General features: G+C 39.0%; 1 protein-coding gene across 3 annotated transcripts; it reads left to right on the top strand.

The window, feature by feature from the left end:
* Positions 1–61,966: 61,966 nt before the first annotated feature.
* Positions 61,967–111,635, top strand: ZNF169 (zinc finger protein 169). 3 transcript variants are annotated; one of them, XM_069540792.1, is made up of 5 exons: positions 61,967–62,030; positions 74,731–74,818; positions 92,020–92,146; positions 92,632–92,727; positions 110,044–111,635. In XM_069540792.1, exons 2-5 carry the CDS (start codon positions 74,786–74,788, stop codon positions 111,591–111,593), a joined length of 1,806 nt encoding a protein of 601 aa, XP_069396893.1. In that variant the 5' UTR covers positions 61,967–62,030; positions 74,731–74,785; the 3' UTR covers positions 111,594–111,635. The 3 variants fall into 3 exon arrangements, with proteins under 3 accessions (XP_069396893.1, XP_069396892.1, XP_069396891.1); XM_069540791.1 differs by lacking the exons at positions 61,967–62,030; positions 74,731–74,818 and adding an exon at positions 74,860–75,266 and having other exon boundaries at positions 110,047–111,635; XM_069540790.1 differs by lacking the exons at positions 61,967–62,030; positions 74,731–74,818 and adding an exon at positions 74,860–75,266.
* Positions 111,636–144,179: the final 32,544 nt, after the last annotated feature.

The following is a 144,179-nucleotide window of genomic DNA, read 5'->3' as shown; positions in this document are numbered from 1 at the left end:
GGCATGATATATTTAAAGTGATAAAAGAGAAAAAACTACACTCAGGAATACTCTATCTAATGTCTATCAGTCAGATTTGAAGGAGAGATAAAATAGTTTACAGACAGGCAAAGCTAAAAGAGTTCAGCATGACAAAACCAGCTTTACAAGAAATGTTAAAGGGACTTCTCTAAGCATAAAAGAAAAGGCCACAACTAGAAATATGAAAATTATGAGAGAAAAAAATCTCACTGGTAAAGGTAAATATATAGCAATGGTAGTAGACTAACCAGTTATAATGCAAGCAGGAAGGTTAAAAGACAAAATTAGTAAAATCATCTATTTTCACAGTAACAAGGGAAACACAAAACAAAAAGATGTAAAATATAATGTCAAAAACAGTAAACATGGAGGGTGAGTTAAAAACACAAGGTTGTTAAAATGAATTTGACTTAAGAGATCACCAACTTAAAATAATCACATAAATATATAGATTGCTATATATAAACCTGGTAATTACAAACCAAAATCTATAATAGATATACACACAAAAAAGAGCAAGAAATCCAAACATAACACTAAAGATAGTCATCAAATCATAAAGGAAGGTAGTAAAAGAAGGGAGGAACAAAAAAGAACTACAGGGGCTTCCCTGGTGCCGCAGTGGTTGAGAGTCCTCCTGCCAATGCAGGGGATATGGGTTCGTGCCCCGGTCCGGGAGGATCCCACGTGCCGCGAAGTGGCTGGGCCCGTGAGCCATGGCCGCTGAGCCTGTGCGTCCGGAGCCTGTGCTCCGCAACGGGAGAGGCCACAACAGTGAGAGGCCCATGTACCGCAAAAAAAAAAAATTACAAAAACAAACCAAAAACAATTAACAAAATGGCAATAAGTACATAACTTATCAATAATTACTTTAAATGTAAATGAACCAAAAGATTTAGAGTGGCTGAATGCATACAAAAACAAGACCCGTATATATGCCGCCTACAAGAGACTCACTTTAGATCTAGAGAGACACACAAACTGAAAGTGAGGGGATGGAAAAAGATTTTTTTTTTTTTTTTTTTTTTTTTTTTTTGGTGGTATGCGGGCCTCTCACTGTCGTGGCCTCTCCCGTTCAAGAGCACAGGCTCCGGTCGCGCAGGCTCAGCAGCCATGGCTCACGGGCCCAGCCGCTCCGCGGCATGTGGGATCCTCCCGGACCGGGTCACGAACCGGTGTCCCCTGCATCGGCAGGCGGACTCTCAACCACTGTGCCACCAGGGAAGCCCGAAAAAGATTTTTTTATGCAAATGGAATTCAAAAGAAAAATGGGGTAGAAATAGTTATATCAGACAAAATAGACTTTAAAACAAAGACTGTTACAAGAGACAAAGAAGGATATTACATAATGATCAAAGGACGAATCCAGGAAGATATAACAATTGTAAATATAAATGCACCCAACATAGGACAACTTAAATACATAAGGCAATATAAACAGACATAAAGGGAGAAATTGACAGTAACCCAATAATAGAAGAGGCCTTTAAAACACCACTTACATTAATGGACCGATCATCCAGACAAAATCAATAAGGAAATACTGGCCTTATATGACACAAGACAAGATGGACTTTATGTGTGTATGTGTGTGTGTATATATATTAAAGACTTAAATGTAAGACCTGAAACCAGAAAACTGCTAGAAGAAAACATAGGCAATAAGTTCTTTGATATCAGTCTTAGCAACATTTTTTTGGATATGTTTCTGCAGGCAAGGGAAACAAAAGCAAAAATAAACAAATGGGACTTCATCAAACTAAAAAGCTTTCGCACAGCAAAGGAAACTATCAACAAAATGAAAAGGCCACCTACTGAATGGGAGAAGGTATTTGCAAATGATACATCCGATATAGGGTTAATATCCAAAATATACAAAGAACTTGCAAACTCAACATCAAAAAATAAACAACCCAGTTAAAAAATGGGCAGAAGATCTGAATAGACACTTTTCTGAAGAAGACACACAGTCAACAGCTATCAGCATCACTCATCATCAGGAAAATGCAAATCAAAATCACAATGAGATATCACATCACACCTGTCAGAATTGCTATTTTCAAAAAGACAAGAAATAACAAGTGTTGGCAAGGATGTGGACAAAAGGGAACCTTCATGCACTGTTGGTGAGAATGTAAATTCATACAGCCACTATGAAAAACAGTATGGAGATTCCTCAAAAAATTAAAAAATAGAACTATTCTATGATCCAGCAATTCCACTTCTGGGTATTTGTCTGACAAAAACAAAAACACTAATTCGAAAAGATATAAGACCCATATGTTCATTGGAGCATTACTTACAAAAGCCAAGATATGGAAGCAACCTAAATGTCCATCAATGGATGAATGGATAAAGAAGATGTGAGATAATTATATATATATAATTATATATATATAATATATTATATATTATATATAATATATAATATATATAATTATATATATATATACCATATATATATATGGTATAATGGAATATTAGCCCAAAAAAGGAAGAAATACTGCCATTTGTGACAACATGGATGGACATAGGGGTTATCATGCTAAGTGTAACAAGTCAGACAGAAAGACAAATACTGTATGGTTTCACTTATGTGTGGAATCTAAAAAGCAAAACAAATGAACAAGCATAACTAACTAGAAGCAGAGTCATAGATGTAGAGAACAAACAAGTGGTTGTGTCTTCCTATGCATGAACAAGGTCTTTTTTTAATGTCTTTAAAAATACCTCTCAGTGATGTTTTGTATTTTAAAATCTTGTAAATCTTTTGTCATGTTTATCCCTCAGAATTTCATATTTTTGATGATTTTGTAAATATTATAATCTTTCAGGTTTCAATTTCTGGTTGTTCTTTATAAGAACACAATTTTAAAAATCTTGTTTCCTGCAAGATGCTAGACATTTTAGTTTCATCAAAACTAATCATTGGATTTTCTACATAGGAGATCATCCCATTGTGAATAAAGATGTTTTTACTTTCCATTCTGGATGCCTTTTATTTACATTTTTGCACTTATTCCAGTGGGCTCCAATTCACTATTGAATAAAGGTGGTGAGAGTAGACATCTTTGTCTCATTTCTGACATTTGTTGAAAAACTTTCATTCACTATGTCAATTATATGTTTCACAGGTGGAGGAGTTTTCATTTTATTCATAGTTTGCTGACAATTTTTACAAATTAGGAATGGATTGGATTTTGTGAAATGCTTTTCTGTGTCTATTTAAATAATCTTTATTTTCTCTTTTAGCTTGTTAATATGGGGCTTTACATAGACTGATTTTCAGATGTTAAATAAATCTTGCATTTCTGGGACCCTTTGGTTATAAGGCATTCAGTTTTTAAAAAATCCTTTTTTAACATGTTTTCTTTTCTTTTCACTCTTTACTTTTTGTGTTTCAGTTTGAATATTTTCTATTGACCTGTCTTAAGTTTGATTCTTTCCTCTGTTGTCTTACTGGGAAGTCCACTGAAAGACTTCTCTGATATATTTTTCATTTCTAGCATTTCATTGACTCTTTCTGTAAAAAGGGATAATTTTCATCTGTATGCTAAAATTCTCCACTATTCATGTTGTCCCTCCTGTCTTTCCTTTAAAATGCTCATCACAGTTATTTTAAAGTTTCTGTCTGGTAATTCCCATATTGGGGCCCTCTCCGGATCGAGAATCTTTCCTCTCTTGGTGATGACTAACATAGACTGCCATTGCCTGTGTTAATTCTAAGACCCAAAAGTCTAAGAGTTCCCTCAGTTCTCCTACTCTGCCCCAGACTTCAGCAGACACTGCTTGCCCACACCTCAGCAAGTTCTCTCTCAGCTCCCCTATCCTTCTCCCAGCTGTAGACCACCACTACCTCATACTCAGTATAAGGCCCAGGAATTCCTGTTGGGTTTCTCTTTGTTTTCCTTTTTTGTCCCCAATTTTTAGCAGTGTCTGTCTATATAAGCTCCCCTTATATCTGGGGCTACTAAAGATTCTAAACCCTCAAACTAGCTCACATTTGGCCTTCAAAAATTCTTCTTATCCCTGTCTGTGGCACCCCCCTCTCCCTCCTGCTGCTCTTTCAATGATAAAATTAACTCGGGTGCCTTTTTTTAAAGAGGGGTCTGTCACCTTTTTTTTTTTTTCGGTACGCGGGCCTCTCACTGTTGTGGCCTCTCCCGTTGCGGAGCACAGGCTCTGGACGCGCAAGTTCAGCGGCCATGGCTCACGGGCCTAGTCGCTCCGCGGCATGTGGGATCTTCCCAGGCCGGGACATGAACCCGTGTCCCCTGCATCGGCAGGCGGACTCTCAACCACTGCGCCACTGGGGAAGCCCACTTTTTGTATTTTTGCATAGCAGTTTTCTTGGTGACCTCAGATTTCTGATGGGTTAAGCAATCATTTTTTTGATACTATGATTTTATAGGTCATCTGCCTTTGTTTTTGCTGATTGGTTTTTTGGGTAGGAGAGACATTTCCCTGTGACTTTCTATGTCCTAAGCAGGAGTGGAAGTTCCTAATGTCTTTTAAGTTCCATTTCCAGTTGTCTCTGAGGTCCAGTGGCACTCCTGCCCCATCATCCTTGAATTTCCATTGTTGCTTAAGCTGAGTAGAGTCTGGTTCACCTCATTTTAATGCCCAGTGTCCTAACACTGCAGTGGGAAAACACTGGGAAGACGTTATGCAGAAACTGCCCTCTACTAGAAATGCCTCCATTTCTTTACTTGCAAAATGGGGCTAAAATTCCCTGCTCTATCTACTCATGAGTCTCTTGGGAGAGTCTTCTGGAATAATGGATGTGAATGAGCTCTGTAGCATGTACAATCAATATGCATGTTATTACTAATTTGGTTGTGCTGGGTCTTAGATACGGCAGGTGGGCTCCTTAGTTGTGGCTCGTGGGCTCCTTAGTTTCAGCTGGCCAGCTCCTTAGTTGTGGCATGCAAACTCTTAGTTGTGGCATGCATGTGGGATCTAGTTCCCCGACCAGGGATCGAACCCAGGCCCCTTGCATTGGGAGTATGGAGTCTTACCTACTGTACTACCAGGGAAGTACCTAAAGTTTTGTATTTTCCACTACCTCATTATCTATGGAACCCAGGTCTTCTCTCCATTGGTACTTCCACTTTCTGGTTTGGGTCCATCATTTCTCAGCAGGAGCTTACCATGTGATAGCTACCCTGCCTGAGCACTTTAGGCAACTGTGCTATCCTTATTACAGATATGTTCTATGGATTCCTGACTCCAGCTCTTACCAGCTGTGTGAAGTTAGAGAAATAGTGTAATATCCCAAAGCCTCAGTTTCTTTGTTAGTAAACTGGGGATAAAAATAGCATATAATCTCATAGAGTTGTTGGAAGAATTAAATGCCATGTTTGTGATGTGTGCCTGGCGTACTGGAAGTAACTTCCCCAAGGCCATGTAGTCAGGTTGCATCTGGGCTAGGCTGAAGCCCAAGTTGGTGATGCCAAAGGCATCATTTCAATCATGGAGTTATGTGGTCTCCGAATAGTTTTCTGGGCTCTCCACCTCACCTTTGTTACATATTCCAAATAAACATACTCTTAAGGTCTTTCCCTTGCCCTAAAACTTTTATTTGCCACTCAATGCCAGGAACTCTCTTCATATCTCCAGATGAATTTTCCCAGCATTCAAGGTTCTTGACTGTTGTGGATAAAACTTATCTGTTAAGCATGCCTTATTGCTATGTTTTAGCTCACAAGCGCTCTGGCTGTGTCTTGAACAATAGGTAAGCTGAGGAGAGGCAAAGATGTAGAGGGCTATTGTAGGTTGTATGGGAGAGGGCATTTCCAGGGGTTAAATGATGGGGGTGAAGACCAAGGGACAGGTAAGGAAGGTGGCATGTATGGGAAGCAGAGAGCAGGCTATTGGGTGCATGAAAGATGTGCACCATGGAAGGTGAGGCTGGAGTAACATCCACAGATGGACTGTTTGGACCATGAGCACAGGTATAAGCTGCCTAATTTTTGTTCAGTAGGTGATGGGGAATCCATAAAATTGGTTTGAGAGGTAAAGACATGGCAATCTGCACTCCCTGCAGGGCTTCTTGCTCCTGGTTTCACTCCAACTATTTCAGAGGTCAGACGGTCTGGAGTAGACTCTCAGGGCTCTTCTCCCATTTTGTTCTCCTGGCAGCCTCTGAAAGGCCCAGCCTCACCCACCATCAGAAGGGTACTCTTTATAGCCCCATACTGCTGAGACACCACAGCTTGAAGTTCTGAGAAAAAACATAGAATATGACCACAAGATCTCAACATCTGCTTGTCCTCATTGACATCCCTCTGTGCCTTAGTTTCCTCAACTGTGAATTGGGAGTAAGAGCACCTACTTTGGAGGGGTATTATGTGGTGTAAATGAGAGAATGTAAGAAAAGTGTATAGCACAGGGTCTGGCATGAAGCCAGCCCCCATTAAATTCTTCTGCCCTGGCCTTCCCTTGGGACAGTCTTCCCTCTAGCACTTTCCATTCACAGTGTGTCTGAGGACACAAGAAAGCTGTCCTTGTGTGTGGGCATAACCTGCAGGGTAGGGCACTCAGTGTTTGCCTTCAAGAACACACAGGCGATCCATGAACAGAACAGAATAGAGATGACTGGCAGTCCAGGTTTCCAACACAGTAGTGAGCACGTGGAAGGACAGTGCTCACGAGGGCAGCAATGTGATGCAGAGGAAGACACAGTTTGCATCAAGTGATGTCTAATGACAGCTCTAGGAGTCAATGGCTGAGGAACTTGGGCATGTCCCTCCACTTCTCTGATCCTATTTCTTCCCTGAAATTGTTTTGATGTGAGGTGTCAGTGAGAGAATACAGGTCAAGTGCTGCATATCGTCTGGCGCTGCCAGAGCTAGGTGGGGTCTGCCTTCTCCCACACGGATTCCCTATGAGACCCAGTGGAGGGGAGAGCAGTCAGGATGGTCAGAGAAGCTACTTGTTGCTCTCGAGGCCTCACTGTGGCCTGGACCTCTGGGACCAACCCTGCTGTGATGGTGAAACAATTCTGTGACATCTACGTGCCATGTGGCTCTCCATCTTGACTCTGTGCCAATTCTGTTGGGAGATTTTACAGAGGGTGTAGCACTGCACTGTCCAGTAGAAATATAATGTGAACCACATGCATAAGTTTAAATTTTGTAATAGTCGCATTAAAAAGAATGAAAAGATATGAAAATGCTAATATAGTTATTTAACCCAGTATATCTAAAATATTGTTTCAACATGTAACCAATATAAAAATATTTATTAATGAGATAAATTATTCTTTTTTCATACTAAGTCTTCAAACTCCCATGTGTGTTTTACATGAAAATCAATCTTAATTATGACTAGCCACATTCCAAGTGCTCAATAGCCATACAGGACAGATCTAGCGGGACTCGACCTTCGGGAAACAGAGCCATGCTGCCATCTGGTGGTTATGTCGTCAAATAGCACCCTGAGCACCCACACTGGGCCAGGCCCTGGGCTGACACTAAAGACACAGAAATTACATGCTTCCTTCCTCCGGAGTGCCTTAATCCCAGTGAGAGAAAAGGTGGTCAGAAAGAACCAACCTTCAGAGGGTGAAAAGTCCCAGAAGAGAAGGCTCTTACAATGCTCTGGGATTTGGAAACACCAAGGATGATAGCAGAGAAGTGAGAAGGTTCTAGGAACAAGGAGGCATTTCACAGATGGAGAGGAGAATGACCTGCATGCGGCCACATGATAAACAGTTGCCCTGAGGTAAGGAGACTCTTGGCCAGGCCTCCAGAATCTCTCACATGGACCATGGAAGCCACTTTAAAAAGTACTTTTTTTTTCCCTAAGTAATGAATACATCCAATAATTCAAAATCTGATAAGTACAAAAGCAAACAGTCTCCCTCCCATCCCTGCCCCCTAACTACCCCATTCCCATTTAGTGAAGCGTACAAGCAATGCCATGATAACCCTGTACACAATTATTCTACATGTGCAAGTATATCAGTAGAATAAGTTTCTTGAAATTATTGGGCCCAAATATATGTGCATCTAAAATTTTGATAGATAAGTAATAGCCTTCTTTAAAAATTTAGCTTTATTTAGATAATAATCTACATATAATAAGTTCACTATTTTAACTGTACAATATGATGAGTTTTGAAAAACGTATATGGTTATGTAACCACAACCATATCATGATATAGAACATTTCTACCACCCCATAAAGTTCCCTTTTGGCCTTTTGCAGTTAATCCCCTCACCCCCACCCCAGCTTCTGACAACTACTGATCTGTTTTCTGCCTTATAAGATGGCCTTTTCCAAAATATCATATGAATGGAACAATATAGAATATAATCTTTTCTGTCTGGATTCTTTCATTTAGCATATGGATTATGTGATTCCTCCATATTCTTAGGCTTCATATATCAAGGTAGTACTTTTTATTAAGTACTATTCTATTCTATGGATACATTATAATTTAACCATTCACCAGTAGATGGACATTTGGGTGGTTTCCAATTTGCGGCTATAAAGCTTTTTATGAACATTCAAGTACAAGTCTTTAAGCTTTCCGTTCTCCTAGGTACATACCTAGGATTGGAATTTCTGGGTCATATGTTAAGTGATAGTTAATTTTATAAGAAACTGCCATACTGTTTTCCAAAGTAACTGCACCATTTTGTATTGCCACCAGCAATGAGAGTTCCAGTTGCTCTACACCCTCACTAATACTTGGTACAAGTTATCTTTTTCATTTTAGCTATTCTAGTAGGTGTGTAGTGGTGTCTCATTGCAGTTTAAATTTACATTTGACTGATGCTACATGTTGTCTACGGGCTTATTTGCTGTTTTTATACATTCTCTGCTGAAATGCCTGTTCAATTCTTTTGCCCATTTTTAAATTGAGTTGCTAGTTTTCTTATTATCAAGTTATAAGGTATCTTTATATATACAGGTCTTTTGTCGGATATATGTTTTGTAAGTAATTTCTGTCTGTGGCCTATTCATTGTCTTATTAGTGTCTTTCAATGAACAAATGTTTTTAATTTTGATAAAGTTCTCCAGTTTCCCTATTTGTTGTCCCTGGGATACTCCTTTTCTTGGCTTCATCACCACAGGGCAAGAAAACCTTTCTTCTGGTTCTCACTGACTGAGGCAGAATTCTCTTGCCTTGGGTCAGGGTTGTGTGCTATTGTCTGGGGCCATGACTTCCATTAACTGTCCTCTTCCCCTGTTTCAAGGAATTGTCACCTTTTTCAGTTTATTGAGACAACAGTATTTTTTTTCAGGTTTAAATTTATAATTAATAAAATTGATAAAGCCATTGCCCTGTTGTCAAAGACAGATTTATTACTCTGCAGTAAGGGAGAACATACGCCATAAGGACCTCAGAATGGGATAGGGGTTGTTAGGGTAGCTCTGGGGGTTGGAGTTAGTCATAGGATGGTATTGGCATTAGTCATAGGATGGTATTGGCAGGGATTATTAAGAACTTATAAACTAAGGACTTAGGGTTACAAATGGTGGTCTTATTTTTAGAATGTATGAGTCTGTTTATGTTACTCTTAGGCTAGTTTTTCTGTGGTCTTAGAACATATGGGTCAGAACAAACTGGTGTTAAAAGAGTTTTAATTTTGAGACTTTGTGATGCATGTCATAGTTTTGGTTTGGTAGAGTTTATCTGTTTTGTGAGTCAGGTTACATTTTGCAAGTTGTGGTTTCTCTTTTATTTTTATCTATTATGTCAATCCTGTGGATTTTGGATTACTGAAGTGCAGGCTTCAGTAATATAAGATTAAGATAGCTTGCCTGATAAGTGGGAAAGACTAAGAGCTCAGTAAAAGCTGTTGGGCTAGTGGATATCTATTTAGAAAATAATACATTTACACCTCTACCACCTTTATTTATGATTCACACCATATAAAATTGGTAGTAAATAAAGTGCCTAAATGTATTAGAAGAAAATATGGGAGAATATTTTTATAATGACAACATGAGGAAGCTATGTCTAGGAAAGAATCAAAAGCTAGAACATACAAAATATTTAACAAAAGATTAATAATTGTTATATATAAGGAAAATCTACAATCCAGTCAGAAAATGACAACTTGTGGAGTGTAGTTAGCTAATGGCCTTCAGCAGCAGACTCCTTCAGGTTCACCTAAACTTTGATGCCGAGGTCACACTGTTCTTGGGGTGGCCCTTGCCAATGGCTGAGCAACACTGGCATATCTGCCAGACGTGGGACTCTGTGACTGGCCATCTGTGTTGAATACTGATAGCTTCCTCACCAATCCTGCTTCCTCCCTTTTCCTTTCACAGGAAAATTACTTCCTAATAAACTTTTTTCACTCTTAACTCTATCTCAGCATCTGCTTCCCGGTGAACCCAACCAACATACAACTTTTAAAAAATAGGAAAATTTATAATCAGTATATCCTATAAACATGTATATCCTTCACAGAAGGATAAACATGAAGAGATGCTTAACACCACCAGTGAAAAAATGTAATTAGGGAAATGAAAATTTAGGGATCAATAAGAAGAATTTTTGTCTATAACATTGGCAAAGGCTTAAAGAAGTCGAATATCTGTGTTGGCTAGCATATTTTGGGAATGTAAATTGTAAACTGTATGGTAATGTAAACTGGTATAGCCACTTTGGAGAACTGGCTTTCAAAATATTTTAAAATTATATGTAAATACCAAATGACTCAGAATATTTCATTTCTTGAAATGTTCTTTAAAGAACAATTGCTAATGTGTAAAATGAGGCATGTTCAAGAATATTCATTGTAACATGGTTTGTAATTGTTAAACAATTCTGGAAAGAAACAAATGAAACTAACAACAGTACATACTCCTGAGGTAGTTTTGTAGAACCAAGTAAAATTAGAGATCTCTTCACTCTTTGGCCAAGAATATACTGATTTTTTAAAAATTGTTTTTTATTGTGGTAAAATATACATAATATAATATTTATCATTTTAACCATTTGTAAGTATACAATTCTGTGACATTAAATACATTCACCATGTTTTCAAGTTTCACCTATGTTGTGGCATATTAAAGAAAAAGCTATTACTTTTTATAATTGAATAAGATTCCACCACATTTTTTTATCTACTCAACTGTTGATGGACGCTTGGGTTTTTTTCCCACCTTTTGGGTGCTGTGAATATGTGAGTAGATATTGCTTCTATGAACACTGGTGTATAGATATCTATTCAAGTTCGTGCTTTCAATTCTTTTGGATTATATACCTAAGAGTAGAATTGCTGGATCATATGATAATTCTGTTTAACTTTTTGAGGAACAAACTGTTTTCCACAGCAGTAGCACTATGTTATATTCCTATCAGCAATGCTCAGTGTTCCAACTTTTCCACATACTGGCCAACACTTATTATTTTCTATTTTTTAAAATTATAAGCATCATATCTTATCTTTTATGGTTTAAATTCACATTTCTCTAATGGCTAATGATATTGAGCATCTTTTCATGTGCTCATTGGCCCTTGGTATATCTTCTTTGGAAAAATGTCTATTCAAGGCTTTGGCAATTTTTTAACTGGGTTATTTTTTTTTGTCAATGAGTTGAGTTGTAGGAGTTCTTTATATATAATGGATAATAATCCCTTATCAGATGTTATGATTTACAAATATTTTCCTTATTCTGTGGACAGCCTTTTCACTCTTTTTTTTTTTTAAACATCTTTATTGGGGTATAATTGCTTTGCAATGGTGTGTTACTTTCTGCTTCATAACAAAGTGAATCAGTTATACATACACATATGTTCCCATATCTCTTCCCTCTTGCATCTCCCTCCCTCCCACCCTCCCTATCCCACCCCTCCAGGCAGTCACAAAGCACCGAACTGATCTCCCTGTGCTATGTGGCTGCTTCCCACTAGCTATCTATTTTACGTTGGGTAGTGTATATATGTCCATGCCACTCTCTCACTTTGTCACAGCTTACACTTCCCCCTCCCCATATCCTCAAGTCCACTCTCTAGTAGGTCTGTGTCTTTATTCCTGTCTTACCCCTAGGTTCTTCATGACATATTTTTTTCTTAAATTCCATATATATGTGTTAGCATACGGTATTTGTCTTTCTCTTTCTGACTTACTTCACTCTGTATGACAGACTCTAGGTCTATCCACCTCATTACAAAGAGCTCAATTTCATTTCTTTTTATGGCTGAGTAATATTCCATTGTATATATGTGCCACATCTTCTTTATCCATTCATCTGATGATGGACACTGAGGTTGCTTCCATCTCCTGGCTATTGTAAATAGAGCTGCAATGAACATTTTGGTACACGACTCTTATTGAATTTTGGTTTTCTCAGGGTATATGCCCAGTAGTGGGATTGCTGGGTCATATGGTAGTTCTATTTGTAGTTTTTTATGGAACCTCCATACTGTTCTCCATAGCGGCTCTACCAATTCACATTTCCACCAGGAGTGCAAGAGTGTGCCCTTTTCTCCACACCCTCTCCAGCATTTATTGTTTCTAGATTTTTTGATGATGGCCATTCTGACTGCTGTGAGATGATATCTCACTGTAGTTTTGATTTGCATTTCTCTAATGATTAATAATGTTGAGCATTCTTTCATGTGTTTGTTGGCAATCTGTATATCTTCTTTGGAGAAATGTCTGTTTAGGTCTTCTGCCCATTTCTGGATTGGGTTGTTTGTTTTTTTGTTATTGAGCTGCATGAGCTGCTTGTAAATTTTGGAGATTAATCCTTTGTCAGTTGCTTTATTTGCAAGTATTTTCTCCCATTCTGAGGGTTGTCTTTTGGTCTTGTTTATGGATTCCTTTGCTATGCAAAAGCTTGGAAGTTTCATTAGGTCACATTTGTTTATTTTTGTTTTTATTTCCATTACTCTAGGAGGTGGGTCAGAAAGGATCTTGCTGTGATTTATGTCACAGAGTGTTCTGCCTATGTTTTCCTCTAAGAGTTTGATAGTTTCTTGCCTTACATTTAGTTCTTTACTCCATTATAAGCTTATTTTTGTGTATGGTGTTAGGGAGTGATCTAATCTCATACTTTCACATGTACCTGTCCAGTTCTCCCAGCACCACTTATTGAAGAGGCTGTCCTTTTTCCACTGTACATTCCTGACTCCTTTATCAAAGATAAGGTGACCATATGTGCGTGGGTTTATCTCTGGGCTTTCTATCCTGTTCCAATGATCTATCTTTCTGTTTTTCTACCAGTACCATACTGTCTTGATTACCGTAGCTTTGTAATGTAGTCTGAAGTCAGGGAGCCTGATTCTTCCAGCTCCGTTTTTCGTTCTCAAGATTGCTTTGGCTATTCGGGGTCTTTTGTGTTTCCATACAAATGGTGAACTTTTTTGTTCTAGTTCTGTGAAAAATGCCAGTGGTAGTTTCATAGGGATTGCATTGAATCTGTAGATTGCTTTGGGTAGTAGAGTCGTTTTCACAATGTTGATTCTTCCAATCCAAGAACATGGTATATCTCTCCATCTATTTGTATCATCTTTAATTTCTTTCATCAGTGTCTTATAATTTTCTGCATACAGGTCTTTTGTCTCCTTAGGTAGGTTTATTCCTTGATATTTCATTCTTTTTGTTGCAATGGTAAATGGGAGTGTTTTCTTGATTTCACTTTCAGATTTTTCATCATGAGTGTATAGGAATGCCAGAGATTTCTGTGCATTAATTTTGTATCCTGCTACTTTACCAAATTCATTGATGAGCTCTAGTAGTTTTCTGGTAGCATCTTTAGGATTCTCTATGTATAGTATCATGTCATCTGCAAACAGTGACAGCTTTACTTCTTCTTTTCCGATTTGGATTCCTTTTATTTCCTTTTCTTCTCTGATTGCTGTGGCTAAAACTTCCAAAACTATGTTGAATAAGAGTGGTGAGAGTGGGCAACCTTGTCTTGTTCCTGATCTTAGTGGAAATGCTTTCAGTTTTTCACCATTGAGGACGATGTTGGCTGTGGGTTTGTCATATATTGCCTTTACTATGTTGAGGAAAGTTCCCTCTATGTCTACTTTCTGCAGGGTTTTTTTTTTTTTTTATCATAAATGGGTGTTGAATTTTGTCAAAAGCTTTCTCTGCATCTATTGAGATGATCATATGGTTTTTCTCCTTCAATGTGTTAATATGGTTTATCATATTGATTGATTTGCGTATATTGAAGAATCCTTGCATTCCTGGAATAAACCCCACTTGATCATGGTGTATGATCCTTTTACTCTGCTGTTGGATTCTGTTTGCTAGTATTTTGTTGAGGATTTTTGCATCTATGTTCATTAGTGATATTGGCCTGTACTTTTCTTTCTTTGTGACATCCTTGTCTGGTTTTGGTATCAAGGTGATGGTGGCCTCGTAGAATGAATTTCGGAGTGTTCCTCCCTCTGCTATATTTTGGAAGAGTTTGAGAAGGATAGGTGTTAGCTCTTCTCTAAATGTTTGATAGAATTCGCCTGGGAAGCCATCTGGTCCTGGGCTTTTGTTTGTTGGAAGATTTTTAATCACAGTTTCAATTTCAGTGCTTGTGATTGGTCTGTTCATATTTTCTATTTCTTCCTGATTCAGTCTGGCAGGTAGTGCATTTCTAAGAATTTGTCCATTTCTTCCAGGCAGTCCACTTTATTGGCATAGAGTTGCTTGTAGTAATCTCTCATGAGCTTTTGTATTTCTGCAGTGTCCGTTGTTACTTCTCCTTTTTCATTTCTAATTCTATTGATTTGAATCTTCTCCCTTTTTTTCTTGATGAGTCTGGCTAATGGTTTATCAATTTTGTTTATCTTCTCAAAGAACCAGCTTTTAGTTTTATTTATGTTTGTCATCATTTCCTTCCTTTCTTTTTCATTTATTTCTGATGTGATTTTTATGATTTCTTTCCTTCTGCTAAATTTGGGGATTTTTTGTTCTTATTTCTCTAATTGCTTTAGGTGCAAGTTTAGGTTGTTTATTCGAGATGTTTCCTGTTACTTAAGGTAGGATTGTATTGCTATAAACTTTCCTCTTAGAACTGCTTTTGCTGCATCCCATAGATTTTGGGTCGTCGTGTCCCCATTGTCATTTGTTTCTAGGTAGTTGTTGATTTCCTCTTTGATTTCTTCAGTGATCACTTTGTTATTAAGTAGTGTATTGTTTAGTCTCCATGTGATTGTATTTTTTAGAGATCTTTTCCTGTAATTGATATCTAGTCTCATAGCATTGTTGTCGTTAAAGATATTTGATGCAATTTCAATTTTCTTAAATTTACCAAGGCTTGATTTGTGACCCAAGATATGATCTATCCTGGAGAATGTTCCATGAACACTTGAGAAAAATGTGTATTCTGTTGTTTTTGGATGGAATGTCCTATACATATCAATTAAGTCCATCTTGTTTAATGTATTATTTAAAGCTTGTGTTTCCTGATTTATTTTCATTTTGGATGATCTGTCCATTGGTGAAAGTGGGTGTTAAGGTCCCCTACTATGAATGTGTTGCTGTCAATTTCCCCTTTTATGGCTGTTAGAATTTGCCTTATGTATTGAGTTGCTCATATGTTGGGTGCGTAAATATTTACAATTGTTATATCTTCTTCTTGGATTGATCCCTTGATCATTAGGTAGTGTCCTTCTTTGTCTCTTCTAATAGTCTTTATTTTAAAATCTATTTTGTCTGATATGAGAATTCCTACTCCAGCTTTCTTTTGGTTTCCATTTGCATGTAATACCTTTTTCCATCCCCTTACTTTCAGTCTGTATGTGTCTCTAGGTCTGAGATGGCTCTCTTGTAGACAGCATATATATGGGTGTTGTTTTTGTATCCATTCAGCCAATCTGTGTCTTTTGGTGGGAGCATTTATTCCATTTACATTTAAGGTAATTATTGATAGGTATGTTCCTATTCCCATTTTCTTAATTGTTTTGGGTTCGTTATTGTAGGTCTTTTCCTTCTCTTCTGTTTCTTGCCTGGATAAGTTCCTTTAGCATTTGTTGTAAAGCTGGTTTGGTGGTGCTGAACTCTCTCAGATTTTGCTTGTCTGTAAAGGTTTTAATTTCTCCATCAAATCTGAATGAGATCCTTGCTGGATAGAGGAATCTTGGTTGCAGGTTTTTCTCCTTCATCACTTTAAATATGTCCTGCCTGTCCCTTCTGGCTTGCAGAGTTTCTGCTGAAAGATCCACTGTTAACCTTATGGGGATTCCCTTGTGTGTTATTTGTTGTTTTTCCCTTGCTGCTTTTATTATGTTTTCTTTGTATTTAATTTTTGACAGTTTGATTAATATGTGTCTTGGTGTATTTCTCCTTGGATTTATCCTGTATAGGACTCTCTGTGCTTCCTGGACTTGTTTAACTATTTCCTTTCCCATATTAGGGAAGTTTTCAACTATAATATCTTCAAATATTTTCTCAGTCCCTTTCTTTTTCTCTTCTCTTCTGGAACCTGTATAATTCGAATGTTGGTGCATTTAGTGTTGTCCCAGAGGTCTCTGGGACTGTTCTCAGTTCTTTTCAAACTTCTTTAAAATTCTGCTCTGCAGTAGTTATTTCCACTATTTTATCTTCCAGGTCACTTATCCATTCTTCTGCTTCAGTTATTCTGCTATTGATCCCATCTAGAGTATTTTTAATTTCATTTATTGTGTTCTTCATCATTGTTTGTTTCCTCTTTAGTTCTTCTACGTCCTGTTAAATGTTTCCTGCATTTTGTCTATTCTATTTCCAAGATTTTGGATCACCTTTACTATCATTATTCTGAATTCTTTTTCAGGTAGACTGCCTATTTCCTCTTCATTTGTTAGGTCTGGTGGGGTTTTATCTTGCTCCTTCATCTGCTGTGTGTTTTTCTGTCTTCTCATTTTGCTTATCATACTGTGTTTAGGATCTCCTTTTTGCAGGCTGCAGGTTCGTAGTTCCTGTTGTTTTTGGTCTGCCCCCAGTGGCTAAGGTTGGTTCAGTGGGTTGTGTAGGCTTCCTGGTGGAGGGGACTAGTGCCTGTGTTCTGGCGGATGAGGCTGGATCTTGTCTTTCTGGTGGGCAGGTCCACGTCTGGTGGTGTGTTTTGGGGTGTCTGTGGACTTATTATGATTTTAGGCAGCCTCTCTGCTAATGGGTGGGGTTGTGTTCCTGTGTTGCTAGTTGTTTGGCATAGGCTGTCCAGGACTGTAGCTTGCTGGTCGGTGAGTGAAGCTGGGTGCTGGTGTTGAGATGGAGATCTCTAGGAGATTTTTGCCATTTGATATTATGTGTAGCTGGGATGTCTCTTGTGGACCAGTATCCTGAAGTTGGGTCTCCCACCTCAGAGGCACAGCACTGACTCCTGGCTGCAGCACCAAGAGCCTTTCATCCTCACGGCTCAGAACAAAAGGGAAAAAAATTAGAAATAAAGAATTAGTAGAAGTAGAAAGAAAGGAGGGAGGGAGGAAGGAAGGAAGGAGGGAGGGAAGGAAGGAAGAAACAGAAAGAAGATAAAATAAACTAAAGTAAGATAAAATATAATAAAGTTTTTAAAATAAAAAATAATTATTAAGAAAAAAAAAAAACGCATGGATTGAACCCTAGGACAAATGGTGGAAGCAAAGCTATACAGACACAATCTCACAGAGAAGCATACACATACACACCCACAAAAAGAGGAAAAGGGGAAAAAATCATACATCTTGCTCTCAAAGTCCACCTCCTCAATTTGGGATGATTCGTTGTCTATTCACGTATTCCACAGATGCAGGGTACATCAAGTTGATTGTGGAGCTTTAATCCTCTGCTTCTGAGGCTGCTGGGAGAGATTTCCCTTTCTCTTCTTTGTTCTCACAGCTCCCAGGGGCTCAGCTCCCAGGATTTGGCCCCGCCTCTGCGTGTAGGTCGCCGGAGGGTGTCTGTTCTTCGCTCAGACAGGACGGGGTTAAAGGAGCAGCTGCTTCAGGGACTGTGGCTCACTCAGGCCGTGGGGAGGGAGGGGCATGGAGTTCGGGGCAGGCCTGCGGCGGCAGAGGCCGGCATGATGTTGCACCAGCCTGAGGCTTGCCGTGCGTTCTCCTGGGGAAGTTGTCCCTGGATCCCGGGACCCTGGCAGTGGCGGGCTGCACAGGCTCCCCAGAAGTGGGGTGTGAATTGTGACCTGTGCTCGCACACAGGCTTCTTGGTGGCGGCAGCAGCAGCCTTAGCATCTCATGCCCGTCTCTGGGGTCCGTGTTTTAGCCGCGGCTCGCGCCTGTCTCTGGAGCTCCTTTAAGCAGTGCTCTTAATCCCCTCTCCTCGCGCACCAGGAAAGAAAGAGGGAAGAAAAGGTCTCTTGCCTCTTTGGCAGGTTCAGACTTTTCCCCGGACTCCCTCCTGGCTAGCCGTGGTGCACTAACCCCCTGCAGGCTGTGTTCACTCTGCCAACCCCAGTCCTCTCCCTGCGTTCCGACCAAAGCCGGAGCCTCAGCTCCCAGCCCCGCCCGCCTCGGCGGGTGAGCAGACAAGCCTCTCGGGCTGGTGAGTGCTGGTTGGCACCAATCCTCTGTGCGGGAACCTGTCCGCTTTGCCCTCCACACCACTGTTGCTGTGCTGTCCTCCGCAGCTCCGTAGCTTCCCCCTCCGCCACCTTCAGTCTCCGCCCGCAAAGGGGCTTCTAGTGTGTGGAAACCTTTCTTCCTTCACAGCTCCCTCCCACTGGTGCATGTCTTGTCCCTATCATTTTGTCTCTGTTTATTCTTTTTTCTTTCACCCTAACCAGGTACATGGGGAGTTTCTTGCCTTTTGAGAGGTCTGAGGTCTTCTGCCAGCCTTCAGTAGGTGTTATATAGGAGTTGTTCCACGTGTAGATGTATTTCTGGTGTATCTGTGGAGAGGAAGGTGATCTCCACATCCTACTCTTCCACTATCTTCCCTTCGTCCCCTGAATTTATTTCTATATCTCAATCTCTACATCAGATTATTTACCCATAATTATTTTTTTAAAAACCAACTATTTTGGAAATGATCCTAAGGGCATGCTTTTGGAAATCATCCTAAGGGTGTATAGAAAATGAAGAAACTTTTATTCAAGAAAGCCTACCAAATCTTGGTAAGTAAAGTGAGGGTCTTTGGCACCTGAGCCATGGCACACTTCCTCCCTACTCCCAGCTCAGCTTTTTGGAAGCTCTACTCTAGGTCGTTGCGTCCATGAAGACAGGGATCCCTCTCACCCAGCTACTAATTATAGAAAATAAAATATCACAGGAGGTGTGGCTTTCAGCATTCCTCATCTCATCCAACTCCAAATTGAAGAGGCTAAATTCCTGGTAAGAGAGGCTGAGAGGTTTGGGGCTCCCTTCTTCCACCCAGCTCTCACTCCTAGGGCCATAAAAGCAGGCAGGACAAGAAAACTGGGTCCCTGATCATATTCACCTTAGCTCCTTCATAGGATGGATGTTTCATGCCAGAAGAGCCAAGCTAAGAAAGCCAGAGGCCACCAAACTGACAGAGTGCCAAAAGCAGCGTGAGTCAGAGTCAGAGTCAGAGATTTTACACAGGGAGAGTAGCAGTCCTTAAGAACAGAGAGCTCCAAAGCTCTCCCCCAAAAAACCAACTTTATTTAAAACAAAGCATTGGGAAGTTCAAGTCTAAGTGCAATCTCAAAAGCAATGGAGATTTTGGTGGTAAGCAATTAAGAGGAGACCAATAGCTGTATGAGAGGAACAAGCTAGTTGTAGGTCAGCTAGTTAAACAGAGGGAACTGGGGAAAAAGAAAGCTAAGAAGAACCCTACAGGGAGTTCCCTGGTGGCCTAGTGATTAGGATTCTGGGCTTTCACTGCTGTGGCTTGAGTTCAAATCCTTGTCAGGGAACTGAGATCCTACAAGCCATGCAGCACAACCAAATAATAATAATAAATAAATTTTTTTTAATTAAAAGAAAGAGAAAGAAAAAGAAAGAAAGAAAGAAAAAGAAAGGAAGGAAGGAAGGAAGAAGAACCCTCCAGGGTCCAGGGTTTAGAACAAACCTCAAAGACTGATCTCAAAAAATAAACCTGGCTGAGTTTAATTAGATATGACTGTAGAGCAGTTTATGCCCCCAGGAATTTAAAACAATAGAGTGATAAGCAAGCAATTAATGGAGCCTAAAAACTGGGTGTAATATCAATCAAGGGTGACAGTTTAACAGGGATCAGGGAAAAAGACATAGAGAGCTTTGCTAAAAGCCTTTGTCATCCCAGGGTAATTGTGAATGTCAGGGCTGTATCCTCTGAGAAGTGACATCAGAGGCTTCAAACTACAGGTGAAATAGAGCTAACTAAAATCATTTAGCCAAATCACTAAACAAATAAACCAGCAAACAACAACAAAAAAAGCCATGGAGAGGGTGTAGGGTAATCAGTATCCAGTTACTACAATATATTAACAAAAATGTTGTTTACAGCAAAAGTTATAAGATTGCAAAGAAGCATGCAACTGTGATCCATACACAGAAAAAATAGCAGGCAAAAGAACTGCCTGTGAAAGAGACTAGATGGCATATTTAGCAAAGACTTCAAAGAAGCCATTATATATATGTTCAAAGAACTAAAGGAAACCAAGCTTAAAGAAAACTATGATAACAATGTCATCAAATTAAAAATATCAATAAAGAGAAAGAAATGTTGAAAAGAACCATATAGAAATTCTGGAGTTTAAAAGTACAATAGGCATAATAAAAAATTCACTGGAACTCAACAGTAGATTTGAACTGGCAGAAGAATCAGAAAACCTGGAAATAGATTTATAGAGATTATGTAATCTGAGTAACAGAGAGAAAAAAAGAATGAAGAGAAATGAACAGCGCCTCAGAGAAATGTTGAACAGCATTAAGTGCGCCATAGGCATAATGGAAATACCAGAGGAGAGGAGAGAGAGAAAGGAGCAGAAAAAGAAATTAGAAGAAATAATGGCTGACAACTTTTGAAACCTGATGAAAACATTTATGTACATATCAAGAGGCTCAATTAACTACTAGTAGGAGATCCACACTCAATAACGTCATAGTAAAAATGTTGAAAGACAAAGACAAAAAGAAAAATTTGAATGTAGAAAAAAACAACAATAAAAACCCCACAGCTCATTATGTATAAGGGAACCTCAATAAGTTTAACTAGGTGACTTCTTATTAGAAAGTCATATATTTGAGGCCAGAACATATTGATGTATTCAAAGTTCTGTCATTGGAGGCTAGAACAAATTAACATATTCAAAGTGTTGAAAGAAGAAAACCCTGTGAAACCAGAATTCTATAGTCAGCTAAACTACCTTTCAAATCAAGGGGAAATAAATACATTATCTACCATATGACACAGCAATTCCACTACTGGGCATATACCCTGAGAAAACCATAATTCAAAAAGAGTCATGTACCAAAATGTTCACTGCAGCTCTATTTACAATAGCCAGGACATGGAAGCAATCTAAGTGTCCATCAACAGATGAATGGATAAAGAAGATATGGCACATATATACAATGGAATATTACCCAGCCATAAAAAGAAACAGAATTGAGTTATTTGTAGTGAGGTGGATGGACCTAGAGTGTGTCATACAGAGTGAAGTAAGTCAGAAAGAGAAAAACAAATACAGTATGCTAACACATATATATGGAATCTAAGAAAGAAAGAAAAAAAGGTCATGAAGAACCTAGGGGTAAGACGGGAATAAAGACACAAACCTACTAGAGAATGGACTTGAAGATATGGGGAGGGGGAAGGGTAAGCTGTGACAAAGTGAGAGACTGGCATGGACTTATATACACTACCAAACGTAAAATAGATAGCTAGTGGGAAGCAGCCGCATAGCTCAGGGAAATCATCTCGGTGCTTTGTGACCACCTAGAGGGGTGTGATAGGGAGGGTGGGAGGGAGGGAGACGCAAGAGGTAAGAGATATGGGAACATATGTATATGTATAACTGATTCACTTTGTTATGAAGCAGAAACTAACATACCATTGTAAAGCAATTATACCCCAATAAAGATGTTAAAAAAAAAGAGTGGAGTGGAAATCAAAGAAATAGCAAATAGTAATAATACAAACCAACAACAAATGAAACCAAAAGTTGGTTCTTGAAAAGATCAACAAAATTGGCAAATATTTGACTAGATTGATCAAGAAAAAAAGAGAATACTCAAGTGATGAATCAAGAATAACAGAGCGGTTATTTCTACTGACCTTATGGAAATGAAAATGATTATAAGGGAACGCTATGAACAACCGTTTGCCAACAAATTAGAGGAAATCAACAAATTCTTAGACTAATACAAACTACTGAATGTGATTCAGGGTGAAATAGAAAATGTAAATAGGCCTATAATTTTTAAAAATAGATTAAATTAGTATCAAAACATTACCCACAAAGAAAAGTTGAGGCTCAGATGCCTTTGATGGTGAATTCTACCAAACATTTAAGGATAAATGCATAGCAGTTTTTCACAAAGTTTTCCCAAAAATAGAAGAATAGAGAATGTTCTCAATTCATTCTATGAGACCAATATTACCCTAATACCAAAATCAGACAAAGACATCATAAGAAAACTCTGAACTAATACCTCTTATGAATATAGATGCAAATTCCTCTATAAAGTACTAGCCTACTGAATCCAGCAACAGATTAAAAGGATATGTACCTCATCTAAGTTGTATTATCCCAGAAATGCAAGGTTGATTTAACATGCCAAAATCAATTAATGTAATGTACCCATATCAATAGAACAAAGGACAGAACCCACATGATTATTTCAATAGACTCAGAGAAAGCATTTGACAACATTTAACACATCTTCAAGATAAAAACATTCAACAAATTAGGAGGAGAAGGTAAATGCATCAACCTGGTAAAGGACATATATAAAAAAATGTAGCATTATAATAAATGTTCAAAGACTGAACATTTCCTTTCTTCTAAGACCAAGAACAGGATAAAAATATTCTCTTGCCACTTTTATTCAACATTTTCTTGGGGATTTTAGTGGGGAGAATTAGGCAAGAAAATAAAATAAAAGGCATCCAGATCACAAAGGAAGAATTAATGCTTTCTCTATTGTAATGACATAATCTTGAATATATAAATTCTTAAAGTACCCACGAAAATGTTAACAGAACTCATAGGTGAATTCAGTAGTTTTCAGGATATGTGATCAAGATACAAAAATCAGTTTTATTTCCATAAAGTTTCAATTAGCAATTCAAAAATGAAACAAAGAAAACAATTTCCTTCACAAGAATAACTTTCTCAGGAACAAATTTAACAGAAAAAATATAAATCTTATACTCTGTAAACTATAAAAAATTGTTGAAAGAAATAAAATTTAAACAGATGGAAAAACATCCCATATTCATGAATTGGAAGACTTAATGTTGTTGAGATGGCAATATTCCCCTAATATATCTACAGATTCAAATCAATTCCTATTAAAATCCCAGCTGGCTCCTTTGCAGAGATTGACAAACTGATCTAAAATGCATATAAAAATTCTACGAGCATAGAGTTACAAAGTAATCTTAAAAAGAAGAGGATTGCAAGATTCACACTTCCCTGTTTCAAAACTGACCAGAAAGCTACTGTATAAAGACAATGTTGTACTGGCATAAAGTAGGCAAATAGATCAATGTGCCACCTTATTGTTGTTCTCTTGAGAACCCTGAGTAATACAGATTTTGGTGATGAAAGTGGTTCTGGAGGAAAAGAACCGTTTTCTTTTTTATTGAATTAAAATATACATAAAAGTTTACCATTTTACTATTTTTAGTATATAGTTCAGTGTATTAAATATATTGTGCAGCCATCACCACCATTCATCCCATAACTCTTGTAAATTTGAAACTCCATACCTATTAAACAATAACTCTCCTTTCTCCCCTCCCTCAAGTCCCTTGAAACCACCATTTTTTACTTTCTGTCTTTCTGATTTTGACTACCCCTAAGTACTTCACATAAGTGGAATCATATAGTATTTTTCTATTTGTGACTGGCTTAATTCTTAGCATAATGTCCTCAAGGTTCATTCATGTTGTACTGCATTGCAATTTTCCTTCCTCTTTAAGGCTAGGTAATATTTCATTGTACGTATTTACCACCTTTTGTTTATATATTCATCAGCTGATGGATAATTGTATTGCTTCTATGGTTTACCTATTGTGAATAATGCTATGAACATTGGTGAACAAATACCTGCTCAAGACACTGCTTTCATTTCTTTTGGATATATACTCAGAATTGGAATTGCTGGGTCATATGGTAATTCTGTATTTAATTTTTTGCAACTTCCATAATGTTTTCCACAGTGCCTGTACCATTTACATTCCTATCAATGGTGCACAAAAGTTCCAATTTCTCCAAATCCTTGCCAGCACTTGTTTCCTGGTTTTTTGATAGTAGCCATCCTAATGGATATGAGGTGGTGTCTCATTGTAGCTTTGATAAGCATTTCCCTAATGATTAGTGATGTTGAGCATCTTTTCATGGGCTTATCAGCTATTCACATATCTTCTTTGGAGAAATGTCTATTCAAGTCCTTTTTCCTTTTTTTTTTTTTTTTTTTTTTTTGTGGTACGTGGGCCTCTCACTGTTGTGGCCTCTCCCGTTGCAGAGCACAGGCTCCAGACGCGCAGACTCAGCGGCCATGGCTCACGGGCCCAGCTGCTCCGCGGCATGTGGGATCTTCCCGGACCGGGGCATGAACCCGTGTCCCCTGCATCGGCAGGTGGACTCTAAACCACTGCGCCACCAGAGAAGCCCCTTTTTCCATTTTTGAATCAGGTTTTTTGTTGTTGCATTTCAGGGGTTCTCTATATATCCTGGATATTAATCTCTAATCAAATATATTATTTGCAAATACTTTCTCCTATACTCTGGGTTGTCTTTTTCCTCTATGTCTCTCAATGTACAAATTGTTCAATTTTTCATGAAGCCCAATTTGTTTTTTCTTTCATTGTCTATGCTTTTGGTGTTATATCCAAGAAATTATTAAATCCAATGTCATGAAGCTTTTGTCCTATGTTTTCTTCTAAGAGTTTTTATTGTTTTAGGTCTTATATTGAAGTCCTTGATGCATTTTGAGTTAGTTTTTGTATATGGTGTTAGGTAAGGCTTCAACTTCATTCTTTTGCATGTGGGTATCCAGTTTTCTCAGCACCATTTGTTGAAAGACTGTCCTTTTCCCACTGAATGGCAACCTTGTCATAAATCACTTGACTGTATATGCAACAGTTTATTCTTGGACTCTCTATTCTGTTCTACTGGTCTATATGTCTGTCTTTATGCCAATACCACACTATTTTGATTACTGTAGCTTTGTAGTAGGCTTGGAAATTATGAAGTGTGAATCTCCAGTTTTTTCTAATTTTTGAAGATTATTTTGGTTATTCCAGGTCCCTCAAGATTCCATTTGAATTTTAGGATGAGTTTTCTAGTTCTGCAAAAAATGTCTTTGGGATTTTGATATGAACTGCATTGAGTCTGTAGATCAGTTTGGGTAATACTGACATTTAAAAAATATTAAGTCTTCCAATCTATAAACATGGTATGATTTCTATTTACTTATGTCATTTCTTTCAGCAATATTTTGTAGTTTTCGTTGTTCAAGATTTTCACTACCTTGTTTTAGTTAATTCCTACATATTTTATTCTTTTTGGTGCTATTGTAAATGGATTGTTTTTGTAGTTTCCTTTTCAGATTGTTCATTGTTTGTGTACAAAAATGCAATGGATTTTTGTGTGTTGACTTTGTATTCTGCTACTTTGCTGAATTCAGTTATTAGTTCTAACAGCTCTTTTGTGGAGTCTTTAGAATTTTTTACATATGAGATATTTGCAAACAGAAACAATTTTACTTTTTCCTTTCCAATTATTTTAAAAAGAGTTATTTATTATTTATCTATTTAATTTATTTATTTTTGGCTGCATTGGGTCTTGCAGCACATGAGATCTTTGTTGAAGCATGCAGGATCTTTTGTTGTGGTGCTTAGGCTTCTCTCTAGTTGTGGTGTGTGGGTTTTCTCTTCTCTAGTTGTGGTGCTCAGGCTCCAGGGCACGTGTGCTCTGCGGTTGTGGCATGTGGGCTCCAGAGCACATGGGCTCTGTAGTTTGCAGCACACAGGCTCTCTCATTGAGACATGTGAGCTCAGTAGTTGTGGTGCATGGGCTTAGTTGTCCCACGGCATGTGGAATCTTAGTTCCCTGACCAGGGATTGAACCTGTGTCCCCTGTATCGTAAGGCAGATTCTTTACCACTGGACCACGAGGGAAGTCCCTTCCTTTCCAATTTGTATGACTTTTGTATCTTTTTCTTGCCTAATTGCTCTGGCTTAAATTTCCAGTACTATGTTAAATAGAAGTGGTAAAAGTGGTCATCCTTGCCTTGTTTGTGATCTTAGAGGAAAAGTTCTCAGTCTTTTATCATTTGGTATTATGTTTGCTGTGGGTTTTTCATATATGGATCTATTATGTGGAAGTGGTTTCCTTCTATTCCTATTTTGTTTAGTGTTTTCATCATGAAAGGGTGTTGAATTTTGTTAAATGCCTGTTCTGCATCAATTGAGATAATCATGTTTTTTTTCTTTTCACTTCATGTTGTTGATATGGATGGTACATTAATTGATTTTCATATGTTGAGCCAAACTTGCATATCAGAAATAAATCCTACTTTGTTATGGTATGTAATTTTTTAAAAATATGATGCTGAATTCTGTTTGTTAGTATTTTGTTGACAATTTGCACATCAATGTTCATACGAAATATTGATCTGTAGTTTTCTTTTCTTGTAGTGTCTTTGCCTGGGTTTGGTATCAGGGTTATGATGGCCTTGTAAAATGAATTTGGAAGTGTTCCTTCTTCTTCAATTTTTTGGAAAAGCTTGAGAAGAATTGGTAGTAGTTCTTTAAATGTTTGATAGAATTCACCAGTGAAGCGATCAGATACAGAGCTTTAATTTGTTAGGAGATATATATTATTCATTCAATCTCCATATTAGTTATAAGTCTATTCAGATTGTCTATTTTTTTCATGATTTAGTCTTGGGAGGTTTTGTGTTTCTAGGAATTTCATCCAAATTATCCAATTTTTTGGCATACAATTTTTCACAGTACTCTCTAATCCTTTTTATTTGTGTAAAATTGATAGTAATGTCCCTACTTTTATTTCTGATTTTAGTACTCTGAGTCTTCTCTCTTTTTTTTCTTAATCCATAGAGCTATAAAGTTTTGTCAATTTTGTTGATCTTTTCAAAAAATCAGCTTTGGTCTCATTAATTATCTCTTGTTCTAGTCTCTATTTTATTTATCTATGCTCTAATCTTTATTATTTCCTTCCTTCTGCTAGCTTTGGACTTTTAGTTTTTCTTTTTTTAGTTCCTTAAGTTGTAAAGTTAGGTTGTTGATTTGAGATCTTTATTATTTTTTAATGTAAGTATTTATAGCTATACATTTCCTACTTAACACTGCTTTTGCTGCGTCCTATAAGTTTTGCTATATTGTGTTTTCATTTTCATTCTTCTGTAAGTATTTTGCAATTTCCTTTGTGATTTCTTCTTTGATCCATTGATTGCTTAAAAGTGTGTTTAATTTCTGGGGAGATCAGCCAAGATGGCAGAGTAGAAAGACGCTGAGCTCACCTCCTCTCACAGGAACATCAAAATGACAACTATTTACAGAACACCTATCAATGAAAAAGACTATAACTTACCAGAAAAGATCTACAACTAAAGATATAAAGATTGAAACACAATGAGGTGGTAGGAGAGGCAGAGCCGCAATATAGTCAAGACCCCTACACTTGGGTGGGCAACTCACAAATGGTAGAATAATTACAATTGCAGAGGTTCTCCCCAAGGAGTGAGAGGTCTCAGTCCTACATTGGGCTCCCCAACCTGAGGGTTCTGCACTGAGATGAGCCCCTAGAATGTTTGTCTTTGAAGTCCAGTGGAGCTTACATTTGGGAGCACAAGAGAGCTGTGGGAAGTAAAGACTCCCTTTAAGAGTGGACCTTGGACACTGCAGCCAGCTGTGTCAGGAAGTGGCCCCACCCACCAGTGGTCCAACAACAGCTCTTGGACCTCAGGACATGACTCTGCCTGTCAGTGGGCCAGCACTTGCCCCAGCACCTGCCTTAACACACTGGTTGGTGAGCACCAGCACCAGGATCTCCTGGACCCTGACTCAAACCACCAGTGAATCAGCACTAGACCTAGGGCACCCCAGGATTCTGCAGCTAGCCTCCTCATGACCTGGCCCCACTGAGAAGCAGCCAGCAACCTCTGCACAAGGCAGGGCCTGGCAACCAATCAGACCATGGGCCAGCCAAGCTTAAGAGACTGCTGAGAGTAGTCAGCTCACCACAACAGAAGGAAACAAGCATCCCACATAGGGGGAATCCCTAGCGCCTCTAGTGACCAGAGGGGAGTGTGCTGCTGGGACTCATAGGATGTCTCCTATGAAAGGGCATTTCTCCAAGGTCAGGAAACATAACAACCTACCAGATACTTAGAAATAAAATCAACAAATTAAGCAAAATGAGGCAAAGGAGGAACATGTTCCAAATGAAGGAACAAGATAAAGCCCCAGAAGAAAAACTAAATGAAGTGGAGATAGCCAACCTACCCAAGAAAGAGTTCAATGTAATAGTTGTAAAGATGATCATAGAATTCAGGAGAAGAATGGATGAACACAGTGAGAAGTTAGAAGTTTTTACAGAGTTAGAAAATATAAAGAACAGCCAAACAGAAATGAAGACTACAATAACTGTAATGAAAAATACATTAGAAGGAATCAACAGTAAACTAAATGATACAGAAGAATGGATCAATGAGTTGGAAGACAGAGTTGTGGAAATCACTGAGGATGAACAGAAAAAAGAAAAAAAAAGAAATGAGTACAGTTTCAGAACTCTGACAGCATTAAACATACTAACATTCACATTTTAGGGGTCTCAGAAGGAGAAGGGAGAGAGAAAGGTGCAGGGTACATATTTGAAGACATAACAGCTGAAAACTTCCCTACCTGGGAAATGAAACAGATATTCAAGTCCAGGGATCACAGAGAGTCCCAAACAGGATCAACCTAAAGAGGACCACACCAAAAACATTGTAATTAAGTGGCAAAAATTAAAGATAAAGAGGAAATATTAAAAGCAGCAAGGGAAAAACAAGTTATGCACAAGGGAACTCTCATAAGGCTATCAGCTGACTTTTCAGCAGAAACTCTGCATGCCAAAAGGGAGTGGCATGATACATTTAAAGTGATGAAAGGGAAAATCTGCAATCAAGAATACTCAACATGGCCAAGTTCTCATTCAGATTTGATGGAGAAATCAAAAGTTGTACAGACAAACAAAACCTAAAAGAGCTCAGCACCACCAACCAGCTTTGCAAGAAATGTTAAAGGGACTACTCTAAGTGAAAAAGGAAAGGCCACAACTAGAAATGAAAATCATGAAAGGAAAATGCTTATTGGTAAAGGCAAATATATAGTAGAGGTAATAAATCAACCATGTACAAAGCTAGTAGAAGGGTTAAAAGACAAAAGTAGTAAAATCATCTACATCCACAATAAGCAGTTAAGGGATACACAAGAAAATTATATGTACAATATGATGTCAAAATCAGTAATCATGAAGTGAGGAGAGTAAAAATGCAGGGTTGTTAAAATGCATTTGAAATTAAGAGATTATCAACTTAAAATAATCATATATGTATTATATATATTATATATATAAAATTTTGCTATATATAAATTTCACTGTAACCACAAACCAAAAATATATAATAGATACACACAAAAAAGAAAAAGGAATCCAAACATAGCACTAGATAGTCATCAAATCACAAGGGAAGAGAAGAAAAGTACAAAAAAGACCTACAAAACAACTCGAAAATAATTAACAAAATAGCATAAATACATATATATCGATAATTACTTTATTTTTATTTATTATTTTTTAAACATCTTTATGGAGTATAATTGCTTTACAATGGTGTGTTAGTTTCTGCTTTATAACATAGTGAATCAGCTATACATATACATATATCCCCATATCTCTTCCCTCTTGTGTCTCCCTCCCTCCTACACTCCCTATCTCACCATTCTAGGTTGTCACAAAGACCAGAGCTAATCTCCCTGAGCTTTGTGGCTGTTTCCCACTAGCTATTGTTTTAACACTTGGTAGTGTATATATGTTGATGCCACCGTCACTTTGTCACAGCTTACTTTTCCCCTCCCCGTGTCCTCAAGTCCATTCTCTAGTAGGTCTGTGTCATTATTCCCGTCCTGCCCCTAGGTTCTTCATTACCATTTTTTTTCATAGATTCCACATATATGTGTTAGCATATGGTATATTTTTTTTGTTTCTGATTTACTTCACTCTGTATGACAGACTCTAGGTCCATCCACCTCACTACAAATAACTCAATTTCATTTCATTTTATGGCTGAATAATATTCCATTGTATATATGTGCCAATTCTTTTTTTTAAATATCTTTATTGGAGTATAATTGCTTTACAATGGTGTGTTAGTTTCTGCTTTACAACAAAATGAATCAGTTATATATATACATATGTTCCCATATCTCTTCCCTCTTGTGTCTCCCTCCCTCCCACCCTCCCTATCCCACCCCTCCAGGCGGTCACAAAGCACCGAGCTGATCTCCCTGTGCTATGCGGCTGCTTCCCACTAGCTATCTACCTTACGTTTTTTAATGTATATATGTCCATGTCTCTCTCTCGCCCTGTCACAGCTCACCCTTCCCCCTCCCCATGTCTTCAAGTCCGTTCTCCAGTAGGTCTGTGTCTTTATTCCTGTCTTACCCTTAGGTTCTTCATGACATTTTTTTCCCTTAAATTCCATATATATGTGTTAGCATACGGTATTTCTCTTTCTCTTTCTGACATACTCTATAAGACAAACTCTAGGTCCATCCACTTCATTACAAATAACTCAATTTCGTTTTTTTTATGGCTGAGTAATATTCCATTGTATATATGTGCCACATCTTCTTTATCCATTCATCCGATGATGGGCAAGTAGGTTGTTTCCATCTCCAGGCTATTGTAAATAGAGCTGCAATGAACATTTTGGTACATGACTCTTTTTGAATTTTGGTTTTCTCAGGGTATATGCCCAGTAGTGGGATTGCTGGGTCATATGGTAGTTCTATTTGTAGTTTTTTAAGGAACCTCCATACTGTTCTCCATAGTGGCTGAACCAATTCACATTTGCACCAGCAGTGCAAGGGTGTTCCCTTTTCTCCACACCCTCTCCAGCATCTATTGTTTCTACATTTTTTGATGATGGCCATTCTGACTGGTGTGAGATGATATCTCATTGTAGTTTTGATTTGCATTTCTCTAATGATTAATGATGTTGAGCATTCTTGCATGTGTTTGTTGGCAATCTGTATATCTTCTTTGGAGAAATGTCTATTTAGGTCTTCTGCCCATTTTTGGATCGGGTTGTTTGTTTTTTTGTTATTGAGCTGCATTAGCCGCTTGTAAAGTTTGCAGATTAATCCTTTGTCAGTTGTTTCATTTGCAAATATTTTCTCCCATTCTGAGAATTGTCTTTTGGTCTTCTTTATGGTTTCCTTTGCTGTGTAAAAGCTTTTAAGTTTCATTAGGTCCCATTTGTTTATTTTTATTTCCATTTCTCTAGGAGGTGGGTCAGAAAGGATCATGCTGTGATTTATGTCATAGAGTGTTCTGCCTATGTTTTCCTCTAAGAATTTGATAGTTTCTGGCCTTACAATTAGGTCTTTAATCCATTTGGAGCTTATTTTTGTGTATGGTGTTAGGGAGTGATCTAATCTCATACTTTTACATGTACCTGTCCAGTTTTCCCAGCACCACTAACTGAAGAGGCTGTCCTTTCTCCACTGTACATTCCTGCCTCCTTATCAAAGATAAGGTGACCTTATGAGTGTGCGTTTATCTCTGGGATTTCTATCCTGTTCCAATGATCTATCTTTCTGTTTTTGTGCCAGTACCATACTGTTGATTACTGTAGCTTTGTACTATAGTCTGAAGTCAGGGAGCCTGATTCCTCCAGCTCCGTTTTTCATTCTCAATATTGCTTCGGCTATTTGATGTCTTTTGTATTTCCATACAAATTGTGAAAGTTTCTGTTCTAGTTCTGTGAAAAATGCCAGTGGTAGTTTGATAGGGATTGCATTGAATCTGTAGATTGCTTTGGGTAGTAGAGTCATTTTCACAATGTTGGTTCTTCCAATCCAAGAACATGGTATATCTCTCCATCTATTTCTATCATCGTTAATTTCTTTCATCAGTGTCTTATAATTTTCTGCATACAGGTCTTTTGTCTCCTTAGGTAGGTTTATTCCTTGATATTTCATTCATTTTGTTGCAATGGTAAATGGGAGTGTTTCCTTGATTTCACTTTCAGATTTTTCATCATGAGTGTATAGGAATGCCAGAGATTTCTGTGCATTAATTTTGTATCCTTCTACTTTACCAAATTCATTGATGAGCTCTAGTAGTTTTCTGGTAGCATCTTTAGGATTCTCTATGTATAGTATCATGTCATCTGCAAACAGTGACAGCTTTACTTCTTCTTTTCTGATTTGGATTCTTTTAATTTCCTTTTCTTCTCTGATTGCTGTGGCTAAAACTTTCAAAACTATGTTGAATAAGAGTGGTTGGAGTGGCCAACCTTGTCGTGTTCCTGATCTTAGTGGAAATGCTTTCAGTTTTTCACCATTAAGGACGATGCTGGCTGTGGGTTTGTACTATATGGCCTTTACTATGTTAAGGAAAGTTCCCTCTATGCCTACTTTCTGCAGAGTTTTTAACATAAATGGGTGTTGAATTTTGTCGAAAGCTTTCACTGCATCTATTGAGATGATCATATGGTTCTTCTCCTTCAATTTGTTAATATGGTGTATCACATTGATTGATTTCCATATATTGAAGAATCCTTGCATTCCTGGAATAAACCCCACTTGATCATGGTGTATGATCCTTTTAACGTGCTGTTGGATCCTGTTTGCTAGTATTTTGTTGAGGATTTTTGCATCTATGTTCATCAGTGATATTGGCCTGTACTTTTCTTTCTTTGTGACATCCTTGTCTGGTTTGGGTATCAGGGTGATGGTGGCCTCATAGAATGAGTTTGGGAGTGTTCTTCCCTCTGCTATATATTGGAAGAGTTTGAGAAGGATAGGTGTTAGCTCTTCTCTAAATGTTTGATAGAATTTGCCTGTGAAGCCATCTGGTCCTGGGCTTCTGTTTGTTGGAAGATTTTTAATCACAGTTTCAATTTCAGTGCTTGTGATTGGTCTGCTCATATGTTCTATTTCTTCCTGATTCAGTCTTGGAAAGTTGTGCATTTCTAAGAATTTGTCCATTTCTTCCAGGTTGTTCATTTTATTGGCATAGAGTTGCTTGTAGTAATCTCTCATGATCTTTTGTATTTCTGCAGTGTCAGTTGTTACTTCTCCTTTTTCATTTCTAATTCTGTTGATTTGTATCTTCTCCCTTTTTTTCTTGATGAGTCTGGCTAATGGTTTATCAATTTTGTTTATCTTCTCAAAGAACCAGCTTTTATTTTTATTTATGTTTGTCATCATTTCTTTCATTTCTTTTTCATTTATTTCTCATCTGATCTTTATGATTTCTTTCCTTCTGCTAACTTTATGGTTTTTTTGTTCTTCTTGCTGTAATTGCTTAAGTGCAAGGTTAAGTTGTTTATTCGAGATGTTTCCTGTTTCTTAAGGTAGGACTCTATTGCTATAAACTTCCCTCTTAGAACTGCTTTTGCTGCATCCCATAGGTTTTGGGTCGTCGTGTCTCCATTGTCGTTTGTTTCTAGGTATTTTTTGATTTCCTCTTTGATTTCTTCAGTGATCACCTCGTTAGTAAGTAGTGTATTGTTTAGCCTCCATGTGTTTGTATTTTTTACAGATCTTTTCCTGTAATTGATATCCAGTCTCATAACACTGTGGTCGGAAAAGATACTTGATATGCTTTCAATTTTCTTAAATTTACCAAAGCTTGATTTGTGACCCAAGATATGATCTATCCTGGATAATGTTCCATGTGCACTTGAGAAAGATGTGTATTCTGTTGTTTTTGTATGGAATGTCCTATAAATATCAATTAAGTCCACCTGGTTTAAGGTATCATTTAAAGCTTGTGTTTTCTTATTTATTTTCATTTTGGATGATCTGTCCATTGGTGAAAGTGGGATGTTAAAGTCCCCTACTATGAATGTGTTACTGTCAATTTCCCCTTTTATGGCTGTTGGTATTTGCCTTATGTATTGAGGTGCTTCTATGTTGGGTGCATAAATATTTACAATTGTTATATCTTCTTCTTGGATCGATCCCTTGATCATTATGTAGTGTCCTTCTTTGTCTCTTCTCATAGTCTTTATTTTAAAGTCCATTTTGTCTGATATGAGAATTGCTACTCCAGCTTTCTTTTTGTTTCCATTTGCATGGAATATCTTTTTCCATCTCCTTACTTTCAGTCTGTATGTGTCTCTAGGTCTGAAGTGGGTCTCTTGTAGACAGAATATATGTGGGTGTTGTTTTTGTATCCATTCAGCCAGTCTGTGTCTTTTGGTGGGAGCATTTAATCCATTTCCAGTTAAGGTAATTATTGATAGGTATGTTTCTATTCCCAATTTCTTAACTCTTTTGGGTTTGTTATTGTAGGTCTTTTTTTTTCTCTTATGTTTCCTGCATAGAGAAGTTCCTGTAGCATTTGTTGTAAAGCTGGTTTCGTGGTGCTGAATTCTCTTAGCTTTTGCTTATCTGTAAAGCTTTTAATTTCTCCTTCATATTTGAATGAGATCCTTGCTGGGTAAAGTAACCTTGGTTGTAGGTTTTTACCTTTCCTCACTTTAAATATGTCTTGTCACTCCCATCTGGCTTGCTGAGTTCCTGCTGAAAGATCAGGTGTTAACCTTATGGGGATTCCCTTATATGTTATTTGTTGTTTCTCCCTTGCTACTTTTAATATTTTTTCTTTGTATTTAATTTTTGAGAGTTAATATGTGTGTTTTGGCATGTTTCTCCTTGGATTTATCCTGTGTGGGACTCTCTGAGCTTCCTCGACTTGACTGACTATTTGTTTTCCCATATTAGGGAAGTTTTCAACTATAATCTCTTCAAATATTTTCTCAGTCCATTTCTTTTTCTCTTCTTCTTCTGGAACCCCTGTAATTCAAATGTTGGTGCGTTTAATGTTGTCCCAGAGGTGTCTCAGACTGTCCTCAATTCTTTTGAATCCTTTTTGTTTATTCTGCTCTCCAGTAATTTTTTCAACTATTTTATCTTCCAGGCCACTTATGCATTCTTTTGCCTCAGTTATCATGCTATTGATTCTTCTAGAGAATTTTTAATTTCATTTATTGTGATGTTCATCATTGTTTGTTTCCTCTTTAGTTCTTCTAGGTCCTTGTTAAACGTTTCTTGTGTTTTCTTCATTCTATCTCCAAGATTTTGGATCATGTTTACTATCATTACTCTGAATTATTTTTCAGGTAAACTGCCTATTTCCTCTTCATTTATTTGGTCTGGTGGGTTTTTACCTTGCTCCTTTATCTGCTGTGTGTTTCTCTGTCTTCTCATTTTGCTTAACTTACTGTGTTTGGGGTTTCCTTTTTGCAGGCTGCAAGTTTGTTGTTCCTGTTGTTTTTGGTGTTTGCCCCATTGGCTAAGGTTGGTTCAGTGGGTTGTGTAAGCTTCCTGGTGGAGGGGACTAGTGTCTGTATTCTGGTGGATGAGGTTGGATCTTGTCTTTCTGGTGGGCAGGACCATGTCCGGTGGTGTGTGTTACGTTGTCTGTGATCTTATTTTGATTTTAGACAGCCTCTCTGCTAATGAGTGGGGTTGTGTTCCTGTGTTGCTAGTTGTTAGGCATAGGTTGTCCAGCACTGTAGCTTGCTGGTTGTTAAGTGGAGCTGGGTCTTAGTGTTGAAATGGAAATCTCTGGGAGAGCTTTTGTCATTTGATATGTGGAGCGGGAAGTCTCTGGTCGACCAATGTCCTGAACTCAGCTCTTGCATCTCAGAGGCACAAGCCTGACACCTGGCTTGAGCACCAAGACCCTGTCAGCCACACAGCTCAGAACAAAAGGGAGAAAAAAGAAAGAAGGAAAGAAATGAAATGAAATAAAAAGAAGTAAAGTTATTAAAATAAAAAAATTTTAAATAAAAACATTTAAAAGTAATAAAAAGAAAAAAAGAAGAGAGCAACCAATCCAAAAAAACAAATCCACCAATGATAACAAGCTCTAAAAAGTATACTAAAAAAAAAAAAAAGAAAACCCAAAAACGGACAGACAGAACCCTAGGACAAATGGTAAAAGCAAAGCTATACAGACAAAATCACACAGAAGCATACACATACTCACTGAGAAAAAGGAAAAAATATATATATCTATATATAAAAAGAAAAGGAAGAGAGCAACCAAATCAATAAAGAAAGCTACTAATGATAATAAAGTCTAAATACTAAACTAAGATAAACATAAAACCAGAAACCAGTCTGTCTCATACAGTAAACCCCAAGTCTACAGTTGCTCCCAAAGTACACCACCTCAATTTTGGAATGATTTGTTGTCTCTTCAGGTATTCCACAGACACAGGGTACATCAAGTTGATTGTGGAGATTTAATCCGCTGCTCCTGAGGCTACTGGGAGAAATTTCCCTCTGTCTTCTTTGTTCGCACAGCTCCTGGGGTTCAGCTTTGGATTTGGCCCTCCCTCTGCATGTAGGTCACTGAGGGCGTCTTTTCTTGCCCAGACAGGACAGGGTTAAAGGAGCAGCTGATTAGGGGGCTCTGGCTCACTCAGGCTGAGGGGGCGGGAGGGGTTCGGAATGCGGGGCGAACCTGCAGTGGCAGAGGCCGGTGTGATGTTGCAACAGTGTGAGGCCTGCCATGTGTTCTTCTGGGGAAGTTGTCCCTGGTTCATGGGACCCTGGCAGTGGTGGGCTGCACAGGCTCTCGGGAGGGGAGGTGTGGATAGTGATCTGTGCTTGCACATGTTTCTTGGTGGCTGCAGCAGCAGCCTTAGCATTTCATGACCGTTTCTGGTGTCCACGCTGATAGCCGTGGCTCATATCCATCTCTGGAGCTCGTTTAGGTGGTGCTCTGAATCTCCTCTCCTCATGCAACCCGAAACAATGGTCTCTTGTCTCTTAGGCGGGTCCAGACTTTTTCCCAGACTCCCTCCAGGCTAGCTGTGGTGCACTAGCCCCCTTCAGGCTGTGTTCACGCAGCCAACCTCAGTCCTCTCCCTGGGATCTGACCTCCGAAGCCTGAGCCTCAGCTCCCAGCCCCCACCCATCCTGGCAGGTGAGTAGAGAAGCCTCTCGGGCTGGTGAGTGCTGGTCGGCACTGATTATCTGTGTGGGAATCTCTATGCTTTGCCCTCTGCAGCCCTGTTGCTGCACTCTCCTCCATGGCTCCAAAGCTTCCCCCCTGCCCACCTCTGTCTCTGCAAGTGAAGGGGCTTCCTGTGTGTGGAAACTTTTCCTCCTTCACAGCTCCCTCTCCAAGGTGCAGGTCCTGTCCCTATTCTTTTGTCTCTGTTTTTTCTTTTTTCTTTTACCCTACCCAGTACGTGGGGAGTTTCTTGCATTTTGGGAGGTCTGAGTTCTTCTGCCAGTGTTCAGTAGGTGTTCTGTAGGGGTTGTTCCACATGTAGATGTATTTCTGATGTATTTGTGGAGAGGGAGGTGATCTCCACGTCTTAGTCCTCTGCCATCTTGAAGGTCTCTCCCCCAATCTCTGGCTTTTGATTGAAGAGTTTAATCCACTTACAATTTAAAGTAATTACTAGTACTGAGGAACTTATTTCTGTCATTGTGTTATTTGTTTTCTATATGTTCTATAGCTTTTTTCCCCTCATTTCCTGCATTGCTGTCTTCTTTTGTGTTTACTTGATTTTTTTGTAGTGAGAGGTTTAAATTCCTTCTCAATTTCCTTTTGTGTATGTTCCATAGCTATTTTCTTTGTGGTTACCAGGAGAGGTTACACTTAACATCCTGAAGTTACAGTCTTCTAACTTGAATTTATAGCAGCTTAACTTCAATAACACACAAAATTCTGCTTCTTCACAGCACCATCACCATCCCTTTCAGTTGTCACAGAATTACATCTTTATATATTTTGTGCCCCCAAACCTAAACTAATAATTATTTTTAGTGTATTAGTCTCCTAAACTATGCAAAAAACTAGATTTGGAGTTCCAAACCAAAGTTATGTAATACTATCTTTTACATTAATAACAGTATTTTCCTTTAAATGTAGTAGTCTCTTAAATCATAAAGAAAACTAAAAGTATAGTTACAAACCATTGTTACAATAATACTAGTTTTTATAACTGTATGTGTATTTACCTTTACTGATATCTTTTTTTCTCCCTATGGCTTTGAGTTACTGTCTAGTGTCCTTTTGTTTCACCTTGCTGGATTTCCTTGAGCATTTCTTGCAGGGCAGGTTCAATGGTCACAAACTCTCTCAGTTTTTGTTTATCTGGGAATGTCTTGATTTCTCCCTCACTTTTGAAGGACAGTTTTGGCAGATATAGGATTCTTTGTTGACAGTTTTTTTTCTTTAAGCACTCTGAATATAATGACTCGCTATCTTCTGACCTCCAAAACTTTTGATGAGAACTTTGCAGATAATATCATTGAATAGCCCTTGTATGTTGATGATTCACTTCTCTCTTGATCCTCTCAGGATTTGCTCTTTTTCTTTGGCTTTTGAAAGTTTGATTTAATGTGCCTCATGGTGGGTCTCTTTGACTTCATCTTACATGGAGTTTGTTGAGCTTCTTGGATGTTTATATTCATGTCTTCAGCCAAATTTGGGGAGTTTTCAGCCATTATTTCTTCAAATATTCTCTCTGTCTCTTTCTCTCTGTCTCTTTCTCCTGGGGTTCCCACAATATATATGTTGGTGCTTTTGGTGGATGGTGTCCATAAGTATCTTAGGTTCTGTACTCTTCTTCAATCTTTTTTCTTTTGCTCCTCAGCCTTGATAATTTCCCCTGTCATACCTTCAAGTTCACTGATTTTTCTTCTGCCTGCTCAAATATGCCTTTGAGTCCTTCTAGTGTATTTTTCATTTCAGTTATTGTAGTTTCCAGCTTCAGAAATTCTTTGCGGTTTCTCTTCAGGTTTTATATCTCTTTAGTGATACTTTCAGTTTGTTAATATGTCATTTTCTTTATTCACATCTTTAGTTTTTTGACTATTCTTAAGACTGTTATTTTAAATTATTTGTCTTATATATTCCATTAAATCTTTTTTAGGACAGACTGGGTTTAATTACTTTTTTTTCCTTTGAATGGGCCATACTTTTCTGTTTCTTTCTATGCCTTAAGATTTTCTGTTCAACACTGGACATTTGAATCTAATAATGTTGTAGCTCTGGGAATCAGATTCTTTCCCTTCTCCAGGGTTTGCTCTTTTTTGTTATTATTTTTTAAATTGTTGTAGTCTCTCTTTACTGATCAACAGCCTAAGGCATCTTCTTACGTGTTTTCTGACCCTTTCATTGTGCATGCACAGTCACTTTCTAATTTTCCTCATATATGCAGTTGTTTTTGAATAGTCTAGTCTTTAATGTCTGGATCCCAAAGGAGAAAAGCAAAAAATGAAAGGGAAAAAATGGATTCTGGCCCTTTAACTCTTCTGGAAGTCACTTAACCCTTAAGGAGGAGGGGCTTCCAACAATCTGGGGGAGGTGCATCAACAACGGTTGCTTGCCTTTTTGTCTGCATCTCTGTGCTCTGTAGTGATCAGAGCACAGATCCCCAGTATTTGGGGGTCAGAATTTTATTTGCCCATGCTCGCTTACTCCCACAGGCTGTGTGCAAACTGCCCCAGGACCATGTGCACAGCTGTATGCCATGTGGCCAGTGGTGGGGGATAGGTAGCTGCTACTGTGCTGAGAGCTGAAATTGATGAAGTTGACTGCAATCTACCATTCAGGCCTTCCACTGGACTTTGCAAGCCTTCAACAGACTCCAGAGTTCCAAAGTAGTTACACTAGTTAGATTTTGCCAGTGCAATTTTTGTCTAGGTGGGGAGACAGATTTTTGGTGCTTCCTACTCCACCATCCTCCCAGAATCCTCTAGGAATAGAATCTCAAGGATGAATTTTTGGAATTTGTTCTGAAGTTTCTAGAATTGACTCTCTAAACTGATAAGATTTAAAGACACTGATGACTCTTTCTGTTAGTAAAGAGAGCATTGATAGCCCTTAGTGTGCTCTGGAAATAGAAATACATAAAATATCATCATTGAACATTTCTAATCAAACACTTATAAGAACCTAGGGTCTGAGTGACAATGTATATACTACTTTTAAACATTTTTATCAAACTAATGAGTATAATGAAATTTGCTGGTGTAACTGAACAAGTGGGCAAGTTGCTGGCTGCACAATGGAAAGACAAAATACCGAGGCAACAGTATTTTGAAGAAAGAAAAATGCTTTATTGCAGGTTGGCCAAGCAAGGAAACAGGAGGCAATGCTCAGATCTGTCTCCCTGGTCAGATTTTGGGCAGGATATTTATCTTGGATGTAGGAAGCTGAAGAGGGAGGGGGTTCAGAAATGATTAGTGGAAAGTAAGTGTAAGTTTCAATGTACATTTCAAGAGTCCTCTGTGCAGGTGCAACAATGACCCTCTTTCATGCCTCTTCATGGGTTGCATTTGCACACATATGTAACATGCAGTGGATTTTCAGCCTGTGATGTCTAAAGTTCACTATCAGTCATCCTAATCCCTCAATGCATCTGCATGCACTCTGCAAGATGCTCAGTGGAAGGGGCTATCAGCAACTTGTTTCTGTATCTGTGATTTCCCTGGTACTCTACAAAACAAGCTTGGTGTTCTCAGTGTATCATTTTGTTTCCATCTTGTTTCTATCTTAAGGGCCTTGAACATGTAAGATAAAGGATATGGTTTCACTGGTTGCTCCCAATGTCATGGACAAAGTAAGGAAAGAAAAGGATGAACTCAGGGATTTGAATTCCCAGCTCAAGTGCCACATAAGTGATCAGAAAACTTCTATGCCTGTCCTGAAAGAGAATCTTATGTCCTGTAGCCACCAGGCTAAGATTGCTGAAAATCAAACTGAGAATCTTATTTTGAAAGACTTACAGGGCAAACTGAATTTCCATCTTTGCAGGATGTCTATTGTTAAAGTAAGGGCATTGATTGGGAAGGAATGGAATCCTGAAAGTTGGAAAGGGGATGCATTGAAAGACTTTGAGGAAACGCCTAAATTCTGATGAATCTTCTTTGCCAATGGAAGCAGCTTCTCTACCCCAGTCTGAGATTAGCCCTGCCTTCCTTCAGGAAACGTTAACAGCCTCCCCTGGGGCAGTTGCCTTGCAAGACAATGCCAGTTCTCCTCAGAATCCACCCCCACCACTCTTCTTTGCTTCTAGACCTATGGTATTGGCTAGTTGATTGCCAGTTTCCTAGAAATAGATAGAAAGCCTACTAAATTTTTACTTGACTTTATAAGCAGAAAAGTTCTAAGTCAAGTGAACAAATGTCAAACTTGATTCATAAAACAGAGTCATAGCCCCTGAATCAATTCCCAGACTTAAGCCAGTTTACAATCCAGAACTCCTTGAATGAAGGGGAGGCTTGAGGAAGGACCCTGGTCTATTGCCAAAACTTTAATATGTTAATCATTCTCCCAGCCTTTCCCAAAGGGACCTATAGCCTATACCAAGGTTTATGTGCACTGGGGAAAATTGAATAATCAAACCTTTTGGGTACTACTGGACATTGTCTCTGAACTAACTCAGGAGACTCAAAATGTCACTGTGGTCCACCAGAGTAAGGGCTTATGGAGGTCACATGATGAATGAAGATTTAGCTCAGGTCCAGTGGGTACCAAAACCCATCCTCTGGTTATTTCCCCTGTTCTAGAATGCATAATTGGAATAGATTTACTCAATAACTGGAAGAATTCTCACGCTGATTCCCTGACCTATGGAATAAGGGCTACCATCATGGGAAAGACCAAGTAGAAGCCAATTACAGCTGCCTCAACCTAGAAAAATAGTAAAGTAAAAGTAGTACTGTAAGCAAATAGGGTAGGGGTCCCCAGAGAAAGAGAACAGGCATGGCTTTCTTGACATAAGGGAAGCCATTTTTGGCCTAAGACATTTTGTGATCTAAGCAAGCTTAGACCACAATGCTTGCCCTTGAACAGGTCTCAGTAATTAATACACTTAAAGGAACAAAAGAATGAAGGAACATTATGTTATCAGGAAGAGAATAGCAATAGCAAAGATAATATATCAGTTGTAAAGACTCCCAGTTGTGTTTCAATGGTAAACTTAGCCTGAAGCACTCAAACACCAGATCAAATGGAACCGAAGGGATGATGATGTTGATTTTTTCTGACCCTCATGACTTCAATCAACTAAAGCTTGGACTCTGCCTACTGCCTAAGCCCCTTCATGAATATACATATACCCTCAGCTTAAAACTTCCCTAGTTTTGCTGTTCAGGAACACACCACTTTGGGAAAGATCCCTGGTGTTCTCCTTACTTGCTGCAAGTAATAAATCCTTCCTTCTCCTGATCTTCAGTTTGGTGTGTCTTTTGGCTTAACATCCACCAAGAAGTGAATCCAGTTTTGGGGTAACAGTGCTACGTTCCTGGAGGGATTGGAGAGGTTAGTGCAACCATGAAGGACTGGAAAGATGCAGGGGTGGTGCTTCACACCAAATCCCCATTCAAGTGGCAAAACCTTATAGCAGTGAGACAAGGTTCTCCAGGAAGCTGTATATGCTCTGAATCAGTAACCAATATATGGTGCTGTTTCTTCCATTGTCAGGATTCATAGGTCCAGGAATTGGGTGGAATCGGGAGTGGCAGCACTCACTATTACCCCTAGCGACCCACTGTTCCCACAACCTTATTCTCTGCTGGCTTAGAGGTCTTTGTTCCAAAGGAATAAATGATTCCACCAGGAGACAGTGAAATTAAGACAGCCATTTGGCCATTTTGGACTCCTCATGCCTCTGAATCAAGAGACAAAGAAGGGAGTTACTATGCTGGCTGGCGTGATTGATCTTGACTGTCAAAAGAAATTGAACTGCTACTCCACAATGGAGGTAAGTGAGTATGTCTGGAATATAGGAGATTCCTTAGGGTCTCTTAGTATTGCCATGCCCTGTGATTAATGTCAATGGAAAACTACAACAACATCATCTAGGCAGCAGTACTACTGGCCAAACCCTCCAGGAATGAAGTTTTGGGTCACTCTACCAGGTAAAGAACCATGACCAGCTGAGGTGCTTGTGGAGAGGAAAGGGAATATGGAGTGGGTAGTGGAAGAAGGTAGTTATAAATACCAGTTGCAACCATGTGACCAGTTACAGAAACATAATTGACATGGTTATTTCTTCCTTATTTGTTATGAATATGTTGGTGTGGGGTGTGTGTGAAACAACTGATGGAGGTAAACGGAGTAGACTAATGCACAATTATTGTTGGATGCTTCACACCTATCTCTCAGCAATTGACATACAGAAAATCATCAACCAACAAGGCCTAATCATCATTTACAGAACATTCTATCCAACAGCCGAAGAATACATAAGGTAAGTCCCCTACATATGAACCTCCATGTTGTGAACTTTCAAAGATACAAACATGCATGCCATTAACGTCGGGTGTGAGTGAAATTGCAGCTTGCCCTCCGTCTCCTATTGCTGATGATCCTTCTGTTCTACCATCTCCCACCTCCTTTCCATCCTCCAGTCATTAAATCTTCTTGCCTGTTCACTTGATGCCAGCCCCTTTATGCCAGCTGTTATTACTACTGTACTTTTAATCTTACTATACTGTAAGATTTTAAATGTTTTATTTTTTGTGTTTGTTTTTTATGTATTATTTGTGTGAAAAGTATTATAAACCTATTACAGTACAGTAATATGTAGCCAGTTGTGTTAGTTGGGTACCTAGGCTAACTTTGTTGGACTTATGAATAAATTGGACTTACGAATGCACTCTCGGAATGGAACTCATTTATATGAAGGGGACTTACTGTACTTAAAAAAAGTACTCACAGAAATATACCAAGGTAGATAATATTCTAGCAAATTCAAAATAATTGAAATACAGAGTAAGTTTTCTGACTACAACTCAATCAAACTCTAAATCAATAACATAAAATAGATAATGTGAACATAGTCAAATTCTTGTAAATTTCTTTAAATACTTTCTAGTCAGACTCTCTTTGGGAATTTTAATACATGAATATGAAAAAGTTCTTTTGTTTTCTTGCAGTTTCCTGAGACTGTTCTTTACTTTAGTCTATTTTCTTCCCATTGCTCACATTGGGTAAATTCTGTTGATCTGCCCTCTATTTCACTGATTCTATCCTCTTTTACCTCTACCAGTTCTATCACTTATTTCATAACAGCTTTATGGGGCTATAATCCATATACCATACTGTATTAGTCAGGGTTCTCCAGAGAAACAGAATCAATAGGAGAGGAATCTATGTATGTATGTATGTATGTATGTATGTATGTATCTACCTACCTATTGAGGGAGGGGGAAAGGGAGAGGGAAATAGAGAGGGAGGAAAGGGAGAGGTGGAGGGAGGGAGGGAAGGAGAGCTATTGAGATTTATCATGAGAAATTGGCTCATGCAATTATGGAAGCTGGAAAGTCCAAAATCTGCAGTGGGAGCCAGCAGGATTAAGACCCAGGAGAGCTGATGGTGCAGATGAAGACTCTAGCAAGCTCATTCAGTCAAACATTTTCTTGTGTGTGCGTGTATTGGTTATTATATTTTTCAGTTATATAATTTTCATTTGCTTTTTAAAAATAAATTATCTCATAACTTAGATTTTCTATTTTTTCTTTTTTTTCAAAAGACTTTGTACTTGCTTGTTAAAGCATTTTTATAATCTCTGCTTTAAAATTCTTGTCATAAATTCCATTATCTGATTCATTCTGGGGTTTGGTTATCTTGCCATTTTGGGTGATTGATATTAGATTAGAGACTCTGGATACTACCTTCTTTTTCTTTTAGAAGTTGGGGTTTAGAATGAGGACCAGCTGAGTGTAGCTGTTCAGCTTCCCACTGGACCCCAGAAACACTACCCTGGTGAAAATGGAGCACTTACATTGTGCCATTGCAATGGATAGGTAAAAGTTCAGCTCCCCCTTTTTGCTGCTGACACCTTTCTAGCCAAAGGGAGTCACCAACTCATATCTACTTATTGCCTCTGAGTGAAAGTGTTAGCTCAGCTCTTGGCTGGCACCACTGACACCTGGAGAAAGGGGGGCAAGCGAAGTGCTAGTTAGTCCCACCACCTACCACCTTACTTTACTTCATTAATCCCAGGGTAAGGGAAACTCACCTTCCCACTTGGCCCCCTGGTACCAGGAGAGGAGTGAAGCAGAGTGATGACCACCTCCCCAGCACCACCTTGTTCTGCCTTAATAATGCCACCTAGGGTGATGGCTTCAGTTCCCAAGGGGTCTTCTTCATGGGAGGTTAGGGTGAGTGAATTGCTTACTAGCTGTGCTTCATTCTGCCTGTTCAATCTCATTGCTGGCAGGTGGGGGTGGAGGTTTAGCTCCCTCTTGGGCTCTGCTGACACCAGGTGGGGGTGGAGTAGAGTGGAATGCTCACTGGGCCAGAATTGCATTGCGTTGTTCAGTCTGGATGCTGGATATGGGTGTGGGCCTTGCTGATTGGGTGGAGGGTTGTTGTTGGTGGTGGTATTAGTGTAGTGTGACTAGCCTCATATTGCATCTTCTCATTAAGTTTTGTTACTGCCAGGTGGGGAGGAGGTTCAAATTTCTGTAGGACTCCACTGACACTACTCTAGGGGTAAGCGTAAGAAAGTGGGGGAAATTGGAGCATTGAGTGTTTCCACCTAGTGGAGGTTGGAAGATCAACTCTCCATCAGCCTACTGACACCACTTGGACTTGGAGGGCTACTTGCACAGTGGGAGATAATAAGGTGGAAGATCAGCTCTCTGCTTGGCTCTATGAAATTATGGAGCAGGATGAGGTTTTTTTCACTGGTGTTTGGGTAGAGTAGGGTGGGTATTGCGGAAAAGGTTATCTGATGGTAACTAAATCTTTTCCTGGTCCCTTGGCTAGGGAGAACAAAATTTTCTTGCTCTTGGAGGGTTTTTTTATCCATGCCTGTTGGGCTGTTCCTGGTTGGAGGCTTCTTCAGCACCCTGTCCAGTATATACAAGAGGCAGCAGAAACATAGAGAATCCACTACTGTATGGATCCTCAAATCCCATGGCCCATTGACAGTCTTCCTTCTTCCTTCCACATTCAGATTCTGCCTATGCTTTTTTGTTGTGTTATGTCCAGAGTTTTTTAGTGGTAAGAGGAAGAACCTGGGAGGAAGGGGGCTAATTCTATTTTGGCTGGAATTCAAGAGGCATTTTTTCATTTATTTTATTAAATCATAAATGTACAATAGCTTCCTAACTCTACATATGTATTTAAATTTTTGTTGTTGTTGTTGTTTTTTGTTTTTTGTGGTACGCGGGCCTCTCACTGCTGTGACCTCTCCCATTGTAGAGCACAGGCTCCGGACGCACAGGTTCAGCGGCCATGGCTCACGGGCCCAGCCACTCCGCAGCATGTGGGATCTTCCCGGACCGGGGCACGAACCCATGTCCCCTGCATCGGCAGGTGGACTCTCAACCACTGCGCCACCAGGGAAGCCCTGTATTTAAATTTTTAAAAAGGAAAATGTGATCCTGGCTAGTAGCTTTTCAATATTTTCAGAAAATTGTTTTAAAAGGTTTCACATGAAACCTAAAATTTACACATTTAACACTACCAACGAAGGAATGTTTCTATACTCTTACAAAGGCCACTAGAAAGAAACAACAATTAGGGACTTCCTGAGTGGTCCAGTGGTAAAGAATCCACCTTCCAATGCAGGGGAGGCAGGTTTGATCCCTGGTTGGAAAACTAAGATCCCACATCCTGCAACTAAGCCCATGCACCACATCTACAGAGACTGTGTGCCACAACTACAGAGCCCACGTGCTCTGGAGCCTGCACATCACAACCAGAGAGAGAAAACCCGCATGCCACAACTAGAGAGAAGCCCACATGCCACAACTAAGACCTGATACAGAAAAAAAAGAATTAAAAAGGTAAGAAACTGTCTTAGGAATGCTGAGAGACCTTCAGGAAGGTGGAGGAATAAGATGTATTCCTCCCCACAAATACATCAAAAATACATCTACATGTGGAACAACTCCTACGGAACACCTACTGAACGCTGGAAGAAGACTTCAGACTTCCCAAAAGGCAAGAAAATCCCCATGTACCTGAGTAGGGAAAAAGAAAAAAGAATAAACAGAGACAAAAGAATAGGGATGGGACCTGCACCTCTGGGATGGAGCTGTGAAGGAGGAAAAGTTTCCACACACTATGGAGCCCCTTCACTGGCAGGGATGGGGGTTGGATGGGGGGGCGATGATTCGGAGCCATGGAGGAGAGTGCAGCAACAGGGGTGCAGAGGACAAAGCGGAGAGATTCTGGCACAGAGGATCAATGCTGACCAGCACTAACCAACCTGAGACACTTTTCTGCTCACCCGCTGGGGTGGGTGGGAGCTGGGAACTGAGGCTTGCACCTTAAGAGGTCAGACCCCAAGGAGAGGACTAGATTGGCTGTGTGAAAACAACCTGAAGGAGGCTAGCCAGGAGGGAGTCCAGAAAAAAGTCTGGACCTGCCAGAGAGGCAAGAGACCATTGTTTTGGGGTGCGTGAGGAGAGGGGATTCCTGTTTGGTGTGCCCACAGAAGACACAGCACTGCCTAAGTGAACTCCAGAGATGGGCATGATCCAGGGACAACTTCCCTGGGAAAACATACAGAGCACCTCAGGCTGTTGCAATGTCATGCCAGCCTCTGCTGCTGCAGGCTCACCCTGCATTCCAATTATGACTACCATACCCCTCCCTCTTCCCGGCCTGAGTGAGCAAGAGAGCCCTAATCAGCTGCTGCTTTAACCCCCTCCTGTCTGGGTGGGGAAAAGATGCCTGAGGGCAGCCTACACCCAGAGGCAGGGCTAAAACCAAAGCTGAACCCCAGGAGCTGTGCAAACAAAGAAGAGGAAGGGAAATTTCTTCCAGCAGCCTCAGAAGCAGCAGATTAAATCCCCACAATCAACTTGATAAACCCTGCATCTGCGCAATACTTGAATAGACAACGAATGTTCCCAAAATTGAGGTGGTAGACTTTGGGAGCAACTGTAGACTTGGGGTTTGCTTTCTGCATCTGATTTGTTTTTGGTTTTATGTTTATTTTAGTTTAGTTTTTAGTGCTTGTTATCACTGGTGGGTTTGTTTATTCATTTGGTTGCTCTCTTCCTTATTTATTTATTTTAAAATTATTATTATTATGTTTTCCCCTTTTTCTCTTTTTGTGAGTGTGTATGTGTACGTTTCTTTGTGTGACTTTGTCTGTTTAGGTTTGCTTTTACCATTTGTCCTAGGGTTCTGTCTGGGTTTTTCTTTGTTTGTTTGTTTTTTTCTCTTTTTATGAGTGTGTTTGTGTGTTTCTTTGTGTGATTTTTGTCTGTTTAGTTTTGCTTTTACCATTTTGTTTGGGATTATACCTGTTTGTTATTTTCTTTCTTTCCTTCATTTTTCTGAGCCATGTGGCTGGCAAGGTCGTCTTGGTCCTCTGGCCAGGTGTCAGGCCTCAGCCTCTGAGGTGGGAGAGCCGAGTCCAGAACACTGGACCACCAGAGATCTCCTAGCCCCATGTAATATCAATCAGTGAGAGCTCTCACAGAGATCTCTATCTCAACACTAAGACCCAGCTCCACTCAACAGCCAGCAAGCTCTAGTGCTGTATAGCCCATGCCAAACAACCAGCAACACAGGAATACAACTTCACCTATTATCAGAGAGGCTGCTGGAAGTCATACTAAGTTCACAGACACCCCAAAACACACCACCAGACGCAGCCTTAACCACCAGAAGGACAAGATTCAGCCCAACACAACAGAGCACAGGCACCAGTCCCCTCCACCAGGAAGCCTACACAAGCCAATGAACAAACCTCACTCACTGGGGTAGACACCAAAAAAAAAAAAAAAAAAAAAAGGGAACTATAAACTTACAGCCTGTGAAAAGAAGAACCAAACACAGCAAGTCAAACAAAATGAGAAGACAGAGAAATATGCAGCAGATGAAGGAGAAAGGTAAAAACCCACCAGACCAAACAAATGAAGAAGAAATAAGCAGTCTACCTGAAAAAGAATTCACAGTAATGATAGTAAACATGATCCAAAATCACGGAAGTAGAATGAAGAAAACTATAAGAAATGTTTAATAAGAATGTAGAAGAACTAAAGAGCAAACAAACAATGATGAACAACAGAATAAATGAAATTAAAAATTCTCTAGAAGGAATCAATAGCAGAATAACTGAGGCAGAAGAATGGATAAGTGACCTGGAAGGTAAAATAGTGAAAATAACTGCCACAGAGCAGAATAAAGGAAAAAGAATGAAAAGAATTGAGGACAGCCTCAGAGATGTCAGGGACAATATTAAATGCACCAACATTTGAATTATAGGGGTCCCAGAAGAAGAAGAGAAAAAGGAAGGGACTGAGGAATTATTTGAAGAGATTATAGTTGAAAACTTTCCTAATATGGGAAACGAAAGTTAATCAAGTCCAGGAAGCACAGAGAGTCCCATACAGGATAAATAAAAGGAGAAACACGCCAAGACACATATTAATTAAACACAAAGAAAAAATATTACAAGCAGCAAGGGAAAAGCAACAAACAACATACAAGGGAATCCCCATAAGGTTAACAGCTGACCTATCAGCAGAAACTGCAAGCCAGAGGGAGTGGCAGGCCGTATTCAAAGTCATGAAAGGGAAAAACCTACAGCCAAAATTACTCTACCCAGCAAGGATCTCATTCAGATTCGATGGAGAAGTTAAAATATTTACAGACAAGCAAACGTTAAGAGAATTCAGCACCAACAAACCAGCTTTACAACAAATGCTAAAGGAACTTCTCTAAGCAAGAAACACAAGAGAAGGAAAAGACGTACAAAAACAAAGCCAAAACAATTAAGAAAATGGTAATAGAACATACATATTGATAATTACTTTAAATGTAAATGGATTAAATGCTCCAATCAAAAGACACAGACTGGCTGAATGGATACAAAAACAAGACTTGTATATATGCTGTCTACAAGAGACCCACTTCAGACCTATGGACACATACAGACTGAAAGTGACAGGATGGAAAAACATATTCCATGCAAATGGAAATCAAAAGAAAGTTGGAGTAGCAATACTCATAACAGACAAAATAGACTTTAAAATAAAGACTATAACAAGAGAGGAAGATGGCAGAAGAATGAGACGCGGAGATCACCTTCCTTCCCAAAGATACATCAGAAATACATCTACACGTGGAACTGCTCCTATAGAACATCCACTGAACTCTGGCAGAAGACCTCAGACCTCCCAAAAGGCAAGAAACTCCTCACGTACCTGGGTAGGGCAAAATAAAAAAAAAAAAAAACAGAGACAAAAGAATAGGGACGGGACCTGCACCAGTGGGTGGGAGCTGTGAAGGAGGAAAGGTTTCCACACACTAGGAAGCACTTTCGCGGGCGGAGACCGCGGGTGGCAGAGGGGGGATGTTTCGGAGCTGCGGAGGACAGCACAGCAACAGGGGTGTAGAGGGCAAATGAAGAGATTACTGCACGGAGGATCGGTGCCGACCTGCACTCACCAGCCCGAGAGGTTGTCTGCTCACCCACCGGGGTGGGCAGGGGCTGGAAGCTGAGGCTCGGGCTTTGGTTGGAGCACAGGGAGAGGACTGGGGTTGGTGGCGTGAACACAGCCTGAAGGGGTTAGCGCACCACAGCTAGCTGGCAGGGAGTCTGGGGAAAAGTCTGGACCTGCCGAAGAGACAAGAGAATTTTTCTTCCCTCTTTGTTTTCTGGTGCGTGAGGAGAGGGGACTAAGAGCGCTGCTTAAAGTAGCTCCAGAAATGGGCGCGACCCGCGGCTATCAGCATGGACCCCAAAGATGGGCATGAGACGCTAAGCCAGCTGCTGCCACTACCAAGAAGCCTGTGTGCAAGCACAGGTCACTATCCTCACCTCCCCTAATGGGAGCCTGTGCAGCTCGCCACTGCCAGGGTCCCGTAATCCAGGGACAACTTCCTTGGGAGAATGCAAGGCATGCCTCAGGGTGCTGCAACATCACACCGGCCTCTGCCGCCACAGGCTCGCCCCACATCCGTACCCCTCCTTCCCCCAGGCCTGAGAGAGCCAGAGCCCCCGAATCAGCTGCTTCTTTACCCCTGTCCTCTCTGAGCGAAGAACAGACGCCCTCAGGTGACCTACACACAGAGGTGGGGCCAAATCCAAAGGTGAACCCCAGGAGCTGTGCAAACAAAGAAGGGAAAGGGAAATCCCTTCCAGCAGCCTCAGAAGCAGGGGATTAAATCTCCACAATCAACTTGATGTACCATGCATCTGCAGAATACCTGAATAGACAACGAATCATCCCAAATTGACGAGGTGGACATTGGGAGCAAGATAAATATATTTTTTCCTCTTTTTGTGAGTCTGTATGTGTATGCTTCTGTGTGAGATTTTGTCTGTATAGCTTTGTTTTCACCATTTCTCTGAGGATTCAGTCCATCTGTTTTTTTTTTTTTACTTTTTTAAAAAATTTCTTTTAAAAGTTATTTTTATTTTAAAAACTTTATTTTATCTTACTTTATTTTATTTCATTTTATCCTCTTTCACTCTTTCTATTTTTTCTCCCTTTTATTCTGAGCTGTGTGGATGACAGGCTCTTGGTGCTACAGCCAGGAGTCAGTGCTGTGCCTCTGAGGTGGGAGAGCCAACTTCAGGTCACTGGTCCACAAGAGACCTCCGAGCTCCACGTAATATCAAATGGTGAAAATCCGCAAGAGATCTCCATCTCAACACCAACACCCAGATTCACTCAATGACCAGCATGCTACAGTGCTGGACACCCTATGCCAAACAACTAGCAAGATGGGAACACAGCCCCATCCATTAGTAGAGAGGTTGCCTAAAATCATAATAAGTCCACAGACACACCAAAACACACCACCAGACGTGGACTTGCCCACCAGAAGACAAGATCCAGCCTCCTCCACCGGAACACAGGCATTAGTCCCCTCCACCATGAAGCCTACACAACCCACTGAACCAACCTTAGCCACTGGGGACAGACACCAAAAACAATGGGAACTACGAACCTGCAGCCTGTTAAAAGGAGACCACAAACACAGTAAGATAAGCAAAATGAGAAGACAGAAAAACACACAGCAGATGCCGGAGCAAGGTAAAAACACACCAGACCTAACAAATGAAGAGGAAATAGGCAGTCTACCTGAAAAAGAATTCAGAATGATAGGAAAGATGATCCAAAATCTTAGAAACAGAGTAGAGAAAATACAAAAAACATTTAACAAGGACCTAGAAGAACTAAAGAGGAAACAAGCAACGATGAACAACACAATAAATGAAATTAAAAATACTCTAGAAGGGATCAGTAGCAGAATAACTGAGGCTGAAGAACAGATAAGTGACCTGGAAGATAAAATAGTGGAAATAACTACTACAGAGCAGAATAAAGAAAAAAGAATGAAAAGAACTGAGGACAGTCTCAGAGACCTCTGGGACAACATTAAAAAGACTGACATTCGAATTATAGGCGTCCTAGAAGAGGAAGAGAAAAGAAAAAGGGACTGAGACAATATTTTAAGAGATTATAGTCGAAAACTTCCCTAATATGGGAAAGGAAAGTTAATCAAGTGCAGGAAGCACAGAGAGTCCCATACAGGATACATCCAAGGAGAAACATGCCAACACACATATAAGTCAACTAATGAAAATAAAATACAAAGAAAACATATTAAAAGCAGCAAAGGAAAAACAACAAATAACACACAAAGGAATCCTCATAAGGTTAACATCTGATCCTTCAGCAGAAACTGCAAGCCAGAAGGAGTGGAAGGACATATTTAAAGTGATGAAGGAGAAAAACCTACAACCAAGATTACTCTACCCAGCAAGGATCTCATTTAGATTTGATGGAGAAATTAAAACCTTCACAGACAAGCAAAGCCTGAGAAAGTTCAGCACCACCAAACCAGCTTTACAAAAACTGCTAAAGGAACTTCTCTAGGCAAGAAACAAAAGAGAAGGAAAAGACCTACAATAATAAACCCCAAACAATTAGAAAATGGGAATAGGAACATACATATGGATAACTACCTTAAATGTAAATGCATTAAAGGCTCCCACAAAAAGACACAGATTGGCTGAATGGATACAAAAACAAGACCCGTATATATGCTGTCTACAACAGACCCACTTCAGACCTAGGGACATACAGACTGAAAGTGAGGGGATGGAAAAAGATATTCCATGCAAATGGAAATCAAAAGAAACCAGGAGTAGCAATTCTCATTTCAGACAAAATAGACTTTAAAATAAAGACAATTACAAAACAAAGAAGGACACTACAGAATGATCAAGTGATCTATCCAAGAAGAAGATATAACAATTGTAAATATTTGTGCACCCAACATATGAGCAACTCAGTACATAAGGCAAATACTAACAACCATAAAAGGGGAAATCTAGAGTAACACAATCATAGTATGGGACATTAACAAGCCACTTTCACCAATGGACAGATCATCCAAAATGAAAGTAAATAAGGAAACACAAGCTTCAAATGATACATTAAACAAGATGGACTTAATTGAAATGTATAGGACATTCCATGCAAAAAACAACAGAATACACATTTTTCTCAAGTGCTCATGGAACATTCTCCAGGATAGATCATATCTTGGGTCACAAATCAAGCCTTGGTAAATTTAAGAAAATTGAAATGGTATAAAGTATCTTTTCCAACCACAACACTATGAGACTAGATATCAATTACAGGAAAAAATCTGTAAAAAATACAAACACATGGAAGCTAAAAAATACACTACTTAATAACCAAGTGATCAGTGAAGAAATCAAAGAGGAAATAAAAAAATACCCAGAAACAAATGACAATGGAGACACGATGAGCCAAAACCTATGGGATGCAGCAAAAGCAGTTCTAAGAGGGAAGTTTATAGCAATACAATCCTACCTTAAGAAACAGGAAACATCTCAAAAAAACAACCTAACCTTGCACCTAAAGCAATTAGAGAAAGAAAAACAAAAAAACCCCAAAGTTGGCAGAAGGAAAGAAATAATAATGATCAGATCAGAAATAAGCAAAAAAGAAATAAAGGAAACAATAGCACCAATCAATAAAAATAAAAGCTGATTCTTTGAGAAGATAAACAAAATTGATAAACCATTAGCCAGACTCAAGAAAAAAAGGGAGAAGATTCAAATCAATAGAATTAGAAATGAAAAAGGAGAAGTAACAACTGACACTGCAGAAATACAAAAGATCATGAGAGATTACTACAAGCAACTCTGTGCCAATAAAATGGACAACCTGGAAGAAATGGACAAATTCTTAGATATGTACAAACTGCCAAGACTGAATCAGGAAGAAATAGAAAATATGAACAGACCAATTACAAGCACTGAAATTGAAACTGTGATTAAAAATCGTCCAACAAACAGAAGCCCAGGACCAGATGGCTTCACAGGCGAATTCTATCAAACATTTAGAGAAGAGCTAACACCTATCCTTCTCAAACTCTTCCAATATATAGCAGAGGGAGGAACACTCCCAAACTCATTTTACGAGGCCATCATCACCTTGATACCAAAACCAGACAAGGATGTCACAAAGAAAGAAAAGTACAGGCCAATATCACTGATGAACATAGATGCAAAAATCCTCAACAAAATACTAGCAAACAGAATCCAACAGCAGAGTAAAAGGATCATACACCATGATCAAGTGGGGTTTATTCCAGGAATGCAAGGATTCTTCAATATACGCAAATCAATCAATGTGATATACCATATTAACTAATTGAAGGAGAAAAACCATATGATCATCTCAATAGATGCAGAGAAAGCTTTCGACAAAATTCAACACCTATTTATGATAAAAACCCTGCAGAAAGTAGGGCTAGAGGCAATTTTCCTCAACATAATAAAGGCCATATATGACAAGCCCACAGCCAACATCGGCATCAATGGTGAAAAACTGAAACCATTTCCAACAAGATCAGGAACAAGACAAGGTTGCCCACTCTGACCACTCTTATTCAACACAGTTTTGGAATTGTGAGCCACAGCAATCAGAGAAGAAAAGGAAATAAAAGGAATCCAAATCGGAAAAGAAGAAGTAAAACTGTCACTGTTTGCAGATGACATGATACTATACATAGAGAATCCTAAAGATGCCACCAGAAAACTACTAGAGCTAATCAATGAATTTGGTAAAGTAGCAGGATACAAAATTAATGCACAGAAATCTCTGACATTCCTATACACTAGTGATGAAAAATCTGAAAGTGAAATCAAGGAAACATTCCCATTTACCATTGCAACAAAATGAATAAAATATCTAGGAATAAACCTACCTAAGGAGACAAAAGACCTGTATGCAGAGAATTATAAGACACTGATGAAAGAAATTAAAGATGATACAAATAGATGGAGAGATATACCATGTTCTTGGATTGGAAGAATCAACATTGTGAAAACGACTCTACTACCCAAAGCAATCTACAGATTCAATGCAATCCCTATCAAACTACCACTGGCATTTTTCACAGAACTAGAACAAAAAATTTCACAATTTTTATGGAAACACAAAGACCCCAAATAACCAAATCAATCTTGAGAATGAAAAACGGAGCTGGAGGAATCAGGCTCCCTGACTTCAGACTATACTACAAAGCTACAGTAATCAAGACAGTATGGTACTCGCAGAGAAACAGAAAGATAGATCAATGGAACAGTATAGAAAGCACAGAGATAAACCCACGCACATATGGTCATCTTATCTTTGATAAAGGAGGCAGGAACGTACAGTGGAAAAAGGACAGCCTCTTCAATAAGTGGTGCTGGGAGAACTGGACAGGTACATGTGAAAGTATGAGATTAGATCACTCCCTAACACCATACCAAAAAATAAGCTCAAAATGGATTAAAGACCTAATTGTAAGGCCAGAAACTATCAAACTCTTAGAGGAAAACATAGGCAGAACACACTATGACATAAATCACAGCAAGATCTTTTTTGACCCACCTCCTAGAGAAACGGAAATAAAAACAAACAAATGGGACTTAATGAAACTTAAAAGTTTTTGCACAGCAAAGGAAACCATAAAAAAGACCAAAAGACAACCCTCAGAATGGGAGAAATATTTGCAAATGAAGCTACTGACAGAGGATTAATTTCCATATTTTATAAGCAGCTCATGCAGCTCAATAACAAAAAAATAAAGAACCCAATCCTTAATTGTGCAGAAGACCTAAATAGACATTTCTCCAAAGAAGATATACAGACTGCCAACAAACACGTGAAAGAATGCGCAACATCATTAATCATTAGAGAAATGCAAATCAAAAGTACAATGAGATATCATCTCCCACCAGTCAGAATGGCCATCATCAAAAAAATCTAGTAACAATAAATGCTGGAGAGGGTGTGGTGAAAAGGGAACACTCTTGCACTGCTGGTGGGAATGTGAATTGGTACAGCCACTATGCAGAACAGTATGGAGGTTCCTTAAAAAACTACAAATAGAACTACCATATGACCCAGCAATCCCACTACTGGGCATATAACCTGAGAAAACCATAATTCAAATATAGTCATGTACCAAAATGTTCATTGCAGGTCTATTTACAATTGTCCGGAGATGGAAACAACCTAAGTATCCATCATCGGATGAATGGATAAAGAAGATGTGGCTCATATATACAATGGAATATTACTCAGCCATAAAAAGAAACGAAATTGAGCTATTTGTAATGAGGTAGATGGACCTAGAGTGTGTCATACAGAGTGAAGTATGTCAGAAAGAGAAAGACAAATACCATATGCTAACACATATATATGGAATTTAGGGGAAAAAATGTCATGAAGAACCTAGGGGTAAGACAGGAATAAAGACACAGACTTACTAGAGAATGGACTTGAGGATATGGGGAGGGGGAAGGGTAAGCTGTGACAAAGTGAGAGAGTGGCATGGACATATATACACTATCAAACGTAAAATAGGTAGCTAGTGGGAAGCAGCCACATAGCACAGGGAGATTAGCTCGGTGCTTTGTGACCACCTAGAGGGGTGGGATAGGGAGGGTGGAGGGAGGGAGACGCAAGAGGTAAGAGATATGGGAACATATGTATATGTATAACTGATTCACTTTGTTATAAAGCAGAAACTAACACAATACTGTAAAGCAATTATACTCCAATAAAGATGTTAAAAAAAAAAAAGCTAAAAACAGAACTACCCTATGACCCAGCAATCCCACTACCGGGCACATACCCTGAGAAAACTGTAATTCAAAAAGAGACATGTACCACAATGTTCATTGCAGCACTATTTAGAATAGCCAGGACATGGAAGCAACCTAAGTGTCCACCGACAATGAATGCATAAAGAAGATGTGGCACATATACACAATGGAATATTACTCAGGTATAAAAAAGAAAGGAAATTGAGTTATTTGTGAGAGGTGGATGGACCTAGAGTCTGTCATATAGAGTGAAGGATGCCAGAAAGAGAAAAACAAATATTGTATGCTAACACATATATATGGAGTCCAGAAAAAAAAAATCGCTTGAATGAATTTACAGCCAGAACCAGAATAATAACACAGACATAGATAATGGACTTGAGGACACGGGGTGGGAAGGGTACGCTGGGACAAAATGAGAGAGTAGCACTGATATAGATACACTACCAAATGTAAAACAGCTAGCTAGTGGGAAGCTGTTGCACAGCACAGGGAATCCAGCCTAGTGCTTTGTTATCCCCTAGAGGGGTGGGATAGGGAGGGTGGGAGGGAGGCGCAAGAGGGAGGGGATATGGGGATATATATATATATATATATACACACACATACAGCTGATTCACTTTTTTATACACCAGAAACTAACCCAACATTGTAAAACAATTATACTCCCATAAATGTTTAAAAGAAACAAAAAGAAACTATCTCAAAGGCATTTTTTTACAGTCCTTCCTTTATAGTAAGGTAATGCTATTAAATAATCCAGTCCATCCACAAACAGCTCCCCGTATCTGCTGTAGTGTCTTCTACCATATCATTCTATATTTATGCATGTGTGAGATAATAAGTGTTCTAAACATTCTTATTTTGATAACCTGAACCTGTTGTTACTTCTGGGCTCTTGTCCTCTCCAAGTTACACAGTAAAGCCCAGGGCAAATGGGAAGAAGTTGAGTGTTGGTTCCTGCCTCATATCCCTTACTGTGCCACTGCCTCTTGGACCATAGTTTCCTCCACCGTAAGTTTCTCTTATGTTCCTACTGCCACCAAAATTTCCAGTCTTCACTGGACCATAGATATAAGGTTGCTAATTATAATTTCTAAAAACATTCTAATTTCTACTTCCATAAATTTTTCCTGCATAGTTGTCATAATCACCTCTGTAGCCTCCCCACTACTCGCCTCCGGCTGCCAGATCCAGGTTCTCCACTAGTATATCTTCATCTTCCTTCTTCATAACCTGTGCTACCTCTAAAATTGCCACCTCCAGATCTTCCTCCATACCCATTATAGCTATCCCCAAATCCATGTCCTCTTCCATATCCATCAGATCCTACTCTACACTTGCCTCATGATCCTGGTCCCAAAATTCACTGCCTCTGCACGAATCCCTCAAAGTCTCCTCTGCCACTCCTAGAACTTTGGACTTCCTGTGTTTCTTGTCTAGATAAAGCCTTTCTTACTTCTGACCACCGATGGTATGGTATTACTGCAGTACAGTTTAATCCACATGATCATGGTTATCAAAAGTAGTAAACCCAGAACTTCCCTTGTGGTCAAGTGGTTAAGGCTCTGCCCTTTCAAAGCGGGGGGATGTGGGTTCAATCCCTGATGAGGGATCCCATGTGCTGCACAGCGCAGCCAAAAAAAAAAAAGTAATAAACCCAATGCTTCTTTTCTTTCCAGACTGTCAATGCCTCCTTTCTTTCCACACTGCCTATCAGTAATCATCTCAAATGACATCAGCTTTTCCATAGTCCTTGCAGTAATCTCTAAGCTGATGTTCTTTGGTATCTTCTTTAGTTCCACCAACAAACAGCTTTTCAGTTACATGAGTGCCAGGTTGTCCAGATTCCTCTCTGGCACATTTTGGCTCAATCATTCTTCCATCAATTGAAAGAGATTTTGCAGCCATGGCAGCATCAACCTTATCTATGGTTGGAAAAGTTACAAAACCAAATACTCTTTTGAGTTTTGCTTGCAGGATCTCTCATTACCAGCGTCTGTAAGTTTTCCCCATGGCTCATAGTAGTCCCTCAAGCTTTCTTCTGTGGTTTCAAAGCTTAAGCCACCAATAATGTTTATAGAAATGTCCCTTTTCTCTCTCAATAGCAGACTCAGTCACTTCAGCTGGATTTCAACCCAGACAGATGAGAGAGATATCCACCAATGAGCATGAGCATACTTGTCCTGACACTGTTCTCTTGAGGCATTCTTTTCTTGATGGTCTCTGCTTCAGTGTAATGCATGCAGAGACCTTCCGTACCACAAGATGGTTTTCAAAATCACTTATATTTCATGTTAGATCTCTGATTTCTCTTTTTATATTTGTTTTGTGAGCTAGCTTAATTTCCCCAAATAACTATTTTTTCTCACTTTCCAAACTGAAGTTTTCCATCTTTCTCAATTTTCCTCCCTCTCTCCCTTCCATTGTATTGACTTTCCCTTTAGTTCCTTTCAGCTGACTTGCATTACTGTCACACTGATTATTATAGTTTTATATTAAAATGCTAATAATAGAGCAAACTGGGTTTTATTATTTATCACCATTTTTTGATAATATCATCAATATAGTCATCCAGATATATATTAGAATTACTTTGTGGTGTTGAAATATATGCAAATGCTATTTTAAGTGAATTTTATTAAATTTACTGCTCATTTTATGGGAAATCTTGAACCTAGTTTGTTCAAAATGTTTTTATATAATATGTATATTTCTGCATACACGATTCATATAAAAATGGAAGTGACTTTTAAGATTTCTGAAACATATTTGACACACTTCTCCCCTAAATTTAACATAAAGATTCTCTCAATCAGGCATTTAGGCCTAATTTTGCCCCTGTCATTGAGGCAAAATTCTTGTGAGAATTCTTTACTCCACACCATGTGAATTATGAAGATTTCCACTGTCTGGCAGGAGCAGGCACTATTCCTGGCCCTATGTGAGCTCACGGTATTTCTCTCTAATCTTTTTCAGTTTCTTTCTTGGGGGGTTGCACATGTGCACATTGGTTGGCACTCAACTGACACTTGAGGAAGAGGACCCTCCACTTGGATTTCCCTTCTCTGTCCTGTGGCCTGAAATTTCTCTCCATCTAGTGATGTTCAAAGTCTCATCTGCTTTCTTACATCTTTCTCAGGGTTCATTGCTCTTCATTGTCTTATGTCCGATGTCTTCAAACCTGTCATTTCATATATTTTGTTTTTTTAAAGTTGATTTAGGCAAGAGGTTAAATCTGGTTCTCATTACTTCATTTTGAGTAAATAGGAAGTAATTTGAAAACACTTTCATCAAATTCCTAGAAAAAGAGTATGTCTGCTTATTAATACGTTTTTAATATAAATTATTATTTTTTATTTTGGCTGCGTTGGGTCTTCGTTGCTGCACGCAGGCTTTCTCTAGTTGTGGCAAGCGGGAGATACTCTGCTGTGCATGGGCTTCTCATTGTGGTGGAGAATGGGCTCTAGGCACACGGGCTTCAGTAGCTGTGGCACGTGGGCTCAGTAGTTGTGGCACACGGGCCCTAGAGCACAGGTTCAGTAGTTGTGGCACACAGGTTTAGTTGCTCTGTGGCATGTAGGATCTTCCCAGACCAGGGTTTGAACCTGTGTCCCCTGCATTGGCAGACAGATTCTTAACCACTGCACCACCAGGGAAGCCCCGTTTATTAATACTTTGAAATGTTTCTAAGCTTCCTATTCTGTTACATCTAATCAGCGATTTTTGTATTAGTAAAATAATTTTAATTTTAGTTACTGTAGCTTTAAATGTCTTCATGCTTAGTTTTTCCTCATTTTTTCTTCTGATTGTTATTATTTTTAATAAACTTCAGAATTTTTCCTCTTTGAAAAAGAAAAATAGGGTTTCCCTGGTGGCGCAGTGGTTGAGAGTCCGCCTGCCGATGCAGGGGACACGGGTTCGTGCCCCGCTCCGGGAAGATCCCACGTGCCGCGGAGCGGCTGGGCCCGTGAGCCACGGCCGCTGGGCCTGTGCGTCTGGAGCCTGTGCTCCGCAACGGGAGAGGCCACAACAGTGAGAGACCCGCGTACCGCAAAATAAAAGAGAAAGAAAAATGCCAGGATCTTTGGCATATTTTAGAAGTTCATTCATTACGCGCTGTTATTTAAATATAAAAACACTAGGGTGAATCTGCAGTATGGAGGACAAGTACACACCCAGGTGACTAAAAACTAAGAGGACCCCACAAGTTAAAAAGGAAAGATTTTAGTGCTCACCTGAACCACCCTTCTAATGCACCTGAAAGTCACTTTACTAGACTTTACTTATCTAATTTTCCACAATTTCTCCCAGAGCCCAAGTGGCTGTAATTATGTTTCTTGAGCGCGGGTTCCAGCGGAGCAGAAGGGAGGCGTACTGGAGCTCAACAACTGGGTCCAGTGGGGAAATGTGCCCGTGCCCCCGGCGCATTGTGGGTAATGTAGTCCCGCGGCCACCGGTGATCTGGCGAGTACGATCTTGAGCTTCGGAGCCCTCTGAGCATTTTGGGTATTGTAGTCCCTCCCAGAGGTATTGTGGGTATCGCACTTCCGCTTCGCGCTGTTGTATTTCTGGACATTGTGACCATCTTTTAAAGCTCATGGTGAGCAAGCCCGACCATGGCCGCTGAGTCCCGGGGATAGAGGGTTGGGAAACCTTGGCGAGGGCAGGCGGGGTTGGTCTGCCCTGTCCGCGGGTTCCTTGAGGTTTGATTGTTTTCCGGACGGGGTCGGACGCAGTCCGCCTAGTAGGGGTTGTGGGCTGGGTCTCGGGTCTCGTGCTGTCCGGCGGTGCTGGGGAGCCAGCGTCCTGTCCTGGAGGGGTCTGGACTGGTGCAGGTGATTTGGAGGACATAAGTACCCCTCGCCCGGAGCAGACGTCTCCACTGCTGGGGCGCGCGGCTCGGGCATCCTTCCTGGGTCTTAATTGGGGAGCGCGGCTGGGTGGTGCCAACCATGGTGATGGAGGCGCCGCTTGGCCTCGATGTCCCGGATTTTGGGGGAAGGACTGGCCTGGGCAAACACCCAGACTTGCCTTGATTGGGGTGGGGAGGACGACTTGGGTCAGCGGCATCGGGGCCCGCAGGCTCCTGGGGGAGTTGGAAGGGCCTGGTGGGAGTCAGACATCCCCGGGTTTGTGTGGGGCGTCCTTGTGCCCAGATCTACGACTCCAGAAGTTGTCTGGCTCCTGCGGCGCTGGGGCTGTTCCAGGAGCTTGGGGTGGAGCAAGTGGAGTGCAGCCCACGGGGCAGGGAACTTTCCTCAACCCCCAGGGGGCTGGTGGCTGACTCCCTGAATTACTGGGGATGGAAGAGAGGAGTGGGTGGTAAGACGTCCAGACTTAAGTTTTATTTTAAATTTTGCATTATGAAAACGTTGTAAATATACACAGAAGTAGCCGTGAGGTCTCCTGGATTCATCGCTCAGATTCACCACTTACGAATGAGAGCCCTATCTTTCTCTTCCAAATCTGCAACCTCAGGTGTGCATCTCTTTGGGCATTGCCTTTCCCTCGGGGCCTATCCCAGGCCTGCTGTGGGAGCCCCGCCCTCCATAGAGAGAGTTCAAATCCAGGTCTGCCTCTTTCTCATAGTCACTTTAAGCAAGGTACTGAACCTCCTGGGGCTGTTGGGAGTGTGGAAAGGGGAAAACGGGTGTCTGGTACATGCTAATATGACGTTCATTTCAATAGGGTTCAATAACCCCCATAGGCACATAGAAGATTAATGTCATGCTGGACATCAGCATGACATGAGAGAAGGCTTATTCTAAAACCCATACCCTGATTCTGTCCCGCGTATTGTCCTTCCCTTCCATACCTGGTTCTGATACCTTACTTTAGTGAAGCCATCTGCAGGCTTGGGGGTTTCCAGCCTGCTCTCTGTGCTGGGAGAGAATCCTGAGGCCAGAACCACTTCTGTTGTACCAGGTTTGCCCTGGAGCACTCTGCTCCCTCACATCCAGAGGGGACTGCCCGTTAGGGAGGAGGGAACTCCTAGGGGCCTGGCAGCCCTGCCTCAGATGGGTACCACTTCCTTGTTGTGTTCTTGTCTTTGGTCATAATGGAGGGTGTGTCCTTGATATCCTATGCCAAAGTCATAATCCCTTTGCGGCACAGCTGCAGGTGGTCTCCCAGGAAGCCAGGCTTGTTCTTGAAGGGGCACATTCCTGTGCCCTCATTCAGGGCTTTCTATCTTCTCCGGAGTTGCTCCTGCATTGTCCTGCATTGTTTCTCTCCATATACATTCACACTGTTGTATTCTCAGGGCCTTAGAGTGCTGCCAAAACAACGATGGTGAAAAGTACTGTTTTGTTAGCAGTAGACCTGTGTTGGCAGTGTGCTTTCTATTCACTGCCATATTTTATTTTCTCAGTCACCTTGCACATTAGGTAGTTGAATTCTCATTTTCTAGAGAGGGAAATGGTGTAGTAGAGGATTAAGTAACTTTTACTTTGGAGCTATTAAAACTTTCAAAGTTTTAATGAAAATTTAAAAGGAGCTGCTCTATTTTTCACGTTTGTCTCATACATCTAATGCTGATAAAGATAAAATATATGTTCATTTTCTCCTGATCATTGGTCTCAGCCCCTAACAGTAATGGTGACATTAATGACACCAGCAGAAGGCTGGAATCAGACCAGTGTTTGAAGTCCACATACCACCCACCCCTACCCCCACCCCCATAAAGTTTTTTCTCCTTTCCTTTTTTGGGGGTATAGAAGGAGATGGAGTTATTACACTTAAAGTTTATTATGAAAATTTTACAAATGCAGCCAAAAGTAGTGAGAATACTGATAGAGCATCTTTGTACCTCTCACTCAGCTTCAGCAGTTGTTAACATTCTGTTCTTCTCTTTCTTTTAGTTTTCTCTGTTGTAGTATTTTGCAGCAAATCCCAGGTATTTTACCTGTAAATACTTCAGTGTGCATCGTTTTTGAATAAGGACTTTATAGAAAATAACCTTTATACCAAATGGCACACCCAACAAAATTAACCATAATTCCTTAATGTCATCTAATATTCAGCCTGTGTTCATTTACCCCATTTGTCTCAAAATGCCTTTCTACAGTTTAAATCCTACTCTCTTAACCCAGTTAAGAGGCATGAACAGGGAAATATCTGGAATTCTGTCTTCTGAATCCCCCCTTCCCCTTTCTTTATACCCACTCTTGCCTTGCTGATCTTTGTTAATAGCAGGAGTCCACCTCTGGGCACTTGCTCCTTGACCTCAGCGTTCTTCCTGCCTCCTTGTGTTTCACAGATTTTCTCACTAATCTGATGAGCTGTTAAATCCTGTCAATTCTTCCCTTTCTCCTCTCCCCTCACCTTTGTGTTAGCTCAGCATAATTTGTCTTTCCCCATGTTCTAGTTTGTCTGTTAAAAAAGGACCCGCCCTTTGGGCTCTGAAGCTGGACTCTTAGCCTCCACCACCTATTGACTCTGTGACCTTGGATATTGCTTCTGTTCTATGTGCCTCCTTTTTCCTTATCTGTAAAATGGGGTTGATAGCAATGTCAGGGTTGTTGTGAGGTGGAAGTGCGCCTGTGCTTCTGGAGTGGTTAGGGTGCCTGGCGCACAGTGAGTGCTCAGGGAAAAGTGAGTTGTGGTGATGATTATCAATTCTGAATTGCCCCCCCAACCCACCTTTCCAGAATTATCCTTTACTCTTCACACTGATTTGGACTCTGTCTTACAGTCATATGGGAATATATTCTATTCCATGCAGTTGTATTCCTTCATGCCTTTATTTTTGAATTTTATTTTATTTATTTTTTTTATATAACAGGTTCTTAGTAGTTATCAATTTTAAACATATTAGTGTATATATGTCAATCCCAATCTCCCAATTCATACCACTACCACCACCACCCCCACCACTTTCCCCCCTTGGTGTCCATACGTTTGTTCTCTACATCTGTGTCTCAATTTCTGCCCTGCTAACTGGTTCATCTGTACCATTTTTCTAGGTTCCACATATATGTGTTACTATACGATATTTGTTTTTCTCTTTCTGACTTACTTCACTCTGTATGACAGTCTCTAGATCCATCCACGTCTCTACAAATGACCCAATTTCATTCCTTTTTATGACTGAGTAATATTCCATTGTATATATGTACTGCATATTCTTTATCCATTCGTCTGTCGATGGGCACATAGGTTGCTTCCATGACCTGGCTATCGTAAATAGTGCTGCAATGAACATTGTGGTGCGTGTGTCTTTTTGAATTATGGTTTTCTCTGGGTATATGCCCAGTAGTGAGATTGCTGGGTCATATGGTAATTCTATTTTTAGTTTTTTAAGGAACCTCCATACTGTTCTCCATAGTGGCTGTATCAGTTTACATTCCCGCCAACAGTGCAGGAGGGCTCCCTTTTCTCCACACCCTCTCCAGCATTTGCTATTTGTAGATTTTCTGATGATGCCCATTCTAACTGGTGTGAGGTGATACCTCACTATAGTTTTGATTTGCATTTCTCTAATAAGTGATGTTGAGCAGCTTTTCATGTGCTTCTTGGCCATCTGTATGTCTTCCTTGGAGAAATGTCTATTTAGGTCTTCTGCCCATTTTTGGATTGGGTTATTTGTTTTTTTAATATTGAGCTGCATGAGCTGTTTATATGTTTTGGAGATTAATCCTTTGTCCGTTGATTCATTTGCAAGTACTTTTTCCCATTCTGAGGGTTGTCTTTTCATCTTGTTTGTAGTTTCTTTTGCTTTGAAAAAGCTTTTAAGTTTCATTAGGTCCCATTTGCTTATTTTTGTTTTTATTTCCATTACTCTAGGAGGTGGGTCAAAAAATATCTTGCTGTGATTTATGTCAAAGAGTGTTCTTCCTATGTTTTCCTCTAAGAGTTTTATAGTGTCCGGTCTTACATTTAGGTCTTTAATCCATTTTGAGTTTATTTTTGTGTATGGTGTTAGGGAGTGTCCTAATTTCATTCTTTTACATGTAGCTGTCCAGTTTTCCCAGCACCACTTATTGAAGAGACTGTCTTTTCTCCATTGTATATCCTTGCCTCCTTTTTCATAGATCAGTTGGCCATAGGTGCATGAGTTTATCTCTGGGCTTTCTATCCTGTTCCATTGATCTGTATTTCTGTTTTTGTGCCAGTACCATATTGTCTTGATGACTGTAGCTTTGTAGTATAGTCTGAAGTCAGGGAGTCTGATTCCTCCAGTTCTGTTTTTTTTCCCTCAAGACTGCTTTGGCTATTCGGGGTCTTTTGTGTCTCCATACAAATTTTAATATTTTTTGTTCCAGTTCTGTAAAAAATGCCATTGGTAATTTGATAGGGATTGCATTGATTCTGTAGATTGCTTTGGGTAGTAGAGTCATTTTCACAATATTGATTCTTCCAATCCAAGAACATGGTATATCTCTCCATGTGTTTGTATCGTCTTTATTTTCTTTCATCAGTGTCTTATAGTTTTCTGCATACAGGTCTTTTGTCTCCCTAGGTAGGTTTATTCCTAGGTATTTTATTCTTTTTGTTGCAGTGGCAAATGAGAGTGTTTCCTTAATTTCTCTTTAAGATTTTTCATCATTAGTGTATAGGAATGCAAGAGATTTCTGTGCATTAATTTTGTATCCTGCAACTTTACCAAATTCATTGATTAGCTCTAGTAGTTTTCTGGTAGCATCTTGAGGATTCTCTATGTATAGTATCATGTCATCTGCAAACAGTGACAGTTTCACTCCTTCTTTTCCAATTTGTATTCCTTTTATTTCCTTTTCTTCTCTGATTGCCGTGGCTAGGACTTCCAAAACTATGTTGAATAATAGTGGTGACAGTGGACATCCTTGTCTTGTTCCTGATATTAGAAGAAATGCTTTCAGTTTTTCACCATTGAGAATGGTGTTTGCTGTGGGTTTGTCATATATGGGCTTTATTATGTTGCGGTAGGTTCCCTCTATGCCCACTTTCTGGAGAGTTTTTATCATAAATGGGTGTTGAATTTTGTCATAAGCTTTTTCTGAATCTATTGAGATAATCATACGGTTTTTCTTCTTCAATTTGTTAATATGGTGTATCACATTGATTGATTTGCATATATTGAAGAATCCTTGCATCCCTGGGATAAATCCCACTTGATCATGGTGTATGATCCTTTTAATGTGTTGTTGGATTCTGTTTGCTAGTATTTTGTTGAGGATTTTTGCATCTATATTCATCAGTGATATTGGTCTGTAATTTTCTTTTTTTGTAGTGTCTTTGTCTCTTTTTGGTGTCAGGGTGATGGTGCCCTCATAGGATGAGTTTGGGAATGTTCCTTCCTCTGCAATTTTTTTGGAAGAGTTTGAGAAGGATGGGTGTTAGCTCTTCTCTAAATGTTTGATAGAATTCACCTGTGAAGCCATCTGGTCCTGCATTTTGTTTGTTGGAAGATTTTTAATGACAGTTTCAATTTCATTACTTGTGATTGGTCTGTTCATATTTTCTAATTCTTCCTGGTTCAGTCTTGGAAGGTTGTGCTTTTTTAAGAATTTGTCCATTTCTTCCGGGTTGTCTATTTCACTGGCAGAGAGTTGCTTGTAGTAGTCTCTTAGGATGCTTTGTATTTCTGTGGTATCTGTTGTAACTTCTCCTTTTTCTTTTCTAATTTTATTGATTTGAGTCCTCTCCCTCTTTTTCTTGAAGAGTCTGGCCAATGGTTTATCAATTTTGTTTCTCTTCTCAAAGAACCAGCTTTTAGTTTTATTGATCTTTGCTATTGTTTTCTTTGTTTCTATTTATTTCTGCTCTGACCTTTATGATTTCTTTCCTTCTACTAACTTTGGGTTTTGTTTGTTCTTTCTCTAGTTCCTTTAGGTGTAAGTTTAGAACGTTTGTTGAGATTTTTCTTGTTTCTTGAGGTAGGCTTGTATCACTAAAAACTTACCTCTTAGAACTGCTTTTGCTACATCCCATAGGTTTTGGATCGTCGTGTTTTCATTGTCATTTGTCTATAGGTATTTTTTGATTTCCTCTTTGATTTCTTCAGTGATATCTTGGTTATTTTGTAACGTATTGTTTAGCCTCCATGTATTTGTGTTTTTTACGTTTTTTTCCCTGTAATTGATTTCTAATCTCATAGTGTTGTGGTCAGAAAAGATACTTGATATGATTTCAGTTTTCTTAAATTTACTGAGGTGTGATTTGTGACCCAAGATGTGATCTGTCCTGGAGAATGTTTCGTGTGCACTTGAGAAGAAAGTGTAATCTGCAGTTTTTGGATGGAATGTCCTATAAATATTAATTAAATCTTCACTCTCATTATTCTGAATTCTTTTTCTGGATGGTTGCCTATCTCCACTTCATTCAGTTGTTTTTCTGGGGTTTTATCTTGTTCCTTCATCTGGTACATAGCCCTCTGCCTTTTCATCTTGTCTGTCTTTCTGTGAATATGGTTTTTGTTCCACAGGCTGCAGGATTGTAGTTCTTATTGCTTCTGCTGTCTGCCCTCTGGTGGATGAGGCTATCTAAGAGGCTTGTGAAGGTTTCCTGATGGGAGGGACTGGTGGTGGGTAGAGCTGGCTGTTGCTCTGGTGGGTAGAGCTCAGTAAAACTTTAATCCACTTGTCTGCTGATGGGTGGGTCTGGGTTCCCTCCCTGTTGGTTGTTTGGCCTGAGTCAACCCAACACTGGAGCCTACCTGGGCTCTTTGGTGGGGCTAATGGCGGACTCTGGGAGGGCTCATGCCAAGCAGTACTTCCGAGAACTTCTGCTGCCAGTGTCCTTGTCCTCATGGTGAGACACAGCCACTGCCTGCCTCTGCAGGAGGCCCTCTAACACTAGCAGGTAGGTCTGGTTCATTCTCCTATGGGGTCACTGCTCCTTCCCCTGGGTCCCAATGAGCACACTGCTTTGTGTGTGCCCTGTAAGAGTGGAGTTTCTGTTTCCCCCAGTCTTGTCGAAGTCCTGCAATCAAATCCCGCTAGCCTTCAAAGTCTGATTCTCTAGGAATTCCTCCTCCCGTTGCTGGACCCCCAGCTTGGGAAACCTGACTTGGGGCTCAGAACCTTCACTCCAGTGGGTGGACTTCTGTGGCATAAGTGTTCTCCAGTTTGTGAGTTACCCACCCAGCAGTTATGGGATTTGATTTTTTTGTGATTGCGCCTCTCCTACTGTCTCATTGTGGCTTCTCCTTGTCTTTGGATGTGGGGTATCTTTTTTGGTGAGTCCCAGTGTCTTCCTGTCAATGATTGTTCAGCAGTTAGTTGTGATTCCAGTGCTCTCACAAGAGGGAGCAAGAGCATGTCCTTCTACTCTGCCATCTTGAACCAATCTCTTCCTTCATGCCTTTATGCTTCACAAATTCACTCTTGTTATCTAAGTAGCTCAGATGTTTCTCCAGTGCAAAGATTTCTGAATGTTCTCTGGCAGAATTACTCCTATTGTTCCCTTTAGCCCCAGAGCACCTTATACGTGAGGACTCCAGGGCTTGCATGGTATATCCTGTTTGTCCCACTGGTTTTGAGATGGTGCTTTGAGGGACGGGCACCTTGTCTGCTCCTCATGGGTCACTGATTGGCACCCAACTGTGAGGATATGAGGGTTTGTCCTTTCTGCCTGGAAAGGTTTGTAGGAGGACTGATGGAAACTCAAGTAGAAAAGAGGGTTAGGCTATTATTGGGGTAGACCGTGGGTGCCAAGATAATAGGTGTGGACCTTTTTGTGTGGTCATTGGGACCCACTGCACGGTTTTGAGCAGAGAAGGCTTATCATTTCCTCCTTCAGTTATTACTTCATCTCTGTGTTCTCCTTTAGAATGGAAATCATCAAGAGAGTTTTCTATGTTTGATAGTCCAGTTTTTTTCTGCCCAATCTCTAATTAATTTCCAGCTATTTGGGATTTTTTTAGATAATTTATTGTTACTGATTTCTTATTCAATTCCATTCAAGTCAAAGAACCTTCATAGTGTTTTCCACAGTGTCTATACAGTGCACTAGGGTTTCAGTTTCTCCACATCCTTGCCAAAACTTGTTATTTTGTCTGTGTGTGTGTGTTGTTTTTTTAAATAATGGCCATTTTAATGGGTAGAGGTGCTATCTCATTGTGGTATTGATTTGTATTTCCCTGATAATTTGTAATGCTTAGTGTCTTTTCATATGCTGTTGGCCATATGCTGTTTATTTAAGTCCTTAGTCCACTTTTTAATCTGGATATATGTTTTTTGTTAGTGAGCTGGAGTTCTTTATATATTCGGGATATTAACCCTTTATCTGATACATGGTTTGCATCGATTTTCTCTCATTCCATAAATTGCCTTTTCACTTTGTTGTTTGTTCCCCTTGCTGCACAGAAGTTTTTAAGTTTAATGTAGTCTCATTTGTTTATTTTTGCTTTTGTTGCTTGTGCTTTTCGTGTTATATCCAAGAAATTATTGCCTATTCCAATGTCATGAAGCTTCTCCCTTATGTTTCCTTCTAGGAGTTTTATAGTTTCAGGCCTGGGGTTTTGCAATTTTAATATTTGCAAATAATCAACCTTTGGCTTTTTAATTTTCTTTGGAGTTTCATTTATATTTCATTGATATTTTTTCCTCTTTATTATTTTCTATTTTTTTTTCCTTTTCATTTCCTAGCGTCTTAAGGTGGGAGCTGGAGTTGTTTCTTTAAATTAAAACTTTTCTGGTGTATTCATTTAAAGCTATAAGTTTCCCTTTAAGAACTGCCTTAGCTGCTGTGTTTATTGCTAGAATTGCCATAATAATGCACCACAAACTGGGTGGCTTAAACGACAGAGATTGATTTTCTCTCAATTCTGGAGGCTAGAAGTTAAAGATCAAGGTGTTGGCAGTGTTGGTTTCTTCTGAGGCCCTTCTTTGGCTTGTAGCTGGCTGTCTTCTCCCTGTTTACATGGGCTTCCCTCTGGACCTGTCTGTGTTCAAATTTCCTCTTATAAGGACACCAGTTATATTGGATTAGGGCCCACCCTAATAATGCCATTTTAACCTAATTACCTCTTTGAAGACCTATCTAAAAATACAATCACATTCTAAGGCACTGGAGGTTATGAATTCACATATGAATTTCATAGGGGACACAATACACCTGTAATAGATCTATATCACAAATTTAGTTAGTTGTCATATGTTTCGATATGTTGTGTTTATTAGAATCATGCAGTTAAAAGTATTTCTAAATGTCCCATGGAATTTTTTCTTTCATCCGTATCTCCTTTAGACCAGCGTTGCTTTACTGATTCCTACTTTAATTCCATCTTGGGCAAAGAACATACTCTTTTTAAGTTTCAGTCCTTTGAAATTGGTGACTTGTTTTATATGCCTTGGAATTTCATTTTCCTTGGTTAATATTCTTTGTGCCCCTTTTACACTTGCAGGGTTTAGCATTCTATAAATGTCAATTTGATCAATACTGCCTGATAGTATTTTTTAAACCTTCTGTTTTTCTTCTTTACTGTTAGTTTGCTTTTTCATTTACTGAGAGGTGTATCAAGTTTTTTTTAACTGTGATTATGATTGTTTTCTTTTCCACTCTGTCATTTTTTTCCTTCATGTATTTTTTCCAATCTATGACTTGACTTTTTATTTTCTTGCCAGTATCTTTTGCGAAACAGAAGTCTTCTAATCCTAACAGAATCCACCTTATCAATATTTTTCTTTCATTGGTTGTATTTTTGGTGTTATATCTGAAGAGACACTGCCAAGTCCCTGGTCACCTAAATTTTCTCCCATGTTATTTTCTAGGAGTTTTATAGTTTCATATTTTACCTTTAGCTCTGCTATCCATTTTTAAAAAATCAATCAATTAATTAATTAATTAATGGCTGTGTTGGGTCTTCGTTGCAGTATGCAGGCTTCTTATGGTAGTGGCTTCTCTTGTTCTGGAGCACAGGCTCTAGGCACACAGGCTTCAGTAGTTGTGGCACGCAGGCTCAGTAGTTGTGGCTTGCGGGCTCTGGAGCGCAGACTCAGTAGTTGTGGTGCACGGGCTTAGTTGCTCCGCAGCATGTGGGATCTTCCTAGACCAGGGCTCAAACCTGTGTCTCCTGCATTGGCAGGAGGATTCTTAACCACTGCTCCACGAGGGAAGTCCCTACTATCCATTTTGAGTTAATTTTTGTGGAAGGTATAAGGTCTGTGTATGTGGATGTTCAATTGTTCCAGTACTGCCATTTATTGAAAAGATAGTCCTTTCTCCATTAAATTTTCCTTGCTCAGTTGACTTTATTTATGTGAGTCTATTTCTATGCTCTCTATTCTGTTCCATTGATCCATTTGTCTATTTTTTAAATTTATTTTTTGCCAATACCACACTTTCTTAATTCCTGTAGCTTTATAGTAAGTTGCAAAATCTGGTCACGTCAGTCTTCTGACTTTGTTGTTCTTCAGTATTGTGTTGGCTCTTCTGGGCCCTTGCCTTTCTGTATAAACTTTAGAACCAGCTTGTTGATATCTTCAAAGTAACTTGCTGGGATTTTAATGGATTGAATGTATAGATCAAGTTGGGAAGAACTGACATCTTAACAATATCAGGTCTCCCTATCCATAATATGGACTATCCATTTTGTTAGATCTTTGATTTTTTTTCAGCAGAGTTTTGTAGTTTTCCTCATATAGATCTTATATGAAAAATTTAAAAAGATTTATACCTAAGTATTTCATTTTTCTGGTTGCTAATGTTGTTGATTTCAAAATCCATCTGTTCATGGCTGGTATAGGAAAGCAGCTGATTTTTACCTTGTATCCTGCAGCTTTGATATATCACTTGCTCTCGAAATTTCTTGTTGATTCTTTGGGATTTTCTGCATAGACAATCAGGTCATCTGCGGACAAAGACAGTTTTATTTCTTCCTTCCCAATCAGTATACCTTTTATTTCCCTTTCTTATCGTCTTACATTAGCTTGGAATTCCAGGATGGTGTTGAATAGGAGTGGTGAAAGGTGACATTCTTGCCTTGTTTTTGATCTTAGTGGATAGCATCTAGTTTCTTAGCATTAAATACGATGTTAGTTGTAGATTTTGCACTTTTTATTATATAGCCACAATTATTTGCAGAGAGTATCAGCACAGCCCATTTTTAGCCTAATCCTAACAAAATTAATACTGATTCTTTAATGTCATCTAATATCTTATCAGTGTTCCTATAACAAGGTCCACACATTGTATTTGATTGCTGTGTCACTTAAGTCTTCCTTTTATTCCATAAGACCTCCCTCTTTTTATGCTATTAACTTGTTGAAACCTTCATATTTTTTAAAAATTGCAAATTATGTCAGTTCACCCTCAGTACTTCAGCATCATTTCTAATTGTGACTTGTTTTTCTCTATATCCAGAATATCATGATCCTACCTAACAATATTCACAATAATTATCTAACATCATCTAATACCCAGTTCATTTGAATTGGCCTTCATAGTCCCCAAAATGTTCTTCAGTTCATTTGTGCAGACTAGTCAGTCAAGGCTAATAGATGACATCTGAAGAATGGTTTATCTCTTAAGTGGATTTGCATTAAGGACAATCTCTCCTCTTAAAAATTTTGTCATGGGGGCTTCCCTGGTGGTGCAGTGGTTGAGAGTCCGCCTGCCGATGCAGGGGACACGGGTTCGTGCCCCGGTCTGGGAAGATCCCACATGCCGTGGAGCGGCTGGGCCTGTGGGCCATGGCCACTGAGCCTGCACGTCCGGAGCCTGTGCTCCACAACGGGAGAGGCCACAACAGTGAGAGGCCCACATACCGCAAAAAAAAAAAAAAAAAAAAAATTTGTCATGAAATTGACTTGTTGAAGACCTAAGGTATTTTATGACTGCCCATTCTTAAATTTCAAGTCACATTTCAAATCTTAGGTATATATGTGAAGGGGAAGGTGCAGCCAGGTTATGGCTTCTACCGTGCTTCAAGTCTCCCTGTCCCCCAAATCTACATTCTGTCCTGAGCTGTAGTGGTCTTTCTGTTTTGAATTTCCTAGGCCTTGTCCTTTGGCCTCAGGGCTGATGTGGATGGGGAGCTTCTATTTTCACTATGATAGGTCACTTTATTTCTCAATGTGAATGCTCATCTCTGGGCACTATGAGGCCCTTTCCTCTTAATAGAGTCCACACAGTGACTTAATAGAGTCTCATCCAGCTGCTGGGGCTGTGGACTTCATTTCCCAACTGGAGATTGGGACTAAACCTGCTGCTGGCCCAGCTCTGGGAGCCTTACTTACAGGACACTGGTTAAGAATGGATGGCTCTGATGCCCTCTGCAACCTGCCTTCCTTACCTCCTTCTTGCCTATGCTGAACTTGGAGGCTGGATAGAAGGGTACTTCTCCCAAGCACCCCCTCACTTCTCTTCTCTTTCCCCAGCTCTGCCTCTGCAACTTGACTCTTGTCTAGGAAGAGCACTCAGCAGACCAAGAATATGGCCCCAGGGCTCCTGACAACCAGGGATGAGGTGAGTCCTGAAATTTCTTCCTAGCTCTTGCAGGATGGACCCATTGCCTTTTCTTGTCTTGGAGCTGCCTTGTTGGTACCTAGCCCTGATCTTGGAGGTGTGGTTCATCTTACCTGGAGCCTTTTCTCAGACTCCTCTGCTCCATTCATGACCTATGCATTCATCAAGTAGTAAAGTGTTATCAACACAGTTAAAACACAATCATGCTTATGTGCCCAGTGACTCCCAAGGCCTAAAAAAGTGAAGGAAGGCTTTCAAGGAAGAAGCTGCCTGAGCTGCCCCTGACGGATTTGGCAAGTTGAAGAGCTGAGGGAATGCATTCTTGTGGGAATGTGGCTGGAAGCCTAGCACGTCTCAGAGAGCAGGTGACCTGCAGACTGTCCCTCATCATATGGGAAGCTTGGAGCAGTCAGTGGCCTTTCGTCACATCATTTTTCTCTGTTTAGAGGTGAGGATGCTGATCTGCTGTCTGCTGGTGATTCGTGGGTAGATTTAGTTTGCTGACCCCATGCTTTATATTTGGGTTTTCCATGCTTAAAAACTGGAAGATTACACCTAAGTCCTGAGTCCACACTCTTGGTGTGTATGACAAGTAGCTGGAGCCAAATGGCATCTCCATGGTGTAGTCACACCCCCTTGTGCCCCTTAACCCCATGGCTGAGGTGCCTGATTCATTCATTACTTGCCTTGCCCCTGAAGGCTTTGCTTTCATCCCCTCTGAGCCTGGATGGAAGTAGTTCAGCCAGAATCCTGAAAGCCAGGCTGAGGAGTGTGGACTTGAACCTGGAACAAGTTCGGTTTTGAAGGATTCTGAGAAGGAATTTGCCATAAATGGTAATCGAATGAATGTATGTCCTGAAGGGAAGATTTTCTAATCCCTGAGACTAGGCATATTGTGAACATGACGTAATCAAACGGAGTTAACATTTACTGACCACCTAAACAGATGCCAGGTGGGATGCTTATGCTGATTATATCAATTACCAAAAATAGTGTCAGTTGGGCTAATTAAGTTTTGCTTTGCCTGTCCTAAAAATATGACAAGTGTAGAATTTTTTTGTAAGATCTGAACTTGATCTTAATACTGAGCTCATATAGTGGATATTTGTCTGTTACTGTATCAGTTAAAAATGATTGGTTTTGATGTTATCAGATATCGTTGAGGGCTGTATGTCCCTCAGTTGTCAAATCTTTTATACCTTTGAGAGAAAATGTTTTATGTAGTGCATGCAATTCAGAATGTTCCCGGGGTGGGGGTGGGGGGCTTTTCTTTTGTGTGTTTCACTTTACCATTTCTGATGTTAATAGAGAAGCATTCTTGGCCAAAATGGAACATTACTTTTCCTGTCCCTATTCTGCCACTTCCTGTGGGATCCTTAGCACACCCTGAACCTTATCCTATCTATGATCAACATTTCTCAGTATACATTTTTTCTTTTATTCATTCATGAAAAATTGATTCCAGGGCATGAGCATCTGAGTAGGTTTGTTTTTTAAGATGAAGTTTCCGTACCTGCAAATGTAAGACACTTATAACATAGCTGTTTCATAAATGGACCCAATCTTAACTTACTTTGAAAGTACAAAAGAACAAAGGGGTTTGTTTGTTTTTACGTTTGTTATTTGAGGCATAGAAATTATATATTTTAGGGTTCTTTAAATTGCATTTTCAGGTACTTTGTTATGTGTCAGTTCTGAATTATATAGAAATTTCTGACCTATATATACATCATGACATTTAGGCATTTTTTCCTAAGGGCTTTTACCTGAGAGGAGAAATTGGAATATGCATTAGAGTTGTGACATAGAAGGGGTTGTACCTAGAGGCTATTAACTAGTAGGAAATTAGCACTCTTTTATTTAATCTCAAAAAATTTTTTTGAATGTCTGCTGTGTGCAGGAGCCTTTGATGGTTTACAGTGTTACCTGTAGCACAGCCTCCATTCTTATAAGACTTCCAGCTTTTTTAGGGGTTTACCAATCACTGGAATTAAATATTTTGAAAAGTTTTCATTGACATATAATTCATTTCCAATAAAATTTGCCCTTTTAAAGAGTACAATTCAGTAGATTTTAATATATTCACAAAGTTGTGCAACATTCACCACTATCTAATTCCATAATGTTTTCAGGCCCACCCCCACCCCAAAGAAACCCTGCACGCATTAGGAGTCACTCCCCATTCTCCCCTCCCCCAGCTCTTTACAACCACTAATCTATTTTTATAGATTTGGTTGTTCTGGATGTTTCAAATAATTGGACTCATATAATATGTGGTCTTTTGTGTCTGTTTTCTTTCACTTAGCGTAATATTTTCAAGATTCATCCACATTGTAGCCCAAATCAGTAATATTTCATTCTGCTTTAAGGTTGAATAGTATTCCATTGTATGGCTATGAGACATTTTGTTTATTCATTTATCTATTGATAGACATTTCAATTATTCCTATCACTTGAATTTAATTAATATTTTTGGTCTATGTGCATCTGATTTTAATGATAAAATTGTAGTGTATTAAAACTAGTGACTACCCCACTGTCATACCTTTAAAGTGAAGAAACCACAAACATTCATATTGAAATCAATGACTCTACAGGTTAAAAATATTCACAGATTTTCACTATTCCATCCCACTGTTTCTCAGTCATTGGAAATTTAACCTGTTCTCAATGTTTGAGAACCTATTTCTGTAGGAAATTTTGTTCATGAAATGAATTTTGGACTTACCACAAAATATGGCCAAGTGAAGAGACATGAGTGTTTTAAATCATATGAGCTACAACTCTATAGTAGAGTATCTGTGTTCTTTTGTCTGCTTTCAAAACCATCCACAAGATGCTCTAACACCTCTGCTCTCTGTTCTACCACTAGCTTACCTTTCCCTCCTGCCAGATGTTTTACCCTACCTATATCATAGGCCTTCTCCCTCTCCTGCTCATGGCATCTGTGTTCCCTTCCTCCCTACATGCCTCATCTTGATTCTTAGCCCTCTGCTTTTTCCTCAACTATTCTGAATCTTACTCATCTTTTAAATTTTAATTTTTTTGATATATAGTTTACATACCATAATTCACCCTGTGGATGAAATTATCAGACAAGGACTTTAAAGTCTCTACATTAACTATGCCCAATGAGGAAAGGAAAACATAGCACTCGCTATCAGCTATCAGATAAAATCAACTTCAAGACAGAGGGAAAGAAGACCATTTCGGAATGATAAAGGAGTCACTTCATCAGGAGGACATAAGAGTTATGTGTGTATATAACTGTTCAAAATAACAAAGCTTCAAAATAATTGTCAGACTTAAAGGGAGAAAAAGGCCCCCTTTTGAGTAATTGATAGAACAACTAGGTAAAAAATTAGTAAAGACATAGATGATCTGAAGAAAATCAGCAACTGTGTTATCCTGGTTGATAATTATAGAACACTGCACCCTACAACTGTAGAATACACATTCTTTTCAAGTACATTTGGTATGCTCACCAAGACAGACTACATGAGGGGTCTATAAAGGAAGTCTTAATAAATTTAAAAAGATTTAAAGAATACAAAGTATATTCTATGACTCAAGAGAATTGTATTAGAAGTCAACAATAATATAAATTTAAAATATTGGAAATTAAACAACACACTGTTTACTAATCCTTACATCAAAGAAGAAATTGTAAGAGAAATTAGAACAGAGTGATGATGGAAATACAACATATCAAAGCTTGTGGGAGGCTAACCTGGGTAGTTCTCCCTTGCCAGCCCTCTAGCAGTGCCCTCCACCACTTCTGGGGCTAGGGTCTCTGTGCTAGCCCCACCCCTGACATCCAACTTGGAGACCCATGCAGTGTCCCCAGAGGGACTGAGAGGAAGACAGAGTATTGCTGATTGGGCCCCCATATTCTCTCTCTCACTTGACTTTCTGTTCCTTGTTGGGGAAGCTCATGGTCTGTGATTTGCTGATGAGGTTACAAGGATTAGCAGTTGGAAAGTGACTGGAATGAACACCCCAGAGCCATCACCTGCTGGCTTTCTTAGACTGGGATAGAGGCAGCTACATGTGGCCACAGTGCTAGCTCGCCAATCAGCTGATGAGCCACTCTGGACTTTATCTGAATTACTTTGGTATCAGGCACATTGCGCCCAAAAGCAAGATCTCCTTTGCCTAATCAGAAAGAACTTCAGGACAGAAACATCATAGGCTCTGCCTTCAGTGGACTAATGTTGAATAGGAGAAAATTCATGTATACAACCTAAATCAAAACAGGCAATTCTGCAATAAAGATGGAGATAAACCATCTTATTTTGTGAGAGAAGAAATCTCAGATAATGGTTCCTTCTTGGTACTGGGGATGGTCTTGAGGCATGGTCCTTGGGAGCCTGGTTTGGGGAAAGCTTGTAACATTGGCTCAGGTTAGATTCCTTCAAGACCCTCCCTGAGGAATTCTCTTGTATTTCTAGCAAGTGACCATGCCTCCCCAAATTCTTCAGGAACAAGAACCAAGGGATTTGATGAGTGTAGGAGCAACGTCAGTCTAAACTCAGACTTTCCTACACGGAGAGTGATACTTCAGGAAGAAGAACCCACAATTGTGTCATTTATGGCAGAGGCTTCAGATTCAATTATGAACTCGGGCAACATCAGAAAATTCATTTTGTTGAGAAACCCTATGTGTGTGATAATGGAAGTAAATGCTTCATTGAAAGCTCAAAACTTACTATCAGAGGATTCATACTGGAGAGAAACATTACAAGTATACTGAATATTTGAAAAGCTTCAGTCAAAATTCTAATCTTCAGCATTAGAGATTTCACACTGGAGAGAAACCCTATGGATGTAACAGTGTAGGAAAAGAAAGGATTTAAATCCATCTCAAATCTCTTTCAGCACCAGAGCATCCATTTGGGAGAGAAACTTAAAAATCTGTTAAGTGTGAGATAGATAGCCTTTAGTTAGAACTCATACCTTGTTCCACATAGGCAAACTTACAAACTCATAGGGAGAAGCCCTATGAGTGTAAGGTGTGTGGGAAATCCTTTATCTATAGCTTATATCTAACCCAACACCAAAGAATCTACTTCAGAGAGAAGCCCTACAGATGTGATAAATGTGGGAGGGGCTTCTGTTTGAACTCACAACTTGGCCAGCACCAAAGAAGTTACAGCATGGGAAAAAAGCCATACAAATGTAGTACTATAGGGAGTGCTTCAGCCAGAGCTTCTACCATCATTACCACCACAGAATCCCCACTGGTGAGAAACTCTATGGATGTGATAAGTGTGGGAAAGCCTTTTGTCAAATTGCAAATCTTATTCAGCATCAGGAAGTTTATACTGGAGAGAAACTCTCTGTATTACACTGCTAGGGCTGCCATAAAAGAGTATCACACACTAGGTGACCTAAACAACAGAAATTTTATTTTATCACAGTTCTGGGGGCTGGAAAATGTAAGATCCAGGTGCAGCCAATTCAGTTCCTGGTGAGGATTATTCCTGGCTTGTAGGTGGCTGGCTTCTTGCTGTGTGTTCATATGGCAGAGACAGAGTTCTGGTATCTCTTCCTTTTATGAGGCACCATTCCTATTGGATCAGGGCCCCACCCTTATGACCTCACTTAGCCTCAATACTTCCTTAGAGGCCCCATCTCTAAATACAACCAAATTGGGGTTAAGGCTTCAACACAATTTTGTGGGACACCATTCACTCTATGGCATTCCACACCCGGCCCTTCAAAATTCATGTCCTTCTGACATGAACATACAGTATTTCATTTTAACGGCCCCCCAGATCTTAACTCATACCAGTATCAACTTTAAAGCCCAAAGTCTCATCTAAATATCTAAATCAGATACAGGTGAGACATGAGTAAAGGTACCATTTCCCTAAGGTAAAATTCCTCTCCAGTTGTGAACCTGTGAAACCAGGCAAGTTATGTACTTGCAAAATAAAATGATGGACAGGAGTAGGATACACATTCCCATTCTAAAAGGGAGAAATCAGAAGGAAGATAGGGTGAAGGATTCTAAATAAGTCCAAACCTAGCAAGGTAAATTGTATTAGATCCTAAGGCTGGAGAATAACCCTCTGGTTTGATGTTCTACTCTCCAGGCCCACTGGATTGGCAGTACCCCTTTGGCCCAGAGGGGTGACCCTGCCTCTGTGGCTTTCTGAGAGGGCCCTGCTGTAAGCAAGGAGTGGCAGCCTTGCCCCCTGGGCCTGTGGTGGGATTAGCAGCCCTGACAACTTACGAATAGCCTCTCTTTCCTTGAAGGATAAGGCAGATTCACACTCTTCCTGTTTCATCCCATTTTCTGTGCCTACTTTAGTGCCAGCTGCAGTGTTTTTGTGGGTATACGTCCATCTCTTCCTGGCTTCTGCTGAGATGGCTGATTAAATTCATGGTTCACACCCATACTAATTACCTTATCAAATTGTTCAGACATGCCCTCAGTGTTCTCCTCAGAACAAGTTTTCTCTCTCTTTTTTTTACAATGTAGATAAGTTAAGAATTTTCCAATCTTCAGTATGGGTTCATTTTTACTTAACAATTCCTTCTTCACTTCATCTCTCTTCTTTTACATTTTACCATAAGTAGTCAGGAGGAACCAAGCCACTCCTTTAACACTGCTTTGAAATCTCGGTTAAATATCCAGTCTCATTACTCACAAGTTCAACCTTCCACAGAACACTAGAACACAGTTCACTCGAGTTCTTTGCCACTTTATAGCAAGGATCACCTTTCCTCCAGTTTCCAGTAACCTGTTCCTCATTTCCATCTGAGACATCACCAAATGTCCTTTAACATCTATATTTCTGCCGTCATTTTTTTCATGATTATTTATGTATTCTCTAAGAAGGTGGAACTTTTCTTTTCAGCTCTTCTCTTTCTGAGCCCTCATAAAAATCACCTTTAATGTCTGTATTTCTACCAACAGTCCCTTCATGTCAATCTCAGATTTTTCTAGCATGCACCACAAAATTCTTCCAATCTCTACCCATCATACAGTTTCAAAGCCATGTCCACAGTTTTAGGAATTTGTTACGGCAGCACCCCACTGTCAGTACCAAAATCTGTATTAGTCTGCTAGGGCTGCCATAACAAAATACCATCGACTGGTGACTTAAACAACAGAAATTTATTTCTCACAGTTTTCAAAGCTGGGAAGTTAAAATTAGGGTACTGGCTGATTTGGTTCCTGGTGAGGGCTCTCTTCCTGGCTTTCATACTGCTGCCTTCTTGCTGTGTGCTCACACAGCAGCATCAGAAAGAGAGTAAGCTCTGGTCTCTTCTTATAAAGTACCAACCCTATCAGGGCCCTACCTTTCTGACCTCATTTAACCTTATCCCTTGCATGCCATATCTCCACATATAGACACATTGAGAATAAAGGGTCAACATGAATTTTGAGAGGACACAGTTTAGTCCATAGCACCCCACAAATGTTATGAGTGTGGAAAAACCTTTAGTCAAAATTCACAAGCATCAGAGAGTACACAAGTAAAAATTCACAGGGGTGGAGAGAACCCTTAAATACAGTGAATGTGAAACTCTGGATTTGTTCAATGTCAAGAAGACTGATAGAGGGAGAAAGGCCATAGATACAAGTGACATGTAGGAAACTTCAATGTGCTAAGCCCATATGGAGCCTGACTCCACATCAGAGTGTTGACACCAGGAAGTGTAAGGAACATGAGGAAGATTCTGATGATATTCAGTGTATGTAAGATCATGAGAGCCCTGTGAATAATCTCTTTCCAATTTGTTGAAAGTATTAGTCTGGGCCATCTACTAGGATGTGGAAAGTGCCCTTGGAAACACATCTCCTCAAAAGTGACTTCAAAATTTTTTGTTGATGTGAAATTCACATAACATAAAGTTAGCCGTTTTTTTTGTTTTGTTTGTTTTTGTTTTTGTTTGTGTTATGCAGGCCTCTCACTGTTGTGGCCTCTCCCGTTGCGGAGCAGAGGCTCCGGACGTGCAGGCTCAGCGGCCATGGCTCACGGGCCCAGCCGCTCCACGGCATGTGGGATCTTCCTGGACCGGGGCACGAACCCATGTCCCCTGCATCAGCAGGTGGACTCTCAACCACTGCACCACCAGGGAAGCCCAGTTAGCCATTTTAATATGTACAATTCAGTGGCATTTAGTACATTCACAGTGTTGTGCAACCATCCCCTCTATCTAGTTCCAGCATTTTTATCATTAAGCAATCACTCCCTATTTGCTCCTCTTCCCAGATACTGACAACCACTAACCCTCTTGTGTCTCTGTGGTTTTAACTGTTGTGGATATTTCATATAAATGGAATCATACAATTTAAAAAAAAACTTTGTGATATGAAACATGACAGAGTAAGGGAAATCTATGATCGTACCTGCTCAAAAGCAACTAATGGGCTGCCAGAAACTGTCAGAATTAACTTTTATACAACTTTGGAATCTAGTCAAAACTGGAAGATTTGGTGAAGAAAGAAGCTCCTTAGTTTGTGGCAGGAGAGTACTGTGGCATTTTAAACTGCCTGCCTACCAAGTATCCATGAGGAAGCCCCAGCACAAAGACTTTAAATCAACTATCTTAAATATGCATAAAGAGCTAAAGAAAACCATGGACATGGAACGAAAGGAACTAGGTCAACAAATATGTCAACAATGTTTGAACCAATAGAGATTATCAATAAAGAGAAATTATAGAAGGGAACCATATAGGAATCTTGGAGCTGCAAAGTACAATAACTGAAGGGAAAAATTCATTAAAGGGGTTCAACAGCATATTTAAACAGGTAAAATTAAATCTGTACACTTGGAAATATTTCAACTGAGGTTACCCATTGTGAGGAACAGAAAGAAAAGATTAGCTTGAAAAACCTGTGTGACACCATCAGGTTTACTTACATACACATAATGGGAATTGCAGAAGGAAAGGGGAGAGAGAAAATTTCAAGAAATAATATCCAGAAACTTCCCAAATTTGATAAAAGAACAAATCTATATATCCCTGACACTCAACAGACTCCAAATAGGATAAACTCAAAAAGATCCACACCAAATTGTCAAAACCCAAAGACAGAATTTTGAAAGCAGCAAGTGAGAAGTTGTTTGTTACCTACAAGGGACCCTCAGATAGATTAACAGCCAATTTCTCACCAGAAACCATGGAGGCCACCAGTCAGAGACATAACACACTTTAAGTCTTGGAAGAAAAACTGTCAACTAAGAATTCTATATCTGGCAAATTATTCTTGAAGAATGAGGGAGAAATTAAGATGTTACCAGATAAAATCTGAGAGAGCTCATTAACAGTAGACCTGCTCTACAAAAACCCCAAAACCAAACCAAACCAAACCAAAACATTCAAGCTGATTTGAAAAGGACACTAGATAGTAACTCTAAACCATAAGAAAGAAAAGTGAACACTAGTACAGAGGCTTGTATAAAAGCCAGTATTATTGTGCTTTTTGTTTGGTTTATAACTTCTGCTTTTTCTGTATGATTTCAGGCAAACACAAAAAATATACATCTATGTTAATGGGCATACACTGTATAAAGATGTAATCTTGGACAATTACAAAATAAGGGGAGAGGGATGGAAAAGTATAGGAGCAGAGTGTTTGTATACTATTGAAACTAAGTTAGTAGATTTTTACAAGCTTAACATGTTAACATGGTAACCACTAAGAAAATACTTAAAAATATACAGAAAATGAAAGAAATGATAAAAGTGAAAAAAATACAAGAAAAAAATCAATAAATATTTTAAAAGGCAGTAATGGAGGAACTGGGGAACAAAAGATATACACAGAAAACAAAAGGCTAAATGGCAAAAGTAAATCCTTCCTTTTCAGTAATCACATTAAATATAAATTGAATAAACTCCCCAATCAAGAGGCCTAGGTTAGCAGTTTGGATTTAAAAAAAAACCCAAGATCTATACATACACTGCCTACAAGAGACTCACTTTAGATAATATGGACATAAAGAGGTTGAAAGTAAAAGGATGAAAAAATATATTTCATACAAATAGTAATCAAAAGAGAGTTGGGATGGCTGTATCATGAGACAAAACAGATTTTAAATTAGGAAAAGATAATAAAATGAAGAAAGACATATTTATAAAAGGTTCACTACAGAAATAATATATAGCAATTATAAATATAAACATAACATAGCAATATAGTCCGAAAATATATGGAGTAAAAATGGACAGAATTGAGAGAAAAATAGGTCTGCAATAATGGTTGGTGACTTCAATACTCAGCTTTCTATACTGCATAGGGCAGGCAGACAGGAGATCAACAAGGAAATATAGAACTTGAACTACACTGTAAATCAGTTTCACCTAACATATGTACAGAACACACCACCCAACAACAGCAAAATATATATTCCACTCAAGCGCACGTGGAATGTTCTCCAGGATAGACCATACGTTAGGCCACAGGTAAGTCTTAAGTTTGAAATGATTGAAATCTTACAAAGTAACTTTTCTGTTCACAATGGAATGAAACTAGAAATGAATAACAGAACTTTGGAAAATTCACAAATATGTGGAAACTAAGTAGGACACTCTTAAACAACTAATGTGTCAAGAAGAAAAATCACAAAGTAGAAAATACTTTGGGAGACAAATGGAAATGAAAACATGACATACCAAAACTTATGGAATATGGTGAAAACAGTGCTTAGAGGGAAATTTATAGCTGTAAATGCATGTATTAAGGGAAAACTCAAATTAATAACCTAACTGTATAACCTATGTAACTAGAAAAAGAAGCACCAACTAAACTCAGGCTAGCAGAAGGCAGGAAATAATAAAAGAGCAAAGACAAAATAGAGAATAGAAAAATGATAGAGAAATCAACAAAACCTAAAGTTGGTTCCTTAAAAAGATTAACAAAATTGACAAACCTTTATCTAAATTGACTAACCAAAAAAGACTCAAGTTACTCAAATCAGAAATGAAATTGGAAACTTTATTATCAATTTTTTAAAAATATAGAGGATTATAAGGGAATACTATTAACAGCTGTATGCCAACAAATTTGCTACCCAAGGTGAAATGGACAAATTTTGAGACATGCACAGTTTATCTCAACTGACTCAGGAAAGAATAGAAATTATGGATAGATCTATAACTAGTGAGGATATTGGAGCAGTCATTTAAAAAACCTCCCAATAGAGAAAAGCTCACAATGAGATGGTTTCACTTGTTAATTCTACTAAATAGATAAAGAAGAGTTAACACAAATCTTTCTCAAACTATTCCAAAATACTGGAGAGGACACTTTCTGTCTCATTCTGTGACACATTGCTCTGACTACAGAGGTCTCAGACAAAGACACTACAAGAAAAGAAAACTACAGGCTAATATCCCTTATGAATATAGGGGCAAAAATCCTCACCAAAATGCTGTAACTCATGACCAAGTGAGATTTACAATGATGTTTCAAAATATTAAAATCCTGTAATATACTTCATTCAGAGAATGAAGGATAAAAACTGCATGATCATTTCAATTGATGACGAAAAAGCACTTGACAAAATTCAGTACCCTTTCATGGTAAAAACATTCAGTAAACTAGGAATAGATGAAAACTTCTTCAACGTGATAAAGGCCTTATATGAAAAATCCACACTAATGTTCTTTATGGTGAAAGACTGAAAGCTTTTCCCTGAAAAACAGTACAAGATGAGGATGTCAGCTTTTGCCACTTCTGTTCAACATAGTACTGGCAGTTCTAGCCAGAATAATTAGGCAGAAAAAGAAACGGCATCCACATTCAAACAGAAGTAAAATTATTTCTTTCCTCCAGACATTATCTCAAATCTATACAACCCTAGAATCCACAAAAAAAATTGTTAGAGCTAAAAATGAATTCAGCGAAGTTTCAGGACACAAAATCAACACACAAAAGTCAGTTGTATTTATGTACGTTTTCAAAGAACTATTCAAACAGCAAATATTTTTTAAAATCCCACTTACAATAGCATCAAAAATAATAAAATATTCAGTAATAAACCAAGCAGGCAAAAGCCTTGTTCACTGAAAAGTGCAAAACATTGCTGAAATTAAAGGAGACCTAAATAAATGGAAAGACTTCCCATGCTATGGATTGGAAGACAATATTGCTAAGATGACAGTAATATCCAAAGTGATCTATGGATTCAATACAGTCCCTATCAAAGTACCATTCATGTTTTACATAAATAGAAAAACCTATCCTAAAATTCATTTGGAATCTCATAGGACCCTGAATAGTCAAAACAATCTTGTAAAAGGAAAAGAAAGTTGGAGGACTCACTCTGCTTGATTTCAATACTTAGCTCCAAGCTACAAACAGCGGCAAAACAGTGTTATACTGCCATAAGTATAAACATATAGATCAGTGGAATAGAACTGAGAGCCCAGAAGAATATTCCTCTTACGTATGATCAATTGATTTTTGACAAGGATGCCAAAACTATTCAATTGAAAAAGAACGGTCTATACAAGTGGTGCTTGGACAACTGGATATCCAGAACTAAAAGAACACACTTGAGAAAAATGAAAAATTAGAAAGCCTCTGCAAAGAAATAGAAGATGTAATGAATAAGCATATGGAAATTTCAGAACTGAGAAATATGTACCTGAAAGAAAAAGTTCAGAAGATGGGCTTAACAGCAGATTGGAGGTAACAGAGAAATTATTGGACTGTAAGATGGAATAATAGAAATTACCCAATCTGTGCAACAGGAAGAAAATATACTGGGAAAAAGACGAACAGAGTCTCAAGAATTGTGAGAGTATAACAAAATATCTAACATTTGTGTTACTGCAGTTCTGGAAGAAGAAGCAAAGAAGGGCAGGGTTGAAAAAGTATTAGAATAATTAATTGCTGAAAAGTTCCTAAATTTGGCAAGAGATGTAAACCTACAGATTCAAAAAGCTGAGTGTATCCCAAACATGATAAGCCCACTGAAATCCACACCAGGATACATTATAATGAAACTCCTGAACACTAAAAATGAAGAAAACATCTTGAAATCAGCTAAAAAAAAAATAACACATTTCTTACAGAGGAAGAAAACTATTAGAATGGTAGTGAATTTCTCATCAGAAATGAGAGGCTAGATGGAAAGTGGTGTGATGTTTTTCAGGCACTGAAGTAAAAGAATTGTAAACGCCAAATCCTGTATGAAATGAAAATATTTTTCACAAATGAAGAGGAATCATAAAAAAGATACATCATACAGACATTAATCAAAGGAAAGCAAGAGTGGCTATATTAATATCAGGTAAATAGACTTCAAAGAAAATTACCAGATACAGAGGGTGATAAATTGGTCAGTTCATCAGCAAGACAGGATCCTTAATGTGTATGCATCAAATAACTGAGCCTCAAAAGATGTGAAGAGAAAACTGAAAGGAGAAATAGACAAATCAACAATTAGAGACTTCAACACCCTTCTCTCAATGTTATATAGAATAATTAGACCCCAAATCAGTAGGAGCTCAACAACGCCATCAACCAACAGACTCTAATCAACATTTACAGAACGTTCCACCTAACAATAGCAAAATGCATATTCTTACAGTCAGCCCTCCATATCCATGGATTCCACATCTGCAGATTCAACCAACTGCAGATCAAAAATTAAAAAAAAATTTTTTTCCAAAAGTTCCAAAAAGCAAAATTTGAATTTGCTGTGTGCCAGCAACTATTTACATAGCATTTACATTATATTTACAACTATTTACATGGCATTACATTGTATTAGGCATTATAAGTAATCTAGAGATGACTTAAAGTATATAGGAGGATGTATGAGGTTATATACAAATACCATGCTATTTAATATACAGGACTTGAGCATCTGTGGATTTTGGTATCTGAAGGGGGGTTCTGGAACCAGTCCTCTGTGGATACTGAGGGATGACTGTATGAAGATAGATATATTCTGGGCCACAAAACAACACATGAAACAAAAAAATTTGTTTACCTTAATGAATTAAAAAAATTTAAATCATGCAAAGTATGTTGTCTGACCACAATGGACTCAAACTTGACATCAATAAGAGAAAGTTAACAGAAAAATCTCTAAGCACTTAGAAAATAACACACTGCTAAATAATCTGGGCATCAAAAATGACATCTCAAGGGAAATAAAAAAACCTGCATGAAAGTGAATGAAAAGGAAACTATGAGATATCGAAGTATGTGGGATGCAGTTAAAGCAGTCTTGCGAGAAAAACCTGTAGCACTAAATGTATATGTTAGAAAACAGGAAGTCTCAAGTCAATAATCTAGGCTTCTGCCTCAAGAACCTAGAAAAATAAGAGCAAAGTAAACTCAGAAGAACAAAATGGAAGGAAATAATAGTGATAAAGGCAAAAATCAATGAAATTGAAAATAAAAAGAATAGAGAAAATCAGTGAAATAAAGAGCCGATTCTTTGAAAACAATAAAATTGACTAAACTTTAGCAAGACTAAGAAAAAAAGGGTAGACACAAATTACCAGTATCAGGAATGAAACAAGGGGTATTACTACGTACTCTGTAGCCATCAACAGAATATCCACACATAAATTTGACAACTTAGATGAAACGGGACTGGTTTCCTTGAAAAACAAACTGTTGTACTTTAACTTGACCAATATGGAGTAGATAATTTGAACAGGGCTATAACTATTAGGAAAATCCAATTTATAATTTAAAAACTCCACAAAAGAAATTTATAGGCCCAGGTGATTTTACTGTGGAATTCTGCCAAATTTTTAAAGGAGACTTAAACACCAGTGCTACATGATTTTTGTTTCAGAAAATAGGAGGGAACACTTTCTAATTCACTTTATGGATATTATGCTGGTGATAAAACCAGACAAGGATAATAGGAAAAATGAAAACTACAGTTCAACCTCTCTCATGAATATAGACATGAAAATCCTTAAATTATTAGCAGATTGAATTCAACAATATATAAAAATAACTGTACACCATTATCAAGTGTGATTTATTCCAGGGACACAAGACTGGTTTCATATTTGAAACTCAATCAGTGTAATCCCCCATATTAACAGGCTAAAGAAGAAAGACCACATGATTATATTAATATCAGTTTGTTCAGTACAAGTATTTGGCAGAATTCAATAACCATTTGTGGGGGAAAAAAACACCTTAGAACAATAGAAACAGGGGAACTCCTCTACTTGATTAGGGACATCTACAAAAACATCTATAAGTAGCATAATTCTTTTTTTTTTTAAATATAAAATATACATAACAAAATTTTCACCATTTTAAAATGTCCAGTTCGTTGGCATTAAGTTCATTCACACCATTGTGCAGTCATCACCTTTCTTCATTTCCAAAACTTTTTCATCTTCCTAGACTGAAACTCTATCCATTATATAATAACTCTCCATTCTCCACTCCCCCCCAGCTCCTGGTAACCTCTATTTTACTTTGTCTCTATGAATTTGCCTATTCCAGGTACCTGCTATAAGTGGAATCAAACAATATTTGTCCTTTGTGACTGGCTTATTTCACTTAGCATAATGTTTTCAAGGCTAATCTCTGATGTAGCATGTATCAGAATTTCCTTCGTTTTTAAGGCTGAATAATGTACAGTTTTTTGTATATATGTACTACATTTTCTTATCTATTTATCTGTTGATGGACATTTGGGTTGTTGCCACCTTTGAGCTATTGTGCATAATGCTGTTATGGGCATTGGTGTATGAGTATCTGAGTCCTTGCTTTTGATTCTTTGGGGTATATATACTGAGGATTAAAATTGCTGGATCATATGGTAAATTGTATGTTTAACTTTTTTTTTTTTTGTATGTTTAACTTTTTGAGGAGCTGCTGAACTCTTTTCCACAGAAACCATACCATTACTTTTTCCACAACAGTGCACAAAGGTTCCAGTTTCTCCACTCCCTCCCAAAACCTGTTTTTTTCTGTTTCTTTGGTAATAGCTATCCTAATGGGTGTGATGTGGTATCTTTGTGGAACAATATTCTTAATGCTTTGAGACATTATGTTTTCCTCCTCATATGAAGAACAAGGAAAGGATGTCTGCTCCCACCACTCTTTTTTTTTTCTGCGGTACGCGGGCCTCTCACTGTTGTGGCCTCTCCCGTTGAGGAGCACAGGCTCCGGACGCGCAGGCTCAGCGGCCATGGCTCACGGGCCCAGCCACTCCGCGGCATGTGGGATCTTCCCGGACCGGGGCACGAACCCGTGTCCCCTGCATCGGCAGGCGGACTCTCAACCACTGCGCCACCAGGGAAGCCCCCACCACTCTTATTCACTTTTGTGCTAGAAGTTCTATAGTAAGGCAAGACAGGAAATAAAATACATATAGATTATAAGGAAAGAAATAAATCTGTCCCTATATGCAAATACCATGATTGTCTATATAGGAAATCTTAAGGAATCTAGGAGAAGAAAAACTCCTAGAGCTAATAAGTGAGTTCAGCCATGTTGCAGGATTCAAGATAAGCATACAATTTATTTCTATATCATAGCAATGAACAAAATCTATATCATTTTTAACTGAACTAAAAATATAATACCATTAAAATCACTAAAAAAAAGAAAAATGAAGGAATTTTTAGGGATCAGTTTTTAAACAAAACCTACTTAGGATTTGTATGCTGAAAACCACAACATGCTGATGAAAGACATCAAAGAACATCTCAGTAAATGGAGAGACATCTCATGTTCACAGATTTGAAGAGTCAACATGGTAAAGATGTTATTTCTTCCTAAATTGATATACAGGTTTAATGCAAATCTTGTCAAAATTCCAGCAGGGTTTTTTGGTAGATATAGATGAGATTATTCTAAAATTTATATGGAAAGGCACATGCCCTAGAATAGGTAAAATATCTTTAAAATGAAGAATAAAGGGGGAGGAAACACTCTACCTGATTTCAAGACCTACAGGATATCTACAGTAATCAAAACTGTGATTTTCACAGCATCATAGACATAAAGATCAACAGAATAGAGAACCCCTGAATAGAGCCACCAGCAATGTGGGAGAAGGATTAGTAGTCTTGAACGCATGGCAAAAGGGTTCAGGTTGAAAGCAGGATCTATCTCTCTATCTCACCCGCGTGCCCCACGCTAGCCTTATTGCTGCCATGGCTCTGGTTAGCGGCTTAGCTTAAGTTGACTAGTGGGCATGGGTGGCTTCTGGGTGAGCAGGGATGTGTTTGTGTTACAGGCATTAATGGCCTTCAAGGATGTGGCTGTGGCCTTCACCCAAAAGGAGTGGAAGCTACTGAGTCCTGCTCAGAGGACCCTGTATCGGGATGTAATGCTGGAGAACTACAGCCATATGGTGTCGCTGGGTAAGGTTGGCCTGTCTCATGTCTCAGACTGCCTGTGGGCATCTTAAGATTTTGTGGAGCAGCCACCATTCTTTGGGCTTAGAAAGAAACATATTTTCCCTACACCCAGAGAATATCTGGATTCTATAGAGGTGGAAATAGTGAAGTTATGTGTGTGTGTGTGTGTTGCTGGGAGGTTATGATGTTGCATTTCCAGGCCTCTTCCAAGGCTGGGCCCTCCTCCAAAGTGATCTTGCTTCAAATGGGTGAATATTTGTATTTACTCAAGCACAGGGGAGAATCATATACTGCCTTTAGATCCAGGATTCCTCCCTCCCCTTAGTCATCTTTTCTCAGCATTCAGAGAAACTTTGTCCCCCTCCACCTACCCTGCCATGCTTCCCTACCCTCTTAGTCATTGCATTCCCCAGCTGAGTCCAAGTTCTGTGATAGCCTCTTAAGTCACTAACCCAAGATCACCTTGTTTTTTTTTCCCCTGTGAGTAGGAATCGCCTTTCCTAAACCAAAACTCATCATACAACTGGAGCAAGGGGACGAGCCCTGGAGAGAGGAGAGTGAAAGTGTTCTGGACCTTTGTCCAGGTAAGTAGGAAACACCAGGCATACAAGGAGACAAGGCAGTGAGGCGCTTAGCAGGTGAGGAAAGAGGAGCATCTGTGAGCTTCTGGGGAGAAAGCTCTTCTGCAGGCCTCCCTTCTATGCTATCCCACTCAGCCCAGAGAGGGCTTCCCTGGCAACCCCCTCTTTCCTCCCCCATAGAGCCATACTCCGCTCATTTGGTGTCCCTTGTCCAGCACTTCTAGGATCTCCCCATTCTTGAACTTTTGTTAGTTGGCCTGACTTTTAACATAGCACTTATCCTCTGAGACTAAGTCATCTACCCTGCTAGATTTCTGTCCAGTAACCTGGTAACGTTTTTGTGCATTGGTTCTACCCCATTACTTTGTTTCTTCAGTGATGGGTTATTTAAGATTACAACAGGGTATGAAGAATTATACGAGTGTCAATCTGCCTTCCCTGCAGCCTAAGAAATAGACCATTATAAGACCAGGTGACAACCCCCTGGTTATGTCCCACTCCTCCCACCCCTGAGAATCCGACTTCTGCATTAGCATGCCCATGATTGCCTTTAGCCTTTTAACCATTCAGCAGGTCTTTCAACCATATAGAGAGTTGTTTTGCATGTCTGTAAACTTCTCTGCACATAGTATCATATTGTATACCTCCTTCTGGAACATGCCTTTTTTCACCAGTTTTATGTGAGATTCATATTAAAATGTGTAGGTTTAGTTTATACTTTTAAAAATGGTTATATATGATTCCATTATATGAATATTTTAATGCAGATGAATTATCTTGTCCCTTCTTTTGGACATTTGAGTTACCTCCAGTTTTTGGCTATGAAATAATGTTGCTGTATATTCTTGCTACCTCCTTGGAAACACATGCGAGAGTTTCTCTCAAGATGCATACCTAGGAGCACAGTGGCTGGTTCATGGGCATGGGTAGCCTCAACTTGATTAGATTGCCACATTGTGTTCTGAAGCTGTTCAACACCATTTTATACTCCCAGCAGCGGTGATGAGTTCTTGTTCCACATCCTCACATTTTTCACCCATCTGTTAGGTTTGTGGTGAAATCTCATATGGGTTTTGCTTTCCAGTGAGCAAGAGCATCTCTTCCTGTGTTGATTGGCCATTGGTGTTTCCTTTTCTGTGATTTGACTGTTCAGGGTATTTCCCTACTTTTGATTTGGGCCATTTCTGTCATTGACTTGTAGAAATTCCATACACATTCTGGGAACATTTAGGTCTTTAATCCAAGTGGAATTAGTTTTATGTGAATGTTGGGAGGTAAGGATAAATTTCTGCCTTTTTTTTTCATTCTTTTATTTTCAACATTCCTGGCATTTTATTTTTGTTTTGTTATTTATTTATTTATTTGCTTCTAAGTACAACCATATATCTGTACTTGTACTTTACAGCAAACTCAGTGCTTTTTTCTTTTTTAAAAAAGAACTATTATATAAACTATAATTATAGTATAATAGAAAAACGTTATTATGGTATAATAGTTAAGGGATAATTATAAGGTATATTATCAAAGTGTAATAAATGACATATATTTAAAGTGTAGAATTTGGTAAGTTTTGACATCTACACAGCCATGAAACCATTGTCATGATCCATATCCTGAGCATACCTTTCACCCCAAAGTTTCCTTGTGCCTCACTGTAATCTCTGTCTCCTGCCTCTCCCAGTCCTCCCCTTCCTCCCATACCCAGGCAACCACTGATCTGCTTTCCGTCATAGATTTGTTTGCATTTTTAGAATTCATATAAATTGAATCATGTAGAATACATACTGGATTCTTTCACTTAACATAATTATTTTGAATTTTATCCATAATGTTGCACGTATCAACAGTTCATGTCTTTTTATTGCTGAGTAGTAATATAGATATCACAATTATTTAGCCACTCACCTGTTAAAAGAAATTTGAGTAGTCTCCAGTTTTGATGAATACAAATAAAGCCTGTATGAACACTCATGAAAAGTCTTTGTGTGAACATACGCTTCTATTTCTTTTGGATAAATACCTGGGACTGGAGTGGCTGGGTTGGATACAGGGTATATTTAACTTTATGAAATATACAGGGTATATTTAACTTTATGAAACTCACAAAGTGGCTGCACTATTTCACATTTCCATCAGCAGTATATGAGAATTCTGGATGCTCCACATATTTGTCAACGCTTAGGTATTATGATTTCAATTTTAAGCATTTTCATAGCCATGTAGTGGCATCTTATGTGGTTTTACTTGACATTTTTCTAATGACTAGTGATGTTGAGAACCTTTTCAAGTGCTTATTTGCTATCTGTATATCTTCTTTGGTGAAATGTCTTCTCAAATCTTTGGCCCATTTGAAAAGTTGGTTTCTTATGTTTTTATTATTGAATTTTGCAAGTTTTTCATATATTCTGTATAGAACTCCAGTATCAGATATTTGATTTACAAGTATTTTCTCTGTGGCTTGCTTTTTATTCTCTTAATAGTGTCTTTCAATGAGAATTTCTTAATTTTGGTGAAGTCCAAAGTTTCAATTTTTTCTTTCATGAATTTCACTTTTGGTGACATATTTAAGAAATCTTTCCCAAAATGAAGGCCAAAAAGAGTTTCATATATTTTTTCTTCTAAAAGTTTTATAATTTTTACTTTACATTTAGGTCTATATCTTGAATAAATTTTTATACTTGGTACCAGGTCTGGATTTAAGTACAATTTTTCTTTCTTTCTTTTCTTTTGTATACAAATATCCAATTTTCCAGCACCATTTATTGAAAAGACAACCCTTTCTTTACTGAATTTCCTGTGAACCTTTGTGGTAAATCAGTTGTGTATGGGTCTATGTCCAGACTCTTTTTCACTCCTTTCTTTATCTATCTTGATGTCAATACCACATAGTCTTTTTATTAATTAATTAATTAATTTGTTTTAATTAATTTTATTTTATTAGTTATTTTTTGGCCACATTGGGTCTTCATTGCTGTGTGTGGGCTTTCTCTAGTTGCAGTGCGCGGGGTTTCTCTAGTTGCAGCGAGTGGGGGCTACTCTTCATTGTGGTGTGCAGGCTTCTCATTATGGTGGCTTCTCTTGTTGCAGAGCATGGGCTCTAGGGCACGCGGGCTTCAGTAGTTGTGGCGCACAGGCTCAGTAGTTGTGGTGCACGGGCTTAGTGGCTTCACAGCATGTGGGATCTTCCCAGACCAGGGCTTGAACCCATGTACCCTGCATTGGCAGGCGGATTCTTAACCACTGTGCCACCAGGGAAGCCCTATTTATTTATTTTATTTATTTTTTGGCTGTATTGGGTCTCTGTTGCTGCATGCGGGCTTTCTCTAGTTGTGGCGAGTAGGGGCAATGTGTGGGCTTCTCATCGCGGTGGCTTCTCTTGTTGCAGAGCACAGGCTCTAGGCACGCGGGCTTCAGTAGTTGCAGCATGTGGGTTCAGTAGTTGTGGCTTGCGGTCTCTAGAGAGTAGGCTCAGTAGTTGTGGTGCACGGGCTTAGTTGCTCTGTGGCATGTGGGATCTTCCTGGACCAGGGCTCACACCCATCTCCCCTGCATTGGCAGGCAGATTCTTAACCACTGTGCCACCAGGGAAGTCCCAATACTATGTAGTCTTGATTACTGAAGCTTTATAGTAAGTCTGGAACTTAGTATAAATCCTTTAACATTTTTTCTTTTTTCAAGTTGTGCTAGATTCTTTGCATTTCCACATGAATTTTAGACTCAGCTTGGCAATTTTCACAAAAAAAAGGCCTGCTGGGATTTTGATTGGGACTGAGTTGAATGTACATCAATTTGAGGAGAATTTACCTGTAAATAATACTCTGTCATCCAGTATATGAACACAGTTGATCTCTATTTTTATGGGACTTCTTAATTTTTGTCAGCATTGTTTTGTAGTTTTTCATACACAGGTCTTATGCATCTTGTCAGATTTATCCCTCTGTGTTTCATATTTTTGGTGCTATTTAAGGTACTTTAAAACTTCAGTTTTCAATTGTTGATAGTATATAGAAATACAATTAATTTATGTATAATGATCTTGTATCTGGTAAATTTTCAAAACTTACTTCTCAGTCCTAGCAGGTTTTGTAGATTGTATAGGATTTTCTAAATAGATGATTAAGTTATTTGTAAGTAAGTATAGTTTACTTCTTTCCATTCTTTACGTCTTTAATTTCTTTTTCTTGCCTCATTGCACAGTGAGAAAATCAGTGCAATGATGAATTTAAATGGTGAGAGTAGACATCCTTTCCTTCTTCCTGATCTTATGGGGAATACTGTCCTCCTAAGTGGAAGTTTTATAGCTGCCCTTCAGCAGCTTGACAAACTTCCCTTCTATTCCTTGTTTGATGAGTTTTTATTGGGAATGAATGCTGGATTTTGTCCACTTTTTTTTGGCATCTTTAGAGATGATCATGTGTGTTTTTCTTTTTTAGTCTTTTAATTTGGTAAATTACAGGTTTTTTTTTTCTTCTTAAACCAACCTTGTATTTCTGTAATGCAATGCACTGACCTTATTCAGATTTTACCAGTTTGACCTTCACTTTTGTGTATGTGTATGTTTATTTAGTTCTATGAAATTTTATACAGGTACATTCATGTAACTACCACTATATTCAAAGATACAGGACAGTTCCATCACGAGGATCCATTCTGCTACCCTTTTATAGTCACAGCCAACTCCCTCACTCCTCCCCTTCTCTTCTTCTGGCAACCACTAATCTGTTCTTTGTCTCTATAACTTTGTCACTTCAAGAATGTTATATGGAAGAAGTCATATCATATGTTACCTTTGGGGATTGCTTTTTTTCACTCAGCATAATTTTCTTTTGAGATCCATCCAAATTGTTGCATGTATCAGTATTCCATTCCTTTTATTGCTGAGTAGTAGTCCAATGTATGCAGGTACCACAGTTTGTTAAACCATTCATCCATTGAAGGACATCTGGGTTCTGTATAGTTTTTGGCTATTATGAATAAAGCTGCTATGGACATTTGTGTATAAGTTTTTGTGTGAACGTAAGGTTTTCATTTCTGGCATAAATGCCCAAAAGTGCAAGTTTCTGGCTTATATAAATATATCAATATGTTTAGTTTTGTAATAAAGTGCCATACTCATTTCCAGAATGGCTAAACCATTTTACATTCCCACCAGCAGTGTTTGAGTGATCCAGTTTGTCTGCATTCTTGCCAGGATTTATGGTGTTAGCACTATTTTTTAAAAAAACCATTTATTTATGTATTTGGTTGCACCGGGTCTTAATCGCAGCAGGTGGGCTCCTTAGTTGCGGCTCATGGGCTCCTTAATTGCAGCATGCGAACTCTTAATTGTGGCATGCATGTGGGATCTGGTTCCCTGAGCAGGGGTCGAACCCGGGCCCCTTGCATTGGGAGTGCGGAGCCTTAACCATTGTGCCACCAGGGAAGTCCCAGCACTATTTTTTATTTTAGCCATTCTAATAGATTTCTAGCAGTATCTCCTTAGTTGGTAAGAGTAAGTAGTTATGTGCAAGCAGTTCCTCTCTGGAGAGAGCTGAGTAGCTGAGCATATCTGAGTTAAGTGCACTGTATCAAGGCTTTACTCTTCTTAGAAAGAGACTTGTGTTCTCCCATGGGTAGGTAAAAAGCGTATGAGTCCCTGTTTATGGGTGGCTATTGCTGTCATTTTGTGAGGTCTTCATGGCATGTCCTTAGCATCTACTCATTCTGCTCAGATGATCTTTATCCCCAGGTGGCTGGCAGATATAAGTGTGTCTTAAGATCTGATCTGAACAGCAAATGGTTCTGGCAAAGACGATCTAACAAGTGCTGAGAGGAAAGGCAGAGTCTACTCCTGTGTTAGCTCATGTGAGTGGTTGGCAGGAAGGGACCCATGGACTCAGTTCCAGGGTGTCCACTTGAGCATCTCCAGACACTGCAGTTTTAAAAGGGCCAACTTCTGGCAGCTCATCTCAGCTTAGTGGGCCCCATGAAAGGTGGTTGGCCCCAGGACTAATGGGTAGCATGCATATGATTACCTAGAGTTGTTTATTTGTTTAAGGTGGAATTAACTTGAAGTGCAAAATTTTTTTTTTTTTACATCTTTATTGGAATATAATTGCTTTACAATGGTGTGTTAGTTTCGGCTGTATAACAAAGTGAATCAGTTATACATATACATATGTTCCCATATCTCTCCCTCTTGTGTCTCCTTCCCTCCCACCCTCCCTATCCCACCCCTCTAGGTGGTCACAAAGCACCGAGCTGATCTCCCTGTGCTATGCGGCTGCTTCCCACTAGCTGTTTTACATTTGGTAGTGTATATAAGTCCATGCCACTCTCTCACTTTGTCACAGCTTACCCTTCCCCCTCCCAATATCCTCAAGTCCATTTTCTAGTAGATCTGTGTCTTTATTCCTGTCTTACCCCTAGGTTCTTCATGACATTTATTTTTTTCTTAGATTTCGTATATATGTGTTAGCATACGGTATTTGTCTTTTTCTTTCTGACTTACTTCACTCTGTATGACAGACTCTAGGTCCATCCACCTCAGGACAAATAACTCAATTTTGTTTCTTTTTATGGCTGAGTAATATTCCATTGTATATATGTGCCACATCTTCTTTATCCATTCATCCGATGATGGACACTTAGGTTGTTTCCATCTCCTGGCTATTTTAAATAGAGCTGCAATGAACATTCTGGTACATGACTCTTTTTGAATTCTGGTTTCCTCAGGGTATATGCCCAGTAGTGGGATTGCTGGGTCATATGGTAGTTCTATTTGTAGTTTTTTATGGAACCTCCATACTGTTCTCCATAGTGGCTGTACCAATTCACATTCCCACCAGCAGTGCAACAGTGTTCCCTTTCTTCCACACCCTCTCCAGCATTATTGTTTCTAGATTTTTTGATGATGGCCATTCTGACTGGTGTGAGATGATATCTCACTGTAGTTTTGATTTGCATTACTCTAATGATTAATGATGTTGAGCATTTTTTCATGTGTTTGTTCAAACTCTGTATATCTCCTTTGGAGAAATGTCTGTTTAGGTCTTCTGCCCATTCTTGGATTGCGTTGTTTGTTTTTTTGTTATTGAGCTGCATGAGCTGCTTGTAAATTTTGGAGATTAATCCGTTGTCAGTTGCTTCATTTGCCAACATTTTCTCCCATTCTGAGATTTGTCTTTTAGTCTTGTTTATGCTTTCCTTTGCTGTGCAAAAGCTTTTAAGTTTCAATAGGTCCCATTTGTTTATTGTTTTTATTTCCATTTCTCTTGGAGGTGGGTCACAAAGGATCTTGCTGTCATTTATGTCATAGAGTGTTGTGCCTATGTTTTCCTCTAAGACTTTGATAGTTTCTGGCCTTACTTTTAGGTCTTTAATCCATTTTGAGCTTATTTTTGTGTATGGTGTTAGGGAGTGTTCTAATCTCATACTTTTACATGTACCTGTCCACTTTACCCAGCACCACTTATTGAATAGGCTGTTCTTTCTCCACTGTACATTCCTGCATCCTTTGTCAAAGATAAGTGACCATATGTGCGTGGGTTTATCTCTGGGCTTTCTATCCTGTTCCATTGATCTATATTTCTGTTTTTGTGCCAGTACCATACTGTCTTGATTACGGTAGCTTTGTAGTATAGTCTGAAGTCTGGGAGCCTGATTCCTCCAGCTCTGTTTTTTGTTCTCAAGCTTGCTTTGCCTATTCGGAATCTTTTGTGTCTCCATTACAAATTGTGAAATTTTTGTTCTAATTCTGTGAAAAATGCCAGTGGTAGTTTGATAGGGATTGCATTGAATCTGTAGATTGCTTTGGGTAGTAGAGTCATTTTCACAATGTTGACTCTACCAATCCAAGAACATGGTATATCTCTCCATCTATTTGTATCATCTTTAATTTCTTTCATCAGTGTCTTATAATTTTCTGCATACAGGTCTTTTGTCTCCTTAGGCAGGTTTATTCCTAGATATTTTATTCTTTTTGTTGCAATGGTAAATGGGAGTGTTTTCTTGATTTCACTTTCAGATTTTTCATCATTAGTGTATAGGAATGCCAGAGATTTCTGTGCATTAATTTTGTATCCTGCTACTTTACCAAATTCATTGGTTAGCTCTAGTAGTTTTCTGGTAGCATCTTTAGGATTCTCTATGTATAGTATCATGTCATCTGCAAACAGTGACAGCTTTATTTCTTCTTTTCCGATTTGGATCCCTTTTATTTCCTTTTCTTCTCTGATTGCTGTGGCTAAAACTTCCAAAACTATGTTGAATAAGAGTGGTGAGAGTGGGCAACCTTGTATTGTTCCTGATCTTAGTGGAAATGGTTTCAGTTTTTCACCGTTCAGGACGATGTTGGCTGTGGGTTTGTCATATATGTCTTTTATTATGTTGAGGAAAGTTCCCTCTATGCCTACTTTCTGCAGGGTTTTTATCATAAATGGGTGTTGAACTTTGCCGAAAGCTTTCTCTGCATCCATTGAGATGACCATATGGTGTTTCTCCTTCAGTTTGTTAATATGGTGTATCACATTGATTGATTTGCGTATATTGAAGAATCCTTGCATTCCTGGAATAAACCCCACTTGATCATGGTGTATGATCCTCTTAATGTGCTGTTGGATTATGTTTGCTAGTTTTTATTGAGGATTTTTGCATCTATGTTCATCAGTGATATTGGCCTGTACTTTTCTTTCTTTGTGACATCCTTGTCTGGTTTTGGTGTCAAGGTGATGGTGGCCTCGTAGAATGAGTTTGGGAGTGTTCCTCCCTCTGCTATATTTTGGAAGAGTTTGAGAAGGATAGGTGTTAGCTCTTCTCTAAATGTTTGATAGAATTCGCCTGTGAAGCCATCCGGTCCTGGGCTTTTGTTTGTTGGAAGATTTTAAATCACAGTTTCAATTTCAGTGCTTGTGATTTGTCTGTTCATATTTTCTACTTCTTCCTGATTCCGTCTTGGCAGGTTGTGCATTTCTAAGAATTTGTCCATTTCTTCCAGGTTGTCCATTTTATTGGCATAGAGTTGCTTGTAGTAATCTCCAGTGATCTTTTGTATTTCTGCACTGTCAGTTATTACTTCTCCTTTTTCATTTCTAATTCTATTGATTTGAGTCTTCTCCCTTTCTTTCTTGATGAGTCTGGCTAATGGTTTGTCAATTTTGTTCATCTTCTCAAAGAACCAGCTTTTAGTTTTATTGATCTTTACTATCATTTCCTTCATTTCTTTTTCATTTATTTCTGATCTGATTTTTATGATTTCTTTCCTTCTGCTAACTTTGGGTTTTTTTGTTCTTCTTTCTCTAATTGCTTTAGGTGCAAGTTTAGGTTGTTTATTCAAGATGTTTCCTGTTTCTTAAGGTAGGACTGTATTGCTATAAACTTCCCTCTTAGAACTGCTTTTGCTGCATCCCATCGGTTTTGGGTTGTCGTGTCTCCATTGTCATTTGTTTCTAGGTATCTTTTGATTTCCTCTTTGATTTCTTCAGTGATCACCTCGTTATTAAGTAGTGTAGTGTTTAGCCTCCATGTGTTTGTATTTTTTACAGATCTTTTCCTGTAATTGATATCTAGTCTCATAGCATTGTGGTCGGAAAAGATACTTGATAAAATTTTAATTTTCTTAAATTTACCAAGGCTTGATTTGTGATCCAAGATATGATCTATCCTGGAGAATGTTCCATGAGGACTTGAGAAAAATGTGTATTCTGTTGTTTTTGGATGGAATATCCTATGCATATCAATTAAGTCCATCTTGTTTAATGTATCATTTAAAGCTTGTGTTTCCTTATTTATTTTCATTTTGGATGATCTGTCCATTGGTGAAAGTGGGGTGTTAACGTCCCCTACTATGAATGTGTTACTGCTGATTTCCCATTTTATGGCTGTTAGTATTTGACTTATGTATTGAGGTGCTCCTATGTTGGGTGCATAAATATTTACAATTGTTATATGTTCTTCTTGGATCGATCCCTTGATCATTATGTAGTGTCCTTCTTTGTCTCTTCTAATAGTCTTTATTTTAAAGTCTATTTTGTCTGATATGTGTATTGCTGCTCCAGCATTGTTTTGATTTCCATTTGCATGTAATATCTTTTTCCATCCACTCACTTTCAGTATGTATGTGTCTCTAGGTCTGAAGTGGGTCTCTTGTAGACAGCATATATATGGGTCTTGTTTTTGTATCCATTCAGCCAGTCTGTGTCTTTTGGTGGGAGCCTTCAATCCATTTACATTTAAGGTAATTATCGATATGTATGTTCCTATTCCCATTTTCTTAATTGTTTTGGGTTTGTTATTGTAGGTCTGTTCTTTCTCTTGTGTTTCTTGCCTAGAAAAGGTTCTTTACCATTTGTTGAAAAGCTGATTTGGTGGTGCTGAACTCTCTCAGCTTTTGCTTGTCTGTAAAGGTTTTAATTTCTCCATCAAATGTGAATGAGATCCTTGCTGGGTAGAGTAATCTTGGTTGTAGGTTTTTCTCCTTCATCACTTTGAATATGTCCTGCCAATCCCTTCTGGCTTGCAGAGTTTCTGCTGAAAGATCAGCTGTTAACCTTATGGGGATTCCCTTATGTGTTATTTGTTGTTTTTCCCTTGCTGTTTTTAATCTGTTTTCTTTGTATTTAATTTTTGACAGTTTGATTAATATGTGTCTTGGTGTGTTTCTCCTTGGATTTACCCTGTATGGGACTCTCTGTGCTTCCTGGACTTGATTAACTATTTCCCTTCACATATTAGGGAAGTTTTCAACTATAATCTCTTCAAATACTTTCTCAGTCACTTTCTTTTTCTCTTCTTCTTCTGGAACCCCTATGTTTCGAATGTTGGTGCATTTAATGTTGTCCCAGAGGTCTCTGAGACTGTCCTCAGTTCTTTTCATTCTTTTTTCTTTATTCTGCTCTGCAGTAGTTATTTCCACTATTCTATCTTCTAGGTCAATTATCCGTTCTTCTGCCTCAGTTATTCTGCTATTGGTCCCTTCTAGAGTATTTTTCATTTCATTTATTGTGTTGTTCATCGTTGCTTGTTTCCTCTTTAGTTCTTCTAGGTCCTTGTTAAATGTTTCTTGATTTTGTCTATTCTATTTCCAAGATTTTGGATCATGTTTACTATCATTATTCTGAATTCTTTTTCAGGTAGACTGCCTATTTCCTCTTCATTTGTTAGGTCTGGTGGGTTTTTATCTTGCTCCTTCATCTGCTGTGTGTTTTTCTGTCTTCTCATTTTGCTCATCTTACTGTGTTTGGGGTCTCCTTATTGCAGGCTGCAGGTTCATAGTTCCCGTTGTTTTTGGTGTCTGTCCCCAGTGGCTAATGTTGTTCACGTGGGTTGTGTAGGCTTGGTGGAGGGGACTAGTGCCTGTGTTCTGGTGGATGAGGCTGGATCCTGTCTTTCTGGTGGGCAGGTCCATGTCTGGTGGTGTGTTTTGTCATGTCTGTGGACTTATTATGATTTTAGGCAGCCTCTCTGCTAATGGGTGTGTGTGTGTTTCTGTCTTTCTAGTTGTTTGGCATAGGGTGTCCAGCACTGTAGCTTGCTTGTCGTTGAGTGAAGCTGGGTGTTGGTATTGAGATGGAGATCCTGGGAGATTTTCGCTTTTTGATATTACGTGCACCTGGGAGGTCTCTTGTGGACCAGTGTCCTGAAGTTGGCTCTCCCACCTCAGAGGCACAACACTGACTCTTGGCTGCAGCACCAAGAGCCTTTTATCCACACGGCTCTGAATAAAAGGGAGAAAATATAGAAAGAAAGAAAGAGGATGAAAGAAAATAAAGTAAAGTAAGATAAAATAAAGGTATTAAAATAAAAAATAATTATTAAGAAAAAAGTGTTTTTAGAAAGTAAAACAAAAAAAACCGGACAGATAGAACCCTAGGACAAATGGTGAAAGCAAAGCTATACAGAGTAAAGCTCACACAGAAGCATACACATACACACTCAGAAAAAGAGCAAAAGGGGAAAAAATAATAATTGCTCTCAAAGTCCACCTCCTCAATTTGGGACGATTCATTGTCTATTCATGCATTCCACAGATGCTGGGTGTATCTAGTTGACTGTGGAGATTTAATCCGCTGCTCCTGAGGCTGCTGGGAGAGATTTCCCTTTGTCCTCTTTGTTCGCACTGCTCCCTGTTCAGCTTTGGATTTGGCCCCGCCTCTGCATGTAGGTCGCCAGAGGGCATCTGTTCGTCGCTCAGACAGGACAGGTTAAAGGAGCCGCTGATTCGGGGGCTCTGGCTCACTCAGGCCGGGGAGAGGGAGGGGCACAATGCGGGGCGAGCCTGCGGTGGCAGAGGCTGGCATGATGTTGCACCAGCCTGAGGCGCACTGTGCGTTCTCCCGGGGAAGTTGTCCCTGGATCCCAGGACCCTGGCTGTGGCAGGCTCCACAGGCTACCCGGAAGGGAGGTGTGGATAGTGACCTGTGCTCGCACACAGGCTTCTTGCTGGTGGCAGCAGCAGCCTTAGCGTCTCATACCCGTCTCTGGGGTCCGCGCTGGTAGCTGCGGCTTGCGCCCGTCTCTGGAGCTCCTTTAAGCAGCGCTCTTAATCCCCTCTCCTCGTGCACCAGGAAACAAAAAGGGAAGAAAAGGACTCTTGCTTCTTCAGCAGGTCCAAACTTTTTCCCGGACTCCCTCCTGGCTAGCCGTCGTGCACTAACCCCTTCAGGGTGTGTTCACGCCGCCAGTCCTCTCCCTGCGCTCCAACCAAAGCCCGAGCCTCAGCTCCCAGCCCCACCCACCCCAGTGGGTGAGCAGAGAAGCCTCTCAGGCTAATGAGTGCCGGTTGGCACTGATCCTCTGTGCAGGAATCTCTCCGCTTTGCCCTACGCACCCCTGTTGCTGTGCTCTCCTCCGCGGCCTCAAATCTTCCCCCCTCCGCCAACTGCAGTCTCCGCCCGGGAAGGGGCTTCCTAGTGTGTGGAAACCTTTCCTCCTTCATAGCTCCCTCCCACTGGTGCAGGTCCTGTCCCTTTTCTTTTGTCTCTGTTTATTCTTGTTTCTTTTGTCCTACCCAGTTACGTGGGGAGTTTCTTGCCTTTTGGAAGGTCTGAGGTCTTCTGCCAGCGTTCAGTAGGTGTTCTGTAGGAGTTGTTCCACGTGTAGCTGTATTTCTGATGTATCTGTGGGGAGGAATGTGATCTCTGCGTCTTACTCTTCCGCCATCTTCCTGAAAATACCCACGAAATCTTAAGTATACTAGTCTGTGAGTTCAAACAATGCATATACCTCCAAAACCCAAACTTTATCAAAATACAGATCATTACTGTTATCCACATAGTTCCCTTGCGGCCCATCCCAGTAAACACCTGCTCCTACCCCTCAGAGGTACCACTGTTCTGATTTTATTTCACCATTGATTAGTTTGGCCCACCATACAATTTTGCATAAATGGAATCATTTAATATGTTGTTTGTTTAAGGCTTCTTTCACTCAGTAGTTTGTTTTTTGTTTTTGTTTTTCTTGCGGTATGCTGGCCTCTCACTGCTGTGGCCTCTCCCATTGTGGAGCACAGGCTCTGGACGTGCAGGCTCAGCAGCCATGGCTCACGGGCCCAGCCGCTCCGTGGCATGTGGGATATTCCCGGACCGGGGCACGAACCCGTGTCCCCTGCATTGGCAGGCGGACTCTCAACTACTGCACCACCAGGGAAGCCCAACTCAGTATAGTTTTTAAACTTCATCCATGTTGTTGCATACATCAGTAGTCTGTTCTTTTTTTTTAACATCAAATAGCATTCAATTATATGAATATATGACTGTTTATCCATTCTCCTTAATAGACACCTTGATGGCTTCCAGTTTTTAGACATTTTAAAAAAGTTGCTATTGGGCTTCCCTGGTGGTGCAGTGGTTGAGAGTCCGCCTGCCGATGCAGGGGACACGGGTTCGTGCCCCGGTCCGGGAAGATCCCACATGCTGCAGAGCGGCTGGGCCTGTGAGCCATGGCAGCTGAGCCTGCGCGTTCGGAGCCTGTGCTCCACAACGGGAGAGGCCACAACAGGGAGAGGCCTGCGTACCGCAAAAAGAAAAAAAAAAAGTTGCTATTAACATTCTTCTGCTGAGAATTTTTTGTTTGTTTTTGGTAAACCTTTGTTTTCATTTCCTTTGGATAAATACCTAGGGTATATTCGTTTTCTAGGGTTGCTGTAATAAATTACCACAAACTTAGAGGCTTAAAGCAAAGAAATTTATTCTTTCACAGTTCAGCATCAACATACTGGAGGGGCTGGTTCCTTCTGGAGGTTTTGAAATGGAGTCTGTTCTTTGTCTCCCTTAGGTTCTGGCGGTTGCTTACAATCGCTAGTATTCCTTGGCTTGTAGCTGTATCACTCTAATCTCTGCCTCTGTGGTCACATAGGCTGCTTCCTTCTATATGTATCTGTATCCAAATCACCCTCTCCTCGTAAGGATTCCAGTCATTGAATTAAAGCTCATTCTAATCCAGTATAACCTCATCTGAACTTGATTACATCTGCAAAGACTCTATTTCAAAAGAAGGCCACATTCACATGTTCCAGGTTGATATTAATTTTGGTGGGATAATATTCAACTCAGTACACTGAGTCATAGGGTAACTGTGTGTGTAGTTTTATAAGAAACGACTAGAACCTTTCCAGAGTGGTTGTACAATTTCTCACTTCCATGAACAACAAACACATGAGAGTTCCTGTCACTTCACGTCTTCCCCGACAGTTTTCATTTTATTTCTGGTGATGGATGTGTAGAGTTATCTCATGGGGGTTTCCATTTTGCTGACACTTAATGACAGTGAAACCTTCTGTATGCTTTTTGATCATTAATATGCATCATATACCTTACTTTGTGAGGCATACATTCAAATCTTTTCCCAATTTTTCTGCATTGTTTTTATTATTGAGTTCTATGAGTTCTTTATTAATCCTGGATACCAGTCCATTGTCATTTGTACATTTTGCAAACATCCTCTCAGTCTGAAACTTTTCTGTTCATTTTCTTAACAATAACTTTTGATGAGCAGATATTTAATATTGAGGAAGTCTAATTTTCCTCTGTCATGGCAACCTGTGACCAGCAAAGTTAATACATAAAATTAACCATCACATATGCTAATATTTCTTTTATATTTTCTTAAAATCACGGAGATGGCATATTATGAAAGTTACCCAATTTCCAGGGATTAATTCTGATTAATATTGAAAATGTTCCCTTGCTACATTTGTGGACCAAGTCTTAAAATTCTTTAAATTGTTTAAAAGCAGTGAATGCACAGCATTCTTTCTTCTGCTGTAATCCAGTGTCTATGGTCATTTGTTTAACTCACTGCTATACTTGCCTTTCTCACAACTGCAGCTGCAGAAGGCAAAATTTCTTTAAGGAGCCATTAGACATGGATTTTTTTTTCCTTTGGAACGTTTAAGTTCATGTACAATTACTGAAGTAGTTACTGGTCTGAAAAATCAATTGGCATGAGAGCAGCTGTAGATTATAAAAGAATTTATAAACTGATTAACTTTTTTCTACATCATGGAAATTTTTGTGACTAAGTGAAAAGCATTACCTTGGTAACATTTTGTTTTTTATTTCTCCTTCTATTGAGGAACTTCTGGATGTTTAAAACCAAAGTGAACTTTGTAATTCTTAATCACTTTTAGCTAAAATTTGCCACATTACTAGATAGGCACAAAAATGATGAATGAGTAGTCATATTAGAGGCTATAGTTCCCATAAGGGCAGCGTTAACTATTTAAATCAGTCACCGTATTTTATACAGAAGACACTGAACGGCACACCTGTAATGATGTGCCGTTTACCACTGGCCTTAGACTTTATGCCTAGGCAGGAGAATAAACAGGCCAAGGAGAAGGCAGGGGCTGCTTTTCTCTCCCCATCACAGACAAGGAGTCAGTAGTGCAATACTGAAAGCTCAGCTGTCAGAACTTTAGAATTACAACAAAGTATTTCTTGGAAACTGCAGGCCAGAAACGTACATACATGCCACGAATTTTGAAAATGTGGACAGCCTAGCTTAACAAAAGAAACTGACTGATAGTTCAATGAGCTGAACTAGAGACCAACCATGGTGGGACCCCTGACTGAAAGGATGTTCACTTTCACAGTGAAAGTCCAGCAGGGTCAGCACTTGTGATTATCAAGGCCATTTCACAGGAGCTTCTAGGTCTAGCAACACACACACACACACACACACACACACACACACACACACACACAGAGAGAACTAAATTTACTGAATAGTTTGCTGAGGGGCTTTTAAGTGTTAGGAAGGGGTTTCATGGTAGCTCTTCTTGTTAGTATTGAAAACTAGCCTCTTAGACCAGATGGAATGAGTAGTTTTCTGTAAAAGGGTCAGGTCGTAAATATTTTAGTCTTTGTAGCCTTTATGTTCTGTGTTGCAACTACTCACCTTTGTTGTTGTATGTGAAAGCTTCCATAGACACAACATGAAGACAGAGTGTGGCTGTGGTCTAATAGACCTTTATTTACAAAACACCTAGTTGGCTGTAGTTTGCTGCCCAGTGTTATAGACGGTTCATAAAATACTTTTGATTGATGAAGAAAGAATCAGGTAGGTCTGCAAAGGCTTCTGGCAGATAGAAGCAGAGTAATGGAGCAAGGCATACAAATTTGATATCTGTTAGAGCTATTTTAGGTGGAAATTTTTCCATTTACAACAGTTAAAAAAAAAAAAAAAACACTGCGAAAAGCAGGTCTTGGTGGAGTCAAAATCCTTTAATGGGTTGCAGGCCTAGACTATGTTTTTGTGTTTTACTGCTGAATTCACACTCCCAGATAGAGAACCCACTGCATAATGCTCTAGGAAATACTTGTTTAGGATGGGGGAAACACCTTCCAGTTCATTTCCCACATGGGTCTCTGACCTGTCCTCTCTATTGCCTCCACCATGGGGCCTCTAGGTGGAGTGACTCCCTTTTTTGACTCCATCCTTTCTTGTAGGAAATGTCCCTAAAGAAATTTGTAATAAGTTATGTAGTTTAACTCTCAGTAAAAGCATATATTTGTAGATATTGTTTACATCAGTGTTAATGACTGTGGCTTGTAAGATAATTGTATTGGGGGCAGATGTACAACTCTAATGGCAGCAATTTATAGGGCTAGAGCTGCCTGTGATGCTTTCTTAAAACTATTTAAGCTGGGCTGATATTTAGAGCTGGCTCATTGTGTGGGTTTTATGTGTTGTAAAAGGATATACATTAATGTGTCACCCTGGGATGAAAGGTAGGTCTGTGAAGGAAATCTTTGCTGTGGGAACATCTGAGGAATGACTGCTGGACAAGTGTTACCATCCACAAGGTACCTGTGGTGATTCTGACCGACACTTTCTCTCCAGCAGAACCAAGAACAGAATTCCAGCCCCATCTGTCCTGTCCAGTGAGTTTTTCCAGTCCACAGTGCCTCCATCAATATGTGCTCTGCGGTCACTTCCCTCAGATCTTCCCAGGTTCATCTGCAGGAAGCCACTTCCTACTAGAAGCTCCAAGCTGCTCGAGTAACAAAGCAGAAGATGGAGAGAGAGAAGGCTCTTGCACTGTGTTTGGGAGGCTGCGGCTGAGCGGGACTTCAAGGGCATTCTTCAGCCCATCTCAAGGTCAGCCAGTAGACCAGGAAGGCAACAGTGGTGGAGGAATAGATCAGGGGGTGATCCCTGAGGAGACAGATGCAATGTTGACAGGGGCAGACATCTCAGAATCTGGAGCAGTCATATGTGAAAAATACAGACTAGGACTTAGCACAAAGTCAAGCCTCTTTAGCCTCCAGAAGCTTCATGTGTGCCCTGAATGTGGCAGAAGCTTCTACCAGAGGTCAGACCTCATCAAGCACCAGAGGACACACACGGGGGAGAAGCCCTATAGTTGTAGGGAGTGTGGGCGAGGCTTTGGCCGGAAGTCCTCCCTCACCATACACCAGAGGAAACACTCAGGGGAGAAGCCCTACATGTGTAGGGAGTGTGGGCGACACTTCAGGTATACATCCTCCCTAACTAACCATAAGAGGATACACTCTGGGGAGAGACCCTTTGTATGTCAGGAGTGTGGGCGAGGCTTTCGCCAGAAGATTGCCCTCATCCTGCACCAGAGGACACACTTGGAGGAGAAGCCTTTTGTGTGTCCAGAGTGTGGAAGAGGCTTTTGCCAGAAGGCATCACTCCTCCAACACCGTAGCTCACATTCGGCTGAGAGGCCCTTCTTGTGCCTTGAGTGTGGGCGTGGCTTCAGGCAGCAGTCGCTGCTCCTCAGTCATCAGGTCACACACTCAGGGGAGAAGCCTTATGTTTGTGCCGAGTGTGGGCACAGCTTTCGCCAAAAGGTCACTCTCATCAGACACCAGAGAACACACACAGGGGAGAAGCCTTACATGTGCTCTGAGTGTGGGCGTGGCTTTAGCCAGAAAGTCTCCCTCATGGGCCACCAGCGGACACACACGGGTGAGAAGCCTTATGTGTGCCCTGAGTGTGGGCGTGGTTTTGGTCAGAAGGTCACCCTCATCAGACACCAGAGGACGCATACTGGGGAGAAGCCTTATCTGTGCTCTGAGTGTGGACGTACCTTTGGCTTCAAGTCACTCCTCACCAGACACCAGAGGACACATTCAGGGGAGGAGGCTGATGTGTACGGAGTATGTGAGCAAAGACTTGGTCAGAAGACCCACCTCACCTCTGACCAGAGGACATACTCAGGAGAAAAGCCGTGTGTGTGTGATGAGTGTGGACGTGGCTTTGGCTTCAAGTCAGCCCTCATCAGACATCAGCGGACCCATTCAGGAGAGAAGCCATATGTGTGCAGGGAGTGCGGTCGTGGCTTTAGCCAGAAGTCTCACCTCCACAGACATAAGAGGACCAAGTCTGGCCATCACCTCCTGCCACAAGAGCTGTTCTCTTGACGTTTCCTTTCTTTTCCCCATGAGTGTGTAGATGGCAGATATCACTAGGAAATGTTCCACTTTCCTTAAATTCAGTCGAGGAAAAAAATGTTGCATTCTTTCAGTGATCTTAAGATAGTTGATTTATGGTTTACTTCTTGCACTAGCAATGTGTTTTAATTTGCTAGGGCTGCCATAACAAAATACCACAGACGTGGTGGCTTAAAGAACAGAAGTTTGTTTTTTCAAAGTTCTTGAGACTGGAAGTCTAAGATCAATGTGTAGGCAGTTTGGTTTTTCCTGAAGTCTCGCCCCTTGGCTTGCAGATGATTGCATTCTTGCTGAGTCCTGAATGGCCTTTTTTCTGTGTGTGTGCTTCCCTGGTATCTCTCTTCTTCTGAGGACACCAGCCATACTGGGTTAGGGCTCCACCCTATAACCTCATAATATTTACCTTTAAAAGTCACATTGTAGGTTATGGCTTCAATGTATGAATTAGGGGGAACAATTCAGACTTAACAACTCAGCCCTCTGGACCCCCCAGATTCATATTCTTCACATACAAAATACATTCACCACATCTTAAAAGCTGCAAACATCTTAACCCATTCCAGTATCAACTCTAAATTCAAAATCTCTTCTAAATTGAGTGTGGATGAGAGTAGAGGTATGTTTCATCCTTTGGCACAGTTTCTTTCCAGCTGTGAACCTGTGAACCAGACAAGTTATTCGCTTCCAAAATACAATGATAGGATAATCAGAGAATTCACATTTCCATTCTAAAAGTGGAAAGAAGGATTGCTGGGTCCCAAGCAAGTTTAAAACCTTGCAAGGCAAATTATGTTAGTTGTTAAGGCTTGAGAATAATCTTTAGCTATGTATCCTGCCCTCTGGTCCCACTGGGGTGGCAGACCCACCTTCTGGTCTCACTGGGATGGCAGTGGTGATACCTGGCCCACTGAAACCATCGAAGAACCATACGGCTCCTCAGACATTTATTCTCTGGGCCTGTTTTGGAAATGGCAGACCTGCTGGTCTCTCTTTCACCTTTGGGGTCATTCTTTCCTTTTCTTGATGGATAATGTGTTTGTAGTCAGATAGATAGCTCTATTTTCCCTTCTTGTAGAATCTCAGAAATCTGACAGCCTGCCTTCATTCTGTCCCATCTAGGTCACCTTTAGTTCTACTAAGATGGTTGATTGGTTCCAAACTTACCTCTCTGTCTTTTTTATTTATTTTATTTATTTATTTTTGGCTGTGTTGGGTCTTCTTTGTTGCGTACGCACTTTCTCAAGTTGCGGCGAGTGGGGGCTACTCTTCGTTGTGTTGCGCGTGCTTCTCATTGAGGTGGCTTCTCTTGTTGTGGAGCATGGGCTCTAGGCACGTGGGCTTCAGTAGTTGTGGCATGTGGGCTTCAATAGTTGTGGCAAAAGGGCTCAGTAGTTGTGGCTTATAGGCTCTAGAGTGCAAGCTCAGTACTTGTGGCACACAGGCTTAGTTGCTCCACGGCATGTGGGATCTTTCTGGACCAGGGCTCAAACCCATGTTCCCTGCACTGGCAGGCAGATTCTTTTTTTTTTTTTTTTTTTTCTCCTTATTGGAGTATAATTGCTTTACAATGGTGTGTTAGTTTCTGCTTTATAACAAAGTGAATCAGTTATACATATACATATGTTCCCATATCTCTTCCCTCTTGCGTCTCCCTCCCTCCCGCCCTCCCTATCCCACCCCTCTAGGTGGTCACAAAGCACTGAGTTGATCTCCCTGTGCTATGCGGCTGCTTCCCACTAGCTATTTTACGATTGGTACTGTATATATGTCCATGCCACTCTCTCACTTTGTCACAGCTTATTTTCTCCCATTCTGAGTGTTGCCTTTTAGTCTTTTTTATGGTTTCCTTTGCTGTGCAAAAGCTTTTAAGTTCAATAGGTCCCATTTGTTTATTTTTGTTTTTATTTCCATTTCTCTAGTAGGTGGGTCAAAAAGGATCTTGCTGTGATTTACGTCATAGAGTGTTCTGCCTATGTTTTCCTCTAAGAGTTTGATAGTTTCCGGCCTTACATTTAGGTCTTTACTCCATTTCGAGCTTATTTTTGTGTATGGTGATAGGGAGTGTTCTAATCTCATACTTTTACATGTACCTGTCCAGTTTTCCCAGCACCACTTATTGAAGAGGCTGTCCTTTCTCCACTGTACATTCCTGCATCCTTTGTCAAAGATAAGGTGACCATATGTGCATGGGTTTATCTCTGGGCTTTCTATCCTGTTCCATTGATCTATATTTCTTTTTTTGTGCCAGTACCATACTGTCTTGATTACGGTAGCTTTGTAATATAGTCTGAAGTCAGGGAGCCTGATTCCTCCAGCTCCGTTTTTCGTTCTCAAGATTGCTTTGGCTATTCGGGGTCTTTTGTGTTTTCATACAAATTGTGAAATTTTTTGTTCTAGTTCTGTGAAAAATGCCAGTGGTAGTTTAATAGGGATTGCGTTGATCTGTAGATTGCTTTGGGTAGTAGAGTCATTTTCACAATGTTGATTCTTCCAATCCAAGAACATGGTATATCTCTCCATCTATTTGTATCATCTTTAATTTTTTTCTTCATTCTCTTATAATTTTCTGCATACAGGTCTTTTGTCTCCTTAGGTAGGTTCATTCCTAGATATTTTATTCTTTTTGTTGCATTGGCAAATGGGAGTGTTTTCTTGATTTCACTTTCAGATTTTTCATCATTAGTGTATAGGAATGCCAGAGATTTCTGTGCGTTAATTTTATATACTGCTACTTTTCCAAATTCATTGATTAGCTTTAGTAGTTTTCTGGTAGCATCTTTAGGATTCTCTATGTATAGTATCATGTCATCTGCAAACAGTGACAGCTTTACTCCTTCTTTTCCGATTTGGATTCCTTTTATTTCCTTTTCTTCTCTGATTGCTGTGGCTAAAACTTCCAAAACTATGTTGAATAAGAGTGGTGAGAGTGGGCAACCTTGTCTTGTTCCTGATCTTAGTGGAAATGCTTTCAGTTTTTCACCATTGAGGACGATCTTGGCTGTGGGTTTGTCGTAAATGGCCTTTATTATGTTGAGGAAAGTTCCCTCTATGCCTACTTTCTGCAGGGTTTTTATCATAAATGGTGTTGAATTTTGTCAAAAGCTTTCTCTGCATCTATTGAGATGATCATATGGTTTTTCTCCTTCAGTTTGTTAATATGGTGTATCACATTGATTGATTTGCGTATATTGAAGAATACTTGCATTCTTGGAATAAACCCCACTTGATCATGGTGTATGATCCTTTTACTGTGCTGTTGGATTCTGTTTGCTAGTATTTTGTTGAGGATTTTTGTATCTATGTTCATCAGTGATATTGGCCTGTAGTTTTCTTTCTTTGTGACATCCTTGTCTGGTTTTGGTGTCAGGATGATGGTGGCCTCGTAGAATGAGTTTGGGAGTGTTCCTCCCTCTGCTATATTTTGGAAGTTTGAGAAGGATAGGTGTTAGCTCTTCTCTAAATGTTTGATAGAATTCGCCTGTGAAGCCATCTGTTCCTGGGCTTTTGTTTGTTGGAAGATTTTTTTTGTTTTGTTTTCTTTTTGTTTTTATTTTTTGTTTGTTTGTTGTTTTTTTTTGCAGTACACGGGCCTCTCACTGTTGTGGCCTCTCCCACCACGGAGTAACAGGCTCCAGACGCGCAGGCTCAGCAGAGATGGCTCACTGGACCAGCCGTTCCACGGCACGCGGGATCCTCCCAGACCAGGACACGAATCTGCGCCCCCTGCATCGGCAGGCGTACTCCCAAACAATGCGCCACCAGGGAAGCCTTGTTGGAAGATTTATAATCACAGTTTCAATTTCAGTGCTTGTGATTGGTCTGTTCATATTTTCTGTTTCTTCCTGATTCAGTCTTGGCAGGTTGTGTATTTCTAAGAATTTGTCCATTTCTTCCAGGTTGTCCATTTTATTGGCATAGAGTTGCTTGTAGTACTCATGTTCCTTTGTATTTCTGCAGTGTCAGTTGTCACTTCTCCTTTTTCATTTCTAATTCCATTTATTAGAGTCTTCTTCCTTTTTTTCCTTATGGGTCTGGCTAATGGTTTATCCATTTTGTTTATCTTCTCAAAGAACCAGCTTTTAGTTTTATTGATCTTTGCTGTCGTTTCCTTCATTTCTTTTTCATTTATTTCTGATCTGATCTTTATGATTTCTTTCCTTCTGCTAAGTTTTGGGGGGTTTTTTGTTCTTCTTTCTCTTATTGCTTTAGCTGCAAGTTTAGGTTGTTTATTCGAGGTGTTTCCTGTTTCTCAAGGTAGGATTGTATTGCTATAAACTTCGCTCTTAGAACTGCTTTTGCTGCATCCCATAGGTTTTGGGTTGTTGTGTCTCCATTGTCATTTGTTTCTAGGTATTTTTTGATTTGCTCTTTGATTTCTTCAGTGAACACTTCGTTATTAAGTAGTGTATTGTTTAGCCTCCATGTGTTTGTATTTTTTACAGATCTTTTCCTGTAATTGATATCTTGTCTTATAGCGTTGTGGTCGGAAAAGATACTTGATACGATTTCAATTTTCTTAAATTTACTAAGGCTTGATTTGTGACCCAAGATATGATCTATCCTGGAGAATGTTCCATGAGCACATGAGAAAAATGTGTATTCTGCTGTTTTTGGATGGAATGTCCTATACATATCAATTAAGTCCATCTTGTTTAATGTATCATTTAAAGCTTGTGTTTCCTTATTTATTTTCATTTTGGATGATCTGTCCATTGGTGAAAGTGGGGTGTTAAAGTCCCCTACTGTGAATGTGTTACTGTTGATTTCCCCTTTTATGGCTGTTAGTATTTGCCTTATGTATTGAGGTGCTCCTATGTTGGGTGCATACATATTTACAATTGTTATATCTTTCTTGGATCGATCCCTTGTTCATTATGTAGTGTCCTCCTTTGTCTCTTCTAATAGTCTTTATTTTAAAGTCTATTTTGTCTGATATGAGAATTGCTACTCCAGCTTTGTTATGATTTCCATTTGCATGTAATATCTTTTTCCATCCCCTTACTTTCAGTGTGTATGTGTCCCTAGGTCTGAAGTGGGTCTCTTGTAGACAGCATATATATGGGTCTTGTTTTTGTATCCATTCAGCCAGTCTGTGTCTTTTTGTGGGAGCCTTTAATCCATTTACATTTAAGGTAATTATCGATATGTATGTTCCTATTCCCATTTTCTTAATTGCTTTTGGTTTGTTATTGTAAGTCTTTTCCTTCTCTTGTGTTTCTTGCTTAGAGAAGTTCCTTTAGCATTTGTTGTAAAGCTGGTTTGGTGGTGCTGAACTCTCTCACCTTTTGCTTGTCTGTAAAGGTTTTAATTTCTCCATCAAATATGAATGAGATCCTTGCTGGGTAGAGTAATCTTGGTTGTAGGTTTTTCTCCTTCATCACATTAAATATGTCCAGCCACTCCCTTCTGGCTTGCAGAGTTACTGCTGAGAGATCAGCTGTTAACGTTATGGGGATTCCCTTGTGTGTTATTTGTTGTTTTTCCCTTGCTGCTTTTAATATATTTTCTTTGTATTTAATTTTTGACAGTTTGTTTAATATGTGTCTTGGTGTGTTTCTCCTTGGATTTATCATGTATGGGACTCTCTGTGCTTCCTGGACTTGATTAACTATTTCCTTTCCCATATTAGGGAAATTTTCAACTATAATCTCTTCAAATATTGTCTCAGTCCCTTTCGTTTTTTCTTCTTCTTCTGGGACCCCTATAATTTGAATGTTGGTGCGTTTAATGTTGTCCCAGAGGTCTCTGAGACTGTCCTCAGTTCTTTTCATTCTTTTTTCTTTATTCTGCTCTGCAGTAGTTATTTCCACTATTTTATCTTCCAGGTCACTTACCTGTTCTTCTGCCTCAGTTATTCTGCTATTGATCCCTTCCAGAGTATTTTTCATTTCATTTATTGTGTTGTTCATTGTTGCTTGTTTCATCTTTAGTTCTTCTAGGTCCTTGTTAAATGTTTTTTGCATTTTGTCTATTGTATTTCCAAGATTTTGGATCATGTTTACTATCATTATTCTGAATTCTTTTTCAGGTAGACTGCCTATTTCCTGTTTATTTGTTAGGTTTGGTCGGTGTTTATCTTGTTTCTTCATCTTCTGTGTGTTTTTCTGTCTTCTCATTTTGCTTATCTTACTGTGTTTGGGGTCTCCTTTTTGCAGGCTGTAGGTTCGTAGTTCCCATTGTTTTTGGTGTCTGTCCCCAGTGGTTAAAGTTGGTTCAGTGGGTTGTGTAGGCTTTCTGGTGGAGGGGACTAGTGCCTGTGTTCTGGTGGATGAGGCTGGGTCTTGTCTTTCTGGTGGGTAGGTCCACATCTGGTGGTGTGTTTTGGGGTGTTTGTGGACTTATTATGATTTTAGGCAGCCTCTCCGCTAATGGGTGGTGTTGTGTTCCTGTTTTGCTAGTTGTCTGGCATAGGGTGTCCAGCACTGTAGCTTGCTTGTTGTTGCTTGAAGCTAGGTGTTGGGTTGAGATGGAGATCTATGGGAGATTTTCACTGTTTGATATTACGTGGAGCTGGGAGGTCTCTTGTGGATCAGTGTCCTGAAGTTGGGTCTCCCACCTCAGAGGCACAGCACTGAATCCTGGCTGCAGCACCAAGAGCCTTTTATCCACACGGCTCAGAATAAAAGGGAGAAAAGGAAGGAAGAAAGAAAGAAAGAGAGAGAGAGAAAGGGAAAAAGAAAGAAAGAAAGAAAGAAAGAAAGAATAAAAGTAAATAAATTAAGATAAAATAAAATAAAGTTATTAAAATACAAAATAATTATCAAGGAAAACAATTATTTTTAAAGAAAAAAACAACAAAAAAACCCCAAAAGAAAATGGACGGACAGAACCCTAGGACAAATGGTGAAAGCAAAACTATAGAGACAAAATCTCCCACAGAAGCATACATATACACAGTCACAAAAAGAGGAAAAGGGGTAAAAATAATATACCGTTGTTCCCGAAGTCCACCTCAATTTGGGATGATTCTTTGTCTATTCAGGTATTCCGCAGATGCAGGGTGTATCTAGTTGACTGTGGATATTTAATCCGCTGCTCCCGAGGCTCCTGGGAGAAATTTCCCTTTCTGTTCTTTGTCCGCACAGCTTCTGGGGTTCGGCTTTGGATTTGCCCCCGCCTCTGTGTGTAGGTCACCGGAGGGCGTCTGTTCGTCTCTCAGACAGGATGGGGTTAAAGGAGCAGCTGATTTGGGGGCTCTGGCTCACTCAGGCCTGGGCAAGGGTGGGGTACGGAGTGCAGGGCGAGCCTGCGGTGGCAGAGGCCGGCATGACGTTGCATCAGCCTGAGTTGCGCCGTGTGTTCTTCCGGCTAAGTTGTCCCTGGATCACGGGGCCCTGGCAGTGGTGGGCTGCACAGGCTCCCGGGATGGGAGGTGTGGATGGTGGCCTGTGCTTGCACACAGGCTTTTTGGTGGCGGCAGCAGCAGCCTTTGCATCTCAGGCCCGTCTCTGGGGTCCGCGCTGATCCCGCAGCTCACGCCCGTTTCTGGAGCTCCTTTAAGCAGCGCTCTTAATCCCCTCTCCTGGTGCACCAGGAAACAAAGAGGGAAGAAAAAGTCTCTTGCCTCTTTGGCAGGTCCAGACTTTTCCCTGGACTCCCTCCTGGCTAGCCGTGGCGCACTAACCCCATGCAGGCTGTGTTCACGCCGTCAACCCCAGTCCTCTCCCTGTGCTCCGACCAAAGCCAAGCCTCAGCTCCCAGCCCCGCCCACCCCGGCGGGTGAGCAGACAAGCCTCTCGGGCTGGTGAGTGCTGGTTGGCACCGATCCTCTGTGTGGGAATCTCTCCGCTTTGCCCTCCGCACCCCTGTTGCTGTGCTCTCCTCCGCGGCTCCGAAGCTTCCCCCTCTGCCACCCGCAGTCTCCACCCACAAAGGGCCTTCCTAGTGTGTGGAAACCTTTTCTCCTTCACAGCTCCCTCCCACTGGTGCAGGTCCCGTCCCTATTCTTTTGTCTCTGTTTTTTCTGTTTTTCGTTTGCACTACCCAGGTACGTGGGGAGTTTCTTGCCTTTTGGGAGGTCTGAGGTCTTCTGCCAGCGTTCGGTAGGTGCTCTGTAGGAGTTGTTCCACGTGTAGATGTATTTCTCCTGTATCTGTGGGGAGGAAGATGATCTCCGTGTCTTACTCTTCCGCCATCTTCCTACACTCTTCCCTGGCAGGCAGATTCTTAACCACTGTGCCACCAAGGAAGTCCCTAAACATTGTCTAGCCACACCATAGTATTCTTTCCAGAACATGCTTTCTCATTTTTTACAATATGGATAGGCTGAGAAATTTCCAAATCTCTAAATTCTGGTCCTCAAAATTCTGCTTGACATTTCCTTCAAGTTATTCCTGTACTCCCACATTTTACTACAAGGAGGAAGGAGAAATCAGGTTGCACCTTCAACGCCTTGCTTAGAAATCTCCTCAGCTAAATATTTGTCACTCATATCACAATTTCTACTTTCCACAAAATACTGGAACACAAGCCAGGTTCTTTACCACTTTATAACAAGGACTGTCTTTCCTCCAGTTTCCAGTATCATGTTCCTTATTTCTATCTGAAACTGCACCATAATCACTTGTAATGTCTGTATTCCTACCAACAGTCTGTTCGAGGCAATCCAGGCTTTTTATAACAAGTGCCTCAGACCTCTTCCAGCCTCTATCTATCACCCATTTCCAAAGCCATTCCATATTTTTAGATATAACTCTCAGTACCAAAACTATTCTTTTGCTAATGCTGCCATAACAAAACCAGAAGCTGGATGGCTTAAGCAACAGAAATTTATTTTTTCAGTTTTGGAAGCTGAAGTCCAACAGCAAGGTGTCAGCGGGTTATTTTCTATTGAAGTCTCTCTTCTTGGCCTTCTTGCTGCATCCTCACATAGGCTTTCTTCTGTACATGTGCTGGAGAGAGGGAGTGAGCTCTGGTGGCTCTTACTCTTACAAGGACACCGGCCCTATTGGATTAGGGCCCCAGCTCTATTGGATTAGGGCCCCAGCTTTATGCTACCATTTAATCCTTTTTTGTTGTTGTTGATTACACCATTTAATCTTAATTACCTCCTTATAAGGCCTACATTCCAAATACTGGGGGATTAGGGCTTCAACCTGTGACTTCTGGGGGGAAGAGTTCAGTTTATAACACTGCCTTCTGGATACCCCAAATTTATATCTGGCCAACAACTATGCCATAAAGATGTGTTCTGACCTTTGCTTTTCTTTCCCTGTGAGTGTGAACGTGGCAGAAATCACTAAGAAATGTTCTGCTTTCCTGAAATGGAATAGGGGGGGAAAATGTTGCTTTCTTTCAGTGTTCATTAGTTGGTCTATCACTTGCTTTCTAAGCAGCAGTCCTTCTCTATATTTTATGGCTTCTTGTTTTAATAAACTGCTTCTTTACAAAGTTGCACACCTGGTTATGTACCTTATTCACTCACCTCTCAAGAGCCTCAAGGTACTCAGCCTCTTGGGAGACATGAGAAAGTCACTGTCTATTTTGTTCTGGACTCTAGTTCTGTAGAGGGAGAACAATATTATAATAGCCTTCATCTTTACCCTTCTTAAGTCCTCCAAAGCCATATGAGATCTCCAAGCAATACACTCAGCACCACCCCCAACAGCTGATTGAAAGGCATCCATTAATACCCAACCCTGCAGTCCTAGGCCCATTGGCTGTGCATACATGCCACTGATTTAGCCGAAGGACCCATGGCCTTCAGTCACAGCCCTCCCTAGTCCTCCAGTCAGGGGCTAAGGACCGGGAGCACCCAGCTTTATATCCAGGCATTGACCATTGTTTCTCAATTTCTCTAATGTCCAGAGTCTGAAAAATACCCAGTCTGTGACTGGCTGTGTGCCCTTGCCTTGGGCACTGAATGGTCACTACAGCGTCATTTCTCCCAGGCCCAGATGGCTTTGCTGGCTTAAAGTCCAGAGGCAATAAAAGATTAATATAGTATACAAAAAAACAATAAAAACCAAAAAAACCAAAAACCTTTCACATGGCAAAAAAATACTGTAAGTAACATCAAAAGACAAATGATTGGAAGAAAAGTATATCAACATATAAATCAACATCCTTCACAGTTCAAGGGTGAATATCCCCACTTTGTAAGAACTTTTAAAAATCAAGAGGAAAATACCAGATGTCCTATAGAAAAATGGAGACATGATCAGACAGTTTACCAAAAGAGGTATAAAGAAATGAAAAGATGTTCAACTTCACTCATGATAAGAGAAATGCAGATAATAACTACACTGAGATACCATTTCTCATCAGCTTGACAAAAATTCAAAAGCTTGACAGTACTCTGCTATATGTGAGGCTGTTAGGAAATAGACATTTTACTACATTGTTGGTGGGAATGCAGAATGGTAGAAGCCTTTTAGAGGGGAACTGGCCAATATTTAAACTGTATATACATACATACCTATTGACACAGCAAGCACACTTCTAAGAATCTAAAGAGTCACTTGCAATTTTATGAATATACACAGGCACACGGTTCTTTTTCACAGCATTATTTACAGTTGCAAAATATTGAAAATTGCTTGAATGTTTAAGCATAGGAGGCTCTATCAACTGCAGCATATACACAATGGAGTAAAATGCATGTGAGAAAAAGTCTGAGAAAGAAGATATTAATGAAATATTATGGAGGAAATGTTATTAAGTGAAAAGAGCAAAGGGAAAAAAGCATATATAGTTTTTTACCTCTTGTGTCAGAAAGAAGGAAAAATAATGAACATAGTATTTGACTATATATCCTCAGTCTTGGGCAGTTTATTTTTATATGTGTGTTAGAATTACAAAGAAATCTTAAACTCTTTAGTAGGTTTGGTTCTTATAGCAGTATGGTGAAGCAGTTTTGAAACTATTTTGGATGCATTATAGGATTCAGCAAATGAGTACCTATGTCTATGTTCTTGGGAGCCAGGGTTTTCACTCTGGAAGAAAAGTCATACAAATATGGAATGAGACAAAGCAGGGAAGAATCCCATGAGGATGAGCGGGAATTGGGAAGTATTGGTGTGAACTTAAGATTTGGTAAGATTTGTATATGTGTGTCTGTACATGCTTATGTGCCCATACATATTTGTATGCATATATATTTGTATATGTGTGTATACACCCATGTATTTTCTATGTCCACTGATAAGTGCAAGAAGAATGCTCCAGTAGCAGTGAGCACATCTAGCATCCAGATCTTAGTCTCTAACACCATTTTCCATTAGTGGAAACCCTGGCTTCTTGGCTTACTGGCTGCTTCCAGGGTTAGGATAGGGTAAGTACAAGATGATTCTGGATCCAGAAAGTAAAAACGTGTTAAAAAACATGTTGGAGGATGACACTAGGACTGGGGAGCCAGTTTGAAGGGATTCCCACCCACTGGCCAAATCTGGGATGATTTGAGCACCAAACTACTTGAGTACACTTATAAACCACTGGGAAGAAAAAGAGAAACTTACAAGTCTATAACAATAAATATATAAGTCAATGAAGTCTATTGCTTACAGTAGAATGCCAGTGGCAACTGGTAACTTCACTTTTTCCTCCTCATATCAACAGCTTATATAATCATAGTACATTTATTAAAGCTAAGGAAGTAACATTGGGACATCACTATTAGGAGCTGCACACTGTATTCAGATTTTCCACTATTGTCCTTTTTATGATCTAGGATCCAGTCTAGGATCTGACACTGCATTTAGTCATCATGTCTCTTTAGTCTCCTCAAATCTCTGACAGTTTCACTGTTTCTGTCTTTCATGACCTTGATACTTGAAAAGAGGTAGTCAGCTATTTTATTGAATGCCCCTCAGTTTGGGATTTTCTGAAGTTTTCTCCTTAGACTTGCATCATGGACTTTTTGCAAGAATACCACAGAAGTGAAGTGTACCATATCAAGGGGTACATGATGCCAACATGATTAATCCTGGTGATGTTAACCTTGATCACTTGATATAGGTAGTGTAGGACAGGTTTCTCCACTACAAAATCAACCATTTTTCTCTTTGCATACCCTGTTTGTTAAAAGTAATTACTAAGTGCAGCTCATACTCCTGGCGGGGGGGAAATAAGCTCTACTTCCTGGAGAATGGACCTTGTGACTAGAATAACAACATAGTGACAGTGCTTCTTACACTCCCCCACCCTATAGAAGAAAGTGGCCCAGTATTTCCTGGACCCAAAACTAGCAAAAGACAGCCCAAATAGGCTCATTTCTCCCTGGGTGGAACGGAAGTCCTGCTGACAACACCAGGTGAGCCCAGCAGCACCTGCAGGTGATATCAATTAGGACCACTGATAACAGTAAATGGAGAAGAGAGGTGCTCTCTTTTCTCACAGGACTGACACTCCCCTCCCCTCACCTAGAGACACTAGGTAGTTGGCTGGTAGCAGGCAGGGCAATTCTGCCAAAGAAATAACCTGTCCCCCTGTCCCACAAAGTGTTCTTTATCCCCACATACCTGAGACTCCCCATCTACATGCAAGACACCTGGCAGCTAGGCAGCACCAGCAAGGACATGTCCCCTCTCCCCCACCTTAAATTGCCCAGCAGAGGAAGAGATTCTCCTCCCCTACTGACAGATACCAGGTGGCCAGGAGACACTGGGAAGGGGGACCCTGATACATCGGTGGCTCAGCCAGTGAAACTTTTCCTATTTTGGGCCACAGCATCCCCTACCTAGAGACACAAAGAAGCCTGTTTGGGACGCTCCATCCACACTCTCCAAAATACCAGCAGGGAAAAGTGGGAGCAACACTGTTACCAAATAAACCAAACACATTTATAGTATCACAAGAGTTTTGAAAACTGTCATTGGAACAAACACAGCCCATAGTGCTAGGCCAGGACCTGGGGGTCAAACCTAAAGACAGAGTGACCTTCTGCTAAAATGAAACATTTAAATAAGATTCCGAGTCCCTTAACATCATAGCTAAATGTTCAGGATACAATAGAAAATTACCCATCATACCAAGAACCAGGAATCACAAATTAGAAAAGATAATCACCTGACACCAATACTGAGATGGGACAGTAAAGCAGACATCATAAAAATGCTTCAAGCAATTGTAAGTTCTCTTGAAACAAAGGAAAAAGTACAAAATTCAAACAAAAAGAAGGTATACAAAAAGTGAGGTGGAAATGATACAACTAAAAATTAGAAAATTTAAAACTCATTGGAGTGGGTCAATGGTAGAGTTGATATGACAGAAAATGGAATCAGAGAATTTGAGGACAGGTCAATAGAACTTAGCAAATCTGAAAAACAGAGAGTAAATAGACTGGGATAAGAAAAGAATCTCTGGGACAAGAATAAAAAAGCTAGCATTTATGTTATCAGAGTCTCAGAAAGAGAGAATGGGACTGAAAAACTATTTAAATAAATAATGGCTGAAAACTTCCCATATTTGGCAAAAGACCTAAGTGTGCAGATTCAAGAAGCCAAGTGACTATTAAGTAAATCCTAATATATCCACACTAAGACATCATATTTAAAATTATGAAAACTAAAGCCCAAAAAAGTATTGAAAGCAGGCAGAAAGAAATGACTCATTACCCATAGGGGAGAGGGGAACACACCAATTCAGATGACAGCAGATATCATTTGAAACGTTGGAGCTTACAAGGAGATGGCACAATCTTTTTCTGCAAGTGCTGAAAGAAAAGACTGTCAGCTGATGAATGTGCATCTGGCAAAACTGTTCTTTAGTAATGAAGTGCAATGAACATGTATTTAGATGAAGGAAAACTAAAAGAATTTGTTGCTAGCAGACCTACCCTTAAACAATGTCTAAAGGAAGTTCTTCAAATGGAAGTAAATGATAAAAAGAAATACTGGAGTATTAGGAAGAAAAAATGAAAACACAAATGTGAGTATATATAATAGATCTTCCTTCTACCCACAAGATTTTAAAATCACATGTGATGACTGAAGCAAAAATTATAATACTCATACTCTAGAAAATGATTTTTAAAAATTGAAAAGATAAAGGGACCTAAATGAAAGTAATGTTTTCACACTTAACTACAAGTGGTAATATACCATGAAAAGGCATGTATGTATACTGTCTAATACTCAGAGCAACCACTAAGAAAACTACAAAGAGATGCACTAAAAAACATTAAGAATGAATCCAAATGGAATCTTAAATAATAATCAAATAACCCACAGAAAAACAAGTAACAGAAAAATGAGAACCAGAGGAAACAAATGTAAAATAAATAATAAAAGGGTTAAACATAAGCCCAGACATATCAGCAAGTAACAGTTCTCATTACACCATTCGAAACAGAGATTGTGAGGGTGGATTAAAAATCATAATGTATGCTGTTTATCAAAGTCAATGACATAGGTAGATTGAAAGCAAAAGGGAGGAAAAAGACATATCATGCAGTCAATTTTAAAAATCAGTAGGATACTAAAGTAGATTTCAGAGCAAAGAAATTTATTAGAGACAGAGGGACATTACTTAATAATCATGAATCAATCCACCAGGAAGATGTAACGTTTCTATATGTATATGAATCAAATGAGAGAATGCATGAAGCAAAAACTGATAGAGCAGAAAGAGAAATTGAGAAAATTCATTACTATTGACAATTGTTGGTATTCTATCAACTACAGAACTACTGGAACAAAAATCAACAAGGATGGGCTTCCCTGGTGACGGAGTGGTTGAGAGTCCGCCTGCCGATGCAAGGGACACGGGTTCGTGCCCCAGTCCAGGAAGATCCTACACGCTGCAGAGTGGTTGGGCCCGTGAGCCATGGCTGCTGAGCCTGCGCGTCTGGAGCCTGTGCTTCACAACGGGAGAGGCCATAACAGTGAGAGGCCCGTGTACCGCAAAAAAACAAAAAAACTACTGAAATCATACAATGAGTCTTTTGCTATCACAATGGAACAAAACTAGAACTCAGTAACAGAAGGGAAACGAAAATTCACAAATATGTGGAAATTAAACAGCACGCTTTTAAACAACCAATGGGTCGAGGAAGAAATTACAAGAGAAACTACAAAATACCTTGAGACCAATGAAAAGAAATATGGGATGCAGCACAAGAAGTGATGAGAGGGAAATTTATAGCTGTAAAGGCTTACATTAAAAAAGAATAAAGATCTCATATCAACAATCTAACTTTTTGCCTTAAGGAAGTAGAAAAACCTTAACCCAAGGCCAGCAGATGGGAAAATAAATATTACACCATATATAAACAAAACAGAAAAACAAATGGAAAGTTGATGAAACCAAGAGTCGGTTATTAGAAAAGATCAACAGGTACCTCAAGATGGTCACACAAGAGACTCCTGAATTTCCCTCCTTCCATGGATGCACTGAATATACACCTACACACAGATCAATTCCCTCTGAAAGATATCAAGAAACTACTTTAGTGACTCCTACACATTGGGAAACTGAGAAAATACCCACTCAGAAATGTGTAGGAAAGGATGAGACACACTCTTACTATAAACCCCACCCAAGAACAGCGCCTTATAATCTTTTTGAAACCACCAACTCCAGCCTCTTCCCAATTAGTGCAGTGTTTGGACTATATTTCTAATGCCCCAACTTTTAAGGCTGCCACCTGAGGGACAGCCCCCCAAATCATCTAGCTCTGAGAGCCAAAAGGGCTTCCCTTCACAAGTCCCATAGTATTATAGCAAAAAAATAAGCAGTTTTTATAAGGTGCTTGAGCACTCCCTCTGGCTATCTCCCCAAGCTCAGAGCAGAGGGAACACACACAAACGCTTATCTCCCAATTTCTTCCTGGAGGGTGTTGGACTACATACTTTCCCAGCTACTGTCTGAGGGTCCAGCTTCTAATCAGCTTGCATTTCAGCTGACTGGAATCCTGCGCAGAGCCCAAAAGAGCCAGTGGGTACTTACTCTGCACTCTCCCCCCAGCTTCCTTCAACAATAAGGCCAAATCTCCTGCATGGCCCTGGAGGGAGCTTGTCTACACATTTAGAACCCTGACTTTTAAAACTGCCACCTGAGGGATGGACCCCAAAATAACCTACCACTGAAAGTCAATTGGGCTTGCATTCATGAGTCCCACAGTACTATAGCAAACAAAGAAAGAGTTTTTAAATGGATGAGGACTACCCATATCTATACACCCAGAGCCAGCATGGAGGGAGAGGACAAAAAAATGCCCATCTCCCAGTTTCTGCCTGGAAGGAAGCTGTATATTTTCCTAGCTGCTGCCTGTGGTTCTGGCTTCCAGTTAGTCTGCATGTGGAAGCTCACTGGGATCCTTTTGTGAGCCTGGTAAAGCTGGTGGGCATGTCCCCTGCTATCTCCCCCAGCTCCAAGTAAGACCAATTTTTTATCTTCTCTCCTGGAAGGAGCTTGTCCACACACATAGCACCCTAGTTTTCAACTGCCACCTAAGGGACTAATCCCCAAATCACCTAACTCTGGGAGCTGAAAGGGTTCGGCATTCATAAGTCCCTGGGACCACTAAAAACAAAGGCTGTTTTACTTGGACACAGAAGCATTCAGAGCAACTGTTTCCCTTGCCTCAGCACAGAGTGAGGAAGCAGAAACATCCAGCTCCTGGATTCTTCTTGATAGGGGCTAGACTACATATGTCATATTCTGACTTTTCCAGCTCCTGCCTGATAATTGGGCTTCCAATTTACCTGCATCAAGTGGTTAAAGCAGCCGGCAACTAGCAGTTGTCCAGGAGCCTAAACAGGCATATGAGCATTAACCACATCTTTGAGGACACTGATGGGTCTTAGAACACCCTCAACTATGGAAACCACTAAGAACAAAGACAATGATTTCAACAACCAGCCCAGGCTGATTAAGGAGGTTCATATCCTACACAAGGCCAATCTGTCAAAACTGGGAAAAGTGGCTGCTTTATACAAAAAACAACAGAGCGTCAAGGAAAGTAAAGAAACAGGGATGTTTCAAACAAATAAAAAGATCTATAGGAGCTGACCTTAACGAAGTGGAAATAGGTGAATTACCAAACAGAAAGTTCAAAATAATGGTAATGAAGATGCTTACTGAGGTCAGAAGAATAAAGCCTGAACAAAGTGTGAGTTTCAACAAAGAGACAAAATATTAAAAAGTACCAAACAGAAATCATAGATTTGAAGAATAAGTGAACTGAAAAATTCAATACAGGGCTTCACAAGCAAACTAGACCAAATGGAAAAAAGAATCAGACAAGGCAGTGGAAGTCATCCAATCAAAAGAGCAAAAAGAAAGAAGAATAGAAAAAAGTTAAGATCACTTACGGGACACCATTAAGTGGACCAATATATGCATTACAGTTCTTCAAGAAAGAGAAGGAAAGAAAGGGCAGAAAGCATATTCAAAGAAATAATGCCTAAAAACATCTGTAATATGGGGAAAGAAAGAGATACGCAGATTGAGGAAGCCCAAAAACCTCCAAAGAAGCTTAATCTAAAGAGATCTACACAGAGACACACTATAATGAAATTATCAGAAGTTAAAGACAGAATCGTAAAAGCAACAAGAGAAAAGCAACTTGTTTATATGTGGGAATCCCCATAAGATTAACAGATTTTTCAGCAAAAATGTTGCAGGCCATAAGGGATTGGGAAGATATATTCAAAGTGTGGAAAAAAAAAAAAAACTGCCAAGAATATTCTATCCAGCAAACTTGTCCTGTAGAATTGGAGAGACAGAGTTTTCATAGACAAACAAAAGCTGAAGGAGTTTATACAGAAGTTGTTCAAAGGAGTTGTTCAAAGGAGTTCTTCCATCTGAAATGAAAGCATGTTAATTAATTAGGAACATGAAAACACATGAAAGTATAAAATTCATGGGCCAAAATACAGTTAAGTTCAGAATACTCTAATATTGTGATGGTGATGGGTAAATCTCTTATAACTTTAGTATAAAAGTTAAAAGACAAAAATAACTATAACTGCAATAATTTTTAATGGATTCACAATATAAAAAGATGTGAATTGTGATTTCAAAGCATAAAATGACATGGTAAAATTGTAGCCCTTTTGTTTTGTATTCCAAGTTAAGTTATCATCTCAAAATAGTCTGTCATAACTCTAAGATGTTGTATGAAAGCCTCATGATAACAAAGAATCAAAAACCTTTAGTACTTAACCAAAAGACAGAGATAAGAATCAAAGCATACCACAACAAAATTATCAATTCACAAAGAAAGACAGCAAGAAAAGAAGAAAGGAATAAAAGCATGACAAAAAAGCCAGGAAACAATTAATATGATAGAATTAGTAAGTCCTTACCTGTCAGTGATTCCTCTATATGCAAATGAATTAAATTCTCCCATTAAAAGACATAGAGTGGTTTTATGAATTAAAAAAAAAGACCCAACTGTCTGCTGATAACAAGAGTCTCATTTCACCTTTAATGACACACTTAGACTGAAAGTAAAGGGATGGAAAAAGATATTCTATTCAAATGGAAACCAAAAGAGAGCAGTGGTAGCTATACTTATATAAATTTGAAATCAAATACTGTAACAAGGGACAAAGAAGGTCATTATATAAAGAGTAAATTTGTTTATAAAGAAGACATACAATTATAAATTTTTATTCCTCCAACATCAGAGCACCCTAATATATAAAGCAAACAGTAACTGACCTGAAGGCAGGAAGAGGCACCAAATCAGTATTTCGGAACTTCAATACCCCATTTTCAACAATGGATAGATAATCATCCAAAAAGAAAATCAATAAGGAAACATTGGACTTAAACCACACATAATACCAGATGGACCAAACAGACATGCAGAAGAGACGAATACACATTCTTCCCAAGCATACATGGAATACTCTCCATGATAGAACATGTCTTAGGTCATAGTATACCTGAAATCACTGTATCTTTTCCGACTACAATGGTATGACACTAAAATCCGTTATAGAAGGAAAACCAGAAATACCACAAATATGTGGAGGTTAAACAACAGGCTCCTGAACAAAAGGGTTGAAGAAGAAATCAAATGGCAATTGACAAGATATTTTGAGACAAATGAAAATGAAACACAACATACTAAAACTTATGAGGTGCAGCAAAAACAGTTCTAAGAGGGAAGTTTATAATGATAAAGTCTACATTAATAAAAAAGAAAGGTTTCAAATAAACAACCTAACAAAAATAACAACTAAAAAACCTCAAAGAACTAAACAACATACTAAGCCTAATGTTATCTGAAGGAAGGAAATAAAAATTAGGGCAGACATAAATGAAACAGGGACTAGAAATACAAGAGACGATCACTGAAACTAAGAGCTGTTTTTTTAAAGATTAGAAAAATAAAAAGATGTGCAAGCCTTTAGCTAGACTAACTAGGCAAAAAAGAGAAGACTCAATATTATCAGAAGTGAAAGGGGATACATTACCACTGATAACACAAAGATAAAGAATCATAAGAAATTACTATGAGCAATTTTATGCCAACAAATTAGACAACCTAGAAGAAATGGATAAATTCCTACAAACATACAACCTACCAAGACTGAATCATAAACAAATAAAAAATATGAACAAATTACTAGTAAGGAGATTGAATCAGTTAAATAAAAAACCTCTCAACCAAAAATAGTTCCAAGACCAGATGGCTTCACTGGTAAATTCTACCAACACTTTAAAGAAATTAACCATTCTATCTCAAACTCTTCCAAAGAACTGAACAGGAGGGAAAACTTCCAAACTCATTTTACAAGGCCATTATTACCCTGTTACCAAAACCAGGCAAGCACACTACAAGAAAAGAAAATTAACGTTCAACATCCTTGATGAACACAGATGCCAAAATCCTCAACAAAACATTAGCAAAGAAACTTCAACAGCACTTCGAAAGAATCATACACCATGAGGAAGCAGGTTTATTCCTGGGATGCAAAGATAGTTCATCACATGAAAATCAATAAATGTGATATAGCACATTAATAAAATGAGGGATAAAATCATATGATCATCTCAATGGATGCAGAAAAAGCTTTTGATAAAATTCAACATTATTTCATGATAAAAACTCAGCAAATTATGTATAGCTGTAATGTAATTTATTATAATAAGGGCCATATATGACAAGACTACAGCTAACAACAAACGCAACACTGAGAAGCTGAAACAAGGAACAGGATCCTCTAAGATCAGGAACAAGAAAGGATGCAACTCTCACCACTTTCATTCAACATATGACTTTAAGTCCTAGCCAGGGCAATTAGGCAAGAAAAATGAATAAAAGGCCTCCAAATTGTAAAGTTATAAGTAAAATAATTCTGTTTGCAGATGACATGATATTATATGTGGAAAACCCTAAAGACACCACAAAAAGAAAAAACAAACCTGTTAGAACTAATAACTGAATTCTGTAAAGTTTCAGGATCAATATACAAAAATGAGCTGCATTTGTATAACAATGAATATCAACTAACAATGAGTTATCAGAAAGAAAAATTAAGAAAATAATCTCACAATAGCATCAAAAAGAGTAAAATACTTAGGAATAAATTTATCTAATGGGATGAAAGATCTATACACTGAAAACGATAAAACACTGATGTAAGAAATTGAAGAACACACAAACAAATGGAAAGATATTCTGTGTTCATGGATTGGAAGGATTAATATTGTGAAAATGCCCATACAATCCAAAATGATCTACAGATTCAATGCAATCTCTATCAAAATTCCAATGCATTTTCTAGAGTACTAGAAAAAAAAAATCCTAAAACTCATATGAAAGCACAGAAGACTCCAAATAGCCAAAGCAATCTTGAGAAAGAACAACAAAATGAGATATCACACTTCCTGATTTCAAACTGAAATACAAAAGCTATCGTAATCAATTAAGTACTGTATTGGCATAAAACAGATCAACAAAAAAGAATAGAGAGCTTAAAAATAAACCCATGCATATATAGTCAATTCATTTTCAGCAAGAAAGTCAAGAATAAACACTGGGAAAAGGAGAGTCTCTTCAATAAATGGTTTTTGGGGAAACTGCATAGCCTCATGCAAAAGCCACATTATGCCAGACATAAAAATAAACTCAAAATTAATTAAAGACATGAACATAGGACCTGAATCCTTAAAATTCTTAATAGAAAATATAGGGAGTAAGCTCCTTGACACTAATCTCATCAATGTTCTTTTGGATTTGATACCGAAAGCAAAGGCAACAAAAGCAAAAATGTACAAGTGGGACTACATCACACTAAAAAGGTTCTGAACAGAAAAGGTAACCATTAACAACAACAAAAAAGCAACCCATGGAATGTGAGAAAGTATCTGCAAATCACGTATCTAAAAAGAAGTTAATATCCAAAGTATACAAGGAGCTCATAAAACTCAGTAGCGAAAACACCAGATAACCCAATTTAAAAATTGGTAAAGGACCTAAAAAGACATTTTTCCAAAGATGACAAACATTTGGGCAACAGGTATATGAAGAGGTGATTGACATCACCAATCATCAGGGAAATGCAAATCAAAACCACAATGAGATATCACCTCACACCTGTTAGTATGTGTATTATGAAAAGGACAAGAGATAAATGCTGGTGAGGATGTGGAGAAAAGGAAATCTGTGTGTACTGTTGTTGGGAATGTAAATTGGTACAACCAGTACTGAAAACAGTATGGAGATTCCTCAAGAAAATAAAATTAGAATACCATGTGATCCAGCAATTCCACTTCTGGTCATATAGCAAAAAGAAACAATATTTTGTAGGAATTCCCTGGCTATCCAGTGGTTAGGACTTCATGCTCTCACTGCTAAGGGGAGGGCCCGGGTTCAATCCGTGGTTGGGGAACTAAGATCCTACAAGCCATGTGGTATGGGAAAAAAACAAAAACAAAAAAAAACTCTGAAATATTATTCACACTAATGGTATGGAAAGAACCTGTCTCTCATAGATGAATGGATAAACAAATTCTGATACACACACACACACACACACACACACACAAATATACACACATAACATACACAGTGGGATATTATTCAGCCTTAAAGTAAATCTTGACACTTGCAAGAACGTGAATGAGCCTGGAGAACATTATGCTAAGTGAAATAAGCCTGATGGAGAACAGACAAATACTGCATAGTATCACTTATGTGTGGAATCTAAAAAATAAAGGTGGAATCATAGAAACAGAGAGTAGAAATTATTGCCTGCAGTTGGGCATGGGGGGAAATGGGAACACATTGGTAAATGGTTACAAATTTTCAGTTATAAGATGAGGGATAAAATTAAGGAATAAGGTCTGAGGAGCTAATGTATAACATGGTGACTAACTGATGATGCTGTATTCTGTAACTGAAAATTTCTGAGAGAGTAGAATTTGTGTCCTCACACACAAAAAGTAAATATATGACAGGTGATGGGTATATTAATTAACTTGATTGTGAGAATCCTTTTACAATATATACGTATATCAAATAATCATGTTATACATTTTAGATATATTACAGTTATGCCTCAAAATAGCTGTAAAAAGAGGAAAACGATCAACAAAATTGACAAAACTAGTTAGATTGACTATTAAAAAAAGAGATAAGAGCAAAATATGTAAAATCAGAAGTGAAGAAAGGGGCATTACTACCAATTTTATAGAGGTAAAAAGGCTTAAAATAGAGTACTATTAACAGTTGTATACCAACTAATTTGATAACTTAGATAAAATGAACACATTCCTAGAAACACACATCCTACCAAGAAATACAAAATCTGAACAGATTTAGAAGTTAAGATGTTGAATCAGTTATCAAAAATCTCCCAACAGCTGAACGCCCAGCACCAGGTATCTTCATGGTGAATTCTACCAACTATTTAAAGAAGAATTAACACCAATCCTTCTCAAGTTTTTCCAAACAATGTAAGAGGAGAGAATGTACCCTCACTCATTCTATGAGGTTAACATTACATCAATTACAAAGCCAAAGACACTACAAGAAATGTACACTACAGACCAATATCCCTTATGAATACTGATGCAAAAATCCTTTAAAAAATAATAAGAGACAAAACAGCCCATTAAAAGGATTATACGTCATGACCAAATGGGATTTATTCTTGCAATATAAGGTTGGTTCAACATATGAAAATCAATCAATGTAGTATAGCACGTAAACAGATTGAAGGGACTAAACTCCATGTGAAAATATTAATTGATGCAGAAAAAACATTTGACAAAATTCAATGCCATTTTATTATTAAAATAAAAAACTCAACAAACCAGGAATAAAAGTTGATGACTTCAACATAATAAAGGTCACAGATGGAAAACCCACAGCTATTATAATCAGTGGGGAAATCTTTCTCCCTAAGATCAGGAACAAAGGAAGGATGCCTGTTTTCACCACTTCTATTCAGCACAGTACTGGAATTCCTAGCCAAATAAATAAGGCAAGATAAAAAATAAAAGGCATCTAAATTGGAAAAGAAGAAATAAAACTATATTTGTTCACAGACGACACACATGCACAAAAAAATCCTGTTAGAATTAATAAATGAATTTAGAAAAGTTGCCAGATACAAAATCAACACTCAAAAATCAGTTGTGTCTCTATACACTAACAATGAAAAGTTTGAAAAGGAAAGTAAAAAAAAAATACCATTTGAAGTATCATGAAATATAGTAAAATACTAGGAATAAGTTAACCAGGGGGACAAAAGACATGTACATCGAAACTAGAAAACGTTGCTGAAAGAAATTAATGAAGACGCCAATAAATGTAAAGGCATCTTGTGTTCACAGATTGAAAGACTTAATGTTGTTAATATGTCAATACAACTTAAAGTGATGTACAGATTAAATGCAATCTCTTTAAACATCAGAGTGGGGTTTTTTAAGACATAGAAAAATTCATCCTAAAGTTCATATGGAATTTAAAAGGCCTGAATGGTCAAAATAATGTGTAAAAAGAACAAAATTTGAAGTTTCAAATTTTTTTATTTCAAAACTTACTACAAAATCACAGTAATCAAAACAGTACCAGCATAAACACACATATAGGAAGGAGAATAGGCCAGTGGAATAAAATAGAAACCCAGAAGTAAACCCATATATACATCACCAAATGATTTTCAACAAGAGTGCCAAGACCACTCAATGGGGAAAGAATAGCGATTTCAATAAATGTTACTGGAAAAACAATATCCACATTCAAAAGAATGAAGGTAGACTCTTACCTTACACCACATACAGAAATTAACTCAGTGAATCAAAGACCTAAATGTGAGGCCTCAAACTATAAAACTCTTAGAAGAAAGTGTTGGGAAGGAAACCATGACATGAAATTCGGTAAAGAGTTCTTGAATATGGCACCAAAAGTGGAAGTAATAAAAGAAATAGATAAACTTGCCTATTCAAAAATTTAAAATACTTCTTTTATCAAAGGATAAAACCAACCTGCTGAATGGGAGAAAATATTTGTAAATCCTATAGCTGATAAGGTTAATATACAGTATATATAAATAATGGCTTCATCTCAACAATATTAAAAAAAAGTATATTTAAAACTTTGGCTAAGGAGTTCAACAGATGTTTCTCTAAAGAAGGTATATTAAATGGTGAATAAGCACATGGAAAGATTCTCAACATTAGTAGTTATTAGGAAAATGTAACTCAAAACCACAAACAGAAACCACCTCACACCCACTGGCTACTATTAAAAAACAAACAAACAAATAAAAACAGAAAATACCAAGCATTGGCAAAAACACTTGTACACTGCTGGTGGGTATGTAAAATGGTGCACACAGAAAGGAAAACAGTATGGTGGTTCCTCACAACATTAAAAATAGAATTACCATATGATCCCATAATTCGAGTTCCTATTAAATACCCAAAAAGAATTGAAATTATGAACTCGAAGAGTTATGTGTTAACCCATGTTCATAGCAGAATTATTCACTATAGGCAAAAGCTGAAAAAACTCAAGGGTCCATTGAGGGATGAATGGATATACAAAATGTGGTATATACAAACAATAAATTAATATTCAGTCTTAAAAAGGAAGGGAATTCTGACAAATGCTACAACATGGATCAACCTTCAGGCATTATGCTACATAAAATAAGCCAGTCACAAAAGGACAAATACTGTATGATTACACTTATATGAGGTACATAGAGTAATCAAATTCACAGAGACAGAAAGTACAATGGTGGTTTCCAGGAGTGTGAGGGCAAGGGAAATGGAGAGTTGTTGTTTAATGAGTACAGACAATTATAGTTTTGCAAGATGAAAAGTTCTGTGGATGGATGATGGTAATGATAGCACAGCAGTGTAAATATATTTCATGCCTCTGGCCTGCACTCTTAAATTGTTAAGATGATCAATTTTATGTTATGTATATTTTACCAGAATTTTTTTAAATAAAGGAAAATTAGGACATTCATATAAAGAAACACTGAAGAAGTTCATTGCTAGTAGATCTGCTCAATAAGAACTGTTAAAGGAATCCTTCAGGCTGAAATGAAATGTAACTTGAAACCATATGAAGAATTAAAGAACAATGGTAAAGGTAACCACACTAAGTTTAAAAGGCCAACACATTTGCATTTAGGGTTTGTAATGCCTCATTTCAAAAGGTGATTTAAAAGACAAATATATAAAATAGTTATTATAAGGCTATTAATGGGCACACAATACATAAGGATGTAATTTGTGACAAGTGCAGTGTAAACAAGGATGCGGGATGTAAATAAGCAGAATTTTTGTTCTTATTAAATGAAAATGTTATTAATTCAAATCTGTTTTTTCATAAAATTAAGATGTTTACTTCAACCCCTAGAATAAGCACTAAGAAAAATACCTCAAAAATATACAGAAAAGAAATAAGAAGAGAATCAGAATGGTAAACTAGGAAAAATGTCAATCAGAAAAGAATGTAATAATGAAGGAACTGAAGAACAAAAAGGATATAAGATATCTAGAAAATAATTAGTGTAGCAGTAGAAGTAAGTTCAAAGGACTCAACATAGAATCAACACATAGAAGACTATACCCAATCACGTTATAATCAAATTGTTAAATGTGAAGTACAAAGAGAGAGTATTGAAAGGAACGAGAGAAAAGTGACTTGGCACATATGAGGGAACTCCCAGAAAACAATTTTTGAATTTCTCAGCAGAATCCTTACAAGCCAGGAGAGAGTTGGATGATATATTCAAAGTACTGAAAAAACAAAAAAAGCTGTGAGCAAAAATGACCATACCTAGCAAAATTATGCTTTAAAAATAAAGGAGAAATACAGTCAACAAAATCTAAGAGAGTTCATCACTACCAGACCTGCCTTATAAGAATGCTTAAGGGAGATCACTTTGAAATGAAAACATGTTAACAGAAATGCAAAAGCAAACAAAAACATAAATTTCACTGGTAAACTCATACACACACACACACACAAATATAGCATAATTACAAAGTAATGGTGGTGTATAAAGTAGTTTAACCCTGGTATAAAAGTTAAAAATTTTAACAATATAAAAAGAAGGGAACTGACTATAAGGACACACAATTTGGGTGAGAGTAAAAGAATAGATGTTTAGAACTACAAGATTTCTTGTAGTGAAATCTTTATCACTACAAGAAAAAGATTAGCCTTGAGCTAACCACAAAGAAAAGGCCTATTATAAATAAACAAAAGATAAAGAGAAAAGGACCAAAGTAAATCACTCCAAAAAGTAATCAAACAACAATGAAATAAAGCTAGAGAGAAAGAGGACAAAACAGCTGCAAAACAGACATAAGACGATTAACAAAATAGCAATAGTAAGTCCTAACTGATGGATAATTAGTTTAATATAAATGGATTAATCTTCCCAATCAAAAGGCATAGAGTGGCTGAATGGATAAAAAAAACAATATCCAACCCTATGCTGTCTACAAGAGACTCATTTTACATTTAAATATACATATAGGCTCAAAGTGAAGGGATGGAAAAAGATACTCCATGCAAATGGCAACCAAAACAAAGTGAGAGTTCTTATATGCATAACAGACAAGATAGACATTAAGTCAAAAATTGTCTGTATAGACAAAGAAGGTTTCTATATGATAATAAAAGAGTCAACTCAACAGGAGGATATAACAATAATATATGCATCCACCATCAGAGCACCTAAAGGTCTAAAGCAAATATCGAAATTAAATGGAGAGATTGACTGCAGCACAAGAATAGTAAGGGACTTCAATAACCCACTTACAATAATGGATAGAACACCCTGAGAGAAAATTAGTAAACAAACATGACTTGAACAACACTATGGACCATATGATCCTTACAGACATATACAAAACATTTCTTCCAACAGCACCACATACACATTCATCTCAAGTACACACACAATATTCTCCAGGATAGATAATATGTTAGTCCAAAATCAAGTCTTAACAAATTTTAGAAGTCTGAAATAATTTCAAGTATCTTATCTGACCAAAATGGTATGAAACTTGAAATGCCATAATAGTAACAAAACAGGAAAATGTGGACTTCCCTGGTGGCACAGTGGTTAAGAATCCGCCTTCCAATGCAGGTGATATGGGTTCAATCCCTGATCTGCGAAGATCTCACATGATGCAGAGCAACTAAGCCCGTGCACCACAACTACTGAGCCTGCACTCTAGGGCCCACATGCTGCAACTACTGAACCCGAGTGCTGCAACTACTGAAGCTTGCGCACCTAAAGCCTGTGCTCCGCAACAAGAGAAGCCACAGCAATGAGAAGCCCGCGTACCACAGAAAAGAGTAGCCCCTGCTCACGACAACTAGAGAAAGCCCGCAGGCAGCAATGAAAACCCAACGCAGCCAAAAAATAAAATTTAAAAAAAAATTTTAAAAAAGAAAAAGAGAAAATTTACTAATATGTGGAAACTACACAATATACTCTTTTTCCCCCTTCCAGTTTTATTGAGATATAACTGCATAGAGCCCTGCATAAGTTTAAGGTGTATAGCATAAAGATTTGACTTATGTACATCAAGAAATGATTACCAAAGTAAGTTTAGTGAACATCATCTCATATGGGCAGAAAATAAAAGAAAAAGAAAAAATGTTTTCCTTGTGATGAGAACTCTTAGGATTTACTCTCTTAACTTTCATATATAACAAACAACAATGTTAATTATATTTGTCATGTTGAATAATACTGTCTTGAGCAACCATTGGGTCAAAGCGAAAATCAAAGGGGAATTTAAAAAGAATCTTGACACAAACTAAAATGAAACACAACACACCAAGACTTGCAGGATGCAGCAAAAGCAGTACTACAAGAGAAATTTATAGTGATAAATGCATACATTAAAGGAGAAGTAAAACCTCAAATAAACAATCTAACTTTATGCCTCAAGCAACTAGAAAAAGAAGAAAAAAGTAATCTCAAATTTAGCAGAAGGAAGGAAATTGTAAAGATTAGAGCAGAAATAAATCAAATAGAGAATAGAAAAACAATAGAAAATAGAAACAAAACTAAGTGGCGTTTTCTCAAAAGATTAATTTGAAAGACTCTTGGCTAGACGAATTAAGAAAAAAATACAGAAGATAACTCAATAAAATCAGAAATGAAAGAGGAGACAATACAAGTGATGTCTCAGAAATAAAGGAATCATAAGGGACCATTATCAATTATGCCATCAAATGGGATAATCTAGAAGAAATGGATAAATTCCTAGAAACATACAACTTACCAACACTGAATCAAGATAACATAGAAAGTCTGAACAGTCCAATAACAACTAAGGAGATTTAATCAATAATTAAAAAAAAAACAAACAAAATAGAAAATCCAGGACCAGATGGCTTCCCTGGCGAATTCTGCCAAATATTTGAAGAAGAATTAATACCAATCCTTTTCAAACTCATCCAAAAAATTGGATAGGAGGGAACACTTTCAAACTAATTTTGAAAGGCTAGCATTACCCTGATACCAAAGCTAGACACGGACACTACAAGAAAAGAAAATTACAGCCAATATCTTTGATAGACCTAGATGCAAAAATCCTCGACAAAATATTAGCAAACCAATTTCAACAATAAATTAAAATTATCATACCCCATGCTCAAGTCAGATTTATTCCTGGGATGCAAGGATGGTTCAACATACACAAATCAACCAGTGTGATACACCACATTAACAAAATGAAAGAAAAATCATATGATCATCTCAATAGAGGCAGAAAAGGATTTGACAAAATTCAACATCCTTTCATGATAAAAACTCTAAACAAATTAGGTGTAGAAGGAATGTACCTCAACAAATAAAAGCATATGAAAAAGAAAAGACCACAGCAAACATCTTGCTCAACAGTGAAAAACTGAAAGCTGTCCCTCTAATATCAGGAAGAGTGCAAGAATGTCCACACTTACCACTTCTATTCAACATACCACTGGAAGACTGAGGAATTAGGCAAGAAAAAGAAATAAAATGCATCTAAAGCAGAAAGGAAGAAGTAAAATTACCTCTGTTTTCAGATGACATGATCATACATGTAGAAAATCCTAAAGATTCAACAACAGCAATAAAAACTGTGAGAACTCATAAATGAGTTTAGTAAAGTTGCAGGATATAAAATCAGCACATAAAAGTCATTATACAAGAGGAATGACCTACCCAAAAAAGGAAATTAAGGAAACAACCCCATTCTTAATTTCAGTACAAAGAATAAAATACTTAAGAATAAATTTAGCCAAAGAGGTGAAAGATCTATACATTGAAAAGTATAAAAAATTGATGAGGAAAATTAAAGAAGACACTGATAATATGGAAAGACATCCCATGTTCATGAACTGGAGGATTTACTATCATTAAAATATCCACACTACCCAAAGTGATCCACAGATTCAATGCAATCCCTATTAAAATCCCAATGGGGGACTTCCCTGGTGGTGTAGTGGCTAAGATTCTGCCTGCCAATGCAGGGAACACAGGTTTGAACCCTGGTTTGGGAAGATCCCACATGCTGTGCAGCAACTAAGCCCACACACCACAACTACTGAGCCTGAGCTCTAGAGCCTGGGATCCACAATACCTGAAGCCCACGCACCTAGAGACCGTGCTCTGCAATGAGAGAAGCCACTACAATGAGAAGCCCATGCACCACAACAGAGTAGCCCCCACTCGTCTCAACTAGAGAAAGCCCACGATCAGCAACAAAGACACAATGCAGCCAAAAATAAATAAATAAATAAAATAAATTTATTTAAAAAAATGGGCAAAGGACTTGAATAGACATTTCTCCAAAGGAGGCATATAAATGCCCAACAGATGTATGAAAAGGTTCTCAACATCACTAACTGTCAGAGAAATGCAAGTCAAGCCACAATGAGAAATCACCTCACACTTGTTTGAATGGTGATTATCAAAAAGACAAAAGATAACAAGTGTTGATGAGGATGTAGAGAAAAAGGAACCCTCAGCACTTTTGTTGGGTATTTAAATTGATACAGCCACTAAGGAAAACAGTATTGAAGTTCCTCAAAAAATTAAAAATACAACTACCTTATAATTCAGCAATCCCACTTCTGGGTATACAGCAAAAGGAAATGAAACTGGTATCGTGAATAGACATATGCACTTCCATGCTTACTTTTCACAGTAGCCAAGATATTGGATCAACCTAAGTGTCTGTAGATTCATGAATGGATAGAGTGTGGTATATAAACAGGCATATCTCGTTTTATTGTGCTTTGCAGATACTACGTTGTCTACAGATTGAAGGTTTGTGGCAATCCTGCATTGAGTAAGTCCACTGGTGCAATTTTCCCAATTAGCATTACTTTAAAATTAAGGCATGTACATTGGTTTTTTAGACATAATGCTATCGTACATTAACAGACTGTAATATAGTATACACATAACTTTTATATGCACTAGTAAACAAAAAAATTCATGTGGCTTGTTTTGTTCTAATATTTGCTTTATTTTGGTGGTCTGGAACCAAACCTGCAATATCTCCAAGGTATGCCTGTATACAATGGAATATTATGCAGCCTTTAAAATGAAGGAAATGCTGCTATTTGTGACAACATGGATGAACCTGAAAGAGATTATGCTAAGTGAAATAAGCCAGATACAGAAAGACAGCTACAAACACTTCATGATACTACTTTTATGTAGAATCTAAAATAGTCATAGATGTGGGGTACAGAACAGTGGTTGACAGGAGATGAGGTGATGGAAAAATTGGCAGCTATTGATCACGAGGTACAAAGTTTCAGTTATGCAAGGTGAATAATTTCTGGAAATCTAGTGTACAACAATGTGCGTATAGTTAACAATGCTGTATTGTGTACTTGTAATTTGCTAAGAGGGTAGATCTGAAGTGTTCTCACATAAAGAAAGAAAAAAGTAAATGTTAAGTATATGAGGTGATGGGTATGTTAATTGGCTTGATCGTGGCAATTATTTCAAACATGTATATGTATATGAAAACATCAAGTTGTATGTCTTAAATATAGTTTTATTTCTCTACTATACCTCATTAAAGATGGGAAGAAAAAAGAAATGACGTAATGATCCATACTACAACATGGGTGAACCTTGAAAATTATGCTATGTGAAAGAAGCCAGACATAAGTGGTCACATACTGTATAATTTACACTTATATGAAATATCCAAATAGATACATCTATAGAGACAGAAAGCAGACTGGTGACTGCCCAGGGGTTAGGTAGAAGAAGGTATAGGTAGGGTTTCCCTTTAAAGCAATAAAAATATTTTTGAACCACATAGAAGTAAGGGTTGCACAACATTGTGAATGTACTAAATGCTATTGAATTGTACGAGTTAAAATGGTTAATTTTATCTCAGTAAAAAATAAAACTTCTCCCCGTTACTTTTAGTTAATTTACTGTGTCCTGACAAGTTTTAATATGAATCATATCTTAAAGAAAAAACAGTCTCAATTCACACCAAATAAACATTCAGCTTAGCAAGGTATCTGTTTTCTAATGGTTTTTTTAATAGCCTAATTTTAGCATACTACCCCATCCTATTGTTGTAGTAGAGCAAATGGCATGAAACAGAGGTGGAAAGGCTGGATATAGCAGAACCTAAATCAGACCTTAGAACTCTAACTGAATTTTTGAGACAATGCAACTAGGGAGTTTATGTGTTTTTGCTTCAGCATGTTTGTACCTACAATTTCTTATCTTGTTCTACCTGACTTTTTAAAATCTTTAATTCATTTATCTTAAAATGTATAAATTGTTTATAAAAAGCAAGTAAATATATATGTATTGCTAGAAAAGAGATAATTTAATGATGAGCTTTCTTTATTAGTCATATTTTATACTGTTAGAAGAATGAGGCTATCAACTGAATTCTGTCCCCACAAAATTCATATATTCAAGCTCTAATAAAGTGATGGTATTTGGAGATGGGGCCTTTGGCAGGTAATTAGATTAAATAATCTCATGATGAGTAGGCTCTATTAGTGCCCCTATAAGAAGATACCAGAGAAGTTTTTCTGTCTCTCTCCACCATGTGAGGACACAATGAAAAGACAGTTGTCTGCAAGCCAGGAAGAGAGCCCTCACCAGGCACTGAATTGGCCAGCACCGTGAACTTAGA

This window comes from Delphinus delphis, chromosome 6 (genome assembly GCF_949987515.2).
Source record: "Delphinus delphis chromosome 6, mDelDel1.2, whole genome shotgun sequence".
NCBI lineage: Eukaryota > Metazoa > Chordata > Mammalia > Artiodactyla > Delphinidae > Delphinus > Delphinus delphis.
This window is presented reverse-complemented; position numbering and strand designations above follow the sequence as displayed.

Excerpts from the sequence above, each read along its gene's own strand:
- ZNF169 (XM_069540790.1), top strand. The coding sequence starts at position 75,210 with ATGGGAAGCTTGGAGCAGTCAGTGGCCTTTCGTCACATCATTTTTCTC. Across the intron at positions 92,147-92,631 it reads CAGCCATATGGTGTCGCTGG|GAATCGCCTTTCCTAAACCA; the intron begins GTAAGGTTGGCC and ends CCCTGTGAGTAG. Across the intron at positions 92,728-110,043 it reads TGTTCTGGACCTTTGTCCAG|CAGAACCAAGAACAGAATTC; the intron begins GTAAGTAGGAAA and ends CTTTCTCTCCAG.